This window comes from Arvicanthis niloticus, chromosome 2 (assembly GCF_011762505.2).
Source record: "Arvicanthis niloticus isolate mArvNil1 chromosome 2, mArvNil1.pat.X, whole genome shotgun sequence".
Taxonomy (NCBI): Eukaryota; Metazoa; Chordata; class Mammalia; order Rodentia; family Muridae; genus Arvicanthis; species Arvicanthis niloticus.
In genome coordinates, this window is record NC_047659.1 from 49,999,708 (window position 1) to 50,143,886 (window position 144,179).

At 37.7% G+C, this 144,179-nt stretch overlaps 1 protein-coding gene, 2 non-coding genes and 1 pseudogene across 7 annotated transcripts; 3 read left to right on the forward strand and 1 right to left on the reverse strand.

Moving 5' to 3' along the window:
- The first annotated feature begins 12,476 nt into the window (after positions 1-12,476).
- Positions 12,477-12,605, forward strand: LOC117704766 (small nucleolar RNA SNORA48; annotated as a pseudogene).
- A 15,846-nt stretch (positions 12,606-28,451) lies between these two features.
- On the reverse strand, positions 28,452-92,614 carry Lnpk (lunapark, ER junction formation factor). Of its 5 annotated transcripts, none has more exons than XM_034495051.2 (14): positions 92,476-92,614; positions 87,301-87,388; positions 84,616-84,657; positions 82,832-83,019; positions 68,073-68,131; positions 64,080-64,120; positions 61,021-61,104; positions 60,886-60,937; positions 45,595-45,792; positions 39,259-39,364; positions 37,810-37,880; positions 36,941-37,111; positions 35,403-35,485; positions 28,452-29,423 (listed from the first exon to the last, which is right to left on the reverse strand). In XM_034495051.2, the coding sequence occupies exons 2-14, from the start codon at positions 87,325-87,327 to the stop codon at positions 29,415-29,417; spliced, it is 1,131 nt and encodes a 376-aa protein (XP_034350942.1). In that variant the 5' UTR covers positions 87,328-87,388; positions 92,476-92,614; the 3' UTR covers positions 28,452-29,414. The 5 variants fall into 5 exon arrangements, with proteins under 5 accessions (XP_034350942.1, XP_034350941.1, XP_076785033.1 ...); XM_076928918.1 differs by lacking the exon at positions 28,452-29,423 and adding an exon at positions 31,779-35,265; XM_076928919.1 differs by lacking the exons at positions 28,452-29,423; positions 92,476-92,614 and adding exons at positions 31,779-35,265; positions 91,855-91,875.
- Positions 71,069-71,175, forward strand: LOC117704871 (U6 spliceosomal RNA). Its single transcript, XR_004606379.1, has one exon. It is a non-coding gene; the product is annotated as a U6 spliceosomal RNA (small nuclear RNA).
- A 47,640-nt stretch (positions 92,615-140,254) lies between the features above and the next one.
- Positions 140,255-140,358, forward strand: LOC117704880 (U6 spliceosomal RNA). The gene has a single exon (XR_004606388.1). It is a non-coding gene; the product is annotated as a U6 spliceosomal RNA (small nuclear RNA).
- Positions 140,359-144,179: the final 3,821 nt, after the last annotated feature.

Consider the following 144,179-nt stretch of genomic DNA (forward strand, 5'->3'; position numbering starts at 1 on the left):
AAGATGTCTTTTCATCTACTAAATTCTGAAAATACAGAAACGCATAAGGCCCAGTCCTCAGTCTCATAGTTATAACACTGTGTGTAGAAAGGCATCAGCAACCCCAAAAATAGTAAGTCGTTGTTGTCTGCCTTTAAAATACTATGAGCAACAGAAAGAGCAAAGCTAGACTTACAGTAACCACATGAACTTTGGGCACGAACAGAGTATGACAAGGGGCACCCAAGCAGAAGGATCGGCTTACACATTGACACTTGACATTTTTCCCTGTAGACCTTATTCTTATAATTATGTAATTATCAAAAGAATAATAAGAAAAGTGAAAGTTAAGTCCTTAGGGTTTGTTTTTGTTTGGTGGGGGGGGTTGTTTTGTTTTATTTTGTTTTTGTTTTTCGAGACAGGGTTTCTTTCTGTAGTCCTGGCTGTCCTGGAACTCACTCTGTAGACGAGGCTGGCCTCGAACTCAGAAATCCACCTGCCTCTGCCTCCCAAGTGCTGGGATTAAAGGCGTGCACCACCACTGCCCGACAAATCCTTAGTTTTTTATGAGGTGATAATGTTGGCTTCTCATCAAATCTTCAGATTTCCCCAAAGTAGGAATTATTTCTATGTAATAAGGGAAGAAACTGAGGCACAAAGAGCCAGGCACTTGCCCAAGGTGACAGAATACAGATTTCAACTCCGGAAGACTGGATCTGTTCACATGTTGTTAACTGAAACGTCACCATAGTTATTTCAGCAGATGAGAAGAAGGAAACATGGGGGATTAACTCCACCACTATTACAGTTTGGGAACTATTTGGATTCCATTTGGAGGACCCCTCAAAATCATCAGGAAGGTAGTCATTCTCAAATACATGTTGTGCGTCTACAGTGCTGCCTGTGAGACACTACGGGCTATACCAGGGAAGTTGAGTTTCTGTTTGGAAATTGTAGTAAATGGCTGTCATGTTTTCTGCTCAAAGTTTCCATTCTCTTGAGTATACTACCCCTAAGTTCCTTCTCAGCCATGTGTTCAATATAGGGACAGCCAGGTTTAAACAAGACCTCCTTAGTATCTGGGATTCACGCTACTAGAACTAAAGTGGTAATTGATGGACTTCATTGCGTTGCAGGTTGTCTTGGTTGGCATCATTGGCTGTTTCCTCCACCATGTAGACAACACTGCCTATAATTGTTGGTATGACTGTTGCGGGTAAAGCCAGCAGGCCAAGAGAAATACAGCTGGAAATTGGAAAGAGCAGTTTTGAGGAAATTTGAATGCCTAGATACTATGGACCCTGAGTTCAAGTCACGTGCCTTTTCTGCTTGAATTAAGGAATATGAGGCAACTCTCTGGTCTTCTAAAATAGTCTCATTTGTCTTAAACTAATTTGACTTCTGCAACTTAGAGTAAAAACAAATGGTCTAACACAGACATAAAAGAGTCATATATATACAAAAATACTCAAAAATAATCCTTATAAACAAAAGTTGCTGTGTCATTGGATGGATGGATGGATGGATGGATGGATGGATGGATGAATAGATATGTAGGAGATAGGTGGACAGACAGACAAGTGGATGAACAGATGTCAGATAGATAGATAGATTCATAGATAGATTAATAGATGCAGAGATAGATAGATAGATAGATAGATAGATAGATAGATAGATAGATTATATATATACTGAGATATATGGATATGCAGATAACTAACTGATTAAGAAACTCTTTCATGAATGTGATTAGCAACTGAAAATTCAGTTATTGCTGCCAAACTTCATCTGAAGCTCTTAGGGCTTCTCTGCTGCCAGAACATTATGAGTTGGGTAATTCTATACACCAAAAACCATAGCACTTCCCCCAATAGCTTGAGTTCTTAAAGAATCTGGGATAGATGCATTTTGAGTCCAAATGGTATATAAGCTCCAATTCCACAATAAAGAAACTTACTTTTAACTAAACATGGCAGAGTGTGAACCCCACATGTATACTTTTTCCCTTCAAAGTCATTAATCTACAGCACTGCCCCTAGTCTTCAGAGGCTGTGATTTCTCAGAGCAATACCAGAACTCTATTTAGAGGTAGTCTTCCTAGATTACCACCTATTTCCCTGAATATCCATAATGGCACCAAGTTTTTAACCGCCGGAGACGAGTCTAGACTTTTGGAGTGAGCCAAACACTGAGAGCCAACGTTGTTGATTAAGCCGAGTAATTGAGCTTGAAAACCATTTGGCATTAAAATAGTATTGGATATAAAAATGAAGATAGTTTTATTTTCTTTCATTATTTATAAACTGCCTTTGACAGGTACTTTTACTAAGTTATATACTATTTAAATTTTATATATAGTTTATCTACAAAGTAAAACTTCAAAATATGGGGCCTGGAGAGATGGCTCAGTGGCTAAGAGCACTGGCTGCTCTTCCAGAGGACCTGGGTTCAATTTCCAGGACCCACATGGCAGCTCACAACTGTCTGTAACTCTTGTTCCAGGGGATCCAACACCCTTACATAGACATACATGTAGTCAAAACACCAATGTACATAAAACAAAAATAAATCATTTTTAAAAACTTCAATTATACAAATATTATTTGTATAATTCAGCTAATTTGTCTAACAGATTCATAAATGTAAATATAAAAGATCATTTGTTTCCTAAGTCTAAGGTCTGATAATAACACCAATAGATACACTGTCATATGCTTTTATACATATTATGTGACCTTATTTTTTAAATCAAAATTTTATTTTAGCCTAAAAAAAACCATTGTTTTAGCCAGATAGCATTTTATTAGGAACAAGAAGGAACAATATGCAGAGATTCTTTATACTAAATGTAATTCTTCCTTCTTTGAAAAATAGACCTAGTGTGGCAATGTTGGGGGGCTGTCATTTAAAACATTCCCTCCCTTTTCAAGACGCTCACTGGAGTTCTCGTGGGCAGGAGTTCAGGCGTTCCTCATGCCTTCAGAAAGGCTGTCATGATGGAGCTTTTCCAAACCTCCTTTCCTTGTGTGCTCTGTGAAGCCATCCACGAAAAGGCTTCAAAGCAATCTCACAAGTTCCCCAGAAAATACATATATCTGATTTGAAAATTCTATCAACAAGACAGTACCAGGATTGTCTTTACTAGTGATTTCATAAATAAATAAATAAATAAACAAACAAACCCCAAATCTTTTTAAAGCATCACTCCAGGCCCCCCAGACAGAGAGAGATGTAACACACGTATCCTGGATGGCAGCTGGGTTTGTACTGTTTCCCTGTCTCGCATTCTGAACAAACACAAAGGCTATTTTCCCTGAAGGGTTCAGAGGGCATACGATTTCATTTCTTCAGAAAATTGTTTCTCAGGATTTCAATCTTCTTAGCTGGAGATGACAAAACATAATATCAGAAACACTTATTCCTTTTATCTACCTTATTTTCAAAGCATAAATAAAAGCTCTGTACACATTTAAGACAGGTGGATTCCAACTTCGGGATAAAAACAGATACGCTGCACAAAGAAGTTTGATAATGTGAGAAGATGTAATTGCAAAAGGTCTAAGGGAAGATCGATGCCAGAGCCAAACCCTTTAGAAATATTTTTGGATTGTCAGTCTCATTTTATTCGAACGGCATTCGATTTCTCTAAATCTGGGGTTAATGAGACAAGTGACGAAAAATTAAATTGGATTTTTAGCAAAGGGGATTCAGATGAACACCATTTGGCTAAAGCCGCTTCTTTTTCTATTTCTGAGCACAGTGGTGAGCACTCCTTTGGTTTTCAACCTCATTACACTCTTATTCATAAGGCATGGTGTAAAAACTTTAAAACCTCAAATGTTTTTAGAATAAAACAAACCATGCATCTATGAAAAGATGAGCATAATGGCTTTCTGTAACGTGCCTGGTGCACTGCGCAGCTGGCCTTGCACGGCGCTGTCTGAGCCATTCCCATTAACATTAATATGTTCGTAAGCTTCTACTCTTCTATTATTTAGGCAATAATTCGAGGATCAATTTAATTTCATGGGAATTTCACTATTCCAGGCTGACTTTGTGACTTTGTCGTATAAAAGAAATTTAGTTCAGATCACCTAAGATTGCACGGTGACTCTTTTCCAGAGGAAGGGGACATGGCCACACTCGCACATCTATTGCATAACATAACTGTCACTCCACTGTGTCATCATGGATGAAAGTAGATGTAAAATAGGATTGCTTCTGAGGTATCGATACCATCTGTCTTGTCTCTAAGCCTCCAGCTGATTTGCAAAAATCGTGCAAACTCAGTCATCTAGAAGAATATTATGGCTGGTCCCTGAAGGGGCTCCAGGAAACTTAAGAGCTACTGCTGCCCTGTTCCGTTATGGCTGCCATCTTGGGTTAAGGCCTTAGTAGGTCTTTTATAATGCATTGATTTTTAATTTGGGAATGGTAACATAGTGTGCCACATGTGGGGTTTCCTTTAGATACCAGGTGTTTCAGAAAGCCACATCTGTGTTGAGGTAAAAATCACACTCAGTGGGTCACATGAGTACAATTGCTCCATGATCTTAATCATGAGAGCATCCACAGACAAAGCAAGAGTCTTGAGTGCTAGGACAGCAGACAGTGGGGAGGGAACAAAAATAAGATTCTATTTCAGAATTATATTCCATAGGTTTGGGCAACTAACTATATTCTTAGCACCGAGAAGTGCTTGTAATGGTTGCAGGAAAGTTCAGAAAAGGGACCTTTCTCCTCCTAGACAGTAGTACTTTACACCTTGTCCTGCACTGGAAAGGAGAGGGCTGAGGAGTAGGAGTGGTACACTAAGACTCAAGCTTTGTGAAACTTCTCAACTTTGATGAAATGCATGGAAAGGGTATAACAATGTTAAATACACGTGCACCAAATAGACACTAATGCACATAAAAGGTCAGTAGGTTCTGATATAATAACAGTGGGTGGTGTTCTCAAGTCTAGGTAAGTCCTCTAAAATAAAAAATCAAAGAAATCTCTGAATTAAACCACACCACAGAGGAAATCACTTAATGCAAGGAAAAGGATATCCCATGGAAATGCTGCAGAATGGAAAAGGATATCCCACGGAAATGCTGCAGAATACACACTCTTCTCAATAGCCCATGCATTGTCTGTAAAATAGACCACATTTTAAATTGCAGATCATCAGAAAAATTGCTTGAATTTTATCCAATTATACTGCGATATGACTAGAATTTAATAACATAAAAAGTACACAAATACAAGCAGGCTGAGCAATACACTCTTGAATAGTCAGGGGATTGTTGAAGAAACCGCGGAGGAGCTTAAAGAGGATGAAATGTAACTACCAGAACCTATGAGACACAGCCAAGAACAGCTAAAGCAGTGCTGAGAGTGTGTAACTGTGGGTGCCCTGCATTAAGAAGGCAGAAGGGTCACAGATAAAGACTCATGTTGTGCCCAGGAGTCCGAGAAAAACACTAACAATTCAAGCCTCAAAGCAGTAGTGTCAAAAAATATGTATCAGAGCAGAAACTACTGTAAAAAAGACACACACACAGAGAGAGAGAGAGAGAGAGAGAGAGAGAGAGACAGACAGACAGACAGACAGACAGACAGACAGAATCCATCAAAGAGTTGATTCTGCAACAATAAATTCAGAGAGTGAAATGGACGGTTATCATAGATTCTAGTGAAATCCAAACGACCTTTAGAGAGCATTTTGAAAACTTGCGTTTGCATTTTGCAATAGCAAGGAAACAGCACTATTCTAAAGACCCACCAACAGAGGGGTGGATAAAAAAAAATGTTATACTTATATAAAGTCCTAATTTACATAGCTATAAAGAAAATTGAAACCATGACATCTGTAAGACTATAGATAGACTGTACCAAGTGAAGTAAGCCATGGACAAGAACCAGTCTCTGGCACTATCAATGATTCTCTGTTATGCTTGCAGACAGGAGCCTAGCATAACTGTCCTTTGGGAAGCTTCACCCAACAGCTGATCGAAACAGATGCCAAAACCCACAGTCATTAGACAGAGCTCAGGGAGTCTTGTGGAAGAGTTGGGGAAGGATTGAGGGACCTGAATAGGATAGAGACTCCACAGAGAGTCAACTAACCTGTATCCTTGCAGGCTCTCAGAGACTGAACTACCAACCAATGAACATTCCTAGGCCCACCCACACAAGTATAGCAGATGTACAGCTTGGTCTTCGTGCAGGTCGCCCAACAACTAGAGTAGGGGCTGTCCCTGAGTCTGTTACCTGCCTCTGGATTCCATTCCCCTAACTGGGCTGCCTTGTCTAACCTCAGTGGGAGATGACGTACCCAGTCTTAGAGTGATTTGATGTTCTAGAGTGGGTTGGTACCCAGGGGGGTTTCCCCCTTCTCAGAGGAGAAGTGGAGGGGGAAGGTGGAGAGGCTGAGTGAGAGGGGGACTGGGACGAGATGGGGAGCCGTGATCCAGATGTAAAGTGGATAGATAAATTAAATAATTGGAACAGAAGGAAAAACAGACCTCCTAAAGCTCAAGCATTTGTGGTAAGAAATCAACAAAAAGTAAACTTAATAATCTAGTCTCACAGAAGCCAACATCCTGATTTAAAAGATGCTATAAAAAGTAATAATTTTTACTTGGCGAAAAAAAAAATGAATACACTACCACAGTAGACGATGGGTAGGAACAGGCAGTGTGAATGAAGGGATAAAATGAATTGTTACTGATTTGTAGAAACAAGAGGAAATGCCTAAAGGCTACAGAGAAGTGTCTCTGAGACTAAGCGCATGGCTGCTATGCTCTTAATAGTTAGCTATAGGACCTAAATCCCGTGTTCTTGTGAAACTTGCTACAGGAGATATCTAAGTGTCTTATGTGCATTACTTTTTTGACAATCTAAAAATGAGAGAACCCTAAACAAAATAACCTCCAATATCAAACTAGCCTTTCTATTATAGAAATGCTTCATTTAGAGACTCCAGTGAAGCTGAATATTTTTTACACTTCTTTGTGTGTGCACACACATTTGTGTACACACCACTGAGCACATGTGGAGGTCAGAGGACAACTTTCTTTCTTTCTTTCTTTCTTTCTTTCTTTCTTTCTTTCTTTCTTTTTTTTGTTGTTTTTTTTTTTGGGTTTTTTTGTTGTTGTTGTTGTTGTTGTTGTTGTTGTTGTTGTTGTTGTTTTTCGAGACAGGGTTTCTCTGTGTAGTCCTGGCTGTCCTGGAACTCACTCTGTAGACCAGGCTGGCCTCGAACTCAGAAATCCGCCTGCCTCTGCCTCCCAAGTGCTGGGATTAAAGGCGTGTGCCACCACCGCCCAGCAGAGGACAACTTTCAAGAACAGGTCCTCTTCTTCTAGCATATGAGTTCCAAGGATCAAACTCAGGTTTTCAGGTTTGGTAGCAAATACCTTTACCCACTGAGCCAATGTGCCAGGTCTAATTTAACTTTTGAATGATGAGTTAGTAGAAATAACTATAGATATTATAGAAGACAATAATTTAAATATCTACAGGTGAGAGAATATTGCTTGTTACCTCAATTAAAAAAATTTTTTGTTTTAAAATTCCATTATAAACCATAAAAACACTCAAACAACTTGGGCTATTGCCAAGGCTACTGGTTGCTTCCCACAAACTTACGGTAAAGCTCTATGCTGAAGGCCACACCTATCCGTCTCAATGAACACAGTGAGATCGAGCTGGCACCTGTCTAGAGCCATCACCCCTACTGATTAGTGTCACTGTACTGAAAGGTACATTGTACACTAGCAGAGAAGAAAGATAAACAGCAACCCTGCTACAAAGTGTCCAGTCCACAATGCCACAGAGACCCTGGCAGCATACACTGGGCCTGCACAGGTCTAAACCAGATCAGGTCCCAGCCCTGAGATGTGGAAGTAGATGTTAGCTAACTTACTCCTAATGCAATGCCTGCATGATACACTGGTAGAATTGTGTCTCAAAAGCTGTGTGACCAACCACTATCTAATTGGATTTAAGGTTTACCCAGTGAGACAGAACCCTTGCCTGACACTACTCAAATGGCCAAGAACCTGAGACTAGATAGGCCATGGACCTAGTGGAAAAACAAATAGTGTTCTTCTGAAGAAACATAGCAATGACTTTCTAACAACATTCTGCTATACTCATAGCTAAGTCCCTTATGTAGCTGTCATCAGAGAGGCTCTCTCCTGCAGTACATTGTAATCAACACAGAGATGCTCAACGAGATACTACACAAAGTGAGAAACCTTGGTCCCAAGGTTTTTCCAAGTCAGTCCCAAATGGGATGTCTTCAACAAATCCATTCTCTTAACACTCAGGGAACATTGAAGAAGAGGAGGCAGAAAGACTTTAAGAGCCATGGGGAATGGATAATACTGAGGAAACAGTGCCTTCCAGACACAACAGGACTGATGCATATATGACCCCTCAGAGACCATGACAACATGTATGGGGTCTGTACAGGTCCAAACCAGATCGGGTCCCAGCACTGAGATGTGAAAGTAGACACAAGCTCCTACTCCTAATTCTAAATCTATCTGCAATTAACAATCACTCACAAAGGGAAAATTAGTTTCTCCAAGGGAGTCTCACTGGGTACATAAACCACGTAGAAGACCAGGCCCAGGCCCAGAAATGGCCAACGCAAAATGAACTAAAGGTGACTTTGAAGGTTATTGTGTTGTCTCATTTTGCTGAGTTTAGATTTTTTAAAAAATCTTACTATTTTGCTTGTATATTGTGGTTTCCAATTCTGAATTTTTATGTTCAATGTATGTGTGTGTGTTTATGTGTGTGTGCATGTGTATATTTCTTATATTTTCTTTCTTTAGTTTGTTCTTTGCATTTTTACTGGTTTGCTTGTCTTTTTATTTGCCTGTTTGCTTTCTTAAGAGAAAGAGAAAGAAAGCACGAAGTCGGAAGGATAAAGAGGTGGGGAGGAGATGAGGGAGAAAAAATCATGATCAGAATATAGTGTATAAGGCTAGAGAGACGGCTTAGTGGTTAAGAGCACTAACTGCTCCAGAGATTCTGAGTTCAATTCCCAGCAGCCACATGGTGGCTCACAACCATCTGTAATGGGATCCAGTGCCCTCATCTGGTGTGTCTGAAGACAGCAACAGTGTACTTACATATATATGAATAAATAAAATCTTTTTTTTAAAAAAAAAAAAAGAATATAGTGTATAAAAATAACTCTACTTTCAATTAAAAATGAAATTAAAAAATAAACTCTAGCATAAGACAAGGCATGGGAAACATTAAACTGGTAATCAAGTCATCTATTAGGGATGACCACAATTTGGAGAAACATATGCCCAAGAGGATGTCTTCTTCATTTACCGCCCTTTAAAGATACATTTGTGAGAGTCAACCTTTCTATCTTTTTGAGATTGTTCAGTTAATGCATGAACAGTCCATGTTCTGATCCATTGCTTTGAAAAAAAAAAAAAAAAAAAAAAGACTCTCCTCAGGCCTCTTCTTGATTTTAAGTAGCAGCCCTGACAATCTATTTTATTCCACACAGAATAAAAGCAGTGGTTGACTCCCCTAACTGCCTTTGTTCTACCTTGTTGGCCCCCTTTTGCCCTATTTGAATAGCACTGTATCTCCTTCAGATTCCATTCCTAATGAGGTTATTTACCTTGCATACCCAATGAGATTGCACCTTATGTAATAAATTCTCTGCTCTCAGGTATGTCTGAGGGGGCAGCCTATTCAGCTATTAAAAGGTATAACCTTTTAGCTGAGACTGGTCTTAAGGCTGGACACAACTTCTATACTGAACTTCCCATTACTTAAAGATGTCACCATAGCATACAGAGGTGTTTATATTTACATACACTAGTGGATCAGCCTTGCAAACACCCACTAACTACAAAATGACTTTTAAAAGCTCATTTGCTACCACATGTACAAATGTTCTTGCTTATGTATGTTAATGAAATACACGTGTGCTAATGATGCAAGCTGGGCATTAAAGAATAATCATTTTAATGCAATAGCATTGCTATCAATTATGTGTGCTAATGAAATGCATGCAGCTACAATCCATTTGAACTGTAAATTTCCTTCCGGTCAGTAATTGTTCTTCCCCTCCACCCAGCTGTCTACCAAAAGTTGTAACATTGACTACCTTAATTTCAATTTCTATTATTACCACAGTGGGAAATAACAAGCTGAGAAAGATCTGAAAGTCTAGAAGCAAACAAGGGATAACCCACTATTTTGACAATAAATTTAGCCTACCATCATTGATGAGGTGGTGGTTGAGACTGTTAATAGTCGAAGAGAAATGGGGGAGGGGCTCAGGTACTTCTTTGAGTCTATGTCCCATTTGAATCATATACCATGAGCCATACCATTTGAAGATATTATTTAAATGTATTTTAAATAAATATGTTAAAAATAACTATTTTAATTTAAAAAATTGTAATAAAACTTTTCCTCAAAATTCTGACTTTCTAACCTTTTGTTCTATTTTATTCTCTTTTCATTGAAACAAATTCTCACCCTATAGCGCAGGCTGGTTTATAACTCACAATGAAGCCAACATTGGCCTCAAACAAACTGAGAACAACCTTAATTCAGCCTTAGATAATGAAACCATAGGTGTGATCCACCATATCCATAGACTTTCTTACATCTACCCTCCAACCCACCAGGGGAGTGTGTGAACGCAACCACCCTACTACTATAAATTATGCAGTTGAATTTCCCACATTTGGGAAAATGGAGGAGTCAGCTTCTCGTTACTGTAATCAGTGTGTTTGATGGTGTTGCACTAACCTAAAAAGGCTTTAGTTGTCTCCAAGTACAGTGCTGGTCAAATTGAATAGCTACTGAAGAAGAGCAGAACTTGGTCCTTATCTCTCACATTTCACAAAACTGACCTCCAAATGGACCTCGGACCTCAACATAAGACCCAATATCCAAATCTAGCAAAGTAAAAAATATGTTTGAATTTCCTGGCACAGAAAAAGATTTTCTGTCAGGACTCCAATGGCACAGGAAGTAAGACCAACAGTTTGAGGCCTGGAAAGATAGCTCAGTGATTAAGAGCACTGACTGCCCTTCTGGAGAACTTGGGTTTCATTCACAGCACCCACATGGTAACAACCTGTAGCTTCAGTTCTAGGGCATTCAACACCTTCTTCTAGCCTCTGCCAGCACTAGGCACCAGGCATGCACATGGTACACAGACTGGCATGCAGTCAAAACACCCATATACATAAATACAAAATTTTAAAGACCAACAATCAATAAAAAGGATCTCATAAAACTAAAATGCTTTCTTTGTACAGCAAAGGACGCCATCATTCAAGTGAAGAGGCAGCTTACAAAATGGGGAAAACCCTTATCTCTGACAGAATATCTAGAATATACAAACTCAAAAAATTAAAATCAAGAAACAACTCAGTTTTTAAAAGACTGGCATGGAACTAAGCAGAGTTATCAAAAGATGAAATACAAATGGCTGTGAAACTTTTTTAAATTTTATTTAATCTTTCTTTTTTACACTCCAAATTGTATTCCCCTCCCAGTCTGCCCTCTGACTGTTCCACATCCCATAACCCCTGTCCCCTGTCTCCAAGAGGATGTCCCACCCCCAACCCTACCCCACCAGACCTCTAAATTTCCTGTGGCCTCCAGTTCTTTGAGGGTTAGGTGCATCTTCTCTGACTAAACCCAAACCAGGTAGTCCTCTGCTGTTTATGTGTTGAGGACCTCATATCAACTTGTATATGCTGCCTGGTTGCTGGCTTAGTGTCTGAGAGATCTCAGGGGTTGAAGTTAATTGAGACTGCTGGTCCTCCTACAGGGTCACCCTTCCAGCTTTTTCCTAATTCAGCCACAGAGGTCAGCAGCTTCTGTCCATTGGTTGGGTGCAAATATCTGCATCTGACTCTTTCAGCTGCTTGTTGGGTCTTTCGAAGGGCAGTCATGATAGGCCCCTTTCTGTGAGCCTTCCATAGCCTCAGTAATAGTGTCAGGCCTTGGGGCCTCCCCTTGAGCTGGATCCCACTTTGGGCCTGTTGCTGGACCTCCTTTTCACTTTGCTTTATAATGTTCAGCAATGAAAGCCATCAGCAAAATGCAAATTAAAACTACTTTGAGATTATTCTAGTTTGTACAGATAAAATTTTTAAAAAGATTTAAAAAGCTGGTATGGATGTGAGGCAGAGGAATATATTTATTTGTGGTTGACGGAAGTGCAAACTGGTGCAGTCACTATAGAAATCAGTATAGAGATTACCAAAGAAACTAAACTAGATCTACCACACGATCCACCTAGACCAATCTTGGGCATATACCCCAAAAGACTCTATAGTCTAACATAGTGATACTTGTTTATTCATGTATATTGTTGCCCTAGTCACAATAGCCAGGTCCGCAAATAACCTAGGTGTCCATCAGATAATGAATGAATAATAAAATGTGGTATATTTACACAGTGGAATACTATTCATCAGTTTAAAAAAAAAAAAATCTACCCCCCTGCCATCAGGCAAAAAGACACCTTGTTTGTGGTGTTATTCTTACATCTGGCATATGGCAATCCTTTGTTTATCCTAGCTTGATGCCTGGCTTGGTAGCCAAAGCTATCTTATGCCTAGGACTCATAAAAATCAAATCAAATCAAATCTAGGCTGCACAGCACAGGAGGAAGAAGACAGACAAAGACCTGTCCTCCAATGCCCAGCATAGGCAGGCCATAGATGCCCAGTCGCCACCATGTCACATGCACAGATGGAGGATGGCACCCAGGGGCCCACCAGTGTGTGGACAGCCTGCAGTGGGATCCACCACAATATGCAAGTAAGTGGTGGTCAGATGGGAGAGACAGAAATGAATCATCTTGAGCATTCTGAAGAAAGATGGAACTGGAGACTCAAGGGTGGAGGAAAGTAGCTTGTTGTAAGTGGCCATCCCTGCCACATGGGGCCATGGTGAGGTCCCAACCCAAGCTGCCACTGAAGGCCGTGTCTGAGTCCAAGGCAACGCAGCAGCAGGAGTCAGTGTCCATGTCCTTGGTCCATATTACCACTAGAGAACATGGGGAATGTTCCTTGTTAGGGCAGCCACCAAGGACCATGTGGATGTTCAGGGGTTGTGCATAACTGGTCTTGCCTCTCCATGGATGCAGTGCTATGGAGAGCTGGCTCCATCTCTCACCCGGGCAGCACACTGGACCTGGTCCCAAAGTGGGTGTGGGAGAGCTGACCCTGCTTGCCACTCATCTGCTGTGCGCTGCACAGGAGCAGAGATGAAGCCCCCACCACCACTACCTCCAGCAGTCTGGAAAGCTGCCCATGGGGTCATGAGTTTGGAAGAGCTAGCCCTGCCCCTCACCAGCCGCACTTGAGAGAGCTGGCCTTGCACCTCGACTGGGCAGCACAGTAGGGAACGAACAGGAGCCAGCCTGGAAAACAGAGCAAGGGAGAGCTGGCCCTGACACTTGCAGGCTGCAGCATGGCGCGGCCTCAGGAGGCACCGGTGTAAGTGAACTAGCCCTGAGGGCACAAGAGCAGGAGAGGTGACCCTGCCTCTTCCTGATGGCTGCATTGGGTGGCCTAGCCAGAGCAATGCCAAAGAGCTCACCTTGGTGGTTCAGATAAGGGAGAGCAAGCAGACTGACCAGCTCAGATCCAGGGCTCTGAATTGGCCCACTCCAAAATCTGTATCATCTGTGAACAGGTTGGGACCAATCAAAGGGCCAAGTCTTGCTGATTCAAAGCTATAGGAACTCCATCACACTAGAGCAACAGGGTAACCAGGAGAAGTCCTGATGAGGATCCAATATTGATGGTGTCACAGACTCATTGCAATGAACATTTGCAAGCAAAGATGTGTGGAAAGCTAAAATAATGTCTGCCCTGGCAAAACAAGCACATGTGTAAAAGTGGTGACATGAGAGTGAGCAATCACTTTCTAATTGGATTTAAGTTCTATTCACCAAAACAGTGGACACCATTGTCAAGTCAATAGTCTGCCGTTAGACAGGTCATAGACTCTGGGGAAGAACATACTGCTATTATCCTACTAAGTGGACATAGCATCAAGCCAACTCCTAAAGGCTCACCATTATACCCATAGACTAATGTATGTCTCAACATCGCAGAAATTGATTTGCCTCTATTTTCATAAAAAGCACACAAAGTTGGTAGGTTGGAAAGAGGGGACAGAACAGAAAGAAGCTGGAGGATGGTTTATTATTATTATTATTATTATTATTATTATTATTATTATTATTATTTCTGCAAGAACATCAAGCCATCTCTCTAGCTCTACAGAATTTTAAATAAGATGAATAAACTCCTTTAAAACAAAGACGCAATGATTGTTTTGAATCAACATTCAAGAACTGAGATCTGAAAGGAATTATAATCTTATAAAAGTCAAAAGTTAAAGTACAAATGTTGCTTTTGTCCACTCACTTGTGATAGTAGGGATGGAACCCAGGGCCCTACACGAGCTGGCAAGAGCGCTTTACACTGAGCTGTATCTCATGCTGTATTTTCTTAATAGTATAAGTCATTGAGAAAAATACAAGAAAGTTATCAATACAGGTTTACTGGGAGGGGTTTTTAAGCATTTGTAATTTTAGCTTTCAATCAGGAGTCTCTTTAGCTTTATTTTACATTATAATTCTCATGTAATAGCTACACTTAAACTATGAAAGATACAATCCTCTCAGGAAAAAGAAAATGAGTCAAATGTTTAAAAAATAATGTAAATAAAATCTGGTGATTCTATGAAGCACAGTACAAAGTTAAAATAAATTAAAATTAAAAAAAAAAAAAGACTTTTCTGACTTGGAAAAGATGCCATTCCCTGTGAAGACTGATTGTCAGGTCCTAGGACTTCTCTTGGGAGTTCCAGCAGATGTGGTTGGAAAAGGGCTATCCACCCCTCCTCACTCTGCTGAAGTTCTTAGCAGAGCTAGAGTCTCATGCTTACCCATCTATCAAACATCTGGCAATAATCTGGCAAATACGTATTTGTACAGAGTCTGTTCTTTGCAACTACCACAGTACAAGAATTACATTTAAATCAGAATTATGAAAAACACATGTAAGTGCATAAAGAACTAAAGGAAAAGTTGATCCTTGCCCCCAAGTCAACAGAACACAAGTACTGCAGATGAAAGTGCTGGGTGAGCAGTCTAGTCACAGCCAGATGACACACAAGAAAGTAAGGTACCAGGGCCAGGCACTTGGACTTTATAGATCCACAGATGACACTAAGAACGGCTATCACCTGTTCCTCTAGGTAAAGCTCTGGGGCTGGGAGCTATGGTGGCAGCCATCCATACCCTTCCCTCCCTAGCTTCTGCTGTATTAAAGTAAAGAACCAGAGGCACAAGAAAAATCTAAAACTAAGATTTTTACCATCCTAGCAAAAAACTTAAAATCTCAATGTAGGTGAATATTGATTTGGGGGTACAGTGTCTTAATGAAAACACAAAATTTACTTCAACTGTGGAGAACCACATTTGCTACACACTGGGCTAAACAGACAGTTGAAGCTATCTAAGGAACACTGGTTCCCAGTGAACATCCAGACAGTAAAGAAGTCTGCATTTTTTGTAAAAACAAAAAAGCAAACAAACAAACAAAAAACAACAAAAAAATCAATAGTGTAGACTGAGAACATACATTTTGATGAGATAATAAATGCATAATTCTTTTCATGCTTTCAGGGAATATCTTATTGAAAAGATGTTCTGTTGTGGTGACTGGTCAGTAGGTCAGTAGGTCAGTTGGTTGGTTGGTCGGTCGGTCGGGTAGCTGGTTGATCGGTTGGTCAGTTGGTCGGATGGTCGGTTAGTTGGTTGGTTGGTTGATTGGTTGGTTGGTTAGTTAGTTGGTTTTTCAGACAGTTTTCTACTATGCAGTCCATTCTAGCCTTGGAACTGTCCTGTCTGTAATCCAGACTAGCCTGGAACTTGCAATCTTCCTACCCCAGCCTCCCAAGTCCTGAGATTACAGACATACAACATCATGCTTAGCTGAAAGACAATTTATTAAATGGCACAAAATCAAAGAATGTAAAGGTTTTTAAAATTCATTCAACATCAAGAATAGAAATGTAATTTATGCATTTATGCACAGAGCAACTTCAGCCATCTTTCGTATTGTTACATACTAATTCTATTCTGTGCTATTTTAGGAAACTTATAGGGAATGCTGCAAGCAGAAAGAATGCAGTGCTTTTTACTACTACGTAGAGAAGTCACTAGGCAGTAGAACACTCTTAAGTTCCTTAATAATATCTGCAGCAGAGCTTCAGAAACCCTGACCAACAGATTCTTTGGTATAGTTTTTACTTCTTCAAATACTGGATAACACATTGTTATACATCATTATTACAGTATACTTAACCATTTTAAAGTACATTAGATAAAGGAAAATGTTAGTAAAAATCTAACCTTATCAAATGGTTAAGAGCAGAGGAGACATGAAATACTTACACAACTGATACCTAAGTTCAGATCTTGCCTCTGCCACTTACTGTGGGACCTCACATGAGTTACTTAACTTTGAATTTCATTTTTTTTTATCTACAAGATGGAGATAAAAATTATCTATTCCAAAGAATTCTTCTAAGATGAATATAAAAGGTCTTAAAACAGGTTGGATAAATATTAAGTACTCAGTAACAGTTCTGAACCATAGGAAACTAACACATCAAAGTGCCTCCAATTACACTGTTACACATAGTCAGACATTTAAAACAAGTAACTCTTAAGCAATAGCCCTACAAAATCTCACATATACGATATATAATCTATCTGCATGCTAATCTCCTAAATAGTAAAATTAATTTTCTATCACAAACTGTCACAAATTCTCAACTTATGAGGTTTTTATTATATTTTGCAGTAACTGTTATTCATTGCCTGAAAATTCTAGACCAAACTAGACTAGAATGCATTACTACATACTATAGCAGAATCACTTCTAATTTTATATCCAAAGCTGGCTTTATTTGAACACAGTCAAGAAACAGTCTCCATAAAGCTCATTTGTGAGATAAAAAAATATTTTGAGAAATGAAAGAATATGGCATCATATTGAATATAAAAATAAGCACTTATTAGAAGACAAAAGCTTTGATTCATTTCTCTTAATTAGAAGAATTAAAGAGCTGTACATGTCTATATATGTGCACATAAAGGAAGGCAGAGAAAATATGCAAATGTGGGGAGAGGACCTTCATAGTGCCAGACAAACGGAGAGAGCTTTAAGCTACTAGAAGTGATCTGGGCTTCCTAATTCTTAACCCTGTACTGCTCATAAAGCATTCACTCCTCCTCTCCGTTTCCTAGGTAACAAAGGTCTCTAGATTTTACTGCTCACATAAACTCTTCTTCCCAGACTGATTCTCTCCCACTTTTAGAGCTGAATTTAAGTCAACTGTTTCCCAAATTATATTTTACTCCTATAAAAATGCTCTAAATTTGAAACTCAGTATTAACTGAGATCTTGTGATCTTTCTTTAACAGTGATTCACTATAGGTCATTGTTCTAGATTTTGAATTTATTTTAAAATAGTAAATGTATATAAAACTAATTTAAAATGAGCAGTGAATTTTGATAGTAAACTTAGAAAATGAGGGGAAAAATGCATATCCCACAGCTGAAATAGAATCAGTCAAAATGTTATATTTCTTTCAAGTTCTTTACATGTGCAACATTACACACACACACACACACACCACCTCTTATATATAAGATCAGACCATATGCCCTGTGTAACATTGTATCTACTTTTCTCTCAGTACTGGACCAGCATTCCTCACATCATTTTAAATTTTTTAAATTTTAAAAACTATTTTTAAAGGAGTTAAAGATTCTCTCCTTCCATTCTGAACATTCTGGTGTATTTTTTCACTATAAATACTTCAAAGTAAAAAAAAAAAAAAAAAAAAAAAAAACCAATGCAGAAGTTAAGAAGGAGTAACTGGGGTAAGAACTGATACTATGCATCCTTGCACCCATGTCCTGAGCTGCCTATATGGGATGAGAAAAGTCCTTACTATCGGCAGCTGTTCCATATCTGTAAGAAGTAAGTTGAAGGGCTGCCGTCTCTTGCTGGTGATAGGTTTCTACAAGACCCCAGACAACAGCCAGTGGACTGTGATGGATTCTAGAGTGTGATAACAGCGGTTTCCTGAGGAAATAGCTACAAGAAGCCAATTCTGCTCCTATCTAGGGAACAGCTTGCTCAGACCCAGTTTTAAGAATATAGCCATATATATAGTTATTATGTAATTTATAAAGCATACAAGCTGAGTGGATTAAAAACTGAGTGGAGAGAAAACAATGTGTCAGAAGGATAGAAAGTTATCAAATAGCCCTGCAAGAAGTGTCAGTGCTGGGGAAGAGGCCCAGGGGCAGCGCTTACACCAGGTCCTGGTTGGACCTCCAGTACTGAGAGGGCAAAAACAAAACAGGAAAAGACATGGATGAGAAAAAAAAATAAATTTTATGATATCATTACAAAGCAGAAGATTCCTAGGAAGGAAAGAACTGGAAACAACTAAAGCATAAAATGGAATGGAATAGATAGAAATATAATACGTACAACCAAACGTACTCTGCTTCCTCACAGTACTCTTATTTTCAAAACTTAAGTGACACATTTCAAGGTGTTCTTCCATACAAAAGTAATCACCAATAAAGCCGCCATGAGTCCAAAAGCACACTGAACACAATTTTGCATTAATTTTATCACTTAGTGCAGCATTACTTCTCTCGTGCCTGGCAGAGTGGCTTCATCCATGAGGAGAGCTTATAGAGTTCAGTTTTACATCAGTCTAAACACACTACGATGCTGAGTAACCGTTTAGTAGTTCACATTCTCCATGGCACGATGGCCTCCCTCTTTCGACTCCCGGTCCTCTCAGGAAATTAAATGAGATCTGTGTTCTCTTCCCAGAACAACGTGTGAATACACACAAAACTGTACAAAGGCATTTCCAGAGGCCTCTGGACTCCTTGAATCCCTGTACCAGAAGCGGGTGGGCGTTAAAGAGAACTGGTAAAGAGTCAAGAGTCATGGAGCAATTAAGGAAAGATAACTACAGCAAGAACTTTACCACTCTGGGCCACACTGGTCTAGCTTTTCCGTCTCATCTCTGAGTACTAAAGGAGACCCTCTCCCTATCCATAATGTCCCTTAATGAAAGAGGCCCCTGACAAGTCACTGACTTCTCACATCATACTGATGTACAGCGTGGAATCAAAAATGTAGACTTGGTCTCCTCACTGTCTGCTCAATGCACACTTAAATTGCACTTAACGACTTCAGTGAAGTTACTATGTTTTCACCTTAGAACTCATGGTTGAGCCGGGCTATTAGACAAAACACGGGCACTATGAGCTCCTGAGAACAGAGTCTCAGTCTCACTTCTGTCTCCCATGCCTGGCTCAGAGGTAGCATTCATTAAAGAGAAAATGAATGACTAAATGCATATACTAGGGCAGAAGCCCTACAGATGGCAGAACCTGTATGCAGCCTTGTATTACCACAAACAGGTCCTTATTAATACTAAACATTCTTTCAGTTGATCACTGGCATATGTATTTTTTTAAAAAAAAATTTGGTAAAACTTCTTTGAGCTGTGTCTTAAAACTTATTCCTAAAACACAAACTAGCTTTATATTAATCTGTTACCAGAGCAATAATTAACAATCTTTATTAGTGAACAAGTGGATCTTATGGAAACAAAGCTTGTGCTGGAAATAAATTATAAACAATGTGTTTATTGTATAAATTACAACTATTTCCAAAAGCACTAAACTTCACAAATTTCACAACTGGAACTTAAATGCATTAAAAACTTTTTTTGCAATAATTGCATGGAAGATGGAAACGAAAGCACTATTCCAATATACTAAAGGTAATTGCTGCATCTACTGCTCATGTCATGTTGATGTATGACTATGAAACAAAGGTCAACCTTCTGCACTCATACATTATCAAATTTGAAAGCACAATATTTGATTCTGACCAACCTTTAAACTGCCCACAATGTGTGTAAAAAAGAGATGGAGTTTTACCTTAGTTTTCCAAAAAAGAAAAATGAATCCATGTTTCGGAAGCAGAAAGGTCAAGAAGTCAGTGGCAAGGTTAGATGTCAACACCATGAATCTCACAGTGTCTTAGCTTATCAACGAGGTCTAGTACAATGATTACAAGCAAAAATTGCTATACTAATGAAGACAAAGATCTGAAAAATTAAATAGTCCAGGCCTCCTGACAAAGGGCAGTACTTGGTGGGCAATAAGGCAAAATTAAGGACATAAATCACTCTTTAGAGCTCATAAAACTTCTCAGTGCACAAACGGTCTGCATGCCCAGGGAACGGACTACCGAGGACAGAAGTGGCAGCTGCCATACCTCTCGCTACTCATTGGGAACACAGTGGCCTGAAACTGAGCTTCCTGATCAGAAGACAGGTCATCATTTCTCATGTTCCTCTTCTAACTTCGCACACACTACGACCCTGCTGACATACAATTCAGTAGTTGTGTGGCATATTGGATCCAAAACTAGTGTTTGTTGGGTAGACAAATTGGTCTTATCAGAGTCTACTAAAACCTGAACGCTTCTGCTCTCTCCATCAGTGGCCAGCAGGAGGGGAGAGCAGAGAACAGTAGAAAGAAAATCTCTGCTTTTAGCAGACTGTGGTTTATTATTATATTATTTGGGGTGGGAACACATGTGTGAAGTCCATGTGTGGAGGTCAGAGGACAATACTCCAAAGTCAGGTCTTTCCTTCTACCATGTGGGTCCTTGGAGCTGAACTCAAGTAGTCAGGCTTGGCAGCAAGAGGCTTTACCACTGAGCCATCCTGCCTGGCTGTTGCTTTGAAATAAGCTGAACTACAGGAGATTACCATATTTAAGAGAAGAAAGGTGTCATGAACAATCAAAAGGAATTCAGATCTTCAAAAACCAAAAGGAAAATGTGTGGAAAAGAAAAAGAATACACAATATTCAATCAAAATAGGTCTCAAGAATATTGATTTTATTCCAGTTTATATTCAATTTCAATTACAGGACTCAAAGTATTCTATTCTGAAAATCCATATACTGTAGCTATGTGAACACACAGTTGAGAATATGTTTATTCCAAGTATATTTGATTTCTCTGAAAGATTGTTTTTATAAAGCAAACCACTACAACTAAAAAGCGCTCACCTTCAGAAGGTAAGCAAAGCCTTTGGAATTCTTGCTAATAGACGGTAAAAACATGAATAGCCAGTTTCAGTTTTCGGAAACAGCTTATAGTTCATAAAACACACATTAGAACATCTTAAAAGCACAGGATCCATTTCCCTTTGCTCTGTTTTGCTCCGAGGCAAGAACCCAACTATAAAATCTATATACTAGCCTATATAGTGAAAAAGGAAATATTCTTAAATTATCTTGCATAAAAGTGTGTATGTGTATCTAGGCCCCACTAGATCCAAATGTCAAAAAGTAGAAATGTAAGTTCTAAGCAAACATCAAATGGGTTAGAAACAGGTAAGTGAAAAATCAATACAGAGCCAGCACTCTAGCAGCGGAGGCAGGCTGATCTCTGACAGTTTAAGGCCAATGTGGTCTGCACAACTCAAGGTCAGCAAGAAATACATAGTAAAACCTTAAGTTTTACTATGAGTTTTACTTTGAGTTTATGTTTTACTTTGTGTGTGTGTGTGTGTGTGTGTGTGTACTTTTATATATAGATATCTTTACATATCTTCCTAAGAAGCAGGAAAAGGATTGGACTCAAATGATCTTACTAGCAATTCTTAAAGTAACAGGCTCTTCTGAGCATTGGTGGACTCTCCCACCTCATCACATGTGTTTAGGTCATCTCCAGCTTAGTTATTAACCCATGTTATTGAGGCTCTCCTATGTCAGGCACCAAGAGAACAAAAACAATATATCCTAGCCCTCAATCAGTGCTTTGGGCAAGTTCTCCCGCTCTAGTCCAAAATCCATTATTCATAGGAATTTCAGACAGAAACAGCACACAAACCTCTTGTGTTAGCAAAGGCAAGTCCATCACTTAATAATAAATAGGAATCTAGGTTTCTGGCTATTCTGATGTAGCATGTCTGTGCCAATTACTGATTTACTTTGGTTTGAGATCAAGAGGGATATAATAACTAAGAAACACAGTCTATGTCCAGTATTCATGAGAACTGAGAAGCAGGCCTAACAAGCAACCAGGTGCCGCCCACACAAATGACATGTGAGATACCATACAAGCATGAGAAACTGAAGGGCTTTATCCTAACTCCCTCAGCTACCAAAGGAGTGTGCATAGGTAGTAAAGAAGCATTCTTAGTCACCATGTTTAAATCCTATTTGTAGCTCTATAAACCAGCTTTAGGAAATGAATTCTGTCTTCATGTGGCACTGTGTCCCTGGAAGAACTCTAAAAGAGTGCATGTGACTATACCTAGAGCATAAGCCTGACCAACAGGCGGCATTATGTGCACCAAATGCCCTGCCTGCAACACCCTTCAAAGCAGACTAAGAAATAGTTATTTCCATGAAAATAAGTTTTTCTCAGTTTTCCTAAAGCAAGAGCCAGGGATCTGGTAAAAGCCTTGAGTAGCTAAGAATTTGGCCTCTTTTCATTGAATTCTGGACTGAGGGAAGTTTTGAAGAACACTTTTTAATCTTCTCAGAGTGCTTCCAACATTTATCAGTTTTGATGCCAAAGAAAAAAAGCAGGGATGACCAATGTGTTACTGAACCCACCTGTCACCACTCCTTGGTGATGGGGTGACATCAGCAGGCGACCATGCCCAGCTTTTATGCAGGTGCTGCAGACACACTCAGGTCCTCGTGCTTACTCAATACTTTTCTTAGCTCCACTTCAGCAATTTTAAAAAGTATTTTACTTTTACATTGATTTCATTTGTGTGTGTGGACACACATGTGCCACTGCAGGCATACAGAGGTCAGAGGGCATGTGTCACAGCAGGCACCCAAAGGTCAGAGGGCATGTGTCACAGCAGGCATACAGAGGTCAGAGGGCATGTGTCACAGCAGGCACCCAAAGGTCAGAGGGCATGTGTCACAGCAGGCACCCAGAGGTCAGAGGGCATGTGCCACAGCAGGCATACAGGGGTCAGAGGGCATGTGTCACAGCAGGCATACAGAGGTCAGAGGACATGTGTCACAGCAGGCATACAGAGGTCAGAGGACATGTGTCACAACAGGCACCCAGAGGTCAGAGGACATGTGTCACAGCAGGCATACAGAGGTCAGAGGACATGTGTCACAGCAGGCATACAGAGGTCAGAGGACATGTGTCACAGCAGGCATACAGAGGTCAGAGGACATGTGTCACAGCAGGCATACAGAGGTTGAAGGGCAACCTGGGGAGTTGGTTCTCTTCTTCCTCCATGTGGACCTCAGAAATCAAACTTTGGTCATCAGACTTGGCAACAGGTACCTTTACCTGCTGGGCCATCTCTTGGGCCCTAAAAATTTTAAAGGTAGTAGTTAAAAAAAAATAAGTAGAAAATGACAATTTGTTTAAATAAGCTGAGACAAATTAATTGCCTATGGATTGATGCAATTCACTAAGGTTTTAATTTGGTACTTATTTTAATTTTTATTGTTTCAAAGACAACTTTTCCATATTTATAACAGTCTAAATTCAGAATATTTTTATTTTATCTGTTGGCCAGTAGTATTAAAATACTTAGAAATTTAATAAACTTGAAATAAGTCAAATTATAAAAGGTCTCAATTCATAACCATTTCTACACTGATTCATCATTACTTGGTACTTGAATTGTTTTTTGATAGTTCTTTCATTTGTGAACTGTACCTAATGTCTTCTACAATTTTTATACCACATAGAAACATTTTTTTTGCTAACTTCCTAGAGCAGTTCCATTGCCCACAACCACTCAAAACAGCTGTCTGCCTCAGTCTACCCTTCAAGTGATACACACAAAAAGCTAACATGTTATATGGTAATTAAGGTAGGTACTGTGAATTGGAAACAGAAATAAAGCTGTTAAAGAAATCATAAACTTATTAATATTGAAACAGTGAAAAAATGTGGTTCAATATAAATAGTCCTTCATTAAATCTGACTTGGCTCAGATGCCCACTATCCCTGACCTAAAACTGACAATCATCATTCTGGAACTCAGCATATATTACTTAATGACAATCATTACATAATTAAAAATCTCTCCTCCCTCTTTCTGTCCCTCCCTCCCCTCATCTTACACACAGACACACACACACACACAGAGCTACAGACTTATTCTACTGTGAAGGTGTGTGTGTGCACAATGAGTACATGATGAAAAACCCATAGTTTAATAAATAAAGTTTCCAACCTTGGGTTCCAAGTGGTGCTACTCCAATCCAACAGCTACATATGAGCTTCTTCAGTAGCTACATAAACAGGAGGTATTTCAGAGGAACAGTTTGAGAAATGTAGGTGACTAGAAGAAACTTTGCATATATGCAGCACTAAAAATAACCTATGTATACTGAAAGTATGTGTGCAGTGAAGGGGAGGAAGCAGTGACTAGTTGTAATGCAAAAAAAAAAAAAAAATGTGAGAGCCAACTAGGAAGACAGCTGCACCGGACTTTATCAGTCAATCCAGTGACTCAGACCCCCTCTCAAACATAAAAACACTGAAGACAGCCACAAAGGTCTGAGGACACACTGCACAGAATGGCTAGGAAGGCAGCATGATTGGAGATAGAGGAACCAATTTAAAAGGTGGCTTTCACGCCCTGAGCTGACAGAGGCAGGAATTAGAAAGCAAACAATGATGATTAACAAACAGTAAGGCTTTGGGAGCTGAAAAACAGTTCCGCAGAAGAGCAGAGCTTAGCATGTATGAGGCTGTGGGTTTAATGCCAAAGACTAAAAGGAAAGTCATCATGTCATCTGCTTACAATCAGATCTCAGACCTTCTACGTGCCAATATAGGCCTCTGAGAAAGCTGCTTATTCTCCCTACATCTTGTTTCATTTCCATACTTAAGATACAAAATCTCCACAGGACTGTTTCCCCCCCCAAAAAAAACAAAACACACATATCTACAGCAGGCAGCATGTTGTTTGCTGAAACAATGCTGATTTATTATTAATAGAATTCAAATGAAATGGAAAAATAATAAAAATGTAAAATGTTCAGAGGAGAGCAAGGCACCGCAGTTCATGGGAATGATTCCAAGCACCCAGGAATCTGGGTCACAGAGTCAAGACCAAGCTGGGCTATACTGCAATATTCTACTGGGGACATGGGGAAGAAGTTGGGAATGAACACTTTGAAGACAGAAAGAAAGAACATATTTTAAATTCTGGCTTGAATACTGATGCTCTTTGGTGAAATGACACACTAGTTTGAACAAGTGTTCTTTTTAAAATATTTTTTAAATACTGACTTCACAATGCCATGGTAGTAGGTGGTTAAATACATAGCTATGAAGCCAAAGAAACAGACCAAGCTATGTCCCGTCCAGCAGGGCAGTAAACAGGGTCCAGGGAGATCACCTGAAAGAGAATGAATGGGGGAAACAGGCAAACACAACCATGGCTTTTCTATAGCTTTTTCTGATCAAACCATAATTTTAACTTTTTCACACAGGGGTTATATACACATAGAGGCAGGATGTGGGGAAGGGGATGATGCAGGAACATAGGTGTTCAGGGGGAGTACAGATATCTTCCAGAACAGGGTATCGGCTGGGTGAAGGTTCAGGAAACAGGCCACTATGACTCTATGATTCACTTGTTTCTTAAACTGGTACTTTTCACCAAGGCTACCTGTCCACAAGGTCTATGACAACTAGTTCTTATCCAGGCTAGTAAATTTCCACCAAGGCTGCCTGTTTACAAGATCTTATAGCTTATCTGCTTTAGAGTCAGTGTTTTTTCAGAGACCTAGACTTTGTGTTAGCAAGCATGTATGGCTGACTTAGGCCTATTGATGATTTAGGCCTTCACTGTACAAGCAAGGCTGCTTCTGACAAAGCTAGAGATCTAATATTCATAGACAGACAGTAATTATTACATCTCTGGGCTTGATGAAAGCTCTCAGAGAATGAGTGCACAGAATATGAGCTGACAATAAGTGGAAGCCAGAGAGCTTCAACATTTAAAGATGGCAGAGAAGTCGTCAAAGGATGCTGAAAACAAGAAGCCAGAGAAGGTAATGGTAGTGCATATCCAGAACCTACAGGATAAAGGTGTCTCAAAGAAAAGGAACATTCAGCCGAGTCAATCTGCCAAACAAGAGCATGAGCTAAATACTGAGTAGTCCCTGGATTTGGCACATTATTCACATGATAAATGAGTGGCACTGCTAGGCTCTCTGCATATAGATAGAAGGGAAGCAAATTGTGAAGACAGTTGATAAGAAAACAAAATATCCTGCAGTGAGAATTAAAAGCGAAGACAAAGCGAACCGATACAGGACTAAAAGGCAGAGGGCTGACTTCAGACAGGGAGAAGGGGAGTCTATCTCTTAAAAAAACTAAGCTGACCCCTGAGGTAGAAAGGGCAAAGCACAGCCACAGCACTGAGACAGAAGGGTGTGGGCAGACAGAGAAGCGAAGCCCTGTCTGCAGGCCACACTGAGGACTCAGTGAGAGGGACCTAAAGCAACAACATGCTGAGCATTTGTGAACAGGGAAGTTCTCCCTCATTTACACTTATCTTAATAATCAGAAATGTGGAGTCTCATTCACTTCAGCCATCGTCTACTATAACATCAGAATAAGATTTTCTGTTTTAAAATACACCAACAATTACCTATCTGTTGTGTTATTTTATTAAGCTCCTTTTAAGATTTAGATTTTTAATTATGTGTAACTGTGGGGAAGAGAGTGCACATTAGGCTTGTGTCCTAGGAGGCCAGGTTTAGAGCATCACATCTGGTGGACCTGAAGCTACAGGAGGAAGCGAGCCACCCAAGCTGGGAGCTGAAAAGCAAACTCTGGCATTCTGTAAGAGCAGTTCTCATTCTTAGCACTGAGACACCTCTCTAGCTCCCCCTTTATATCCCTCTTGGGGGGATGTTTTTATATTTTGTTGGTTTCATCATTAAATCCCATTTCTCTGAGGTACTCATTTTTGAAAAGTGCACATCAGATGTTTTTAACAAGACTCAACAAGGTGCTACTAACACACACACACACACACACACACACACACACAACTTGTAAAATTTACAAACAAAAAAGGTTCTATGAAGCTGGAGAAATGGCTTAGTGGCTAAGGGGTTCTTCCTGCTCTTGCAGCTAAGTTTGATCCCTAGCCCCTATGCGGCTGCTCACTGCCATCTGTAACTATCTTCTCAAATAACCCAGGTATCTGACCTCTACAGAACCTGTCAAGACACGTGGGACACAGACATTTGTGCAAGTCAAACATTTATACTCATAAAATAAAAATAAACACATCTTTTTATAAAAGATTATATTCTAGTTTCAGTTCTCCATTTCTTTACTCTATCACTGACATGTGCATATGACATTAATGCAGAAAACTTCTGTTCAGAGCAACTGAATTGAATGTTCATAGTTTTCTTTAATTTCATTGTCTACCAAAAAAGGATCTATGGCCCTTCTATATGTCACAAAGGTTTCAATAATAATAGTAATAAATTCTACCATGTAATCTAATATCTATTAATTATCTAGCAAGAAAGCTAGGTATAACATATAAATTATTTTTAACTTCCTAGTACCTATGGAAAACATATTATTCTTTTCATTTTACAGATTAAATAAATGCAGAGAGGTTAAGTAAAATGTCCAAGATTGCAAAGCTGACATTCAAGTCCAGTTCCACATGCTTGAATTTACAGGCACTAAACTAAAATGACTCAGAATATGAACAAACTGGTTCTTTTATATATATATGTCAGATGAGGTATTAAATCATAAATATAAACCTTTAAATGATAATATGCATATTTAGTTTAAATAAACATTCAATAGCCAAAAGATTAGCCAGACACACTATCGTAACATGTCTCCCTCATGATGTAAATTCACTTCAGTTGTTTCAATATAAGATACATAAAAGAAAACTAGAACAAATTATCATATTGTGTTTAAAAATAACTAGTCTACATCAAAAAAATCTTCCCACCTGATGCTTGGTAAATATATTCAATCTAGTGAGTTTCATTAAATTTAACTGCCTTGTCTTTAAAAATGCATTTATTTGTTTCTCAAAGTTAAAAACTACCTATAGCTTAATATGTTTCAAAATCAGAACAATTTCACTTCTGGTTAGAAACACTAAACCTCTTATGTCACTGATTTTGAAAGTCTAAATGAAAAGAAAAACATCATAATTTGCTATATATTTATTATACAGTGAGTTCTCCCTACCAAGATTTTTTTTTCAGATAGCCAAGTCATCCATCAAGACACTATGTGAAGAAGTCTAGATATTTAACAAAGAAAAAAACGCTTCTAGGTCATCTTTATTTTCCTTAACAAAACACACACACACAAAAGAAAACCATTTCTATATCATCATTATATTACAAATATAAATACCAAGAATTCAAGTACAGTCAAGTGCAGATGTATTTCCTATTAATATGTAAACATAAACTAACTATATACATCATGTGCCTTTGGCCCAGTTGTAAAATAAAAGACATCAAAAGAAATACTGCACTTGACTGTTTAGTTGCATTCTTACTGAGAATTCGTACCAATGCATATGTAATTAAGGTTACAGCTTTCAGCATCACTTAATGTAAACACCTAAATAGATATTTCCTTCCCACTGGCAAATATCTCCAAAGTTAAAATTTAATGATGAAGTATTCAAAATCTTAATTATGTTTCAATTGTTAAACACTATGGAAGAAATTATTCCTAGCCAAATTTATTCCTATGTCAAAATGGGTATTATTTACAAGTTATACATGTAGAAAACAATTTTTTTTAAACTTTAGAATGCACAAAGTATCTAACAGCTATGTCTCTGCATATTAACTGATACCACGTGCTTTTACTTTCAGTACCTAGTGGTAGGGCTTGGATACACTGAACTTGCTGGGCAATCTGAATATAAATAACATTAAGCGTACATCTAGAAGGCAAATTTTTCTTGAGTACCACAAAAAAAGCAGTAACTGACATCAACAAGACTACAAATATCCAGTTGAAGGCACATGGAAGGATTTACTACTTTGTCACCAAAGATTCTTCACTTGGTTCAAGATTAGATACAGAATCAGCTCTGAGAACAGGTGACTTGGCTTCACTTGTTGATGTTTCCTCGTTCTCTGTCTCTTCTTGGTTCTCTTCTGGCTCCTCTGGACCAGATGTTTTTTCAATCACTTGGCTTGTCTGCTCTGTAACTGGTATTTTGTCATCTCTCTGCTCAGTACTATTATCAAAAACATCTTGTTCTTCTAAAGAGTCTGAAAAGAGAAAAAGACATAAGACTTCAGGGATATCCAAATGTCGAAACTGCCAAATAAGACAAGCCAAAGATAAACATACAAACATGCTAAGAAATGGCAGAATGGTCTAATGCCTTTTACATTTTCTGTGATAAGTACTTCACTCTATAGCATATCACTTAGGAATTAGTATAACTGAATAACTGAAGGAAATAAGCTAATACTTTAATAATTTCATATACAATAGGCTTCTAAAGATAAATCTACAAGCACAGTGTCCAAAACTCAAGACCTCAACAGAATGAAATACTCTTAAGTGTATTGATTTGTGAGAACTTGACACAAACTTGAGTCACCTGGGAGAGAGAATCCAACTGAAGAACTACCTCCATGAGATTGGCCTGTGTGCCTGTGGCACTTCTTGATTACTGACTGATGTGTGAGGTCCCAGGTCACTGTGGACAGTGCCACCTTTGGTCAAGTGAACTCGGTTGTATTAAAAAAAAAAAAAAAGTAAGTTGAGCAAATCCTGGGGAACAAGCCAGTAAGCAGCACTCCTCTGTGGCCTCTGCTTCAGTTCCTGACCCAAACCTCTTGCCTTGAGTTCCTGACCCAACTTCCCTCAATGATGAACTGTGACCAGAGAGCTCAGAGTTATAAGATGAAAGAAAACCTTTCTTCCATGGTTTGGGTGTTCTATCACATCAATAGAGAAACCTAACTAGAGCAACAAGTACAAGTCTAGAAAACAAAACAAGCATACAATCACCCAGGTTACTGAACAGAAAATAATTTTTCTTATACCTAAACAAAACTGTAAGCAATGTATACATGTATACCTTTGTGTATATACATATATGCACTAATATATATGTAGTATGTATGTATGTGTACGTAGGCAGTACTTTCCAAATCTTATATACATCTCTATTATTCAGAGATTAAAAACCGTCAAGAGCCACGTTTCCTATCTGTGTATCTCATCTCCCCTTGTCCCTGTCTAAGCTCTCACTATTTAACTTAGGGACTGGAATATGCTGCATACTTTAGTGTGCTAAGACAAAGAAAAGGGTTTTCTTCCTTCCCTCTATAAACAGAAAGTTGTGTTCTTAGTCCCTACCTGAAAATCTACTCCCTTTAAATTCTATTTTTGAGTTTTAACTTAAATCACTTAATAATTTAATAACAAATTTACTAACAAAACTTTCTTTAATTCTTTAAATTTTAAAAAATGAGAGAGAAGAAAGGAATAATAAAAGCAGAGATGCTTTGACTCTCCTAATTTTCAAGTCAGAAATAAAAACTTAGCTTTAAAATATTTGTTTCATTGTAAATTAATATTCTTGCTGGCAGAAAAAATAATTAAAGCACATGACCTTAGCAAGGGCAAAATTTCCTCATAAATGTTCTTTATAGATAAACTATAAATGTTACTGATACAAACAAAACAAATCTTGGGAGAAGGCCAGCCTGCTTAACAAAAGATTCTAGTTAAATGCCTTGTAACATAGTCAAAATTTTACAAAGTAAATAGTTTTGCAAAGAAATTATGTACAGTATGCACATAATAATATAGAAATATTAGAAATCCATGATTTTAGCATACTAATTTAATAAACACAAATACTGCTTTTGTCAGAACTTGTAAAATATTTTAGAAGTATTCTCTCCTTAAACAAATATCCTGGACTCCAGTCTACAGGATCAGCTACAACTACTTTCTTCTTTTACAGAATAAAAGCCGGAGATTTCAGTTAGGGACAGCCACATAATGATGTCTTACTGTATGACAATCCAAATAGCTGATCACAAAACATAGTCTGGAGTGGTCATAAATCATACGGTGACACACGAGTATAGGAATCCTACCTTGTTATAATACAGAACTTAAATGGCATTGCTGCACTACTTGAAACCGTAACCGAAACCCAAAGAAAAAAAAGTTTTAAGTCACTCAAGTTTCAGTAAATGAGCAGGGCAGAGAGGAAAAGCAGAAAGAACAAAATGGAACTGTGAATATATACAAACCATTTCTGCTATAAAAGCCAACAAGGTCTTCTGCAGGAAACTTAGGAACTGCCAACCACTTGTAATACAAGCCTCACAGAACTTAGTCACAGAATTTTAAGAGTCATGGTTTTCCACAACTCTTCTAGCCATAAAGCAGTACGTACTTGGCGAGAACTTTGCAATTTGCTTAGTAAGCCTTCTGAAACCAACCTATTAAGTCATATAAAATGAAAAAAAAAAAAAAAAAAAAAAAAAAACAACCAAACACCAAAACCTAGTAATATAGGACACAATTCACAAACACAAAGTTTAAGTGAACAGAGGCACAAATTGTAAGAGAATGATACAATAAAGGGGTCAATGTTCAAAGTTTATTATATTAAACTTTATTAACTTCAAAACTTTACCAAGTCAAAGACAATTTTAAAATTCTAGGTTTGTATAAAAAAAAACTAATACAAAAAAATAGAACCATACTACTAGAAATTTCAAGTATCTATAATACATGAATTTGAAGAAATACTGTATATCTCAATTATTAGAAAACATGACAGTTTCCAGTCAAACTTATATTTCAGGAAAGATATAGAAAAGTAAAAACTTGGTAAAACCATGACTAGGGCTTGAAAATAACTGACGTGTCTATTTATTTATAAGGATTTGTCTTCCCTTGGGTTGATCTGTAGAAAAACAATCTTGATGGGAACAACACACATACATACACACATACCCTGGCACATGACATGCCTATGACACAATGATAGGATTTGATGTTACAGGAAACTATACAAACAAATTCTAAATGATCAGGTACATAGTAGTAACAGATCTGTAACAATTTCACATCTAAACATGAGAGCATTATAACAAGATCATGTATTAACCAGGAACCAAGTAACCAAAATACTTATTTCTATGGGAACATCATTTGCCTAGTCTAACAAAAAAAAAAAAAAAATGGGGGGTGGGTTGTTGTTTGTTTGTTTTAAATGACGCTGAAAATTAAAATAGTTTGGAAATATAAAATACACTTTAAAAGATGTTAGTACTTGAACAGAAGACACCAAAAGACTAAAACTCAAAATAGTAACCTGAATGATCTAATTATATATGAAAGAAAAAATAATTCAAATTAAGTTTAGCCTCTATAATACAAAACAAACAAACAGCATATCATAACGTGATAAAACAAAAACAATACACACTCTGTTTCATTCCCCACTCCTATCCACTAACCTCCATTCCAATATTACTAAGAGAGCAGTGTTCTTCCGCCAAATAACAATTGGTAACTTAATGTTCAGACTAAGCCTCAGTTCAGCTAGACAATTTAAACTCAATACTGAATGTAACTATTTTCACAAGATTTGTCAATATATTTAAGGAACAAAGACATGAATTCCACCTCAATTCATAACAATGACTCAGTTAATAATTCCACTAAATGATGACCAGTTTCTAAATATACATTAGTGTGTGTGTATACACTAAAATTCAAAAGACAGAGTACTATTTAGCTATTAATCAATGATTAATAATTCAATTAAACAAAGTTTCATTAAATGTCAATGAAATGATTCCTTATGATATTCTGTTATATTCAAAGAATCAGTGTCTAGTCCAATCATCATCAGAGAGGCTTCCTCCAGCATCTGATGGGAACAGATACAGAGACCCACAGCCAAACATTAGGCAGGGCTTGAGGGAACCCTACAGAAGGTAGGGAGGAAGGACTGTAAGAGCCAGAAGGGTCGAGGATACCAGGAGAACATGGCCCACAGAACCAATTAAGCAGGGCTCACAGGAGTTCACACAGACTGAAGCAGTAACCACAGAGCTTGCAAGTGTCTGTGTGCAAAGCCCTCTGTTTACATGCTGTAGTTGTTTAGCTTGAGGGTTTTGTTGGACTTCTAACAATGAGACTGAGGGTGTCTCTGACTCTTTTGCCTGTTCATGAGACCTTTTTCCTCCTACTGGTTTGCTTCATCCTGTCTTGATATGAGAGTATATGCCTAGTCTTACTACAACTTGCTATGTTGTGTTCAATCACTATCAGTGTAAAGCCTGATCTTTTCTAAAGGGAATCAGGGGGGGAGGAGCAGTGGGTGTGGGGAGAAGTGAGGTGCTGAGGGACTGGGAAGCTATGGTTGTGATGTATTATATGAGAGAAGAATAAATTAAAAAAAAAAAAGTTTCATTGCAAAGCAATGAATGACCTAAAACTAAACCATTATCCAAAAATGATTAAAAATGAGTCCAAAGATAAAATTATAACTATCTAAAACAAACTACAACAATATACTATTCAGAAAGTTCAACATAAATAAAGGTTAAAGCTGGTGAGAAGACTGATATTATCAAATAGTAAAATTTCCTAAAGCATAAGAGAAATACTGAAAACAGAATTCTTATTCATCCAATATAACCTAACAGTAACAGTACTTTGCATATAAGAAAAAAATAGGTATCAAATTACCAGACAAACTTTATATTGTATAAAGCTTACCTAATTTTTGCCAATATTGAAGTCATGAATTTTCATATTACCATGTGAATACAAGCTAATTTTAGTTAAGCAATTACATGAGCTCTAAACAAACACAACTAACTGAAAAATGGAAACAATATTTTTTCAAACATAATAGCAAAAAAAGAATCACTAAACTTATGCAAAAATGTAGCTCTTGTTGCTCTGATTATATCTGTAAACAGAATGCTACTCATTTAAATAGCATAGTATTTTGGAAAGCATTTTATTTATCATCATCATTATTAATAGTATTGGGGTGGTGAACATGCCACAGCATGCCTGTAAAAGCCAGAGGCCAACACTGTGGAGCCTCTCTTTCTGCCGTCCTGTGGACTCAAGGAATTCAAACTCAGATTATCAAACTTTCAAGGCAAGTACTTTTACTCACTGAGTTATCTTGACCCCCATTTTGAGGGAGAGGAAAAAAACCAATTAACCAACTTTAATGTCAGCAGAGTTAATTTTTATGTATTATGTATTATATATTATCATTTAATCATAAAAGGAAATAAAGAATTTAAAAGCAAATCCTTTTGGTATGCCATACCTAGTACAGTTTTAGAAATAAAGCAATTAATTTCCCTAATTTTTTGTGGTTTTGTTATTTGTTATCTAAGTATCTGGATGTAGAATTCTAGAATTAAAAAAAAATTAAGGAATAACAGTAATCTCTTCTAAGTCTCTGCTGAAAACTTGCCAAGATTCCATATGCTGTTTTAAAATATGATTCAGAAATTTTAAAAAACCTTATCCTAAATGCAAATTCTTCTACTACAGAATCCAAACAAAACTTAACTGCAAAGACACGTGCCATAGACTAGGAGGAGAAAGCAAGTCTTAGTTCCTGATCCTTTATATAAATGCTTGCTGGATATCTGTTGAAAGCAAACTTCAGAAGGAAGTTATCTTTTCAGAGTATTTGTAAATCCAATAACATAATCTGTACAGTTTCTGCTATCAAGAAGCTATTTCAATATGTTTAAAGACACAAAATGAAAACAAAATTGTCTGTCCAGTTCTCAATTTTCTACAACAGTGATGAATTTAGAAATCAGAGTTTTAATCTCCCAGCTACATTGGCTATTAGCACAAAATAGATGACTGAAAACACACTGTCTTATTTAATAGCTCAATTTAACTACATGGTGCATCACCGTGTTTAAAATAAATGTAGCTCCCTTTGTTCATCAGAAATACTTGGCATCGTTTACTATAGGATCCAGCTTTAGACTGATACTGTATCGTAGTGTAACAATAGAAGTCTTGGAGAAAAGTTTCTGTCTTCTGAAGAACCAAAAAGAAAAAAGATGGCCAGCCACTCTGATGGATCCAAAGAGAAGTAAGAAAAATTACTACTTTAAAAATGTTCTTAATGAAACAAAATTGCTGCTTCAGCTTTTAGTACTATGGAGTCATCAGACCCTGCTTCAGGTTTGGTCTTCACCTATTAACATTACCTTACTGGGGTTCACTTTGAGCCAGTTAGACTTCATTCCGGAGATTTCAGATAGAAAATGAGCCATCTGAGGTATTGTTCCTCCTAGATTAGATGAGAAGGAAAGGTATAGCTGTATGTTGTTTGCTAACTATCCATCTTGACCTTAGTAGAAGAAATAAAAAATAGGACCCATTATCAAGATTTATATTTTGTTGGCTTTTTTTTCCTCTTTGAAAAAAAAAATCAAACCAAAAATACTATTGGTTTTCAAGCATTAACTTTAGCTTTCATAAGCAAGGTTACTCATGGAAAGGACTTCAGTGTTTCCTCTAGGCATCTTCAGTATAAAATCCTTTATCCTCAGTTCCAAGAGGCTACAATGCCAAGGCAGATGATTTGCATGTGTCAGCATGCAGCTCAGAGCATGACTTAAGCAAAAGAAAAAGGTTGACACTGTGTTTGGAGTTGATGCTGCAGACTTCCAGATGAAGATGCATTCACGCAGCGTTGGAAGTACACAGGCTCAGTCATAGCTGTCTGTATTCACGTTCACATTGATACTTGTTAGTAAGCCAAAAGCCAAGCCCAATTCCACACTTATTTCAGGTTCATTCTTCAAAGTTAAAAAAAAAAAACCCTTGAATCTCATACTAACCTTGTGATATCTAAAATATTCATTGTTTCACATAATCCAGCTAAAGCAATTTAGATGCTTTTATGAAAGTAAATCAAACATATGTAAATGATAATTGCTACTAAATTTGTCAATTTCCAGTATTTTTTTACACACTAGGCATAGCATCACGATATTATGGTCTATTTCATAAGTTTAACCATCCTCATAATTTAGAACTGAGTAACAAAAAAGATTAAGTGAATACTAGTAATAAGAAATAGTTGGCAGTTTTCTACTTCACCTTTTCCATTTTTTTCAAGAAACTTCCTTAAGAATTCCTAAGCTAGAGTTGCAAAATGAATTCTAAAATATAAGTTCTGATAAATCTTACTTCTACATAATAAAGCGGCTCCTTTATCGCAGGCAATGTTAAGCTCATGGGCCTCGAATAATAAACTGTCCAAATGAAACACAGTGTTATTAACTAAGTTGTCTAAACATGCAAAGATGACTTCCCAGCTCCTAAGTTTCTTGCTTTCTGGTCATTTCTCCCAATTTGAGTGGAAGACACACAAGTATTCTACCCACACATATTCTAAATATTTTGTCCTTGAAACAGTTGTTTCAAAATGCTTGAGTTAGATACATCAAAATGATTCCAGAGAAGCATCACTAGTCAAGTCTCTCAAACTTTACAAGAGTTCATTCCAATGCCAATGCTTAACCAACGGGTGCTAAACACTGCTGATCATAACATGATCTGCATTTGAAAACTGAAACACATCATAGCAATCCCAGAAGAAGCCATCATAGCAATAGCTGACATGTGCATGCTTAAGAATCTGATAAATTAATACACTGTCATCTTTAATAAATATTGTGCTTATATTATCAGGCTACACACATTACCAAAACAAACACTTTAGTTAACATAATTATACCTTCGGTAAGCTGGCTTTCTGGTGAGGGTACACTTTCTAGTAACATGGGACCAGGTGAACTTGAGCCTTCCACTGCCTGCCTCTTCTCAAAATTAAACTCTGGAAGCCGTGGAGCTTGAGGTCTCGTTTTTCTTGCAGGATTCAAGAAAAAACAGTAGGCACACCGAAAAGCTGCATAGAATTTAAAAAAATCAATCAACCAAATTTCAAAAGTTTATCAGACAACTCCCAAGATTACTTTTATAAGTAGCCAGACTCAAATTATAAATTTTTGACATGAATTTATTTGACATGCCTTATTATATAATAGGTATTCAAATCAACATTAATTTTAAAGCATTTTGCATAATTACTATGAAAATATAATTATTAATTTTATAGAAAAGGTATAAAAGGTTAAATAGCAGTAGAATAGCAAAATTATATAAATAATAATTATTTAAGTAATTGACTAAACTTGCATCACTAGTCAATAAAATAATTATATATTTTGAAATCAAGAATCTTATTCAAGAAAATATATTATGTTAAATTTCTGTAGCATAATTTATCATGTGAGCACTTAATAACAGCTGCATGTGAAAATAATTGATGACCTTAACTGTAAACACTAATGCTTAGATCTCACCCCCAATAATTAATTCAGACTCCCTGTAGATAGTAGAACATCTGAGAATAGCTGGCCTAGAGGCTGTGCATTATAAGAAAAAACTTGAGTTATCTTTTCTGCTTTGTTTTTAGTATTAAATAAGGAGACAGTGTACCTGGTAAATATGTACAGGCAGTACCTAAAGAAACATTACATGGGAGTGGACGAGAATGATGTTTCAGAGTAAAACATTTAAACCTAACTATCCATAAGTCCTTACCAATGTATTCAAATTCTTCCTTCAAAGCCATGCCATTGTGAGAAAAACACTGCTGACATATGAGGGCATACCTACACCACAAGGGAAAATAAGACACCAGTTACAAATACAGATAAAGCTCACCAGTGAGGCCACTCAGCTGTACCATAATAAATGAATGTTACTAAGTCATTAACAACCAGTATGAAAGGTAGTTTAAGAGTTGGTATAGAAAAGTGACAGGGTGTTTGCTAAGCATATGCAAGAACCTGAGTTCTTTCCCCAGCAACTAATAAATAAATAAAAATAAAATAAACACAGGGCATAAAGCATTTAAGTACATACATACATACATACACATACACACACACACATACAAATAGATGTGTATATATGTATGCATGTATACATATAGACATCTGTATACCATTTATACATGATACTAAAAATAAACTAAGGAACAGCTGAATATACCCTAATTCTAATCCACAGAAACAAGTTTAGTAGCTGAGGGCTTGAGAAATGGCTCAGCAGTTAAGATCATAGCATATGCTGCTCTTCCAAGGACTTGCGATTTATTACCAGCACCCACACCAAGCATCTCAGACCACCTGCAACTACAGGTCCAGTGGACTCACGCCTCTGGCTCCAGTGTGCACCTGGATTCACATATGCATAATAAAAAAATATTTTTTAAAAAAACCTTTTTAAGTTCAGCAACAGTTTTCTCAATGATTTATTCCTGGGGATAATGGCTTCCAAATTTGTGATTAGATAAGACTGGAAATGATAGGGACCTTCTTAGAGATTTATAACAAATGTTATAAAAAATTAAAAATTAAAAAAAGCCTTAAAGAATCTTGTAGAAAATACATTTAATTCTATATAATTGAGGCAAACAGTAAATTTTTATACAATATGGTTCCTGTGCAATTCTTACTTATCAGTAACACTTAAATATTGTTCTCATTTTCTATTCTCTAATCAGAACTCAAGAGATTCTTGGCTTAATAGAATCATTTATTCCGTTTTGAATAATATACAACTTATATAAACATTTAGTTAGTACAGCTATCCAACATGTCCTCATGAATTGTTTTGAAAGTCTACATACTGATAAATGTTCTCCACACTCATAACTACTGTCCTAGAATTATATTAAGGACCAAGTAATATAATAATCTGAGAAACATTTGAAAATTATTAAGAGCTAAATAATGCAAATTGTTTTCATAATAAATGGAAGAATTTCCATCACTACCAATAAGAATGATTCTTATAAAAATCCATATAAAAATGGATATAAAAATCCACTAATAATTCAATTTCTCTAATATGATAGCAGAACTAAAAAGTACAAATATAAGCCAAACATCACACACACACACACACACACACACACACACACACACACACATGCACTGGCCCATGTTTTTTCATGTTCCTTAACTACTAGCATCAAAACATTACCTGTTCTGTGGACCATCACCAACTAAATATTCAACAATTCTATCCAGAGCACCTCGTTCTCTGGGGAGAATGGGTCTTGCTAAAGGTGGACCTGGAGGATGAAGGCCTAGCAAATAAATAAAAACACATAAAATTTGTATGTATAAGATACACAAGATTTAATTCAACTTCCAAAGTGGTCTAAGTATGCTAGAACATTTAAAAGATTTTAACAAAGCAACAAAATACTCTTATAAATCTCTGTATAACATTAAATAGTCATTAAAGCTACCATACTATAGAAATATACTACATATGTACTACAGCAAGACCACCAACATGATTCATTAGAATATGAAACTATGTAGGGTTCTTTACTAACTAAATTTTAAAATAGCCTACTCCTAAAAGCCTATGATACTAATTTGAAGACTTCCACTTAGGACTCAGAGTAACAGATCAGCTTATCTTCCCAAAAGACTGTGAGAAATATTTTAAGTGTGTGAAGAATTAACAACACGTGTGTCAAGCAATATAAGTTAAATTTCACTTACAAACAAAAAACCAAGACAAGCCCTTGCAACTGTCCAGTCTTTTTTGTTTGGTTTTTGCTGTTTTTTCCTCTACTAACTTCCCATTATTCATTTTACATCCCAATTGCTGCCCCCAGCCTTTTTATACAGACAATCTGTAAGCAGAGGTAAGAGGCTATAAACTCAGAGGAACTGTAGCTGTCTCCCAGAGTTGAGAAGCCAGCACTAGAACTCTGGGGAAACCTATGCAGCTCAAATTCACATAACAGTGCAAAAGAAAAGGGTTGACATGAAGGGAAAAAAAGAAACACCTTCAGAGAGACTATCAAAACACTCAGCAGATTATAGATTGGCCCATGCATCCTAAAGAAACTATCTGAGAATAGAAAATTTTCTTTCAAAAAAAATTAAAGGAAACAGTATTCACAGAATGACTGCCTATTTCCAAGAGTTAAAGAAGAAAAGCATGAAAAAGAGGGAGGAAGAGGAAGAGGAGAAGGAGGAAGAAGAGGAGGAAGAGGACGAAGAGGAGGAAGAGGAAGAAGAGGAAAAGGAGAAAAAGGAGGAGGAAGAAGAAGAAGAGGAGGAGGAAGAGGAGGAAACATTTCTGTAAAATTTACAATGTCTGGCATTCAAAAATACTAGCCATGTAAACAAACAAACAAAAATACAATATATAATAAGAAAAATAAAAATTGTTTCAGACATGATTGAATCGGCAGGCAAAGGTACTAAAACATTTATTATATCTATCTTTACATGTTTCAGAATCTAGTGGAAAGACTAGGTATGTTAAGTAAAGACATGGAGAAAAAAACTAAAATACCAAAACTAAATTTTAAACATGAAGTCTACAATATGTAGGTTAAAAAAAAATAGATGGAATAAATAAGCATTTTGACATTATTCTTTTTAAAAAGATATTAGGCTGTCTCCTCCAGCCAAGCAGATGTCCAAAGGAAAGAAGTCCATGGGAAAAAAGGTGGCCCTGGCCCCTGCTGTCATCCAGAAACAGGAGGCCACAAAGGTTTCTTTGTTCCAGAAGAGGCCCAAGAACCTCCTCGGCATTGGGCAGGACATCCAGCCAAAGAGATCTAACACACTTTGTCAACTGGCCTGCTATATCAGGTTACAGCAGCAAAGAGCCATCCTCTAGAAGCGGCTCAAAGTACCTCCTGCCATTAACCAGTTCACCCAGGCCCTGGACAGGCAAACAGCTACTCAGCCGCTTAAGCTTGCCAACAAGTACAGGCCAGAGACAAAGCAAGAGGAGAAGCAAAGGCTACTGGCCAGTGCTGAGAAGAAAGCCGCTGACAAAGGGGACATCCCAACTATGAGACCACCTGTCCTCCGAGCAGGAGTCAATGCAGTCACCACCTTGGTGGAGAACAAGAAGGCTCAGCTGGTGGTGATTACCCATGATGTAAACCCCATTGAGCTGGTGGTTTTCCTGGCTGCCCTGTGTCGAAAGATAGGGGTGCCCTACCACATCATCAAGGGAAAGGCCAGCCTGGGGCACCTGGTCCACAAGAAGACATGCACCACTGTTGCCTTCACACAGGTTAACTCGGAAGACAAGGGTGCTCTAGCTAAGCTGGTGGAAGCGATTAGGACCAATTATAACGACAGATATGACGAGATCCGCCGCCACTGGGGAGGCAACGTCCTGGGTCCTAAGTCTGTGGCCTGCATTGCCAAGCTGGAGAAGGCAAAGGCTAAAGAACTCGCCACTAAACTGGGTTAAATGTACACTAAGTTTCTGTACATAAATATAATTACGAAATTAAAAAAGAACGAAAGATAGTATACTTGAAGACATAGCAATAGAAACCATACAAAATAAAATAGAAAAAGATCAAAAATTAAGGGGGCAGAGGAAATCAGTAAGTTATGAACAATATCAAATACTCAAATAAATAGTTCCCTAAAGAAAAATATATACATAATTAAGAAATACATATTTTCCCAAATTTGAAAGTTTTAAAAGTACATATCAAAGAATCTTAACAAATCCCAAATATATAATTTTGCATCCCACCCACCCAAAATTAGCAAACTGCTTAAAAGAAGGCCAGAGTACATTATAGAGGAAAGAAAATGAGAATGCCAGCAGAGTTCATCAGGTGCAAACTAAAATGAGACTTATCATTAACATTCTGAAAATGAAAGCAGTCAGACTAGAATATATATCCAGCATAAATATCTTTTTTAAATAAAGGCAATGCAAAATGAGGTCTTTTCCCAGATGTTCAAAAAATTTATCATTGGTCAAACTACATTATGAGAATGATTTTTAAAAGTCCTTAAGGCCAAAGAAAGTGACAGAGATTGAATATAAAGGATCTGGGCTGCAGAGGAGCTTGATGTCTATTAACTCCCCTGTTAGCTTTAGTGGTTCCTGCAGAGGCACTAGACTTGTTTCTAAGGTCCCACACGAAGACTCACAACCAACTGTAACTCCAGGGTCACAGGATCTAATGCCTTCCTTCTGTCCTCCATGGGAGGTAGGTTCACAAACATATAAGGCAGAGCTTGGTGGTGAACACCTTTGATCCCAGCACTTGGGAGACAGAAGCATGTTTAACTCTGGCTTACATAACAAGTTACAAGCCAGTCAAATTTACATAGTGAGGGTGAATAACTGATTAAAGAAAAAATAATAGGGAGATTTATATGTATAGAAATAAAATGTAAAAATAAAAGAAATGAAAAGAGGCACATTAACTGTAAAAAGTAAAAAATATAAAAGTAATATCCCCAATAATATCTGAAAGTCCAATAAACTTTAAAAAAAAAAACATTAAATAAATAACACAAAGGCCAAGAGAGGAAAAATGTAATATTATTGTCAGATCTTTAAAACTGTATGTGAGATGGCATCATATCACTTGAACAACTGTGACTACAGATACTTACTAAAGCTCAATACAACCACTAAAATCATATGCCAAAAAAAGTGTTAGCAAAAATATGGCAGTTAAAAAAAAAAAAAGGTTAAATGTAGTTACAAAAAAATTCAGTTCAAAGGGATAGAGAAAAAATGAGGAACAGGGTATCACATGCATAGAACAAATGAGTTTACTTTATATGGAACATTAAAGTCAAACCCACACATCATCATTACATCAAATTCCAGACAATCCTATGATGAAACAGTCTGTCTGAATAAAAAAGCAACTGTTCATTATATGGCCTGTATAACTTTTTTAATAAAAACAGGAAAAATAAATAAATTTAAGTAAAAATTATAGAAAATATATAAATATGCTAACACTAAGTATAAGAAACCTTGAAATGACTATAAAGTTCACAATGACAAAGGCATCAACTTATCAAGAACAAGAGACCAGCAATATGGCTCAGTGGATAGAGGTGTTTATCATCAAGCCTGATGGCCCAAATTCAATCTCTGGAACCCACATGGTAGAGAGAACCTAAAACCCTAAGATGTCCTCTAACCTTCATACACATGCACACACCCATGCATATCCACACATAAATGAATAAATGTGATAGCTTTTCATTAAAGAACATGCCAAACACTTAAGTGCACCATAACAAAGCTTCCAACACATACAACAAAACTAAAAAAAATTTAAGAAGATTTAATACATTTAAGAAAAAAAACAAATATAAAATTATAGTTGACAGTTTTAACATTTTTTATCAGTAATTTGATCTGCATAAAATTAGGAAAAAACAGAAGACTTGAACACCAACTACTACTGGCTTTACCTAATGGACCTGCTCTGCCCAAGAAGAATAAATACACATTTATTCAAGCAGACAGAAAGCAGTTACAAAGACATGATATAATGGGTCATAAAACAGGTCTCAATACATTTAATCAGTTCCAAACAGCACACAGGACATTTTTTGACTATAGAAGAATTAGAATCAGCAACAGAAAACAGCTTAAAACTCAGCCAAACATTTAGGATTAAGTTATATCTAAATAACTCAGTATGCAAAGCAAATCAAAACAAAAATTAGAAAATACTTAGCTAAATAAAAAGTAAATAAATTAAAAATATAAAAAATATGTGCAGCTAACAGAACACTTAAGCAAACATTCTACCACTGAGCTACATTCCCAGGTAGATTTTAAAAGCATTTTAAAATCAACTTAACTTGCTGGAGTATTTACATTTTTACATATTTAAAGTGATCATGTCCACAAAGCAATCTGGGCACATAAAAGACTTTATTAAAGTATCTTAAGCTTTCTGCAACTTGGTAATAACTTGGTTAACTAACCTGGTAACTTTAAAAATAGTGCATCTTAATATTCATGCTACATGGGCAACAGTAAATAAACATTAAAAGCAATTAGTGTAGGAATACTGGGCATTTTTACACTGTTTGGCAAATTACCAAGTACCTGCTGGTTATTAATTTTCTAGCATATGGAAGTACTGTGATAATATAAATTAAACTGATTCTCTTACAAATACATTAAAATAGAAAAATGAACTCTTAATCTTTTCTATTATAAATTATTTAACTCCTTCACATTTTTTGGCAATGTACAATATAAATAATATTTCCACAGAAGCTAATTAAAAACTTGAACAAAACATGCTTTATTCATATACACATAAAATTTAAGCTATAGGTACTTGTACAGCCCTATGCTATAATGTAGTCCTTATAACTACATAAGTGGTTAAGTTGCATTATGAGTTAAAGACTCTTACCCAAAGTTCTTATATTAAACAACCAAAACTTGAATTTACAAGTTATGGGTATCTCAAATTAATTATTTTTAATCCATTTAACTTTCTCAATTTCACAAAATATATGACTACTTTTATTATTACACATAAAATGTTAAGGTATTATTAAAATCATCTCAAATGCTGTAAAATTTTTATGCATTTCATTTGTAGTCACTTCTTTTAATTTGTAAATCAATAGTTTCCTAGTCTTCTATAGTCTCAGTTGAGTTTTTAAAGAATCTCAAGCAAGAATCTACCATAAGTAACACTAGTTTTTTTTTAATTTACATAAATCCTTTAATTATCTACCTGATTAAAGTATCTACTCTCAAATTATAAACTCTAATTATATAATAGTAATTAGTCATGAAATACTAAAGTACCTGAATTAGAATTAAATGCCATAAGTATAGCTTACTCTTATTTAATAATCTGACATAGAAATATACATGAAATAATGTCACCCGCTAGAGCAGTGAGTGGATTTTAGGGCCCCTAATCACACATTAAAAAAAAAAAAAATACAGAGTATGTTATACCCCTAAATAAAATCTACAGATCTATCACACGCCTAATAGCACTTAAAGGAGCCTATCAGAGAAGACTACAGTTCCATGACTTACAAGGAAAAGAATCTACTAGTTCCTATTTACAAAAAATAATATCAGACACCACAATGCTTGAATATTCTTCCTGAAATACGGTAATTGTCATATTTTACTATCGATATGAGGAATTTGCAAAAAATGTAAGTACTTCTAAAGTGTTCCCTTCTATCCCTACCATATATAAATCTGGAGCCATTCTAAGAATTGAATATAAAAAGATAATGCTACACTGTAGACTACAGAATGCTACAAAGTTTTATTGCCATTTAAACAAAGAAGCCATAACAGTTAAATGAGCTCAAGAAATAGGTTTTGGTATCACAAGGTGCCAGCTGTAAAGAGTTATAGCTAATTGAATATGGAACTCCCGCTTAATCAGATAACTGCTCTGCTATTTCCAAATGAAATGCCATTTCCATACTGTCTGACAATGGCCCATTTTATTGGTAACCAGAGAAAACAATATAAACTGTAAATAACATTAAGTGCTCTGTTTACCCATTCCAGGAACTGAAGTAGCAGGGGATCCGAGGCGCCTGGGGAAGACTGGAGCAACAGTCCTTTCTGGCGGTCCCCCAGGAGCTGAAGCGTCCTTTGCTGGCCCAGGAGATACTGGAACTTGTGGAGGAGGACCCTGATTAGAGCTTGCTGGTGCTGGAGAAAGGTTTCTTTGAGCTGCAGTTCGCTGACGAATCTCTGAGAATAATAAGCATATTTTAGACTTAATGTCCAATATATCATATTAGCCACAACCATAAATGATGTTGGCTAAAATTTTGTGGCACCAAAAGACACTACATTTAACCACTTATAATGTGAACTCTACATAATATCAAAAGTAGAGGACTCTTTTATGAATGCATAATTCAACTGTATGTTTATACAACAAAATTTGATTTGTCTACCTACTGGCATTTTAAAAAATAAATTCAATATAATAAAATCGCCAGCCTTCCTACAATACAAAAAAGGAAACATCAGAACTAGTTTAACTTCAAACAGCAGATTTGCTTTCAAAACTAAAAATAGTAATTTTAATAAGGGAATATACCATATATATTCTGGTATAATAAAATAATCCAAGTAGTCATAAAATTCTATTAAAAACTTGACTTCATTATTTTGCTACCTATTTCTTCATACTATGGTTATTTTTTTTACCACACTTATATATACTAACACATTCAGAGAAGGAAAATTTCCATTTTGAATATGTAATGTTTTGTCATACTTGAACCTTAGCTTTCAGTTTTAAAAATTACAAAATTCTCTGTAGTAGATTAGTCAAATGTGCTAAATTTAAGTTGCTTCCTGGTTTTGTGAGGTTTTTTTGGATAAAAGTCTGCCACTCTCCCCATCCCTCCCTTCCCCACGCTCCCGCCTTCTCCCCCCACCCACCTTCTCCATCTCTCTCTCTCACATATTGTCTATAGCTGCTTTCAAACAGTTGCAAAAAGGAGCATATGGCACTCAGAGCCTTTTACTAACTGGCTACACTGAATATTTTGTGATCCTTACTAGATGACATAAAGGAAATTCTAACATTCCCTTTTACACCTTAGTGTTAGATATCATATAAAGAAACCCTTTTTAACTTTTTAATTCTGCATATCATAGTAAGCTGTCATGAGCTTAAACGACTGGGCTGAAACTAAAAACATTATACACTGATTGGCCTAAACAGTAGAAGTGCATGAGACACTTTGGATGTGGGTTCTACCTGACAGGTTTTCCATTTCTGCTTGTTTAGACAGGGTGCTAAATCACAGGCTGGCCTCCAGCGCCCTATGTAACTGAGAATGGCCTGGAACTTCTGATCTTCCTGGCCTCCACCTCCTAGGTAGTGGAATTAGAGGCATGCCACATCGCTTCGGGGCTAGGACTCCACATACACTAGGCAAACTGTACCAACTGGGCTACATTCTTAGCCTTAGACTAAATTCTTGACAGAAGGATGACTTAGTATTTTCATTAATAATCAGTCAACAAAATTCAGCACCAAGTGTGAGCATATGCCTATCTATATTGGTTTTAAATTCATATTTTAAACCAATAAAATCAAGCTACTATATTAAACAAAAGAAAAAAACATTTAAAAGAAATTATAAAACACTTTATGACAAGACTATATTCAAACTTTTAGTTCTATTGTTTATTTCATATGCATGCTGCCTTTTCTAAATCAATGGCATCTCTTATTTCACTTACTCATTATGTAGCCTAGGCTATATGAGGAGATCCAGGGTTTTAAAAAAAAAAAAAAAAAAAAATCAAGGGCTGAGGCTATAGTTAAGTGGTGAAACATCTGCCAGGAACATGCAAAGCCCTAAATTCAATCCCTAACACTAGAAAAATGAAAAGTAAAAAAATAATGTAAGCAGTCTTAAGCAATCTAGTTTCCACAGTGACCCTTATGGTAGCTTACAACTGTCTGTAACCTTAACTCCATAGGCACCAGGAAGGCATGTAGCACACTTACACAAATGGAAAAACACCTCATATACATAGAATAAAAGTATTTTTAAATTACTTATTTTATATGTAAGTGTTTGCCTTCATGTATGTAGGTCCACTATGTGCATGCTTGGTATCCTCATCAGATACCCTGGAACTGGAGTTATAAATGGTTGTGAGCCATCATATAGGTGCTGGGAACAGAGCCCAGGTCCTCTGTAAGAACAAGTGCTTCTCACTACTAAGCCATCTCTTCAGATCTTAAACATTTCTTTAAAAGTACAGATATAAAGGAGACTGGAGAGATGTCTCTCCCACAACAGTTTAGAGCAGTGCTGGTTCTGCCACAGGACCTGGGATGAGTTCCAGCACCTATGTTCACAATAGTCTGTAACTCTAGTTCCAGGGGATCTAATGCTCTCTTCTGACCTCTTCCAGCACCGGGCATGCATGTGGTACAAGATAAATATGCAGGCAATCACTCAAATTAAATAAAATAATACAATACAAATATTAATTTACATACTAAATATTTCACAAGTTATTTCTGAGTTTCCTTAGTGAAAATCTAACTGCAGAAAACAAAATCTGCATCTGTAGCATTCTATTAATAATTCTTGAGATGAATATTCTATAATGAAAATAACTAACTTATTTTTATTTTCCAAAACTGACCTAGGCATTTTCAATAGTGACTTGAATATCAACTCCCGGCTCATGGAAGCTATAGACCATTTACAGAATTATCTCCTAGCAACTGGAGATGAAACTGTGAAGGCACATAGTTGCTTGCAGATTCTCACATGGAAAGGGTGGCATGTCCAAAGCATTATACTACCAGGCATTATTTTTATAATGCCTCTCAAGAGTCTTGTTAGTAATTTGGGTAATTTACTGATGACTCCTCCTGTCCTCTACTTTCCGAATCCAATCACCATCAAACTTGAGTTCTCCCTCTCTCTCAATCTCTCTCTCTCAATATCTCTCTCTCTCTCTCTCTCTCTCTCTCTCTCTCTCTCTCTCTCTCTCTAACCCAGTGGTTCTCACTTTCCTAATGCTGTGACCCTTTAACACACTTTAACACAGTTTAACACAGTTCCTCATGTTGTGGTAAACCCAAACCATAAAAATATTTTCATTTTGTATTTCATAACTGTAATTTTGCTATTGTAATGAACTATAATGTAAATATCTGATATGTAAGATATCTAATATGTGACTCCTATAAAAGGGTCATTCACCCCCAAAAGGGGTTGAAACCCATAGGTTGGAAACTACTGCTCTTATTTGGTGCATGCCCTCCTCTCATATTTATACTAGATGATATCATAATTGATTTATATGTCTCAGTTTTGTTCTCTGTTCTTAAAAAAGTTTTCTTGATTTAGATTTCATCTTACACCCATCACAATGGCTAAGAGCAATAAGGACGTGAAGTAGGAGAAACACTTGTCCATTCCTGCTGAAACTACAAATTTGTACAGCCACTATAAAAACCAGTGTGGCAAAGTTCCTCTGGAAGATGGGAATCGATCTACCATGAGACAGCTATGCCACTCTTGGCATATGCCCAAAATACTCATCCTTCCAGAGACATTTGTTCAATCATGTTCATTGCTCCTTTGTTCATAATAGCCAGGAATTGGAAACAACCTAGATGCCCCTCAACAGATGAAGAGATAAAGAAAATGTGGTACATTTACAATATGGAATATTGCTTGGCTGTTCTAAAAAATGAAATGATGAAAATTCCCAAGTAAATGGATAGAACTAGAAAAAAAATATTCTGAATGAGGTAAACTCAAGAAAGATAAAGCTGTTGAGTCAATGATAACCAGGCTATAATCTTCAGAACCAGAGGTTAGATACAGAGTAAAGGACAAGGGACAGACAGAGTCCTCCTAGAGAAGGAACCACAGAGGTTAGATACAGAGTAAAGGACAAGGGACAGACAGAGTTCTCCTAGCAGAAGGAACCACAGAGGTTAGATACAGAGTAAAGGACAAGGGGACAGACAGAGTCCTCCTAGGAGAAGGAACCACAGAGGTTAGATACAGAGTAAAGGACAAGGGACAGACAGAGTCCTCCTAGGAGAAGGAACCACAGAGGTTAGATACAGAGTAAAGGACAAGGGACAGACAGAGTCCTCCTAGAGAAGGAACCACAGAGGTTAGATACAGAGTAAAGGACAAGGGACAGATAGAGTCCTCCTAGGAGAAGGAAACACAGAGGTTAGATAAAGAGTAAAGGACAAGGGGACAGACAGAGTCCTCCTAGGAGAAGGAACCACAGAGGTTAGATACAGAGTAAAGGACAAGGGACAGACAGAGTCCTCCTAGAGAAGGAACCACAGAGGTTAGATACAGAGTAAAGGACAAGGGGACAGACAGAGTCCTCCTAGGAGAAGGAACCACAGAGGTTAGATAAAGAGTAAAGGACAAGGGGACAGACAGAGTCCTCCTAGGAGAAGGAACCACAGAGGTTAGATAAAGAGTAAAGGACAAGGGGACAGACAGAGTCCTCCTAGAGAAGGAACCACAGAGGTTAGATACAGAGTAAAGGACAAGGGGACAGACAGAGTCCTCCTAGGAGAAGGAACCACAGAGATTAGATACAGAGTAAAGGACAAGGGGACAGACAGAGTCCTCCTAGGAGAAGGAACCACAGAGGTTAAATACAGAGTAAAGGACAAGGGGACAGACAGAGTCCTCCTAGGAGAAGGAAAGAGAATAGGTGGATTGGAGACATGGAACAGGATGATCAAGTGGGTGGGGAAGGAAAAAGAGGGTGGACAAGGGAGGGAATATGAGGAGAGACAGCTAAAATGAAGGGCCATTTGAGGTATAGTATGGAAACCTAATACAGTAGAAGCTTCCTAAAATATACAAATATATGAAGGCAATCTAAATGAATCGCCAAACAATGGAGGAAACAAAGCCCCAACTGGACATCTCTTGTCACTAAATGAAGCTTCCAATACAGGAAGCTTCTTTGCTAAATGGATCTTATGGGAACTCCCAAACAACGCAAGCTGTTGCCAACACTGTAAGTTGTTCTCTACAAACTAACGGCAAGGCCCTATCGCTGAAGACTTTTCACTAAGCGTGGAAAAGTCCCAGCTGGTGCCTACATACAGCCTTCACCCCTACATGCTATCACCTTTGGTACAGGAAGGTACTATACATGCTACCAAAGGAGAAATGTAAACACCAACCCAGCTTACAAACCCTTGGCTTACAATGGTGTCCTGCCTGCAAGATGGTAGTACAATGGTAGGGCAAGGCCTAAGGGAATAGCCAACCAATATCTGATTTGACTTAAGGCCCTCTCCACAAGATGAAACCCACATCCAACACTGCTTGAGTGACCAAGAACCTAAGACTAGATAGCCTAAGGACCTAGAGAGAAACCAAATACTAAAAGAACATAGCAATAAAATGACTTCGAATGACATTCTGCTATACCCAGTACCTTGATCAGCCATCATCAGAGAAGCTTTCTCCTTTAGCAAATGAAAATACAAATACAGAAACCTACAGCCAGACATTATGCAGAGATCAAGAGATTTGAAACATTCAGCCCTAACCAGGATCTGTCCATCAATCCCTCCCCTAGGGATCAGGGAACTTCCAAGGAAAGGAGTATACACAGACAGAGGGTATAAAGGACACTAAGCAAACAAGGCCTTCCAAATCAACAAGATTGATGTACATATGAACTTACAAGAGAAGAAGCATATTTGTAGTCCTTCAAGGCAACAAGTTTCTTATATTCTATCACTGCCCATGGAATGATCCCTTGACCTGGATGGAGAGTACTTTCTCAAACCTGTTCTCATAGAAAACTACTGTGATTTGTTTCTACCTTCTACTGTGGTCCTAAGTATACCAACTATTTCTATGTGTGTCATATACCCCTTTCAATGAAGAGCACTTAAGTAGGAACTACAACCTTATTCCCTCAAGATAGGATAAGGTAACTGGCAAAGAGTATATGCTTAATAAAGATCTATGAAAATGATCTATTTTCTTCCTACATTTCCATTTAAAATTTCCAACTCCCCATTACTCAACTCACATGGCATGATAAATAGAATAATATCCCCCCAACACCTATAACAACATTCCCAAACCTTACAAAGTTGGAACTAAAATTACAAATCAGCTCAATTTTTGTTTGCTCACTCCACTAAAAATCTTTAGGAGACTGTCTTACCTCATTTGCCATTTTTCTGACACTTAAAGATTAAGCATGCATTTTTGTATATTTCTTTATCTTAACATTTACCTTTTTTCTCATTTTGATATCTTATTTCTAGTGTGATTTGTTTTTTAAGTCAAGTCTGAACAACTTCCACCTTGTAATTGATCAGAGTCCCATTTGATAATTATTTTGGAAAATTTAAACAAAATTTGGAAATTCTAAAAGAAAAATAAGTTCCCACTTACTTTTGTCAATCAACATACTAAAAGTAATCTCTAAGACTAAGATCCTGTGATTAGCACTATGAAAGAGATTCTGGATTGTACAGATGGAAAGCAAAAACAAGATAAACTATTATACATAATGTCATAAACATAGAACTAACAAAGTAATACTACAGAGTCTAAGACAACCGGGGTTAAACTCAATGATGCAACATAGACAAGATTCCTGGTACTGGGGGTGCTTGAGATGAAAAATACATAGAGACAGAAATGTTTCTTCTATCTATATTAGGATATATGTGGAGCTTTAAAATAAAGATTTATAAATAAAAAAATAAGTAAGCATACAAAGCCCTAAATCTGCCTCCCCAAAAATGGGGTGGAGGCTATCTACGTGCTTTTCTCTTGAATCTATATTCTGTGACTATTTGCCCAAGAGAATACAAGTGAATACAAGTGTGCAAATTTCAAAAACTACTTGTCCCTGGGACTCTTGGTTTGAGATCCTAGCCATTGCCTGAGGAGATTTACTTCTATGTGGAGAAAAATGAACAGATAATACCAATTTGCCAGCCATGAAAGTAGACCATCCAGCCCCAACAAAATAGCCACAACTAAGGATGGAGACCAACCTGAGTCACCTTCATGAAACCAAAGTAAATTGAAAGTCTAAGTAAACTACATAAATGTTAAAAACCAAGTTTTAGGACCAGTTGTTTCATCATTGATAGTTATAATGGTATAAAATTAACAATTAAAAACAACTAAAATATCAATTTTTTTATTCATCAAGTTTTTTCCAGACTTTTTCTTAAACACACAGCCCTTCACACAGCAAAATAAGAACTGTCTTTCCACTTGCTATAGAGTGAAAGTGATTTATGACTACTTGAACTCTAATGCCATGGAACACAAATGAGCTCTAAAATCTACTTACCCAATAAGTTGTAATCTATCCACTAAAATCATTTTTCTTCTGGAATACTAAAGTAACTTTAGATCTAGAATTGTAGGATACAATGGAAACTTTTTGTTAACTGTGATATAAAGGGCATCTCCTGATAATTTGATCTCTCTCCATAATGTTAACTGTGATGTACAGGGCATCCCCTGATAATCTAACCATTCTTCCTACATTTAGTCCTACAGTTACAATCTAGTTTAAGCCATGTGGCTAACAAATCTAAAGGTAAGCAAGCCACATTTACCTTTCCACCTACTCCTTCAACCACAAGGCAATCTACAATTCATTAATTACTCAAGGCCAGCAAGCTTCATTTGAAAGGGCCCAATGGTACCAAGCATTTTAGGCTTTGTAGACTATGCAAGATCTCTGTAGCATATTCTTTTTTGCAGTGTTTAAGGTTGTCTTAAAGTGTAAAACCCAAAACTACAAAACACAAAAGCAACAAAAAATCTAAGCTGTGGTCCACCATGGTTGTAAGCAGGAGCTTCCAGACACACCTTCTTACACTATCCGTCACGCTTACGTCTTTAGGCTGAGACTAAGCTAAAAACCAAAACGCTATACCCTCAAGAAAGAAAGAAAGAAAGAAAGAAAGAAAGAAAGAAAGAAAGAAAGAAAGAAAGAAAGAAGGAAGGAAGGAAGGAAGGAAGGAAGGAAGGAAGGAAGGAAGGAAGGAAGGAAGGAAGAAAGAAAGAAAGAAAGAAAGAAAGAAAGAAAGAAAGAAAGAAAGAAAGAAAGAAAGAAAAGAGAAAAAGAAAAGTTGGGGCTGGAGCAATGGCTCAGCTGTTAAGACCACTGGCTGCTCTTCCAGGGAACCAAGTTTAATTTCCAGAACCATGTGGCAGGCCACAACCATCTGTTAATTCCAGTACCAGGGACCCAATACTTTTTTCTGGACTCCACAAATACCAAGAACTCACATGGTTCACAGACATACAAGACTAAAAAATAAAAATAAATAAATAAACATTCCCTTACAAATTCACCTTCTTAGTCTTTTACTAGCTTACCTAATTCATTAGTCAAAACCTCAACCCTGATTAAAACCAACTGTGTATATCCATGTCTTTATCCATACATTGAACAGTCTGAACTTTATGATTATTTTAATTTCACATATCCTTGACGGTAACCTGGTATTCCTACATTTCTCTAACCTATATTCTCTCTCACCTAAAGAATTATTTCATATCTGTTCCTCAAGTGCAAGCTACATCTCCCCTAGGTATATAAAATAATATAAAGAAGCCAGGCATGGCAGCGTAAGCCTGTAATTCCAAAGGATGAGTCAGAGGATTACCCTGAGTTCAAAACCAGCTTAGGTTACAGTGTGAGACCTTACCCCAAAATAAGTAAATATCAGATACAATCAAAAGATAATTCCCACTCCCCATCTATATTGCCTTTGTTTCTAGAGAGGAACTGTCATCAGCTTTTATCTGAAGCCAATCTTTTTACTTATAAACTGAACTACATCCCCTCTCACCTGTTCAATTGCTTTTTCTTTATAGTCATCACTAATTGCAATGTCTCCTCAGGATTTCTGTTAGCACACAAACATGCTACCGTTTACCTGATACAGTGTGTTTGGTCACTTACTAATTTCTCTAGCTATACATTTCTACAGTATTTTACTCAAAGGAATTATCTCTTTCCATTGTCGGTAACTTTTCTGCTCCCACCCGTTACCAAGAACCTCAACAATGACCTCCATAATAAGTGGTCAGTTTTCAACACTAAACTTACTTGACAACAGTATTTATCACAAACGATCACTGCCTTGAAACATTCTCCTAACTTAGGGTTGCGGAGGGGCTGGGCTCCAAACTCTCCTGGTTTTGAGTTTCAACACTTCCCTATATCTTGAGTACCTCAACTCATAGCCCTTTGTCCTCTTATCTTTTTCTTTACACTTCTGTGGCAATCTCATGGGGTCTCGGAGTTTTTTTCTTGGTGTTAGCAGATTTTTCTGTGTTGGTAAAGATCACACTTAGGACCTAAAACATGATATATCATATTACACATCACAGTTAATACCATCTAAATCTTATATCTAAATCTTGTGTCTCTAGCATCCAAAATTCCTATTTGTCAGATTCAGATCAAATTGTTTTCTCCATAACACATCACCCACCCAGTCTTTGGATAGCTCAAACAGGGCCTCATGTAACCCAAAATGGCTTTGAACTTGCTACATAACCAAGAATGACCTGAAAACCTGGATCCCCCTGCCTCTACCTCCCAAATGCTAGTGCTCTGCACAACCATGCCTCAGTTACCTGTTTTGTTAAAAGTTCTAGTCAGATGTCTAACTGGCATCTCAAAATAACATATCCAAAATCAAACCTTGTTCTTCACCTCCCATCTGGACCCTTCTTGCCAGTTCCACAATCTCATTAAAACACAGATCCATCTTTCCAGTTATTCAGCTCAATATTTTTAATGTTACCCTTTCCTTTCCACTGTATCTAATCAACCACAAAAGCTTTCAAAACACAGAAAGTACAACAGGGTTATATTAAATTTTTAATTTTTTTTAAAAACATCTCTAATGCTACTACTCAAGATCCACCACCTTCAATACCAACCTGGGTTACTATAAAAGCTTTCTGACTCATTTTCATCTTCCCACCTTTGCTCCTTTCCAACTTCTCAGATATTAAACTGTCTTATTGGCACAAGTCAGATCACATTAATCCTTTGCCTTAAAACAACCAAAATTTAAAATAAAAAACAAATTGAGAACAGAAGTCTTATAATAATCCACATTCCAGAAGGCTCTATCTGACATGGTCCCTTGTCATTTCTCTTGCTGTCTCCTACTATTTCCCTCCTCAGCCAGTCTAACTCAGGCCTACTGGGCTTTCTAGAGTATTCTAGGCATGCTCTCTTCTCTGTTTTTATACTTACTGGTTCCTGTCTATGACATTCTTCCCCAGGTATCTACATAACTCATACCCTCACTTCTTTCCTGTCTTTAATAAACTCTCAATGAGATCTTCCCTAGCAATTCGATCTAATAAAACTACAATCTGCCCTCCCTATAGGCATTTGCTACTTATCAACCTTTATTTAACTTTGCCAATACTAATTTGTCTACCTCTTTACAACATGGGGAACAAAAAGGCTGTCCTTTGTTTATTTTTGTATCCCCATCAGCAGACAGACATTCACTAAACATCTGTTGAAAGAGAAATAAATATTAGTACATATGCTGGACAGCTTTATGTCTACTTGATTCAAACTGAAGTCACTTTAAAGGGAACCTCAACTGAGAAAAATGCCTCCATAAGATCAAGCTGTGGGCAAACCTATAGGGCATTTTTTTTTTCTCTTAATTGGTTACTGATGGAGGAGGGCCCAGCCCATTATGGGTGATGCTACCCCTGGGCTGGTGGTCCTGAGTTCTGTAAGAAAGCAGTCTGAGCAAGCCATAATGGGCAAACCAATAAACAGCACCCCTCCATGGCCTCTGCATCAGTTTCAGCCTCGAGGCTCTGGCCCTGTTTGAGTTCCTGTTCTGACTTTGATGAACAGTGATATGGAAGTGTAAGCCAAATAAAAATAAACACTTTCCTTCTTAACTTGCTTTTGGTTATGGTGTTGTATCATGGTAATAGTAACCCCAACTAAAACAGTACATTAGAATTAAATATGGTCCTGCATTTCAAGATCTTGAAAATGAAGAAGTTTAGTCCTTAAAAAAAAAAAATTTAGTCCTGTACAATCAAAATCTTGAAACAAATTTCATTTTTCATCATTCTCAAGCACATATTTCTCCATGATATAGAGAGTTTGCAGAAATCTGAATGGTGGAAAATTTCATTTTTCATTTCCATACAAGCTTTATTGCTTTTTAATATGAGACAAAAACCTTTCCATCTTCTAGTCCATCAAAATACAAGTATCTAAAAAGCAGGCAGTTCTATTTAATGTGTATACACACAGATCTCTAGTTTTTTACTTTATATGCATATTCCTTCATATCAAATGATAACCATTTTGTTTTTAAAGATCAAACACTCAATAAAAATTCCTTACTAAAAAATATTAGGGAAAGATCTTTCAAGGTATCAAAAAATAAAGAACTATTCAGAAACCATTCCAGTTAAAAGAAGTCTAAATAGAAAAGACAACTAAACATAGCATAAAATTCAAATGTATCATAGAACAGAAAGTGGTAAAGTAAAGCCTTTACTTCTCAAAAACGTATTATATGGCTATAAGCATACCTTCTTGTTATGGTAACAGGAGAAACTTGGTACAAGAACAAACAGGAACTCTACACTGTCTTTGCCATTTATCTATAAATCAAAATTGTTCTTAAAAAAATTTAAAAAAAAAACATTGAGATTGAAAGAGAATCTCAGAGAAGATGGGTTAATAATCCAGTATGCTATTTTTTTAACATAAGATAAATCAAACAATACAATTCTCAAAAATTGTAATCAGTCCAAGCACAGTAAACATCATTAACTCAGTTATACAAAATTAAGATATCTATTATACACGCATCAGGCTCAGCAACTGCAAGAAAGCTAGAGAAATGAAGACACTTAAATATAGGATCCTTTTGGAGAGATCTTTTCAAGGGCCGAAGATGAATGCTATGTATATATTCAGTACTTGTTCTCACTTTCTATTAACCATAAATCAGACTAAAAGAAAGAGAGGGAGAGATAAAAGGAAGGCTAGCATACAGTGCAGCAAAACTAAAAACTTCAAACTAACAGAAACTCAGAAACAGCATAAACATAAAATCAACGACTATAGGACTATGTCACTATAAAAACCACAGGAAGCTAGGAAAGGTGGCACACACCTGCAAGTCTGAGGCAGGAGAACTGACAAGTTCCAGACTGGTCTGGGCTATAGAGCAAAACCCTGTCTCAAATAAACAAAAAGATAAAAAACTAAAAATATTAAATAAGATTAAACAACATAACAAGTATTAATTCTCAAAAAGTAGAATAAAATTGTAACATAATTTAGAACTTTTTAAATGTAAAAAAAAAATCCAAAACAGTAATTATATGCTAAGAATAAGATATCCTAGAATAGCCGGGCAGTGGTGGCACATGGCTTTAATCCCAGCACTTGGGAGGCAGAGGCAGGCGGATTTCTGAGTTCAAGGCCAGCCTGGTCTACAGAGTGAGTTCCAGGACAGTCAGGATGATACAGAGAAACCCTTTCTCGAAAAACAAACAAACAAACAAACAAACAGATATCCTAGAATATACCCAAAGGAAATCCTATGTTTTATTTAAAGCTCTAAATTTTTGAAGGGGGTAGGACTGGGAAAATATAGTTCAGTAGTAAAATGTGTACTGCTTAGGTAGTAGTTCCTGAGTTCAGTCCCCAGAACCCACAAAATAGAAACATGGGTATGGAGCTTCAGTGCTGGGAAGACAGAGACAGGATCTCTGGAGCTTGTTTAGCTATCAACCTAGCCCACTGGGAGAAGCTGAGAGACTGCCTCAGAACCCAAGGTAAATAATACCTGCATGAGTGTCTTCTGGCCTCCACATGCATGTGCATATACATGCACGCACAGCTGCACACATAACAGCATCCCCATTCATACACAGTTATTAATTTTTTAAGGTTAAAATATGATACACTGACCTCTTTATTACTAAGGTATCTGCCTATTAAGTATTCAGCACATTTTTAATGTCTTTACTAATTTGAGGTGTAAGAATTTGTACATGTATGTCATGGTGCATGTGTGGCAGTCAGAGGACAACTTGCAGGAGTCAGCTCTCTCTGCAACATGTGGATCCTAGGGATGGAGCTTAGGTCATCATGCTTGGCAGCAAGTGCTTTTGCCCACTGACTCACCTTGCTTGCTCCGTCAATGTATGTTCTTAAATGACTGACAATATAGCTAAATATGAATTCTCCCTAAGACTACCCAAAAGCAGTATAAGTATCCAAAGCAAATGAAAATAACAGCAGCTTCTCTATAATTACGATTCGGTGTCAGAAGAAAAATTTTTTATTTGGTTCTTGAAAGTTTCTAAGTAACACTTAAATTCTCAAAATTACTTTAACTAAATGATAAAACACCTAAGAAAGCTTTTTAAAGTAACAACCACAGATTCCTGTGAAGGACCACATTAAAAACCATATTTGCCAGCAGTATTATTTATTCAAAAGATTTCTTACACACTATTAATAATTCCTACAATCAAGCTAATTAATTAGCCATATCCATCATACTAGTTCTTCTGAATGTGGAGAGAACACATAAAATCCAGCCATTCTAAACTTCAAGTAAACACTACAGCACTGCTAGCTATAATCACTATAATATATATTATACATTAACTGTCTAGGCATCATACTCACCTATATAACTAAAACTCTGTATCCTTTGACCAGTCTCTCCCTACTGCTCTCGTCACCTCAATTATCTTGGGAAACAATTTTGCACTCTGCTTGTATGAATTCAGTATTGTTTAAAAAGTAGTACTATATACACAAAATTGCTTGGGACTGAAGAAATGGCTCAGGGGTTAAGAGCACTGTCTGCTCTTACAGACATCCTGAGTTCAATTCCCAGTAATCATATGATGGCTCACAACCATCTGTAGTGAGATCTGATGCCCTCTTCTGGCATGCAGGTGTACATGTAGGTAGAACAGTCATATACATAAAATAAATAAATAAATCTTTTTAAAAATGCTTCACATATAACAAAACTTTTTCTATGATTGCTTAACAGATGTATAAACTATACAGATTATGGAATGGGAATTTCACTAGAAACACATATATATAGTTTATTTTAATGGTATATGAACTTTTACCAAAACAGCAGTCAAAAAAAAAAAAAAGAAAAAGAAAAAAAATGAACAAGCTAATACTTCTCTAACCCAAAATCCTAGTTGTAAAGCCCGAGAAAGTAAATTCTTCTCACTCAGCAATATCAATTAGAAAACCTAAAAACGTGACTCATTTAATTTTCATGGTCTTTGTGGATATTTATAAAAGATTACCTTCTCAAAGTTATAAATGCTACTGTAACTTTAAACCAGCCTTCAGCTCTGCTAGGATGAGAATTGCAATTTTCTATGTATTTGATATTCTTCAAAGTCACAAAATCTTAAAAACTTACCATATTCTAGTGAAAACAAAATTCAAAAATTAAAAGCTAATGCAAACTCAAAATATCTTTCACATTCTACCTGAGGAGATATTTTATGTTAGCATTTAATATGACTTCTGGAGGCTGATGGCGTAGCTCAATAGGTAAAGGCACTTACTTCATAAGTCTGAGAACCTGAGTTCAATCCCTGTAACCCACATAAAAGTAGAAGGACTGAGTCAACTCCACAGAGTTGCCATCTGACCTCTACATGTAAGCCTTGGCACATGATACACACAATAATAACATATTAGATTAAAATGACTTATAAATTTACATAATACTTAATGTAATGGTGATGACTGTAAGGTAAGTAATACAACAAAAATTTGTTATATGAAATTCAATTTTCTTTTTTTCTCATTTTTAAATTATTTTACTTTTTTATTAAGTAAATGTGTTCTTTCAGAACAAACTTCAGTCTTGGCAAAAATTTTCATTCTCCAGAAGGAAATCATAAAAATGAAAAGATGTTAATAAGATATTTCAAAGATTATTATTTACAAGGTGAAATCTTGTAAACTACTGGTGAAAATAGTTAAATTTTCAGATTGAAAGCAATTATATACTTTAATCTCAATATTCAATATTCTAACTTACCAACATATTCCCACAAAACAAAAACAAAATAAAATTAGTGCTATCTATCCTAAATAATATGTCAGATTACTAAGTATAAATTCACATAAAAGCATTTAACTTTTTACACACCACCAACACACACTTGTAAACTCACTTGGGTAAATATGGCTCTTTCCCACAGCAGCAGCAGTCTCTACAAAGTTATTTACCTTGTCCTGGCTTTGCAGTTACAGCTGCTCCGGCAGATGGAGGCTCAAACTCCTGTCAATTACAATAATGGTTAAATTATACAGTATCCTATCACAATGTATAAGTTGTAATGGAAAATAGTGTTGTCAGTTTACCTTTGCTTTCTTTGAGTCTGGATCAAACCTTTCAAGAATTAACTTAGCTGTCTTATAGGTTTCTTTTTCCATGACTTCTTCAAGCTACAAACAAAAATTTCCATTAATTGTTATATTTTAAAACATATACTGTTTATTTTTTATAAATCTTATTCAAAAGGTAAAAGTATCAATCTTAGAATTAAGGAAGATAAAGTCACTCCCTCCACTTTGTACTTCTATCTAGCAAATGTATCTAAATCAAAAGATTCTCCTGCAATCAAATAATAAAAATCCAAGCTTTTAAAATAGTGTTTAACCTCTAATATGTTACTTGTATTTTAACAGCTTTACTGTAAGGAAATACCAAGTATCACTAATTGTTTACATATAATGAGGAGAATAATTACATGCACCAACTTCAATAATGGAATGTGCAAAAATCTATCAGCCATCATTATTGGAAGTTATTAGACATGACAAGCAAATGACAGGCAATTTCTCAGATTTATTTCCTCACAGCACTTAATGCTATTAATTTAAGAAGGTCGTTAGCCAAGAGCTTTACAAAATAAAATCTCTGTGCCAATTAACTGCTGTCAGCATCGATTTTAGATTATTTATTAGCAGAAGCAATTAGCTTGCTGCAAACGTGGTGAAAACTCAGTAACTGGGAGAATAGCCATGGAATTTGTTGCTCAAGTGACTCAAAAAACAAACCTTCTCCCCATCCTCTTTTCTTACTTAGATTCAAACATCTTTAGAAGAAAAAAAAATTAATCACAGAATTTAAGTAAAGTTTTTACTAAGTTCTATGCTCACACTAGGGACTGTAATTAAAAGCTTCATTATTATAGCACTTTATTTACAATGCTCTCAAGTCACTTTATAAGCCTAATACAGGGGTTCAATTTTAAAAGTAAGTAATCACTAGTAAATACCATTTCTACAGTTATGGTCCAATATCAGAAAGTTAAATTTTAGTACAAGACAGTCAGTTATGACAAATAATTAGTGTGTTATATAAAATGCTTTTGGAAAAACTGGAACATGACCCTTTCCTTCTTGATGACCAATAACCACTTATTTGTTACATGTCTTGTTCATTCCAAGGACACTTATCTTAAAAAGCAGCCCACACCACATTTACTTAGTTTAAGCATAGTTTTAAAAGAAATGCCTTGCTGCAATTATAGTTAATAGATTGCCCATTAAACATTAAAATTTAAGAATCTAAGTCCTTAGAGGAATTATTTATAACTGTCAATTTAGTAAAACTAAAATATTTCACTAGTTATTTCAATGTTATAATAAATTCTCAAGATAAGCAATTTAAATTTTCTTATGTAAAATTCATTTTGGACTAGTTCTTATGTAAAATTCATTTTGAAAAATTAGGAATGGAGGTAAAGAAAGAGTATCATGAAATACATCCCCAAATCAACATCATCATGAAATATTAAAGAATCAACTCTCTCATTAGACTTATAGACCTGTATTATCCAATAGAACTCTCAGTAATGCTTCTACATCAGCGCAATAAAGTTACTGAGATGAGTATGGTAAATGAACACTTAAAAATGTTGCTTTGTGACCTAGAAATTAAGCTTACAGTTTTATTTCACAATAAATAATAAAAATATACATAGTCAAATGTGGCAAGTAGCTACTGATTCAGTCAGCATAGCTACAGATAAAATCTATTGCTAGGTTTATGATTAGCATAATAAGAACATTAAGTCAGTCTCTGAAAAATAGCATAGATTTTCTCCTGTATGTGATTCCTAAATTTGACACATATACAAAACCATGTATGTGTATGTGTGTATATATGTGTGTGTGTATGTATACATGTATACATATACACATATACATATATATATATTGAAGAGAAAGTGGAACTGTCTGTGGGAATGAAGGGAAGTAATAGAAGCAGGACCACGGGGTATACCAGATGGAACGTGCTCAACATACAATACAGACTTGGACGAAGTGATCCTACATAACATAATAAATATAATGAATATATGTATGGAAAGATTTTAAAAGATAAAAAAGGTTTAAAAATTTTAAAAGATTAGATAAAACTATAATCTTTAACAGAGAACTCAAAGTCAAATGCTATTCCAACTACTCTATTCTAACAGATCAGTAAGCAATCACTTATGTGTCTGTGTTTCATTTATTTATCTTAAAAAAGATTAAATTTTAAATGCTAATAAATCCAGTCCCATCCTCCTTTATGTATTTCAATTTTATCTAAAATTATTTTCATACAGTATGCACCCCCATCATGAGATACTGTGCTACCACAGGCAAGTGACCAAGGGCTGAATTGTTGCAAGCCAGAAACCAAACTAAATTGTCGTCAGTTTAAGTTGATTAACTCTGCTACTTGTCACATCAACAAAACTAATACAATTTATTATACTCTAGACAAAAATACATGAAACTGACCATATATATATATACTTGATTAAATTTCAGTTTATGAGTTTCTTCTTAATGTCATACTTTCAGCAGCTACTACCATTTCCATATTTTAATACTAAGAAAATATGTAAAATCACTAAGACAAATACCGAGATCAATTCGCTTATTACAGACTTTATAGGCCAACCTTACACCTCTCTCTGTCCCCACCATTCTCATTCATTCTCTCCCTCTCTCTCTCTCTCTCTCTCTCTCTCTCTCTCTTCCTCTCTCTCTCTAATCTCTCTCTCTCCCTCTCTCCTTTTCTCTCTCTAAGAATTAACATGAGTCATGTTTCTTCCATTTGGGGCTCTAACACAACCCAGATACTAATCTTTATACTCTCTGTGCCTCACTTAGTTCTTCAATGTGAACGGTTTACTTACTTTTTGGCTTCCAACTAACATAAATTCTCAAAATCTCAAAAAACCACATACCTAAAGTACTTCTTTCTATATATTAACTTAAAAAATTCATAATTTAATTTCAACATTAAAATACTGTCAAAAAGTATTCTTTGGAGAATCACTAAGTTATAATATATAAGCATTAATTACCTAATTCTTAACTGATTTATATAAATTAACTTTAAATAAAATTTAACTTACTATCTTTTTCTTCTGGGATTTTAAATCATCCAATGCTTCATCTAGAAAACAAGATTTAAATCAAATATTAAAATGCTTAGATATGAGAATCATCATAGATACATGTGAAGCAAACACAAAAAGTTCAGGATTTCTCTAATCTCATATGTAGAGATTAAAATTATCTTAATGTTTACCCATATATTTCATATTCTTCCTGTATTATACATTTCAAGATTCAGAAAAAATTTAAATGGACTTTATATAGACAAAATTCTTAATTTTTTTTCAGAAAGGATACTTTTACTTCTCTCTGAACATTTCATTTTCATTAATTTATAAATACCAAATCTCCTTTTATATACTACTAATAAAAGTATTCTTTTTTATAGAAGCATATTGCTTATTTTAATAGACTTTTGAAAATCCTTATCATACCTGAGAGACTTACAAAGCAATATCAGTAGCTTTTCAAAATTAAAGATTTCTAAAATTTACATGTTTATTTAAGTTAGCATAATGGAACATGCTATCATTTCAAAATATATTCCTTAAACCAAGTATGGTGCTGCACATTTAATCACGGGGAGAGCCATAAGCAGAAAGATTTCTGTAATTTCAAGTCCAACCTGGTTCATATAACAATTACTAGATATCAGGGTTACAAAATGAAACTCTGTCCCCAAAAATAATTTTTTAAATAAAAATAAATAACTTTGGAGAAAAAAGGGTTAGAGTGATGGCTCAGAGACTCAGGGCACTTGTTGCTCTTGCACAGGTCTCAGCTTCAATTCCCACACCCACATGATGGTTCACCAGCATCCTGTATCCCAGTTCCAGGGGATCTGATACCCTCTTCTGATTTCCACAGGCCCCAGATACTCATGGTGCACATACATGAAGGCAAAACATACATTAAATAATTCCTTAACAAATAAAGATTCCTTTACAAATGTATTGTTTCTATTTTTTTCTGTAGAAATACCTAATTACGAAAAATAAGAAGTAACTTGCAAGTTGTTATCTGCCCCCACATGTGCAGGCCAGAGTTTGATTCCCAGCACCCACATTGGGCACATCACAACCAGCACCTGTAACTCAAGTTTCAGTGATCCAATGCCCTTTTCTAGCCTCCATAGACACCTGTACATACATGTAGTATATAGACACATGGAGGCTCATACATACATGTATAATAAATAAAGCTGTTTTTAAGTTAAAAAAAAGTGTATTCAAGTAGTGTTTGTTAGAAATTAAACATGCAATTATATTTAAACAGGATAGGCTCTACCAAATAAGTAGAGAAAGGAAAAGTGAAAGAATCAAAGGTGTCTAAAAATAAGTGGTTATTTGAGCTACAGCACATATCCTAAACTGAAGAGAAGTGAGATTATATGCAAGGAGCATACATTAAAGGCCATCTATTCATACAACCTTACTGAAGGAAAATATCCTTAAACCAAGTAGTACTTACAAAATTACTAGAAATTTGATATTTTATATTAATATTTTATTCATATATCTAAGTATGATAATGTATCATATTTATATTTTTATTTCTCTAAAATATACTTCAAAATAAGCAGTGAAGAAGGTGAAGGCAAAACAAAATTAAGAGAGACCAGGAGCTGATAACTATTTAAGTCAATCATAGGTATACAAGAGTTCAGAAGACTATACTTTTGTACAGCGGAAGGAAAAAAACCATACTATACAGACAGTTCATTTAAGATAAACTATATATATATATAAATCATATATGAAATAAATATATGTCATTGAACACAGATAAGTTGAGCTGGTGCATAGCTAGATAGAGCCTTCACCCCTAGTGAAGACTAGTACACGTGGTACTGGAAGGTACTCTGCACACTACAGAGAAAGGCAAACACCAACCCAGCTACAAACCCTATGGATGACAATAGTGACTTCTAAGCATGACATTCTAGTGCAATAATGGCACAAAAGTTGTGGGAGTAACCAGTCACTCTGATTGGATTTAAGGCTCATTCCACAAGATGGAACTCGTGCCTGACACTGCTCAGGTGGCCAAAAACCTGAGAAGAGACAGGCCATGGACCTAGGGAAAAGCTAAATACTAATATCTGCTAAAGCAAGAGTACTCAAGCTGTAAGTCGTGACCCCTTTGAGAGTATCAAACGACCCTTTCACAGGCACTGCTCAAGACCATCTATATATTGAATATTTGCATTATAATTCATAACAGCAGCAAAATGACAGATATGAAGTAGCAACAAAACTATTTTTTTATGACTAGGGGTCAGCACAACATGAGAAACTGTATTAAGGAGTCACATAGAATAAGAAAGGTTGAGAACCACTGAGCTAAAGAAACAGAGTAATAAAATGACTCCTAATGACATTCTGTTATATCCATAGATCAATATCTCACTGAACCATTAGAGAAACTTTCTCTTGTAGTAGATGTGAACTAACAGATGCACAATGGACAATGTGCAAAGAGTGAGAGGCTTTAGAACATTCAGTCCTAAATGGGATGTCTTCCTCAAACCTTCTCTCAGGGCTCAGGAACAAATGCAGCAGAGGCAGGGAAGGACTGTTAGAACTAGAGTGAATGGGCGACACCAAGAAAACAACGTCTTCCAAACAGAGTAGGACAGGTTCACACATCAACTCAGAGGCTTGTGGCAGCACGGACCAGGCTCCCACAGATTCAAACCAGACATGGTCCGCATGCTGAAAGGCAGATGGGAACACAATCTCCTTGCCCCTAACCAAAAAACTATCTCCAAATGACATCTTCTTGCAAAGGAAAATTAGTTTCCCCCAGTGGAGTCTCACTGGGCATATTTACTGCACTTAAGACTAGGAGCCATGCCCTGTAGGAGACAGCCAACACAAAATGAACTTAGGTATTTCTGCAGACTTTTTGTCTCACATTTGCTTTGGTTGAACTTTTTCTTTTTTGTCTTACTGGTCTTTTGTTTGTATATTATGATTTGTGATTGGGGGGGGGGGTATGTATATAGGTGTGTGTGAGTTTCTTGTGATTTTTCTTTGTTTTTGGTTTTTTATTGTTTTATTTTAATTGGCTAATTTTTTTCTAAAGAGAAAGAAAGTATGGAACTGGGTAGGGAAGATCTGGGAGGAATTGAGGGAGGGCAGTAGTCAGAATATATTGTCTGAAACAATTTTTAATAAATAAGGATCTTTAAGTTTTTTGGTTTTGGTTTTGGTTTGTTTCTTAAGACAGGGTTTCTCTGCATAGCCCTGGCTGTCCTGGAACTCACCCTGTAGACCAGGCTGGCCTCAAACTCATAGAGATCTACCTGCCTCTACCTCCCAAGTGCTAGGATTAAAGGTACCATCACCCAGTTAGATACTTTTTAAGACCTGAAAAATCTTTAAAACTTGCACATATATAAAACATATATAGAAGCAGATTTTCATATTTGCATATTTCAATTAAAACAAAGCTAAAGGGATGTGACATTAAAGATAGTAACACAGTTAAAAGAAAAACTAGGAAGATGGCTCAGTGGTAAAAAGCACTCGCTGCTCTTCTAGAGGACCCAGGTTTAATTCCCAGCACCCACGCAGCCACTCTAGTTCCATCTGTGACTCTAGTTCCCAGGAAACCACTGACCTCACCTAGACTCCGCAGGTACCAAGAACACACATGCAAGTATAACCCACGTGTACATAAAATAAAATGAATAAAAAGAACAAGTATGTATGTGCTATATTTTAATCTGTACCAATGTTGCCCAAAGATTAATTTAACAAATACAATTTGCTTTTACTTAAAAAATGTTTTGTGTGGGAAAAAAAAAACTAAATAAGAATTGACATATATTTAAAGATAGAACCTTCTTATACTCATGACCTTTGTTATGTTGGACAGCAAACAATCTGACACACTTACCACACTATCATCTCAAACCACTTCATAACTAGCTTACACAATAGCACATAGTAAGATGAGTTTGTTTGTTTATTTAACATAAATTTATAAAAAGTATTTAAACTTACTATTTCTCTCCGTTCTCTTGGAAAAGAAGAAAATAAGCACAGTTCTTAATGTCCAGATGCTAAAGAGGAAGCAAATTCAAAACAAAATCCATCATTACAAGAGGTGAATTAGAATCTACAGGCAAAATAAACAGCTCCAATTAGGGTTAGGCGTTTCACTCTAAACACTGAAAATCCCAAATCACTATGTTTTGTTAAAAAATACCATAGGCTCACTTGACATTTCAATAGATGAGTTTTCAACCTAAATTTCATGGCCTTCTTAGAGTTCCTCCTGAAATTATAAAACTGCCTTTCTATGAATACATCTCCCTAGAGAAACCATTGCTTCTGTCAATTTCTAAAGGGTTTATAAATCCCCCAACGCATTAAGGACAGTACTATAGAATGCTTTCTTTTATTAATTCTATTCTACTTTTATTTATGTGTTTGTGTGTGTATGTACATATACGTGAGGATACCCAAAGAGGCCAGAAGGTGTGTGATCACCTGCAGCCGAAGTTATAGTTGTAAGCCTACTAACATAGACACTGGGAACTGAACTCAAGTTTTCTGAAAGAACAGCACAAGCTCCTAACCACTGAGCCATCTCTCTAACCTCAAGAATGCTTTCTAAGTAAATATTGGTTCCAAAAACATTTCCTAGCTGTTCCCTGGTGTTAACAGGCAAGCATGTTTTGCTTTTCCAAACAAGAGTATTATTACATGATCCCTACCATTTAACATTGAAAAGATCTTCTTTATTCAATAGAATAAGCTATCTGGAGAAAGAAATCCAGAGGGAGAAAAAGGCTTACTTCAAATAAATACTTTATAATAAAATTTAGCTAAGTAACTCCTTTTAAAATTTTATGGTAGTAACTCTTTAGGCTTTGCACTACTAATATATCCAACAATATTAAAAGAAATAAAAGAAACTCAAAAAATAGTCCTATCACCAGGTTGTCAAAGTCATCTCTAGTATAGATACAGGAAACCCTAGGCCTGTGCTGTGAAAACCTGACAGTGTGAGATCAACCACCAGAACCCACAGACAATCAACCCCACAATACTGTCCTCTGTCCTCCGTGCGTATGTCATGGCATGTCTGCAACCATACACACTCACACACACAACACACACAACACACATACACACAACACACACACACGCATGCACGCACACACACAAATGAAAAGATTAAAAACTGAATGGATCATAACAAGCAATGAAATTGAGTCAATAATAATAATAATAAAATCACCCAAATCAAAGAGACCCAGATGGATTTACTACTAAATTCTACTCGACTTTTAAAGAACACCAATGCTCCTTAAACTATTCCATAAAATAGAATGGGAAATAACACTATCAAACGTTTTATGAAGGTAGTATTATCCTGATACAAAAGCAGAAAACAAAAAATTATAGGCCAGTCTCCCTAATGACCACAGAAATATAAAAATTCAACAAAATATTTAAAATACAACTCAAGAAAGCATCAAGAACATCATCTGCCATGCCAAGCTGATTCTGTTCCATAAATATAGAGATGGTGCAAGAACACAGATACAATCAATAAGTATAACGCACAACATTAGTGGACTCCAAGACAGAAATCATGTGATTGTCTCAATAAACACAGGAAGAGCTCTTAACAAAATCTAATACCCTTTTATGCAAACATTTTTAAAAGCTCTGAGGAAACTAGTAATAAAAGAAAAAATAAAGATATATATATAGATATATAGAGATATAGAGATATATAGAGATATATCTCTATCTATCTATCTATCTATCTATCTATCTATCTATATATATATAACTATAGCCAACACTATACTAAGTGGGAAAACACTCAAAGCATTACCTAAAATCAAGAGCAAGAAAAGCTGTCTACTATCTCTACTCTGATACAATCGAGTGCTGTTTAAAGCCAGCTATAGCACTAAGACAAGACAAGGAAAAAAGGGGTACAAATAGGAAAGGAAAAGGCCAAAGTATCCTTATTTGTATTTGATAGAACTCTACACATAAACTGGTAACATTTTCAAAGAAGTAGGATACAAAATTAACATTTAAATATCAGCCTTCCTAGGTACAAATAGGAACCCAGCTGACAAAGAATTGGGAAAACAATCCCATTTACAATTGCTTCAAGAAAAAAATTAAATACTTGGAATAAACTTAGCCGCAGAAATGTAAGACCTCTACAACAAAAACTTTGCAAAACTAAAGAAACTTAAGACACTAAAAAACACGATGATATGCCCCAGATCCATGTTCATGGACTAGAAGAGTTAAGATTGTGAAAATGACTATAATACCAAACGCAATCTACAGACTCATTCAATGCAACCCTACCAAAATTCCAACATCATTCCTCACAAAACGTGTGTGTGTGTGTACACACACATATGTGCACATGCGTGTATGCACAGGCACTAGAGGTATCTTCATAATACCTAGTTATTCCAAGTTATACTATAGAGCTATAGTAATAAAAATACCATTGAATAGGCACAAAAGAAGTCACTTAAATCAGTGTAATAGAGAAGACCCAGATATAAACACACACAGTAACAACTACCTGACTTTTGACAAAGATGGCAAAAACATACATTGGAGAAAAGACAGCCTTTTCAGCAAATGATATTGGAAAAACTGAACATCCTCAAGTAGAATGGAAACTAGATAATTATTTCTCATATTGAAAAAGAGAGAGAGAAAGAGAGAGAGAGAGAGAGAGAGAGAGAGAGAGAGAGAGAGAGAGAGAGAGAAGGAAAGAAAGAGAGAAAAAAAAAAAAAGAAATCAACACCACAGGCTGGAGAGGTGGCTTAGTAGCTAACAGCACTGGCTGCTCTAATCAGGAGGAAAAGAGCTCCAATCCCAGAACCTAGAACTCCAGGGACTAGGAATCCAAAATTTCTCTAGAGTCTATAGGCACGTGCACACTCAAATATACAGGTGTGCATGAACACACACACAAATAAATTCTTTTTAAAAATCAATTCTAGTGCTCGCTTCGGCAGCACATATACTAAAATTGGAATGATACAGAGAAGATTAGCATGGCCCCTGCGCAAGGATGACATGCAAATTCATGAAGCATTCCATATTTAAAAAAAAAAAAAAAAATCAATTCCAAGTGGAACAAAGACCTTTATTGACGTAAAGCTCTAAAACTATTAAGAAAAAGAAAACACTTCAACATATGCACATACGGCAAAGAATTTCTGAATAGGATTTCTATATAAGAAATAATGCTAACAATTGACTAATGGGATCTCAGGAAACTAATGTTTCTATACAACAAAGAAAAACAACTAAATGGAAAGACAACCTACAAAATAGGAGGAAAATCCTTGCTATCTGTATATCTGACTGAAGATTAGCATTTACAATATACAAAGAACTCAAAACTCAAAACAATAAGAAATCAAACCACCAAATCAATAAATGGGCTAGAATAAAATGAATAGACAATTTTCTAAAGATGAAGTATAAAACAGTCAATAAACATATAAAAAAAGTTCAGCCTCATTAGCTATCTGGAAATGCAAACTAACTACATGCTTCCATTTGTATCCTAGTCAAGCTGACAGTCATTAGAAAGCAACAAAATCTCTGACAAGAATATGGATAAAAGAAAACCCTTATACATACTGCTGGTGAAAATATGAGCTAATCCAGCCATGTAAATCAGCACAGAAGTTCCTGAAAAAACTGAAAATAGATCTATCCTAAGACCCAGGTCTATCAATCCAAGGTTTAACAGAGACACCTGCCTATCAATACTTACTGTAACGCTGTTCATAACAACTAAGTTGTAGAATCAATACCTAAGTGTCCATCATCAGAGAAATTAATAAAAAAAAAACTGTGGCATACGTACATATTGGAAGTTTTCAGCCATAAAGAAGAACAAAGTACATGTAGCTTTTGGGACAATGAATGTAGCTGGAGATAATCCTATCAAGGGAATTAAGTCAGGCTCAGACAGGCAAACACCCTATTTCATTTAGTTTATAAACATACATAAACTACCAGCACTCTATACAACAAATACACTCACAAAAATTAAAACACAAAAAACACACTGCATCTGGATATAAATTTAGAATGTAAGAAAGAATCTTAGTTCTTTACTGCAAGATACAGCATTGCTACCTAGAAACTTTATCTGCAAGGCAGCTATTAGCAGTCTTACCTCCTCTGACCTTCAACCTATTCCTCTCACAACCATGACTGACTGGAGGTGACAGAGGTGATAGTAAAGATAAAATTAGACAGAGCTCAGCTTTGGGTTCCTCTCTGTCTTTTCTCTCTTGGATTACTGGTTCTGAAAGTCAATGAGCCTGTGGGAAACACCTAATGAAGGACTGAAACTTGCTAAACAATTGTGTAAGAGTCAAAGCAAATTGGAAAAAAATTACAAAAAAAAAGTCTAAAACTATACCAGATGTCCTCGCTGTATTTAGGTTCAGAATCTACTTTGAAAGTGGCAAAACAACTAGCTATGGTATGATTTATGACTGCAGCAAGGTCCACACATAAGCATAGATTTATAAGATATGGCCCAATAAAAAGACAAAGATCTCCAGGAAACAAGCAAACAAATATAAAAACAGACTGAAGTCAGGCAAAGGCAAAAATAAATGAAGTAAGCCAGAAACTGGATACCAGCAGGCGTAGACTCTGCAATGGCTTTATCTGTTATATTCAGTGAGGCCTTTAGATGACTGCAGCCCAAGCCTACGGCTTAACTGTAATTTATACAAGAACAAAGGACTCCGAAACAGAGTCACTCAACTAAGCTGTTGCCAACATTTCTTGTCCTTCAGGAACTGAAGGGACTGATTAAGCTACTAAATTCAGGAAAGTTTGCTACATAGCTATGGATAATTCATATGCACTTTTAAATTATGATCGTGTCGTTTTATGATAGGGAAACACAAAATAACTAACACTAGATTCCTACATGGTTCATACAGCAGCTACCTAAGCAGCTATTGAGCATTGTCTTTATCAAGGGAAAGGAGATAAGGAGAAAACTTAAACACAAGGAATATATATATGGCCCCCAAAATTCCAACCCCCCTCCCCAGTGGATACCTGAAATACAGATGGACTGAATCCTTTACATCATTAACTTGCTTATGTTATGACACTTTAATACAGTTCCTCATGTTGCAATGACCCCCAATCACAAAATTACTTCGTTGCTTCTTTATAAATGTAATTTTGCTACTGTTATGAATCCTAATATAAATATCTGATATTCAGGATATCTGATATGCAACACACAAAGGGATTGTGACCCACAGATTGAGAACTACTGCTGTATATAGGGATTGTCTTGTATGCCACACAGCATTGCTATACTAACCAGAGTTAACTTGGCCTTCCATGTTTTAAGCCCTGATGTTTTCTTTGCTTTACTACACTTGTATTTTGGGCTCATTATTAGAGTAAAAATTAGAGTTAACTAAAAGACTATATCTTAGACAATCGATCTGATAACCAAGAAGAGTACTAAGTGACTGACAAGTCTCATATTATAGCTTAGATACACTGAACAAAGGAATGTCTGATATTCTGGACAGGGCAATGTGGTATAAATGCCATTACATTACTAAGATCAGCAAAGTTAAGTTGTGACTTTTACTTCTAGAATATTCCATTTACTAATTTTCAGATTGTGGTTGGCCACAGACAACTGAAACCATAGAAAGCAAAATCATAGATAAGAGTAACAACTGTAGACTGAGAAAGATTTAGAAGAAAAAAAGTGCAGAGAGGAAATGAAACAGGAAAAGGATTGCAGAGACGGTTAAGTATGGGAAACTAAATAATTTTCTTAAATGAGTATATACTTTTTAAATAATATATATAATTCTTAAAATGTAACTATAAGAATTGAGAGATGTTCTCCTCAAACCAAAACTTCCCCCATTTCTGGACAGTAAATCCTCTCAGGTTTTTATCAGAACCATTCCTGAGAAAAATCAGCTACAAAACAATACTTCTTGTGTCAACTTTCCAAGATTTAAAAAAGCCTTGCTCTTAAAATTGTTTTGTTGCCATTCTTTATTCATACACAAGTTCTTAATCTTTAGGGCTAAATTAAATGGAATTATTTTGTATTTTATAATAGAATTTAGAAACATAATTACAGTAATTCAGGGATCTATGCTCTGCTTATCCCAGCTAAGGCTTTTTTCCTCTCCTAAATAATTAAATGAAATTTATGAAAAAACAGAGACATCACACACACAAAAGTCTTCTGGGTAGAGAATAATAGCACACTCTCCATTCTCATCCAATTCCAGCCTTAGAAATCATTCAAACAAGATAAAAATAAAAATGTATCCCTTTTCTGGTAAAAACTGAGTTGTAGCTGTAAAATCTAAACTTCAGAGCAGTCAAACAGGCCAGCAGGATACACTTTCTAAGTGTAAAGTCTACAACTCACATCAGCAAAAATGATAAGAATCATGAAAAGGAAGAGATAAAAATAAATTATTCAGAAACGATCTAGTTATAGAGAGCAGTACTTCTGACAGGGAAGGAAGGAGAAAAGAGACTCTGCCCCAGGAGAAAATGTAGCTACGTAACTTCACTGGCTGGGAAAAGACAATGTTTCACACAAAAATCTAGATAATAAGGAAAATTCCAGTCAGTCTAGAACACAGATGAAGACATTCCATTAATCCCAAATAAATCTCCCACAAATAACTGGCACAAAATAAACATATGATAAGTCTTTTTCATTATAAAACTTTTTTAAAAAGTACATTATATTTCAAAACTAAAACTAACTTTTATCAGGAAAGAGCACTGGCAGTCTCTCAAAAGGAGACTGCCATACTGGATCATATGATAAAATCTAATCCTTAATATAAGCTAACTTTAAAACTATTTTTTCAGACTGAAAATAATGAAAAGAGACATACCAGAGACAAATAAAAGGTATACATGTTAACACCACAAAAAAAGACTTAATTAGAGAAAGATCACTTATATTTTTCATTTTATTACCACAGATTAGTTGTATAAAATAATGGGTTTCATTATAACGTTTCCTTACATATGGATACACTGTACTTTAAGAAGATTTATTAAAATTATTTTGAAAGGTACAGCTCCATTCTAATAAATCAGCCACTAGGCAGCATCTGGGGTTAAAGAGACTTCAACCAACACTTCATCCCTATACAAAAATCAATTAAAAATAAATTACAAACTTAAGTGTAATGTTTCTTTTAAAGGCTTACAAAGGACATAGAAGGAAACTTTGGGCACATAACTAAGCAAGAGGTTCTTAAACTTGCTGAGTAAAACAAGATCCATAAAGAGAAAAATGACAAATAGCATATCATAAAAAAAAAATTAAAACTCCTGTTTATGGGACCCTTGAAATGGGTCAGTGGGGAAAGGCACTTGCCATCAAACCTAAGGACTTGAATATAGTCCTCAGGACACCACATGGTAGAAGGAGAGAACTGACTCCTTCAAGTTGTCCTCTGACCTTTACACCTGGGTGTTTATGTACAGAGAGAAGGGAGGGAGGGTGGGAAGGAAAGAGAGAGGGAAGGGAGGAGGGAGGGAGGGAGGGAGAGAGGGAGGGAGGGAATAGTAGGCTGCCTGATTGAACTCATTTCAAAAGGCCATGTTTGCCAGTCTTCTAACTAAACTCAGGAAATAAGCAGTAGCTAGGAAGCATGAAATTTGTATGTAGTTGTCTGAATAAGAATGGTCTCCTTAAGTTCATATATTTGAATACTTGGTCCTCAGTTGGTGGAACTGTTTGGAAGGGATTTGGAGGTATGGTCTTGTTGGAAATGTGTCAGTGGAAGGAGCTCTGAAATTTCAAAAAGCCCAGTCATTTCTACTGTGCCCTATCTCCTCCGCTCCATGGCTATTCTCTCTTCGCCATGTTCAAGCACCATGCCTGCCTGCCCACTACCATGTTCCCCCTGCCATGATCATCATGAACTCTAACCTTGGGAACCATGAGCACCAAATTAAGTTCCTTCTAAGTTACCTTGGACATAGTGTTTTGTCACCACAATAGAAAAGTATCTAAGATCAAAGTATTCTTAACAGCTTCCAATTAAAGTAAGGCTATAAGAAAAGAAACAGGAATATAACCACCTTTCTCAATTCTCTTGCTTAAATTTCTTCCCCAGAGTCCCACTGCAAGAGAAAACACTAAAAAAAAAAATCTTAATTTGAAAAAAAAAAAAAAAACCCCACCATAGAGGAAGTCCATGGTTAATTCCTCTGGGAAGATCAACTTTTATAGTAATGAATTTCTGAAATTATAGAGAATAAAATGTCTAGAAAGTTCCACTAAGGAAAAAAAGCAAGTGAAGGATGAAGGGAGGAAGGGAGGGAGAGAAGCAGGGAAGGAGGGGGGAGAGAAGGGCGGAGGGAGGAAGGAAGAAAGAAAGGAGGTAAGAAAGAAAAGAGACAAAGAATATGTAAGACTGCTTATAAACGGTACAACAGACTGGAGGTGTGACGAAGTGGAAGAGTGCCTCTCTAGCATGCATGGTGCACTGGGCTAAACCACCACAAACACACATGCAAACTCTTAGAAGTTCACTTTAGCATGAACCAACTGGAGCTAAATGCAGTTCAATTATAAACTATTTACCTAGCAAACATGATGTGTATGTGTGATACAGGTCTTTAATCCAGCTACTCAGGAGACTGAAGTAGAAAAATCGAAAGTTCCAGGCTTTGTCCAAGCTACAGGATAACTTCAAGGCCAGTCTGATTTCACTGAGCAAGACCCTGTCTCAAAATAAAAACTTAAAAAAAAAAAAAAAAAAAAGGCTGGGCTGGGGATGTAGCTCTGAGATAGAATGGTTACCTAACACATATAGCACAACTGGAAAAAAAGTGTATGTGTGCATGTGCATGTGTGTCTGTGTGTGTCTGTGTGTGTGTGTGTGTGTGTGTGTCTATGTGGCCAACTCAGACAGGCATGTGGTACACTCCTATATTCCCATTACTTAGGAGGATTACTAGTTGGAGGCAACCCTGGACTATGTGCTGAGACACTATTTCAAAGAAAAAATCAATTCCTAAAGCAATGCATATCTGCCAACATAACATGATTACAAAAGTCTAAGTATACCCAAACCTTCCCTCCCTGTGACGAAGCCTAATGATGTCTATGTTGCATTTTGATAATTTAGTGGAGCTAGAGAATCCTCTGTCTTGATTCTTAATCTCTTTAGTATAGGAATCTCCAAAAATGTGAATAAAGACAGTTGTCACATTTTGGACATTTTGAACATATCAGACAAATTTCTAAGTGATCTAATAAATATGAAAATGTGAAGAATAAAGTAATAACGTTTTATTGTTTCTTCACTTCCAATACTTGGAAGTAAATCCTAGTCTAGCCCTCAGAAACATTCCTGAGAAGTCCAACTAAGCTTAAGCAACAGCTCACACTCCAAATAAAATGCCATGCCTGGTGGTATCTTACTGGCCACAGTATTCACTTTCACACCCGTGTTTTGTTTCATGCTGACTGTCAGAGTGAAAAGACCATCTAATCTTTGTTACATAACTTGGCCTGTGCTTCCTAAAATGAAGAGCTCACTGAAATAGGAGCTGCAACAGTAGAGACGGGTAACAGATGAGAATGAGACAAAGGGAGAGATGATTCTGCAACGTATCAAATCACAAAGCACTAACTACAGTGACACACAGCAGACCAGGACACATTGTAAGAGAAAACAACAACAAAAAAGTTTTATTTAATTAAAACAAAAACCACCATGGAGGAACATGGTTGACTCCTCAAAGATCAACTTTTTATAGTAATTAATTTCTGAAAATATAGAGAATAAAATATCTATAAAGTTTTATTAAGAAAGGAAACACTTGCCGGGTGGTGGTACACACCTTTGATCCCAAGGCTTGGAAGGCAAGACAGGCAGATCTCTGTGAGTCAGAGGCCAGAACATCCAGGGTTACATAGAGATACCTTGTCTCAAAAATCCAAAAAAGAAGGAGGAGGAGGAGGAAGAAGAGGAGGAGGAGGAAGAAGAAGAAGGAAAAGGAGAAAGAGAAGGAGAAGATGAAGGAAGAAGAGGGGGAGGAGGGGGAGAAGAAGATGAAGAAGAACCAAGAAGAAGGAAGAGGGAGAAGAGGAGGAAGAAGAGGAGAGGGGGGAGGAGGAGAAAGGAAGGAAGGAGAGAAGAAGGAAGGAGAGAGAAGGAAAGGGAAAAATAAGTGAAGGATGGAGGCAGGCAAGAAGGGGGTAGGAAAGAAAGAGACAAAGAATATATGAGACAATGATACAATAGGATGGAGGTGTGACGAAGTGGACGAGTGCTTGTCTAGCATGCACAGGCACGGGGTTAAATCACCACAGACACATTCCTAAATGCTTCATGGGCAGGGACGATGACTCACTGGGCCAAGGCTCTTACCATAGATCATGATAGCATAAATTTAATCTCCAGGACCCACACAGTAGAAAAGAACGACCAACCATAAGAAGTCACTCGATCTAATAAAACATCCGCGCGCACACGCACGCGCGCACACACGCACACACACACACACACACACACACACACACACACACACACGTGACTGTTCTAGTTTCCTTTATACAGCTGACAAACATTCTAACCAAAACAACTAAAGACAGGACTCTTTATTTAGTTTATACTCAACATATCACAATCTATCATTGAGGGAAGACAGGGCAGGAACTCAAACAAGGTGGAAATCCCGGAGGAACTGTTTGCTGGCTTGCTTGTAGCCTAACACTTAGCAGCCTTCTTTACAGTCCAAAAGCACCTGTCTAAGGAAGACACCCCAACAGTAGGCTGGGCCTTTTAATCAATTAGCAATCAAGATAATCCCCCAGAGATATGTCCACAGGCCAATCAATCTAGCAAATCCTTCAAGTGAGACTTCTCAGATGATTCTAGGCTATGTCAAGTTGATACTGAATATGTAATAAAGTCTTTCTAACTTTAAATAATGATTCAGGCTAAGAGTACAGCTCAGTAGCAAAGGTTTAAGACATGACACTGATTTTATCCCCAGTATCACAATAAGTGATTTATTTGTCTCAAAAGTAATTCTTATGACTTAGAAACAAATCCAGCAAAGCACAACTTGGGGCAACAATTAGAATTAGCAGAGTTCTAATGAGACATTTATAAATTGCCTTTTAAAATCAGAAAATCAACCTGCTATATTGAACTGAATGTCAAGTTAGAGTATTTTTCCTACTTTTATTAAAATATTTAAATCAACTAAGTATCTCATACTTTTAATCCTATTTTCTCCCTGCTTTTTATGAAAAACTAGAAAGGAAGCAATGTAAAAGAGCTCAGCATTATAACATCATTTCTACTTTGGAATTTAAAAAAAAAAAAAAAACAAAAGATTTCTAAAAAGAACGGAAAGAGGTTAAGAGCGAGGCTGGCAGCACAGCTCAAAGGCAGAGCTCTTGCCCAGCATATGAGGAGGCTCAAGGCCAACAACCAGAAAACTAACTGCAATGTTAGACATGAGCTCAACTTCAGGTCTCAGAACTGAGCATACACATAAATGTGTTCACTCTGCACATGCAAAGTTGATTATGAGTTTGGGAGTTCAAATCTGGAAATATATCCTGCACTAAAGATTAAACCAAACCCTGACCTAGCACTCTTGATACCCTCTTTTTCTACTTTCCATTTCTTCCTGTCATATCCTATCTGTTTTAACTTTCAAAATATTCCTAAGTTATCTATTAACAGCTGGTGTTACTGGGCAGTCCAATTTACCTTTATCTCTAGATTAAATTTATTAAGCAAGCATGGTGGTGCAAGCCTTTAATCCCAGCAATCAGGAAGCAGAAACAAGGCGATCTCTGTAGGTTTGAGGTCAGCTTGGTGCACACAGTGAGTCTCAGGCCAACTACTGACACACAGTGAAACCCAGTCTCCAAAATGAAATAAAACAATAGACCTTATATAGCAGCTCCTAGGTATTTTACTTTTGTCTCCATAAAACAGCATATATGTGACCCTCTTAATGTAATTTCTTTCTTGCTATTCTTCCACTACAGAAGCTTCCCATTTCACCTACTGTAAAATTCATACTCCGAAGCTTTGTTTTTCCATAATATGGACCTTGCCTGATTCTCTAAGCTCACTTCACAGCATTTATCTCTCCATCACACATTACAAATATGCCTGTCATCTTTGCCCTTCAAATAAGTTATATACTCAAATTCTCAGTTTACACATTTTCTATTTTCTAGTTTTAGAAGCAGTCTTTCAACTCCTATACCTTGTTTTTAACAATGTAAAGTATACACTGATGTAAAAAATTCCAACACTACCAGAAAACATATAGAATAAAAGAACTACTTAAAATCATACCATTAGAAAGAATCACCACTAATAATTTTTAAATAATCCTTTATATGAAACTTTGTAGGTGTATGTGCCACTATATGCTCCAGATAGTCTTCATAAACTTCAACTTTTTCCATACTTGTTCTTCACACTTAATGCTCAATTCAAATACCACATCCTAAAAAGAGGTCTTCCATGAGCCTTCTAAAGAAACTTATTTTCAATAACATCATTCAACTTCCTTCATTGCACATATTTCTCTCCAAATTAACTGTATGTCTTTGTTAACTTATCTCTATTTTTTATCTGCCTAATCACAGAGGAATTCAAGTTACAAGGAGCAGAATCTTACCACTACTGTTCCCATCACTATGGTCTGAACACTACTTAACACACTGCAGATACCTAATACTTAATAAATAAAGAGATGACGGCTTTGGTAACCTTGTGTGTGTGTGTGTGTGGTGCTAGGAGCCAAAACCATAGCCTAACATATAATAGCAAATGTTCTACTAATAAACTATAGCCCCTATACCTTTTGTATTTTCTATTTTTGAGACAGTGACTCAGTAGGTTGCATAGCCTGAATCAACTCCCCTATAGTCCAGTCCAGGCCTTAATCTTGTGATCCTTCCTTCTCAGTTTTCCAAGTAGCTGGGATTACAGGCCTGACTTCAGTTAACATTTATAAGCTACAAACTCCTAAATTTTTATCTTCTACTGAATTTTACCTAACCTCATACTCTTACTTAGCCATCCATTGACAGCTCCAATAGGAAACTGCAGTGGCTCACCAAACCTCCTCCTGCTCATGGTGCTCACTTTTTTGATGAATGATGATGCCCTCAACCAAATATCTCAAACTATAAACCTGAATTTTACCCTTGAAGTGATTCCTCCTCTTCATCCCATATCCAATTACCAAGTCTCTCAATTCTACTTCCTAAATCTCCAATCCATCAACTTCATCCAATCCATCTGCTCTTCTCCCACCCACCAAATACAAACCATTCATCATTTCCCTTATCAACTACAATATCCTTCTAGCTTCCTACTCCAGATCCACTCTTACTTCCTTCTAATTTATTAGAAGCTACACTCTCAGTGGCTATAATAACGTGATGGTTAATCTTGTCAATTTGACTAGATTTAGAATCACTTAGGAGACAGACATCTGGACATGTATAAGAGGCTTAACTAGATGTGAACAGACCCAAACTCTGGGCTGGGTCCCAGACTTAATAAAAAGGTAAACACAAGCATAGCAATAGCGCTTGCCCTACTCTGTATCCCAGCTGCAAACACAACGTGACCACACGCCTACAACCATAGCTACCACTGTTCTTGCTGCCATGTCATACCACTTTACACATAATTCATTCTGCAAGTCTCAAATTCAGACATCAATTCTTCAGAAGTCTGTAGTAAACAATTCCACTGATAGCCTTCTTCTCAGTGCAGCCTTTGGTTACAATCAATCACACAGTAATGATTTCAAGGTGAGAGGTTATCATGGATTACCCAGGTAAATTGGACACTCAGAAGTTGACCAACAACTTAGGCCTATAGTTTCTCACTCCAGAGATTCTAAATAGACCACTGTCTCATCCCTGGAGACTCTAGCCTATGAGATCTAAGCAAAGACCAAGTTAGGCTGCCTGAATTTCAAACTTCAGAGCTCTGATATAATAAATGAGTGTTGCTTTAAGCTCCTTAACTTGAGACCACTTGAAAACTTACAACCAAGACTCTTTCTAGACCCCTACACTAAGCCTGAGTTTGGGCCCCTGTTCCCATAGCATTTGCATTTCTGTCATAACATTAATCATATTTATTACTTTATATATCGCCTAAGATCTATAGCCAATGATTTTTCAATTTTGTTCATCATACACAATTATAACTCAATGTCTACACAACTATTATCCACATAAACGTTTGCTAATTAAATGAAAAAACTGTTCCCCAAAATTTTTAGTTGGAATACACCTCCTATAAAATACCAGATTATAAAGTACTTAAGGAAGAAATTATTGATTATAATAATAATTAAAGAGAGGAGTTAGGGTGAAAGATATTTCGAGTCATGTGAACACTTACTATTTCAGCTTGACAAGCCTTTGCCACTCATTACCTCCCTCACTCCATGCCCAATCCCACAGAAATCATGGCTACCTACCAAAAAACTATACACTACTAGTAACAATGGTAACAGCCCTCAGATATACCTTTGGATTATAAAGTAGAAATTATCCTACAATTTAAAAACTAGTAATTATCAAACTGCAAAAATAATCCAAATTTATTCAACCTGAGATATTAATATTTTACAATAAAAAATTAAAATTATCTGGTCATAAAAGAAAAAGATCAACAAAAAGAATACTTACATCAAAGGAAAAGCAAAAAATGGGAGTGTCATGACAAGTCTTGCTGTAAATTCATCAGGCAGATACCACAAGTATACAATTAAACATGTAAACAGATAAAGAATTGAAGAATAGATAATTAATCTTCCAACCCATAATTTTTGCAATCTCTGATTTTTTTCTCTAAATTCTTCCAATGCTTGAATTTCCTGTTAAGAAAAAAGTACCCCATATTATGAAATCTCATAAATTATTTAAAAATTAAAATTGAAAGAATTAACCATGACAGATTGTATAAAATTCCTAAAATTCAATGAAATACAATGCTCTAACAATTTTAAAGCAAACATATGGAATAGTAAACAAAAATAAAGTTAAAAACTAAATAAGCCTGTCCCAAAAATTACTTTTTAAAGTTGAAATATTAAATACTATTTTTAATCTATCAAATTGGCAAAGAGTGGAGAAATGAAATTGGCATCAACAAATATTTATGGAGTCAAGAAAATAGTAATTCTCCACATATGGCCTTTAAAAATCTGACCAAAAAAGGAATAAAAATAGTAGGGCCAAGTATGGTGGCATACACCTTTAATTTTGGCACACAGAGGCAGAAACAGGCAGATTTCTCCAAGTCTGAGGCCAGTCTGGTATAAATAGATAGTTCTAGGCCAGAAGACAGAATATAGTAAGACTATCTCAAAAAAAAAAAAAAAAAAAAAAAATCAAAACAGTGATGGAAATTACATCATTTCACAGTCTACTCACTACTTCCAATATCCTGAGGAAAAAAAAACATTAAATAAGAGAAAAAATTTAAAGCTATAGAATTGTTCCACAGTAGCCTGCAATCTTTATTAAGCTGTTACACTGATTTACACCATGCTAATTTATTAATTAATTAGCATTCTAATTGCATTCTAACAGATTCTATTACTACTTGATACAGGCTTCTTAAGTCACTAAGAGACTTCAGGTTTTTTTTTTTTGAGATCATAGTTCTCAGGACTCCTCTTTATCAGTAGTTCTCAACCTGTGGGTCACATATCAAACATTCTATATATCAGATATTATATACACAATAATTCATAATAGTAGCAAAATTGCATTATGAAGTAGCAACAAAATAATTTGATATTGCTGGGCTCTTGGGGTCCCACTTGGGTTCTAATTATAAAGACAGGGAGACATCTGCAAGTATAAGGCTGTTTGCTGGGAAAGTCCCTCAGCTAGTCTATCAGACTTCATCTGACTTCTCTCTACATTCAACCTCCCTGCTCTCCCCCTGTTCAGCTTCAGTCTCTCCTGCCTGGTCTTCTACCCTAGCTCCAGCTGCCAGTTCTTTATTATGGGAAAAGCCTCACTCTTTACTCAAGGAGTCTGAACCAATCAGCAGCAGGACAACATCTAGTCCATCTCTCTGTTTCACCCCTTTGGCACTGAGGACAAAGTGACCTGCTATGGCAGTTTGCCATTTCTTTTGGGGCAGGTAAGGGAGCAACAAACATTTACTTATTCTGCTAGCCTGGCACTGGAGGCACAGCCATTAACAATTGAGAATGCAGACACAACTTCATAGCCAGTTGATACAGTACATGTGGGTTATTCCAACAATTTTATGGTTGGTGTCATCACACATGAGGAACTATACTAAAGGGTCACAGCATTAGCAAGGTTGAGAAGCATTGTTCTATATCATCTTTAAGTTCCCATATCTCTTCTCCAATATAAAATTACTAAAGTAATATTTAACATCTAAAATAAATTAAAATACTTTAGAGCCAAAAAAAAAAAAAAAACCATACCTTATCTATATTTTCTAGAACTTCTACTGTTGAAGGTCTTGCCTGTTTTAGAAACACAAATAAGACCTGGCATTAAAAGTTGTTACTACAAACAGTTTGTTAAAAATACATTTATGCCGGGCAGTGGTGGCGCACACCTTTAATCCCAGCACTTGGGAAGCAGAGGCAGGCGGATTTCTGAGTTCGAGGCCAGCCTGGTCTACAAAGTGAGTTCCAGGACAGCCAGGGCTACACAGAGAAACACTGTCTCGAAAAACAAAAAACAAAAAAAAAAAAACATTTATGTAGTCACTAAAGAACACTTTAATTCTCAACTAGGTTTCTCAATGTTACCAAGCTATATGTTTACCTGTTCATAAAAATTATACTTACCAAACTATGTAAGATTCTTACAATAACTTTTTCTGAAACTTTCGACTTTGATAGCTCTACTTTTACTATTCTTAACCTCAGCAGAACAGATTTTATAGAGAGACATATTTCCACCAAAGGGATTCATATACCAACAGATTCATGAACTAAAGATAGTCTAATTCAGTAGTGCTCAGGCTCTGTGCTAGCAGCACACCAACTAATTTCAGCATCAAAGCTCCCTCAGGGCTCTGGAGGTTAAAAAAACAATAGGCTACCTTCATTGTGATTCCTAACATCTCCAAAGGGATTGTTTGTTTGTTTGTTTGTTTTAAATGATTATAGATGTGTGCCTGTATGTATCTGTATACCATGTGCGTCCACCAAAGAGGCCAGAAGAGGGTACTAGATCTCCTGAAATTGGAGTTATGGACAGATGTGAGCCACCAACTAGGTGCTGGAAATTGAGCAAGGGTCCTCCATAAGAACAATCGGTGCTCTATCCTCTGAGCCATCTCTCCAGCCCTAGGTACACAGCTTTTGAAAAATAAAAATTTTAAAGAGTATATAAGAATACTTTATAATAGCAGAGATTATTTGCCAAACGTATTTCTAAATAAGCCAGAATGGTTCAAATGGCAACTAAGAAAATATTTATATCAGTATTATATCCCTAGAAGAGTTGATAACACAAGATTGAATCACACAAAATTGCCATTTTTGTATGTCAAAGCAGAATATCAACAACTTCATATAATTCAACCACATAAGAAAACAGAACAAAAGAAATGATAATTTGATTCTCACGTCTGTCATTTTTTGTTGTTGTTTTTGGTTTAGTTTTATTTTGTTCTTTGAGACAGGGTTCCTCTGTTTAACAGCCTTAGCTGTCCTGGAACTCACTTTGTAGACCAGGCTGAGCTCACACTCACAGAGATTTACCTGCCTCTCTCTCTCAAGTGCTGGGACTAAAGAGATGAGCCCCAATGCCTGGCTCCCCCAAAGATTTTTAAAGAGGAGTCACTTCATTGGTCTGTGGAATGAAAACAGGAGATCCCATAGAAGTAGAAAGTAAAAAATCTAAGGAAACTGGAGGTAGGAGTTGAGTTGAAAGCTTTGAGGTCAAAGGATACAAAACATTGAGTAAGTTCTACAGACGGTACAGCATTATGACTACAGCTTATAATAATAACTATACTCTCTTTATGAGTTTGTTTCATTTTAAAATATGTATATACATGTGTTTCTGTGTGCAGTTACATGAGTTCATGTATCATGGAAAGCTAGAGTTCCAGAAAGTTGAAAATAACCTGATATGAGCACTGGGGACTCAACTCAAGTCCTTTGCAAGAACAACAGGTACAGGTACTCGTAACCACTTAACCATCTCTCTAGCCCCGATATACTATATTCTTGAAAAATGCTAACAGAGGGTATGTTTCTCACCACAAAAACTATAATTATGTGAGTTAATGTATATGTTAATTAGCTATAGCTAAACAATGTAATGTATACACTTTAAAACATCATGTTGCATACAATAAATATGTTATGTTACCTGTGGATTTTTTTAAGAAGAGAAAAAGTCAATATTACACAAATCTAAAACATGAATTTAATCTAATGAGTCAAAAGCTAAATCATATACCAAGTATTACTAGACTCTATTATTATGATAAGGAATAAGGAAATTAATTTATCTTAGACTACATTATCTCTTCTTACATTAGAAGAGTATTTATCAATATAATTTATATTTTATCTCTAAATTTGAGATACTTTCTCTAAAGGCTTATCTAATAAAATCTGCATTTTAATTGTGTTCAAGCTATAACTCTTAAAGGCATATTTAGTGTGGCATCAGTAAATTTATGTGACATGTTAACAAAAAAAGCAAAACAAAATAAAAATTCCCATAATACCAGAAGAGGCGGCACAAATTTCTGTGAGTTCAAGGCTGCACAGTGAAACCCTGTCTCCAAAATAGATAGACAGACAGATTAGATAGATGGTATAGTATGCAAAAACTATAAGTATGGTATAAATTTTTAATTTCAACTACTTTTAGAATAAACTTGGAACTTGGGCAGTATGAGAAGAAAACTAAAACTACTTGCAAAAAATACATAAAAACAAATTACTAGACATATTAGATACCCATAAAATAAATAAAACTACCAAAATAATATCCAAAGAAGTAATTCTAATGGAGTTAAATGAAATTAAAGATATAATATCAAACTTATTAAAAAAGTATACTGATAACTTTATGAAAATCTTTATAATACTTTTGTTAGATTTTAAAAACTAGCAATACAGAAAGTTTTTTCTTACCCTCCATCGAGAAAATAATCCACCCATCTTTTATTTGCAGAAACTTGGCACAGTAATATATATCATGTGTTGTCCAAAAGAGTCACAGCTAGAAACAAAGTAAAATATTTTAAAATTTTAAGTTAAACACATAGCACATTCTCTCTAATTTTTTATGCTACAATACTACATTAAAATACAGTAAATTGTTTGTTGGCCTCCACTTACATAAAACTTGAATCCTGATAGTCACTGGTATATTCAAAGTGAGGACATATTTAAAAGTAAAAACAGAGTCGGAAATGTTTTTTAATACAAATCACTTTAGGAAGTATACACATACCTACCAATTTCCTGGCCTTTTTAATAGTTTCTCTGTTGTTCTTGTTATTAAAAAAAAATAAATCATTCAATAATCTGAGCCTCAATATTTTGTAAATTAAAGTGAGTAATGTCAATAGTTTATCACAGGGCAGCCTTTTAGTGTAAACAACTTGGAGATTAAAAAAAAAAATAGGGAACAAGAAAGCTAGTGATTTGCCCCACAGCACATAAGAAACAAGTTCTAAAGTCCCTCTATCTTCAGACTTCTGTTTCTGAATACGGCTGTTCAACACCCAATCAAGCATGTGTTACTAAACTTCTAAGACCCTCAAGTTAGGTGAGTTTAAGTTCAGCTAGCTGTGTATTATCTTTGTTTATCTATGATTCTGGAATGTTATATAAAGACTCAGAAATAGTAACATCATAAGTCAATTTAACAGATAATCATTTTATAATTTCTTACTTTTTTAAGTTAAAATGGTAATATTATACACTCAAATTGATATGCTACCAGGCTACAAGTATATGATTACCAGTGTGTGAAACTATACTTATACACACATGCACACACACTTATTTTCATAGGTATATCTCCCATGTCTTAACCATAAATATAATCACAAAGTAATTATCAGCACCCAGTAAGAACTGCAATACTATTTCTACGTCAGAGTTATCTCAAGGCATACCTATTTTAAGAGTTTCTTTTTTTAGAAAAGTAATGAATGCCTAATTATAGAGTACTTTCATTTACAAAGTGATTCTTATGGACAAAAATATTGTCTGTTCTAAAACAATCTGAAGCATACTAGCTTAATTTTATAAGCTACAATTAAGTTGCAAACTAAATATTAATCCAATATATATGCACACATTATATATAATTTTGCTCAGTATTTGAAACTCTAAAATGTGATTATGAGATATTCTGGAACTCTAATGAACAAAAGTATAAATTCTGAGTCAAGATTAAACAAATCTTAAAAATCTTAAGATTCTAAAAAATAATCACCAAGAAAGATAGAAGTAAAAAATTCAGATGATCATTTAACTTGTATTTCTCTGTTATCACCCCATTGTTTTGAAACGGCTTGTTATATCTGACAGTGTTTCATGCACAACTACATTACATATTTCCATTTCTAAAAGAAGTATATCCTTCCAAGCTTGTAACCATCACATACCTTGAGACCAAATTCTCTGTTTTGATTGGATTTTTTTTTTTTTTTTGAAACAGGGTTTTCCTATATAGTCTAGCCACCCTCCACTACCTTTCTCCCTCAGCCTCTAAGTACTAACTAACTGGCATTACAAACTTGTACCATCAGGCCCCACCTGGCTTAGACTGACTTTTTTTTTACTGTTTGAAATTAATAACATCAGTTATACACTTGGCACGAGATCTCTAAGAAGCTCTTAAACAAATGATTCCCAAGAATTTTATCATTTAGATGCTGTCCCCCTCCACTTCACAACCTGAGGCTATAGAAGTAACATGCTAAGCCCCAAAGATACTAGGTAGCAAAGCCAAACACATTATTTTAGTTTTGATTCTTTTCTAATGCAACCAATCATTCCAAACAGCAAGAAATCAGAAATGGATACTTATACAGCATAGGCTAGAATATAGCTATATAGGCTAGAATGTCTATGTAGAAGATAGAGCTATCTGGGGATACTGGTCACTTGCCTAGTACACGTGGCTCCCTGAGCTCAATCCTCAGCACCAAAAAACAGAAAAATAAAAACAAAGTTAAATAAAATATATGAAAGTACCTTGAACCTTCTCAAATAGTTGGTAAGCAAAACTACTAAAATGGAAAATGAGTTATAAACAAGAGACAGTGTTTATGTCAATATATCATGTAGCCCAATACCTTTATCTGATTAAATCTGGGTGCTTAAATTTGCATTACAGAGAAGTTAAATGGCTCTCTAAATTCCTAGGATTCCTGTTAGAACTTTCAGATCAACTGGCCTAAAACAGTCTTTACTGCATATTACTTTTTAAATGAGTATATGAAATATACTCATAATTCATAATAAATACCTATTTTATGTCAGTTATTTGCTTGGAGAATGTTTTGCTGTTAAAAACAAACAAACAATGATTTAGCCTCCAGGCTCCCTGAAGCAAGAAGTTGTGCTTTTAAGTTTACCCTCTGAAATATTAGTAATAGTCATTAAATACATGCTTTAATATTCATAAGCATAGTAACAATCCATTCTTATTGCTTCAGAAATTTTTCTATCAAATTCTAGTATTATTAAAGTTGATTTACTATAGTGTACATATGATAGTATTTTTAACTGATGTAAACACCGAAAGATTAGATGTTTTCTACAGTATTAAGTTCATTTCTCTATCACACCCACTGCTTCTGTCCTTTCCATCTTAACTCCAATTCTGACTATCACTTACTGTAAAACAAGGAGCAAAAAAATTAAACATCCCTGTTTCTCAATTTCCTCATTTGCAAAAGATGGATAGTTAGAATCCTCTCAGATGTTGAAAGACTTAGCTATGTCCTAAACGACTTACCCTAGTGCCTGATAACATAGTCATTACTCATAATAAGTTGTTTTTCTTACTGTAGTTATTGCCATTTTCTAATCTATCTCTACCTCCTTGCCCAGTAACTCTAGCATTTTCTGAAGCATAAATCGCTCACTTCCCTTTAAATGGACCTCAAGCCAGCTAGTCCCCAACATGTGCAGTCTCTTTCCAACTCTAAGATCACAATGGGACTATTGCATGTATGACCTTGATGGCTGAGTGCACCTAAATATGTTTTCTTTTTTTAAGATGTATTTATTTTTATGTGTATGAGTATTCTGCTTGCATGTATATGTGCACCATGTGTGTGCCTTGTGCCCAAGGAAGTCAGAAGTGAATGTTAGATACCAGAGAACTAAAGTTACAGATGGTTGTGACCCACCATACGGGTCATGAGTGCTTCCAACCTCTCCAGCCCTCTACCATATTATATGATGTTTTCTATTATTATTATTCACACTCAGATTTAAGTGTTTTTCTTAGATTCTCAACTCATTTCAAATCACATTAAAACAATGGGAGAAGGATTCAAATGGGATATGGCTCAGCCATTTACTAGCTATATGATCTTAAACTTAGAGTAAACTCTCTAAGCCTTGGCTAATTAAGCAGTTAAAATATTTACATTCCTTGGAATTGTTTAGATTAAGTGAAATTATTTAACACTTGGCAGTGTTTAGCACATAGTATTAATTTTAGCCATTACTATTGCTATTACCAAAAAACACATGTAATATCTAAATGAAGCATGTGCCTAACTTTTCATTGAATGAGCAGTTTAATTATTTCATAATTTAAAATGTTTAAGAATAAAATAAGTTTGTGTTTTTCCTGAAAATATTTTTCTCATTTACCATAGCATGGAAATAAAGCAGAATATTTTTCAAGCACTTCTCATTGTAATAACCTTGTAAGCCTTCATAGAAAACAACAAAAGAAATGGAGTTTTGTGTCTTTACCTTAGATTCCAAACTTAAATATAAACTAGTCACCTTTAACAGCACCTCCACATTATACTACACAATTTGGGTTTAAGTGTGATTTGTTTAAAATCCCTTTCAAGTGTCCAAATAGACTATTCAGAAATATCTTACACCAGGTTTATTACCCAAAAAAATAAATGATCAGTACACTTCTAAAAGCACTTTTAATATGAGATGACCACCACTAAATAAATACATATAATAAAAAATAAAAAAGACAGGGAGATTTCTCTATGAAGTCATACCTTTGTTAGACTCACATTCTTCCAATATATAAACACCACAAACATTTATTAACATCATTCCTATGGTGACCCCAATAGATGTCAAGGAACTTTTTAAAACTCTACTTTTAAATGAACCATTCTTGTTTAAGAAATTGCATTCAAAATCAACTTTGTTCCCCCTAAGAAGGCACTATGGAGACCTTTGAGGACTAGGTATTAGTCCTGACTGTCAGCTTGAACATATGCTTATATCTAAATTTACTCACATCCATCACAACTCTAGACAATGTTGTCAATGCTAAGACCGAGGCCACAGAGACAGAAAACAATAGGCTCTAGGCACCACAAACCAGAAGCCAAAAAGGAAAAACAGAACACGCAAACCTCCGTGAGTCACAGGTGTTGCTTAAAACTGCACACAAAAAATAAATTCACCAATCCGAACTCTCCGTCGGCAAACACATCATCTAAGAATTAAACCTACTGATGTCCCTTGGAGTTGTTTGTCCCGGGTCGCTCCTGACACCATGCATCTTCGTCCTACCCGTCCACCCCTCAGACGGGTAGCTGTCCGTCCTATAAGTAAGGACAATGGTTGTGGAGCTGCTCCTCCAAGTCGCTCACAATCCACGCCCACACGCGGACGGAGTAGCATGACACTGACAGTTTTCAGACCTGCCGGTCGTGCCAGCCCAGGTGGACGCGGAGGTGATCGGAGCACTCAGGGTGGATATTTCGGCTAGGGATGTGCTTTCTGGGACCTTCTTGACACTTCTCAACACAGGTGGGCCCAAGGGCTCGGGCTCTAAACAGCTACTGCGCGGAATCCCTGAGAACAAACCCGGGAGAACACCGGCCTTGAGGGAAACAAGAGCCGGGTCTCGTGCACTCCGGAGCCGCTCGGGCCGCTGTGCAGGGCGATCCACGAGAGAAAGGCGGCAACAGCGTACGGACGGCAGCCCCGCGGCATGTCCCCAGCCACCGCCAAGCTCTAGGCCACTTGGCATGGGCGGAGGCACCCGGGCCGGCGCACGGAGGAACCCGGCGACTGGTTCCCGCAGTCCGGAGCGCCTCCGTCTACGCGGCCCTCCCTTCACCGTCCTACCTGAGGAAAGCGGGCGCCGCTCGGCCCCGGCGTCCACTCGGGGAAGCCTGGGTAGCCACCGCGTAGAGCCTCTGGAGCAGGCAGCAGCACCTACTGATAGAGCACTGGGCCCGGGCAATGCCTTCCCATCAAACCCCGCGCTCCCGCCACCAGCCAATGGGCGCTGCAGCCGGCGCGCGCCGCTCCCCCATCACGTGACCCGGCCGGCCCAGCCGTTGGTGCCTCCGAGCAGCGGGTGTGGCCCAGGATTAAGGCTGTGTATCCTCCACCGCTAGTATAGCTTGTTCGTCCTCGGGACACAACAGGGTAGGGTTGTTCCGACTGACTCTTACTAGTAGTTGATTGTTAGTCTTCCTCTGCCTCCTTTCCTTGTGAACAACGTCCCACGCCCCAGTCTCGCCAGGAAAAGAAATTTCCCTGATCTTGATTGTCTCACACTTTCTGAGCGAGAGAAGAGTGTGGAGGAGAAAGGGGAGGGGTGTTGAAGGTCGAGACTCTGGTGTGTCTGGAAAAGAGCGGGTACCTGAGATCCCAGATCAGCTGTCATCCAGCAAGCAGCAAAAAGGTTTACTTACATTGCATAGCTCAGAAGAGGCCAATCCCAGCCAAGCCAGTGGAGACAGACAGACATACATCATACGTGCATCTGGCCTTACCCCAGGGTTGTAGGCTTGCTTCTGTTACTCTTGGACGTCAAAAAGGGTGCTTTCATGACTAGTTGCTTACCTCACCAGCATGAGAACTTTAAACGATAAGGATGGTCTTTTCAAGCTATGGGTAGCAAAAAAGGCTGAGCTCTCCTTCTTTACACTCTTAACCTCAAGAGCAATCTCCAAAAGCTCTAAATAACTAGGCCTGCTTAAACCATAGTGCTGTATTTCCCTAAGATTTGAAAACACCTAAAGAATGTTGTTTTCTAGTCAACTGCAAGAATCAATAACATAACACCTGAATGAGGAGGAGAGGAAACGAGAGCTCCATAGGCACAACAAGGAGGGAAACTTCAACAAAGGCTTTTATGTTCTATCCTGTGTTCAATCATTTTTATGGGTTTTTCTTTAATTACTGGAGAAAATGTTTCTGACTTTGAAAGCGCAATTGGTATAATATGCTATGTTTACACTGACGACACCGGCAAAGAAGAAGACATAGTATCTAGTTTGTAAGATAATCCCCTAAATTCTAAAATCTTTAGTTACAGCTTTGTAAACTAAAAGAATAGGAGAGAGCTAGACTTTAGTGTGCCGTGCATAGCCTCACCAATGTGGAAGAAAATAAACGGACATTTCACCAGTTTTTATTTGGAAAATTAACCATTTTATTTCCCAGCTTTGATAGTTTCTAAGAACATAAAACTTGTACTGCTGTGCAGCTGCCTCTTATCTCAGATCTTTCCTAAAGAGAACAGGAAAAAATCATTTTTGATGCTTGCTGATACTTTGTCCTAGGGTTTTTCATTGCGCTGTCAAGGTTTGTCATAAAGGGAGTTTAAAAATAAGACAGGACAGTGAGACAAAAGAGCTAGCTGGAGGCAAAGGTTCTAAAAAAAAAAAAAAATCAAATCCTGAGAGAAATTTTTCTAGGGAAGTTACATTAGAAAAAAATTTAATCTAGCCAGATTTGAAAGAGGAACAAAATCTAAATCATTTCTCAAATCTTTTAAAGTGTCATTTTTTCAATTGAGGAAACGAAAAGTAGAAAGATATGTATATATACTATTAAAGATAGGACTATATCATTTTATAAGTGGATAGGTAAGACCTGCACTGAGGATATGGCTCAGTGGGAGTATGTTTATCTAGTGTATACAAGGCCCAGTGTTCAGTCCTCAATACCATAACAAGGGACAATGCAGGAAAGACAAACAGAACTAAACATGGGATATATTGCTAAACTACAGACTACAGGATGACTTTGAGCATTTATGGACAAGGCCCTTTGTTGAGTACTAAGGAAACATACAATAGCTATAATAAAGCATCCAACAGGGGTGGGAGAAAAATTACAAGGTAAATAAGTGTTATATGTTCACAGTGTTAGAAAGCATCCCAGCAGCCGGGGATTCTGGGAAAGCCAGTGAAGCCACTGCTCTAACAAGTCCAGATCTCAAGAATGGCTCCCACTAACCCTAAACTGTAACAGGACTACATCTAAAGAAGTGAAATCCAGAGAATACTTTGAAAGAGGAAACAAACTGTTCAAGCTGATAGAATTTTAAGTGGTCTAATCTAGGAAGGGGGAGATTCAATTTTCTTAGGTGTTAGAAAATTTAGAGGAGGGAAATTTATCAATCTAGCCAGAGGTATTAGAGTAAGCTTTCTTAAGGAAGTCATACTCAAATTAGATCCAAAAGATAAGAAACACAACCGTGGAGAAACACAAGGAATGTCCTATGTAAAGGCCTTTTGTTAGAAGCAGGCATTGCAAGCCTAAGAGACTAAAAGGAGGCCATTGTGACTGGACAGAGAGACAGCGATACAACGTGAAACTGGGCACCACGCTAAAAGATTGGTTTTGGCCTTGTTTTTTAAAAAACAAAACTTAATTCTTTTCTTGAGAAAATGGGAGTTTGATAAGATCAGAGCAAAATCATTCCAGCTTCGGGGTAGGAGCACAGGCGTGGCCAACATTGGACCAACTAGGATGTACAAGTGATGGGTGAAGTTAAGCATGGTTTAATTGACATGAGAGCAAGGAAATAAGTAGGGCAAACGGAACAAATTAGAAAGTAAAGTGAGAGGCCTTGGTGACAGACTCAGATCAAGGTTTAAGGAAAGAGAAATTAAAAACTGGAGACTTCTAGCAGACCCACTGCTAATGCCATCATTGAGATATAAGGAACACTGGGAAAGAGCCAGGGTTAGAAGAAACGGTGATTTTTTGACTTGAAGAGTTTAGGATGTTTTTATGACTTCAAAAGGAAGTATAAACACCTGGATTTATGGGTCTGAAGCACCAAAAAGTCTGAGCTAGACAAAAATATGTTTATTATACTCTGCCCTTTTCTGCAGGGTTGGCACTTTGTTTCAAATGAAGCTTAGAATAATGACTTATTCTAAGTCAGATATTTTGTTTTTACATTTAGAACAGAAAATCAAAAGTGGAAGTCACCATAACAGTGTCCATGTTTCCCTGAGAATCGCCAGGGGCCCTTGTTTAAAATCCAAATTCTCAGTCTTCCCTTAGAAATGCTTGTCTGATATGGAGCCTGAAACTTGGATTTTTTTTAATAATAAGGAGTGTAAGAAATCCGAGCGCAGTTCAGAATAGACCACTCGGGACCACGCGGTTCCAAGGGGGAGGAGGTTTATTCAGGGGATAGGGCAAAGGTGGGGAGAGGAAGGTGGAGGAGATAAGAGAGAACAGAAGTAGAGGCCGGCCATGACCACGTGGAGAGAGAGGAAGGTGGGGGAGGGGACAGAGAGGCAAGAGAGTAAGAGAGAGAGTAAGAGAATAAGAGAGCAAGAGAGGAGGGGGCAAGCAGCCCCTTTTATAGTGGATCGGCCTACCTGGCGGTTGCCAGGTAACTGTGGGGAGGAGCATACCTGGCTGTTGCCAGGTAACTGGAGGTGGAGTTTAGACGGAATACTAACAAGGAGCACTGTTGATTCTTTTTATTACTAAATTGGTTCAAGCAGTGGTCCTCTGGTGCCAAAGACTAACTACATGGAAAGTTAGGTATTTCACCAAGGTGATTACTTACTAAAATACAGACTCTTCTCACTGGGAACAAACTACTGCAGCAGGCTGCACTCCCCGCAGATGGCCAACAGATAAGACGCTTTATGGTGCCTTTTCAAGATTCCTTCCCCCATACTGTCCTGTCAGGGCTCTTCCTTTCCTTTCCTTTCCTTTCCTTTCCTTTCCTTTCCTTTCCTTTCCTTTCCTTTCCTTTCTCCTTTCCTTTTCTCTTTTCTATGATTTTTTTTTTCTCCTTTCACCCTACAAGTCCTATCTAGTATGGCTTCGTGGTCTGTGTTTTTATGGGAATCCTGATTGTGGCAGCGAGTGGGTCTCTGCGTCTACATCTGCTTCTTGTGCCGTTTCCTGGGTCTTTCCTGCTTTCTTGGTCTTTTGGGGTTTGTTTTTTGTTTTTGTCCTACTCCGTTGCATTTGTTTTATTTTATATATTATTTTATTACCCCTTAGATGCTTGTTTTTACTGATTTGGTTTTATTTGATGTGTGTTTTGTCTTCATGTATATGTGTGAGGGTGTCAGATCTCCCGCAACAGAGTTGCAGTTGTAACTGTCTGGAGTTACAGACAGTTGTGAGCTGCCATGTGGATGCTGGGAATTGACTCTGAGTCCCCTGGAAGAGCAGCCAGTGCTTTTAACCACTGAGTCATCTCTTCAGACCCCACCAGTTTGTATTCTAGTGAGAGACAAAAGGAGGGAGGTAGATCCAGATGGGATGAGAAGTAGGGAGATTACTGGGAGGGAAGGGAAATCGTAATCAATATATACCATATAGAAAATCTATTTTCCAATAAAAAAAAAAAAAAAAAACAGTTATTGAGATACTGGGAATGTAGCTCATTGGGCAATCACTTGCCTAGTATGTACTAGGACCTAGATTGTGTTCATTATATGTTAAAATAAGTAAATAAATAGACAAAATATAATTAAGAACTTACAGCCATTTCTCCTGTTTTTGGATTCTTTTGCTTTTGTTTGTTTCTTGATTTGTTTTTGTATTGTTGAAGATACTAAGCCTCAAACATGATAATATGCAGTCTATCTCTGAGTTATATTACCAATTCCTGTACATTTTCTCCATAAAATTGAAGAAACCTTTTTTGTTCTTGTTCTTGTTTTTTTTTTTTTTTAATGGCTATTTTGTTTTGTCAGTACTGTCTTATGTGTTTTTACCTGATTACATGATTTTCCTCATTACTGTTAATGTGATGGATTACTTAGGGTTTTTTTTGTTTTTTGTTTTTTGTTTTTTTGGTTTTTTGGTTTTTTTGAGGAATGAAACAGACTTGCACTGTAAGAATTAATCTCACTGGCTTAGTTATATGCTTTTTTGTACATAGTTGATATGACTTGTTAATAATTTGTTTGGAATTTACTAATTTAAATTCATAAAGAATGTTGATCTTTATCTTTTCCTTTGTAGTAACAATGCCTTCTTCTGGCCTGAGCACTACACTGCTAAGTGTTCTTGACATCATAGAAATACCAAACATTATCTCTGCTTATATATTTTGTAACATACTGTAAACAACTAGTATAATGTTTACCTCATGGGTGGTGTTTGTGCCATGAAAGCTATACTTATTTAAGAATAACTTAAAATTATAAAATATTAATTAATTAAAAAATACAGATTCTTGGATCCTACAAACAAGAACCACTAGGAATTAGAAAAGCAAGGGGGGAAAAATGAGACAGGAAGATGGTGTTTTGTCTACATGGATGTCTGTGAAGGAATCAGATCCCCTAGAACTGGAATTACTCACAGTTGTGTGTAGGCTTAGATGTTTTTCAAAACCTACTTTAGGGTTCTTAAATGCTTCAACCTCCCTTCTAACCCACTGTCCAGAGGTAGGAAGAAAAGAAGGTTAATAGGAAAAGTAGTTTCTTGGGGCAATTCCACTCTTTGTTGTTTGCATACCAGCAGTCCAATTCGACAGCAAACACCAAACATGAATTGGTAGAAGATGGCAGGATTCTGCAGAAACAGCAAGACTTTGCCAAATCAGCACAAGTCAACATTAAGTGGCCAGAATCAGCTGGAATACCACAAGAAACAAATTTCTCTCTACAAGTGAATAACAAAGAAGGCCAGCAAAGACCAGCAAAGCCCTCTCACCCTCTCAAGTGTCTGTTTTCAGAACATCACATGCCCTCTCACCAGGCAGCTTCTCGAGCTGTTAAAGAAACCAAAAATTTCCACTTCAGTTGTAAGCCACATTGTGTGGTGCTTGGAATTAAACCCAAGTCCTCTGGAAGAGCAGCCAGTGTTCTAAACCAATGAGCCATCTCTTCAGCACACTTAGACATATTTTTCTTCGTAGTTTCATGGCCTAATAACTCAGCCTTAAATGATATAACTTAATCTCTGGTTTTTACTTTTATGTAGATGTAAGCAAAACAAGTTTGTTTCACACATCTTGGAAGTCTTGCTGAGACTGCGGGTACGGCTGCAGTTTATGGCTTCCATTGCTGATTACCATACTCCATGATTGTACTGTAACATCTTATACTGTTAATGAACATATACACTATTTCCTGATTTACACTGTTAACAGCAATTCTGTCGTAAAGGATTATTTGTGTTCCTACACTTAAGCATACCCTAGAATAGGGCTTCTTAAACTTTTTCTGCTTGTGATCTCTCTGTACTTTAATGCAACTTTGAGTGTATAGGTACATAGAATAGGTATACAAATCACTGAGAGTAAGCCATAAAGAAATTTCATTTTAAAATACATACTAAGCAATTATTAAAAGACAAAATTTACAGACTAAATGAGATAATATGTTGTGTTTATTTTTAAATCTTGGCTAAGCATTTTATACTATGGGATACAAGATACCAACATCTTTCAGAGTTGATTAGAATTTTTATAATTATAATCAGCACTATGATAAATACTTATTACAAAGTAACAGAAGTATATTTAGGCACTTCCCAATATTGTTTAAAATTTTGTCCTAAGTACAAGACAAAACTTATTTAATAGTTTTTATGAGGCTTAAGCCAGCAGTTCAAGCAATAATTGTGAAAATCAAGCATTATAACATAATGCAATCTAAAAGCAACACTAATTTGATACAGGCTGAGCCATGATGGTATGGAAGTATTATAAAAGCCATTGCTTTGCATAGTTAAAATATAGCTTACTCTCTGGTTTTTGGTTTTGTGTAAATGAAATCAAAATAAGTATGTTTCCAAAAAACTAGAAAATGTTATGTGTAGTGTAAACATACAACTCATAACACAGTGGCCTGCCCTCAGCAATGCTTGATTGTTTCAGATATTTCAATATTCACTAATGGCATATTACACCAACCAAAAAAATGTTATGTCTTGCATTTCTTTGTAATGAAAAGCCAATCAACCGCATAGGAAGGTTTCCTCACCCTTCTGTGTTTTCCCATTTGTATAGTGCGTTGTTGATATTTTTCTTAATGATTTGTGTTAGTGCATTACACACCGAGGAAATAAGTCTTATGTTGCTTATATGTTATCAGTGGTTTTTCCATTTGATGGCTCATCTCTTCACTCTCCTAATATTTTGATGGAAAAAATTGTGTGTGTGTGTGTGTGTGTGTGTGTGTGTGTGTGTGTATACTGTTTTTCCAGACATGGTTTCACTGTGTAGCCCTGGCTATTCTGGAACTTGCTCTGTAAACCAGGCTGGCCTCAATCTGCCTGCCTCTGCCTCCCAAGTGCTAGGATTAAAGGTGTGTGTCACCACTGCCCAACTGGAAAAAAGTTCTTAATGAAGTCATTGTATCAGTCTTTTCTTTTATGATTAGTAATACCTGCTTCCTATTTCAGAAATCTCTTCTTGCCCTTCTATGATAAGAGTTATTATCATTATTATTATTATATTTGTTCTGGAAATTTTTTAAGATTAGAGAAAAGGTGACAACTGTAGTTCTACATTCTTCTTCATGGGGGAATGAACACTTGTAAGAGGTGATGTGCTCCACTCGGCAGTAATATCTTGGTGTATAATTCTGAGCCTATGGACAAGAAGGTATATCATAGTAGGACTGTTTGGTAGAATAATCTGCTTCACAGTTCCTAGCATCTTCATGTGCACAGTTCAGAGATCCATTTTCCTTCCACCAGCACTCTAGAGAGGCTCCACTACCTCCCAACAGCAACTTAGTCTGGCAAGCAAGCCTTTCAGGGATGCTAATGTACATAGATAACATTTGCTTATAAATCAAAAAAGTCATATTGTGAAACACTTCAGAATTTGGTTTTCTGTTGATCTATTACCCTTTTTTATATATTGCAAAATATGGTATGCTATTTGGCTTCAAATGTAGAGAACTCTCACAATGGTATAGACTTGTAATTATTCTTCTGTTACGGTCTTTCTCTGGTTTTTAGTATCAAGGTTAACCTAGCTAGCCTCATAAAATGAGTTGCAGAATACACTTGCTTTCCAAGGTAAATTATTATTTTTGCCTTTTGTCTTATCTTTGAAATTAGGGTTCCAAGAACCCTACCACAAAAAAGAAAAATCAAAACAAAAAAACCAAAATATCCAATTGGGCTTCGTTCAACTTTCTTTGTGTATTTGCGTTTCCTTTCATGTAAACCTTTATTTCTGGAATGCTCTATGTGTCTACATAGTTCCCATATAAGCCTCTTGTTATCCAAACTTGTTCTCATTTTTTACTATATTCCAATACCTTATAATAGGATTCTAAAAGCATTCTTGTAAGATTCTTGCCTCTGGTTACCTAATAAAATAATCAAGTACTGCTATCAAGGAAATCTGCAAAAGAAACTGAAGCTATAGACCTTTCAATGGGGAAAATTCTCCTAGACAATCTGATGGAGCCAATTGAACTACTTCCCTAGGGGAAAAAAAACAAGGAGTCTAGCTGGAGTCAGGAAAATATGGCAGAAGAAAAAATGAGCAAAGATAAGACAGAGTGTCAGAGATAGTCACATCCTAGGGAGGATTCCGTGCATCATTGATGACTTTGGAACCAGAAGGAAAAGGAAGGAACCAAGGAGTGCAGTTAGCCTTTAGAAGCTCACCTGGCAAACAGCTGGCAAATGAGGACACAGCCCTGCCAATGTGTAGAATTAAACTCAACAAACTCCCTGAGTAAACCTGGAAACACATTCTTCTCAGTCAACAGAAAGGAGCACACCCTGCTGATGTTTAAATATTCCTAACCTAAAACAGAGCCTGCTGAGCCACATTCTGTCTGGATTTCTGACCTACAGAACAATGTAATAATAGTAGATGTTACTTTAAGGTAGTAAACTTATGATTGGGGCTAGCTAGAAGGCTCAGTGAGTAAAGTCACCTGATACCAAGCCTGACTACCTGAGTGTGATATAGTAACCCATATGGTGAAGGGAGAAAACAAACTACACATGTGCCATGACATAAAAATGCACACACATGCACACACACACACGGGCACACACAGTATTTTTATAACTTTAAAACATGGTAAAGTGTTAATTGCAGATAAAAGAAAAATCTTTCGTAAAGCAAAAATATCTTCAGTAGTTCATCAGATAGGCTCTTATATAGAATGATATCTGCAAGGTGACACTGTGTACACATTGTGTGCTCATTGCCAATTTAGATGCATCAATCACACTCCACTGAAGTAAATACAGTGGTTCTACGTGAGTCTAGATGAGTGTTCCATGCACCTTTGGAAAGAATGCCTGTACAGTAATGCTGAGTGTAATCTACAAATGTCTACATGGACTGAGATGTGACCTGGGCAGGATACACTACAGGCAGAGAGATGGAGACTGCAGCAGAAGTATGTCAGGAACCTGAAGCTGAGGTTCTCCAAGAGCAGCTTAGAGAAGTCTCCATCTCATTGCTGCCAGGAGAAGCAATAAGACAGAAACATGTCCTTGTTAGAATAGTGGTGAATACCCCCACCTGTCACTCAAAAGACAGGAACATAAGTATGCTGGACCTGTGTAGGAGGAAGCCAAAGTCCAGCAACAAGTGAACACCCAGTAACCAAGGTAAGTATAGACAAGTCTGCCACATTCTCATGGCCTCAGCCACAGAAAGACCAGGGTTGACAGTGTGATTCCCAGCACGCTGTCATACCAGAGACAAGAGTTGTAAATGGCAGGCAAGAGTCTGGGGAATTCCTGCAAAAAGCAGAGCTCCTGGTAGTAAGCAGAGAAAGCATTCTGACTTGAACTGAGGGTAACAGCCCTCTTCCTTCTGGCAAACGTCTACAAACAAGATGAGAGAAACCACATACACCCCAGCTACAAGAGACATATTAAATCTCCATTTCATTTTTTAAAATTTACCTTTATTCTAGCAACAGGTTTCTTTACAACATGGCATTTTCTTACATGTTTTTGATTCTCCTCCCCCACATGCACACACCCCACTTCCATACACACCTTTCTACCCGTTCCACCACTATCTCTGCTACAACTTCTTCCACTTTAATACCACATGTTTCTGTTATCCCAAACCTACTTCCTTAAAACTCTAGTTTTCTGCCCACTACCCCCACTGATCCCATACCTAAATATACATACTAACATATTTTGACTTTGTTTTTTTTTTTTAGCTTGTAACTCATCTGAAAAGATTTTCATGCCCCCTTTCCCTATTTATACACTATTTCCCCCTTGCAGCTGTCTTGCTTCCAACCATGTACTGTTTTATAGCCCTTTCCCTATGCCTAAACTATTTTCATGCATATTTCTCTTGCCTCTAACCATCCACTTTCTGTGTCATTCATTCCTTGCTCCCTTGTTTCCCATCCTCCTACCCCCTCCTCTTTTGACTTCTTAACTATCAATTCTGTAGTTTTCAAAGCACTTAACTACATTTCACTCTATCAGTTCCCTGGGGGGTGGGAGTGGGGGGCTGCTGTCTCTGAAACTTCTCTAGGATCCAAGTAAAGTAAATGCCTACTTTTGCAGGTCAGCATCAGTACTTCTACCAAATCATTATATGTGTGACTGTGCCAAGCTTCCTTCCTAAAACAGCAAGGGTCATAAATTCAGTTAACAACTCACCAGGAAGAATCACATAATACAAGACCAATGGAGAGTGAACAGAAGGGAAAGTGAAACCTGGAGGAGGCATTCATTCCAACACAGTGGCAAAAAAGACAGTAAGGACACACCATCAGAGAACAAGCTGCCATCACACCTACACCACCACAACACAGCTCTTCAGCACCAGAGACTAAAGCTAATGAGCTGAAATTTCAGAAAAAAAAAATTTCAAATTCTACTTTTTAAAAGGATCAGTGACCTCATAGAGAACAAGCAAATGAGTAAGTAAATCAACTGGGAGCCTAGCTAAGAAAGTTAAGCAGCATGAATGAATGAATTTGGAGGTGAAATTCAAAAATCACAGGAAATTTTCAGACTCTGTAAAAGAACAACAGACATGATGCAAATACAAGAGCCAAAAAAAGTAACACAACTGATAGTGTCACAATAGACAAGATGATGAAAAAAATGTGTAGACCTAGATTTTTCCAAACCTACATTTAATAGGGGTTCTTAAATGCTTTAACTTCCCTCCGAGTCCACTACCAACCAGAGGCAGTGGAAAAGAAAGGTTAATAGAGCAAAGGAGGATGTGGACCTGTTTAGAAATAGTTCTTTGGAGTAAATCCAACCTGCCTTGTCGGGATATCAGCAGTTCAATTCACACGAATCAGCAGCGGTAGCTCAATCCACTTCATGAAACAGCAACAGCAGGTCCAGGTAGATCTAGAAGGTGCTCTGCCAGCTGGCCCAAGTCTGTGGAAGCAAGAAGCCACCAGAACACCATAAGTTTTTTGGTGCATTCCTCTCTATGAAGTCACAACAAATGATGACCAACAAATAATGGTAAGGCATACCAATACTACCCACCATCATCGTCAGTGAAGACCAGTGTCAGCAAAGCCCAACGATGACCAGCAAAGAGTGGCAAAGTGAACCAATGCCATCCAGCACCGTTCAGTGTCTGTTGGGCTATATTTATATACTTTCCAAACATCACAGGTTCTCTTAAGCATCTGCTCTAGCAAAACATGGCATGCTCTTTTCCCAGGCTGCCTCCAGAAAAACACCACATGTCTGTTCTTAGCAAAACATCCTCATACATGTCTGCTTCAGCAAAAACATCCTCTCATAAGACAGTTTCCAGAAAAAAACATCACATGACACAATTGAATCTCCAAAGAAACCAGAAATTTGCTCTTCAAGAATGGATATTGGAGCTTTCCGCCCCTGACTTGGTCCTTTTGGCTGGGGCAGACACCTAGCTGGTCTGCTCCTGTGAAGACATCATGTCCTGAGCCATTCTAGATGAGCCACTACAATCAGAGCAGTAGAATTTCAGGATCCCAGAGGCAGCCTGAGTCCCAGGGGTTCTTCCACCCAGGAGCTCAGGATCACAGAGACATCTGGACTCTGAGGAGTTCTGACACAAACAAGATAACTGGAAAGACAGGCTCCAGTCAGAGACAGTGAGTGGAGGTAGCACTAGAGTTAACCAGATGGCGAAAGGCAAGTGCAAGAACATAAGCAACAGAAATCAAACTTACTTGGCATCATCAGAACTCAGTTCTCCCACCATAACAAGCCCTGGACACCCCATCACACCAGAAAAGCAGGACTCAGAATTAAAATCACTTCTCATGATGATAGAGGACTTTAAGAAGGACATAACTCCTTTAAAGAAGTACAGGAGAACACAGGTAAACAGGTAGAAGCCCTTAAAGAGAAAATGCAAAAATCCCTTAAAGAATTGCGAGAAAACACAACCAAACAGTTGAAGGAATTAAACAAAACCATCCAGGATCTAAAAATGGGAGTAGAAACAATTTTTTAAAAATCTCAAAGGGAGATAACCCTGGAGATAGAAAACCTAGGAAAGAGGTCAGGAGTCGTAAATGCAAGCATCACCAACAAAATACAAGAAATAGAAGAGAGAATCTCATGTGCAGAAGATACTATGGAAAACATTGACATGACTGTCAAAGAAAATGAAAAATGCAAAAAGCTCCTAACCCAAAACATCCAAGAAATCCAGGACACAAAGAAAACCAAACCTAATGATAATAGTTATAGATTATTAATATTATTATTATTATTTTATATTGTTATTATTATTCCACTTCTAATAACAAAAATAACAGGAAGCAACAATCATTTTTCCTTAATATCTCTTAACATTAATGGACTCAATTCTCCAATAAAAAAAAACATAGACTACCAAACTGGATACATCAACAGGACTCAGAAATTTTGCTGCATACAGTAAACACACTTCAGTGGCAAAAACAGACACTACCTCAGAGTAAAAGGATAGAAAACAATTTTCCAAACAAATGGTCCCAAGAAACAAGCTGGAGTAGCCATTCAAATATCAAATAAACTCAACTTTCAACCAAAAGTAATAAAAAAAAAATAATAAGGAAAGACACTTCATACTTATCAAAGGAAAAATCTACCAAGACGAGCTCTCAATTCTGAACACCTATGCTCCAAATGCAAGGGCACCCACATACATAAAAGAAACTTTACTAAAGCTTAAAGCACACATTGCACCTCACACAATAATAGTGGGAGATTTCAACACCCCACTCTCAGCAATGGATAGATCATGGAAACAGAAACTAAACAGAGACACATTGAAATTAACAGAAGTTATGAACCAAATGGATTTAACATATATCTATAAAACACTTCATCCTAAGACAAAAGAATATACCTTTTTCTCAGCACCTCAGGGTACCTTATCCAAAATAGACCATATAATTGGTCACAAAACAGTCCTCAACAGATACAAAAAGATTGAAATAATCCCTTGCATCCTACCAGATCACCAGGGACTAAGGCTGGTCTATAATAATGACAAAAAAAAAGCCTGTGCCGCACCGACCACCCTGACCAGCAGGGAAGAAAGACTAGCACACCAGTTCCTTCCAGCGACAGTTTTACTCAGGAATGACTTTCAGTTACAGCATCAAGGGTGTGCCCCCGTGCCTCCCTCGAGTGCAGCTTAAGTAGCCTCCAGTGGACTGCCCATCAGCCCATACTATGTTCTGCTCCACCATAGGCTGACACCCATGACGAGAGATCAGGCTACTGGCAAGCCCAGCCTCCTCACCAAATAAGGACTTGTTTACCCCAAGAGGGTTAAGGCAGTAGGCTCCACCTTTAGGGCACAGCAGAAGCTTTCCACATCTCCCCCCTTTTTATACAGAAGCAAGCATTGCTTGATCAAGCGGGCTCCATTCCGTAGGAGCTTACAATCGAAAGCAAGCAGCTAAGACTAGAACACTCACTCTGCTGGGTGCAATGGGTCAAACCCACCAGGTGCAAGAGCTGAGGTCTACACAAACAGGTAGGACACCCATCCCATGTGCAGTGAGATCACAAGTCTCCAGGGGTACAAGGGCTGTCCAATCCTGAATATAAGGGGTTATAGAGAGTTACTGCTTCAAAGCTGTCAGCCAAGCTTGAGGTGAGACACCAGCCTCAATGGCTTGAAAGGCATGCACCACCAGGGCTCTCTCTCATCTTTGAGATCTAGCCATACGACAGAGACAAAACAAGCAGAGCAGACAGACACCCACTAGGGCAACTGCTAACACTCCTATTCCCGCCCACTCCTTCAGATGATGAACTGCTTGCAGGATCCACGACGTCAAGCCATCTACCAATGATAATGTGGCAGCTGTTTGATTACACATTAATATACAATCACTCTTATCACTTATACCACTAACTGCTAAAAAACAAAGGCTACCTAACAAATCTACACTTCTATTCTCGCTTACTCCTAACTCACTATAAGGTAACTCCAAACTAGCATTACTGGCAAAAAAGCGGGGAAAAACTTGGGCATCATGTTGTATTGGAATTGGTCTTGGAAACACTGACAGGATCCTCCATCTTGTCTCCATCATCGTGGGTCTCGCCATCAGGAGAAGGAGAAGGAAAACCAGCCACGGAGCATCTTCGTGCCATCCTCTCTGGCACACAGATAGGGTCATGTTGGTCCTGTGGGAACAAACAAACAGAACCCCTCGCCCACACCAACACTGAGTCTTGACCATGACATTTTCCTGTTAGAATATCAAACCCTTTTCTACTGGCTCAGGGTGAGTATGTCGATCAGCTGCAGATCATCCTAAGAATGCTTCTGTGCTAGTATAGATGAGGAATGCCAAGACCACGCCTAGTAAGACGCCCACACCCAAGGAACCCAGGCTGTCATACAATGGATTGCCTGTTATGGAGGTAAGGCCCATGCAGGTAGCCGCGATTATCACTCCTAAAACAGCTGTAGCGTCCCCCAACAGAATGACATTTGTACTCGGATGATGTCTTTCCATGACATACTTATAAAATGACGTGCCCTTGGCCTGAGCGCTCCTGCGAAGTTCACTTATGGCAACAAGAAGTGTTGCTCCTTCAGACACCAAAGATCCTGCTAAAATACAATATGCCCATAGGAGGGATTCCATTGGTTGAGGATGAAGCAATCCCATGACTCCATGATACCAAGAGAGTCCTGCACCCATCATGAAAATACCAACACCACTAATCAATGAAGAAATATAGCGCATATTTGAAAAGCTGTACGGGTAAGAAGAATCTGGTGTTTAAATAGACTGGCTGATGTCCAGTGCTAGCAATCCCTGGTTACAAGTATCAGATAATGAATGTATAGCTTCTGAGAACATACTTGCTGAACCCGTATAAATCCAGGCAAGACATTTAAAGAAGCAGTTTTAGCCACTAATGCAAATAGCAACCATAAAACATCGTGCTCTTAACTGCCTCCAGGCCTCAGGACAAAAACTCCTTCCCGAACCTCCAGTAGGATCGTTCCGAGGCGGCCAGGGCGGCCCTGGTGCAGTTGATTCTATTTCCAGTTTCGTTTCTATTTCTAGTTTCTCTAATTCGCCCTCAGAGATTTCCTCCTCTTTTAGCTGTTCTAGTGCTTCAGTTGTCTTCTCTAGCGCTTGGCAGACTCCTCCCTTTTCTCTCTTGACTGTTTTGAGCTAGTAGATCGAGTCTCCGGCTGCATCTCTTTCACTTGCTCTAATGCTTCCGTTGTCGCTTGAATGGCAGGAACACACTCCTCATTAGTCAAGCAGGTGCGAATAACCTTCCAGATCCCTTGCACCCCCGTCTTTCCCTTTTTGTCCTGCAGAGTACCCTCCTCCCATGCTCGGTCCAGATCCCTTCCTAATTTATCCCAGCAGGCTAACGACAGGTTTCCTGACACTGCAAACCATGGAGCCACCGCTTCTACCTCACTAAGAAATTGAGCCAAAGCTCAATCTTTAAATTTCAAGCCTTTACTATCAAGAAGCTCATAAAGAGCTACCTTCACTGGGCAGGACGGTGAGGTCCCCATTTTAGTGGCGACGCTCGAGGCGTATCAAAACCACAGCTAAGAAAAAGATCCCTCTTGGCAGGAGCTCAATCCTTCAGCCATTATACTTTCACTTTTATTTGCCTCCTTCCGAGGGCCTTAACATATGCTGCCTCCTTCCGAGGACCTTGTCTGTTGATGGGCCCCACTTACCGGCCACTTTCCGATCGATCGCCCTGTCTGCCCCTGGTGCTGATAACGCCAAGGTGGCGGGTTCGATCCCCGTACGGGCCACCAATTGTGCCGCGCCGACCACCCTGACCAGCAGGGAAGAAAGACTAGCACACCAGTTCCTTCCAGCGACAGTTTTACTCAGGAATGACTTTCAGTTACAGCATCAAGGGTGTGCCCCCGTGCCTCCCTCGAGTGCAGCTTAAGTAGCCTCCAGTGGACTGCCCATCAGCCCATACTATGTTCTGCTCCACCATAGGCTGACACCCATGACGAGAGATCAGGCTACTGGCAAACCCAGCCTCCTCACCAAATAAGGACTTGTTTACCCCAAGAGGGTTAAGGCAGTAGGCTCCACCTTTAGGGCACAGCAGAAGCTTTCCACAAAAGCCCACATACACGTGGAAACTGAACAACACTCTACTCAGTGATGACTTGGTCAAGGAAGAAATAAAGAAAGACTGTTTATTATTTAATGAAAATGAGGACACATCATACCAAAATTTATGAGAATCTATGAAAGCAGTGCTAAGAGGAGAACTCATAGCTCTAAGTGTCTACAAAAAGAAACTGGAGAGAGCATACACTAACAACTTGACAGCACACCTGAAAGATCTAGAGCAAAAAGAAGCAAATACACCCAAGAGGAGTAAACAGCAGAAAATAATCAAACTTGGGGCTGAAATCAACCGATTAGAAACAGAAAGAACTATTCAAAATAACAAAACTGAGAGCTGGTTCTTTGAGAAAATCAACAAGATAAATAAACCCTTAGCCAGACTAACCAGAGGGCACAAAGACAGTATCCAAATTAATAAAATAAGAACTGAAAGGGGAGACATAACAACAGAAACTGAGGAAATTCAAAACATTATCAGATCCTACTACAAAGGCCTATACTCCACAAAACTGGAAAATCTGGATGAAATGGACAATTTTCTAGACAGATACCAAGTACCAAAGTTAAATCAGGAGCAAATAAACCATCTACACGGTCTCATAACCCCTAAAGAAATAGCAGCAGTCATTAAAATTCTCCCCACCAAAAAAAGCCCAGGATCAGATGGTTTTAGTGCAAAATTCTATCAGACTTTCCAAGAAGACCTAATACCAATTCTCTTCAAACTATCTCACAAAATAGAAACAGAAGGAACACTACCCAATTCATTCTATGAAGCCACAATTATGCTCATACCTAAACCTCACAAAGACCCAACAAAGAAAGAGAACTTCAGACCAATCTCCCTTATGAATATCAAAGCAAAAATACTCAATAAAATTCTCACAAACCAAATCCAAGAACACATCAAAACAATCATCCATCATGGTCAAGTAGGCTTTAATCCAGAAATGCAGGGATGGTTCAATATTTGGAAATCCATCAATGTAATCCACTATATAAACAAACTCAAAGGAAAAAAACCACATGATCATCTCACTAGATGCTGAGAAAGCATTTGACAAAATTCAACATCCCTTCATGGTAAAAGTCTTGGAAAGATCAGGAATTCAAGGCCCATACCTAAACATAGTAAAAGCAATATACAGCAAGCCAGTAGCCAACATCAAACTAAATAGAGAGAAGCTTGAAGCAATCCCACTAAAATCAGGGACTAGACAAGGCTGCCCACTCTTACCCTACCTATTCAATATAGTACTGGAAGTCCTAGCCAGAGCAATTAGACAACAAAAGGAAGTCAAAGGGATACAAATAGGAAAGGAAGAATTCAAAATTTCACTATTTGCAGATGATATGATAGTGTACTTAAGTGACCCTAAAACTTCCACCAGAAAACCCCTAAACCTGATAAACAACTTCAGCAAAGTGTCTGGATATAAAATCAACTCAAACAAATCAGTAGCCTTCCTCTACTCAAAGGATAAACAGGCTGAGAAAGAAATTAGGGAAATGATACCCTTCACAATAGTCACAAATAATATAAAATATCTTGGAGTGAATCTAACCAAGCAAGTGAAAGATCTGTATGACAAGAACTTCAAGTCTCTGAAGAAAGAAATCAAAGAAGATCTCAGAAGATAGAAAGATCTACCATGCTCATGGATTGGCAGGATTAATTTAGTAAAAATGGCCATCTTGCCAAAAGCAATCTATAGATTCAATGCAATCCCCATCAAAATTCCAAATCAATTCTTCATAGAGATAGAGCAATTTGCAAATTCATTTGAAATAACAAAAAAACCAGGATAGGGAGAACTATTCTCAACAATAAAAGAACTTCTGGGAGAATCACCATCCCTGACCTCAAACTGTACTACAGAGCAATAGTGATAAAAACTGCATGGTATTGGTACAGAGACAGACTAGAAGATAAATGGAATAGAATTGAAGATCCAGAAATGAACCCACACACCTATGGTCACTTGATTTTTGACAAAGAAGCTAAAACCGTCCAGTGGGGAAAAAACCACATTTTCAACAAATGGTGCTGGTTCAATTGGAGGTCAGCATGTAGACGAATGCAAATCGATCCATTCTTATCCCATTGTACAAAGCTCAAGTCCAAGTGAATAAAGGACCTTCGCATAAAACCAGATACACTGAAACTAATAGAAGAGAAGGTAGGGAAGACCCTCGAATACCTAGGCACAGGGGAAAAGTTCCTGAACAGAACACCAATGGCTTATATTCTAAGAGCAAGAATTGACAAATGGGACCTCATAAAATTGCAAAGCTTCTGTAAGGCAGAAGACACTATCAATAGGACAAAATGGCAACCAACAGATTGGGAAAAGATCTTTGCCAATCCTACATCCAATAGAGGGCTAATATCCAATATATACAAAGAACTCAAGAAATTAGACTCCAGACAACCAAATAACCCTATTAAAAATGGGATACAGAGCTAAACAAAGAATTCTCAACTGAGGAAACTCGAATGGCCAAGAAGCACCTAAAGAAATGTTCAACATCCCTAGTCATCAGGGAAATGCAAATAAAACAACCCTGAGATTCCACCTCACACCAGTCAGAATGGCTAAGATCAAAAAAAAAAAAAAAAAAAAAAAAAAAAGGTGATAGTAGATGCTGGCAAGGATGTGGAGAAAGAGGAACACTCCTCCATTGTTGGTGGGATTGCAAGATGGTACAACCACTCTAGAAATCAGTCTGGCGGTTCCTCAGAAAATTTGACATAGCATTACCTGAGGACCCAGCTATACCACTCTTGGGCATATACTCAGATAACAAGGACATATGCTCCACTATATTCATAGCAGCATTATTTATAATAGCCAGAAGCTGGAAAGAACCCAGATGTCCTTCAACAGAGGAATGGATACCAAAAAAAAAAATGTGATACATTTACACAATGGAGTATTACTCAACTATTAAAAACAATGAATTAGAGAAATTCTTAGGTAAATAGATGAAACTAGAAAATATCATCTTGAGTGAGGTAACCCAATCACAAGAAGAACACACGTGGTATTCACTCACTGATAATTGGATATTAGCCCAGCAACTTGAAATACCCAAGATACAACTCACAATCCACATGAAGCTCATGAAGAAAGAAGACCAAGTGTGGGTGCTTCGGTCCTACTTAGAAGGAGTAACAAAATACTCATGGGAGCAAATATGAAGACAAAGTGTGGGACAGAAACTGAAGGAGGGGCCATCTGGAGACCATTGCACCTGGGTATCCATTCCATGTGCAGTCACCAAAGGTAGATGCTGATGTGGATGTCAGGAAATGCATGCTGACAGGAGCCTGATATAGCTGTCTCTTTAGAGGTCTGCAGAGCCTGACATATTCAGAGGCAGATGCTCACAGCTAACCATTGAACTGATCAAGAGGTTCCCAATGGATGAGTTAGAGAGAAGACTGAAGGAAAGAGTTTGCTGCCCCATGAGGAGAGCAATAATACCAACTAACCAAAGCTCCCCAGGGTCTAATCCACCAGCCTGGGAGCACATAGGGATGGACCCATGTCTCCAGCTGTATATGTAGGGGAGGAAGGCCTTGTTGGGCATAGGTGGAAGAGGAAATCCTTGATCCCATGAAGGCTAGATTCCGAAGGTTGGGGAATTTGAGGGTGGGGAGGTGGGAGTGGTGGGGGACATGGGGGCACATCCTCATAGAAGCAGGAGGAGGGGGGATGGGATAAGGAGTTCCTGTGGGAAGGGGAGAAATGGGTAAGAGGGTAACATCTGAAATGTAAATAAAATATCCAATAAAAAATAAAAGTTTAAAAAAAGAATGGACATTGCAGATGAAGGACAAGATTGAGGTAATAATACATATATAAAAACCAGAATAATTAAGCATAATCAAACCTTCCAAGAACTTGGATACATTCAGGAGACCAAACTTAAGGAATCTACAAGATTGGAAAAAGGAGCTGAGGTAGACATTAAGAGCATGAATAATTATAAAATTATAGCAGAAAATTTCCCAAGTCTAGAGAAATAAATGATCATACAAACACAAGAAGCATTCAGAATCACATGTACAAGAGGCTGGAGAGATGGCTCGGTGGTTAAGAGCACTGGCTGTTCTTCCAGGGGATCAGGTTCAATACTGAGCACCCACATGGCAGCAAACAACCATCTGTAACTCCAGTTCCGAAGCATCAGATACCCTTCTCTGTCCTCCCTGGATAGCAGGCAAAAGAAGGTAATCAAATACATGTAACATGAAGCAAAGGAGGGGCTGCTTGTAGAAAGAAGCCACAAAGCTGGGAAGGCAGCAGGGAGAGAGGTAAATAGCAAATTAGCTGGGCAGTGATAGCAAATACCATTAATCTCAGCACTCAGAAGGCAGAGGCAGGTAGATGATCTCTGAGTTTGAGGCCAGCCAGGATAGCCAGGGCTACACAGAGACACCCTGTCTTGAAAATATATATTTGTGAAAATGTTACAATAATACACATTACTTTGTTTGCTAACAAAGTAATATATTATATACATATAACATATAATAATGTATATATACTGTCTCTGTCTCTCTCTCTCATGTGTGTGTGTGTGTGTGTGTGTGTGGCTGCCCTGGAACACACAGTGTAGACCAGGCTGGCCTTGAACTCAGAGATCTGCCCTCTGCCTCCTGAGTGCTAGGAATAAAGGCGTGAGTCCCACAGCATTGTGACAGCTACTTTTAGGCTTTCTATCTGGTCCTTCTTTTTGTATCTTGGTGTCTGGAAGTTTTGGGTTTTTACTTGTTGTTCATGTTTACCTACTGGAAAGAAAAAGAATAAGAAAGCAGAAAAACTGTAACATAGAGCCCAAGAATTGTAGGAGCCATCTGTTTTTAAGAGTTATGTTGTTCTAGAAAGATTAGCAGGTGATTGGTGATTTGTTTATATGTGTGCAATAATTTGGACTCGATCCAAAAGGATTCAGATTTTGTTCCCAGATTCTAGACGGTAAGCCCTAAAATATTGGTGTTTCTCTAGTGATAAGAGTGTCTTTGTTACTTATAGTGAGATACTCAGTTTAGATGTTTATGCTACCCTACCTAAGGAAGGGGGAGGTGTCAGGGTCCAGCCTCAACATAGGATCAGAGTTCTCAACTGGAAGCAGGAATATCTGGAAGGCACATAATAAATATACACAGACTACTTTTTGGGTACAAGCTGACAGGTAATTTTTCAACGCTTAACGTTTCTCTCTCTTCTCTCCCACTCTCTCTTTCTCGCTGGCTCACTCACTCGCAGCTTGAGGCTGCACACCCTCTGCACTCTCCTGCGCACTCTGCTTTTCTCCTGTGTGCTTTTCTTCTCTCAAACTCTCACACTCTTACACACCTGTGTGTTCCCCTTTCACTCACACACACACTCTTCATACACATCTCACACACACCACATGCACTCTCCTTTCACTCACACACACTCTCCATACACACCTCGCATTCTCTCTTCACTCACTCTTCACATTCTCTCTCACTCGCTCTCTCGCCTTTCTCTTGACCCAGTCTTTTACTGATACTCCAAAAGCAGGTAGAAAAAAAAAAAAAAAAGACATTGTATAATCATTGCCAAATCAAATTCAAAAGAATAACCATGTCCCACAAAGAATCAAGAATTACAATTGTTCCCCAAAGTTTCAAGCTTCCCTATTCCCAGGCCTGTAACCAAAAACTTTAACTTTTGACTTACTATACTTCAGAGCCCAGAGCTCTGAGGTCAGCTACTCGCATTTTCCTGTGAAGCTCTAATGATAAATGACATGGGCAAAGCTGCCAGGCAATGGCCAGAAAGAATCAAGTTAACCCTTCACTCAGTAGTTCTGCTTCTGCACATTGCACACAATGACTCTTCTTCGAGTCCCAGTGTTTTGACTTAGTTTTATTAGTATAATATTGTGCATATTCTATACTTGCTTATCCAGGAACCACTCTTAAATGTTGTGCAAAACTTCTCCTAACTTCAATAGTTTTTTCCTTTCTTGGGGTCCCAGTGTTGGCTCTATCTCATTTCTAATAATTTCTTCAAACTTTCTTTGCAATTCAAGCATTAATCTGGAACTACTATTATACAGTTATTGCATCCTTTCCAAGATGAGAGCTCACAGCATGTGCCTGGGCCATTAGGACTGTGCTGTGCTGTGTCCCGGGCCTCGATTTTTAATTGTTTAAGAATTATTACATCAAGGAACATCTAGTTTCACAGAATTCAACAGCAGAAGGAGAGAGAAGTAAGAAAGTCAGATATAATAGAATAATTATGCACACCAAGGCCAACTGAAAAGCAGCCACACACAAATGAAATCTATACAGCTGTTGTCCAGGGCCAAGGTTAGGAGAAATGGGAACAACTGTTTTTTACAAAGAGCTGCTGCAGGCTACTGAGATGTCTCCATCCTGGCCTACTGCAGGTAGTCCCTTATTTCAGATGGTGGATCCCCTGGAGGGATGTGTCTCCTGTTACTCAGGATCCCAGACGACATCCTTTTTTTTTTTTTTTTTTTTTTTAATAAGGAGCTGCCACGAGCTTCTGCGATGTCTGCATCCCAGCCTACTGAAGGCAGTCTCTGTCATTGTATGCTGTCCCCAGCAGGGAGGGATATGTTTTACTGAGTAAAAGTGTTTAAAGCACATACTGGTTGATACTTTTTGTCAACTTGAACCAAGTTAGAATTATCTGAGGAGAGGGAACCCAGTGGAGAAAAGACTGGGCTGTAAGCAAGCCTGTGGGACATTTTCTTAATTAGTGATTGACAGAGGTGGTGCCAAGCCTAGGCAGGTGATCCCAGGAGGTATAAAAGAGCAGGGTGAGCAAATTAGGAGGAGCAAGCCAGGAAGCAGCATTTCTCCATGGCCTCTTTATCAATTCCTGCCCTAACTTTCCTGAGTGTAAGCTGAAATATACCATTTTGTCTCCCCCAATTACTGTTGGTCATGGTGTTTTATCACAGAGATAGGAACTCCAGCTAAGATACTTCATAAACCTGACATCCTGGGTTTGATTCTTGGATATCGCAATGGAAAGAGAGAACTGACTCCAAAAATTGTCCTCTGAACTCTATACACATGTTATACTTGCATGCATATGTTAAACCTCAAACTCTCACACACACATGCGCACACTCACGCTTACACACACACACACACACACACTATTTAAAAAGCCCTCAAAAGAATGATAGTTCAACGTTTAGACACTAAAGCTTCAGGGATCTTCCCAGATTTCCACACTTAACGGAAATTGTCCCACACCGACAGGCAAAGGATAAGAACCTAAAAAATCCTAATAAAAGCTTCACTTAGAACTCTCCCAGACTCTGCTCTGTGCACGTCTTTGTTCAATTGGTTATAATATGTATTCCGTCCCCATAATCAACCATAACCACTTCTTTCAGCATGATTTCTGTTAATCCTTCCAGTGAACTATAAAGCAGAGCATGGTTTGGGGGCAAACCCTGACGTTAATTTAGATTCAGAGGTTTGGATGGGGTTGACAATCTAGAGGACTATGGCCTTAAAGCTCACGGGTTGGCTAATTCCTCATGGTTTGGTCCGTTAGCGGGTATCAGAACATTGATCTCATCTCTCCTGTAGGTAGCGTTCAGTGTTGGGGGAGGGTGTCCGCTCTGTTCTGTTTTGTCTGACTGCGCTGTTGTGTTTGTCTGGGTCACCACCTAACGTTTAGTCTGACTTTAGAGATTTATAGTCAGCCGTCAAAGCCGTTGCTACGAAGCTTCGGGTCTGCTCCGCACATGTGCAGCTCTAAAGTGGGAGCAAGTATTATACTGGTTTACCGACAGAACCGGAGGATCATCTTCAAGCCTTTATCTTCCAAGATTTTTCCCTGACACCTTGCAGTCCCCAGGGGTCCTTTGCCTAATCTTCTGGATAGAAAGGTAGGATCCTTCTTCCACTCCTAACTGCCACTGGCTCCCACAGTTGGGGCCACCAACAAAGGAACAGCAAGAGATAAAAGAATGGTTTTCAGAACTATGAACTCTCTAAGAACTAATACACCGCTGTTTCTCAACTCCTCTGAACAGGGAAGAGAGAACACAGACACACCTCGGCTGTCTGCCTTTGATTAGCCAAGGGGAAAAAAAAAAATTACCCCACTCAGTCTGGCCTGTAAACATTCCTTTTCCCGGCCTTCTGAACAGAAATCAGAATCTCAGAATTGTAACTGATTGCAGCACCGAAGTGTGGAGCTTTCAGGAGCGTTTGGCTGAAGACCATGAGTAAAAAGGGGGGAAATGAGAAACTCACCCCTGAATGGCTCTCCGGTGTCCCCCACCTACCTGCTTTACTCTTTATAGGGTCTCCAGATAGCTGTTTCTCCGGCTTTGTTTAGAGTTTTTAGTTGCTAATTATCAAGCAGATATCAAATATCAGCCATCAGGAGTTCCGCCTGCCTCTTTTCTGTGGTGGGGGCTGGGGAAGGCAGAAGATCAGACTGAAGGCCTCATGTGTGACAAGCATGTGCTCCATGACTGAGCTCCGCTGCAGCCCCCAGCTCGAAATCTTTATCAACTGACGTTTATAAACTTACACACACACAGTACTAGGTTTCACTGTGGCATTTTCAAACAAAATTTGTTTTTGCTCATTCCCCATCCCTCAGCCTGTACACTTTCTGATAACTTCTTGATTTGACAATGATTTTTAATATCTCCTATAAAGAAAAGAAGCATTCTTTTCTTTCATGTTTCAACCTTGCATGAATAATGGATACATGTTTAGGGTAGGTGTCAAATGTGGGGAGAGTACTTTTGGGGTCTTGTATCTGTACTCAGAATTTCTGGTCTTGGCCTAAGTTTGATTCCTGGAACACATGTAAAGGTGAAAGGAAAAAAGCAGCTTCACAGATTTCTCCTCTGATCTCCAAATGTGTACACACACACACACACATACACACACACACATACACACACACACGTACATGCATACTTAAACACACACACTTATACATGCAAGCACTTATACACACACTAGGGCTTTTTTTTAATTCAGGGCTTTAGCATTTTGTACAATTATTCATCAGAAATATGTATTTAAATCGGTGAAAGTTACTATCCATCCTTAATGGTCTTGTTGCAATAACACGAGATTCTATTATTTTTGCTCTGCTGGATTATATAAATGACACAGAATGTTCAATCCTTTTCCAATGTGCATGTGTGACCCCCTGTTCTCATTACCTGGATTATCACCCAGCCAGAGAGCCTCCTCCTCCGGTCTCTGTGAGATGCTTTCTTTCTAGTCCAGCTCTGCTTTTATTCTGATTTGAAATCTTTGGTTTTTCCAATTTACTCTCAATGTTGGAGTGATTTCTGCCAATGTCATTATTTATATCTTTTGTTCCATGTTACACTTTCTATAAGTTTTTTTTTTTAGTTTTTTATAAATATTTTTAAAGACAAAAGAAGGCTCCCTTCATGTAATAATGCAAATAGCAATTTCAATTTCCTAAGTGACTCGCTGCAGTGTTCCAAAGCATCTTTCTCAGTTGCAGTCCAAGTGTATTTCAGGTCTTTATCAACTTTTAGAATAAGTTGGGTTTTTTTATTGTTGCAGTTTTGTTTTGTTGTTTGTTTTGGTTTTGTACTCGGGTTTTTCTTCCAAACCTTTGAGAAATAAAATTTTTAATCTTAAAATGTACAAATAGACTTGACCTTTGTGCTTCAAGACCTGAATGGCTTTATAACGGGTAGCTCCTTACATTATACTTTATTTTAAAAAGACAAAACAGAAAAAAAAAAAAAAAAAAAAAAAAAAAGAAACCAAATTGACATGTGCACTTAACATACCCCATATGAGGGAAGAAGTTGTTAAAGACCATCGTGGTTAATAGCTGTGAAGGTGGTTGTCCGTCCCTCAGCAGACTGAAGGACTGAGCCGCATGTGGTGCGCGTCTTGCATGCTTATTAGCACCTTTAAGGGTTGCTGGGAGCTTTCCCCCAGCCCCACATTTCATAGCTGCTATTGTCAGATAGCTCTCCACAAATGTTTTCAACCACAGGTTAATACTGTCCAAACTTTGTTCCACGTTCTTTTGTTGTTGGGTTTGTTTGTTTGTTTGTCCATTTGTTTGTTTTGAGACAGTGTTTATGTAGCCCCGGATGTCCTGGAACTCGCTATGTAGACCAGACTGGCCTCCGGTTCACAATGATCACCCACCTCTGCCTCTCCAGGGCTGGGATTAAAGATATGTGCTACCAGACCCCCCAGCCACGCTCCACATTTTTAAATAAAGCTGGAGGCCAGTTTTTCACTGGTGACAAAACTGAAAATGACTCATAAGCTTTTTAATCACAGCAGTAAAGCACAATAATGGCCAAATAATGGTATTGTTCATGTCTGACGAATCTGCACTATCAGAGAAATATTTGGTATTTGCTTATTTGCTGAGTCTTTCCTTTTGTGTGTGTGTGAGGATGTATCTGTGTGTGTATATACATGTGTGTGTGTGTTTCTCATTAATTTCAATTAATTCTTCATAAATCACTATTGTTTCCATTTGGAAAATCTTTACTTCACATTTCATGCAAATATTAACTGAATTCAATAACTAGCTCTAGGATTTGCATTGAATTTTAATTATTTGAACCATGTCTTATTGTCATAACTTCTGACAGTTCTCTATAAGACATAACTTCATCTGTTCTTTACAGCACTTCAAAATAAAAGGGAAAGTTATCTGTTCTTTGATTTATATATAAAAAAGAATAGTTTTTTGGTGCTATCTGTCAAAAAGATTTTGAGTGTCTTTAGTGTACCCTTTATATCTGAAAATCCACCCAATATAAATAATGTCATTCATGAAAATAATTTATAAATAAGACAGTATTAGTCTAGGAGTCATGGCTCATTCCTATAACGTCAAAAGTTGAGAGTTTGAGGCAGGAGAATTGCCTTGAGTGCAGAGACAGTTTGTGTGTAGAATTAGACCTTTTCATGAAGAAAACAAACGAACAAACAAAAAGATTTTCTAAAGCTATGAATATGTAACAGGAAAGCTGGGGCTGGGGAAATGATCCAATGCATAAAGCACCTGCCTTGCACACATGAGAACCAGTTTGGATCCCCAGTACACCCATAAATGCTGGGTGGGCCTGGAAGCCCATCTATAACCCCAATGAGGGAGGGAGGTTCAGGAAATTCTAGGGCCGAGTTGACTGGCTAGACTAGCTAAAGAAGCAATGCCTGGGCTCAAGGGAGAGACCTTGTCTCAATACATATATAGAGAGAAGAGACTAATCAAAGAGGTCATCATTGTCAGCCACTGGCCTCCACACCCATGCAACAGATGCATGGACACATGTGCACTCACACATCACACACAGACACACAAAAGTAAAGAGAAAAGTGAAATAAGAGTAAGAATCTTGAGAAACTCTATTTTGCCTAATTCCTATAAAAACAACAAAACCATGTTAGATGTAGATTATCATGTATGCTGTATGAGCAGGTACTCTTCTTGATAGTAACAAATTTTTAATTTCCTTACATAATAGTGAAAAAGTAATCTACAATTTACAACTTTACTTGTCTGATGACTGAAAGAATTTTCTGCAGACTAGTTTCTGGCTCCATACACTGCAAAAGTTGTCTCTAGTCCACCCACTATCAACCTAGCCTTGCTATCCAGGCACTAATCATAACATAACAGAGGCAGGTATAGTGACCCATGCCTTTAATCCCTGCAGTCAGGAGGCAGAGGCAGGTGAATCTCTGGGTTCGACACTAGCCTCATCTACAATTTGTTCCTCAAAAAAAAAAAAAAAAAAAAATGAAGAAAAATAAAACCAAATTAATAAAGAAATAAACACGACAACAGCAAGCAAACTGACACAATATACTGATAGAACATCATTAGAAGTTATTCTTACCCTGGAGAGGCAATAACTACCAATGTGAATACAAACCATGGAAATATAATCCCACTGGAGGCATCGTAACCTATTTCCAGCCACCTCTTACCTGGATCCCCACAGCACCACAGCAAGGCCGACTGTGCTAAAGCAAAAGCCAGAAAGCAAAGATACAACAATCTTCAACTGACCATACTGAAAATTCCTTACCACAGGCAAATTTATGGCTTAAAAGTTAAGAATACTTGCCACTCTTCCAGAGGACCAGGATTCAGGTTTCCAGCACCCACTTGGCAACAGCTCACAACTGACATTACAGGGGATCCAATGCCCTCTTCTGACCTCAGTGGAACTGAAGTTATGTGCAAGTTCCAGGGTCACATGATGCGCATATCTATGCAGGAAAAAAAATTATAATTTTTAAGTATAGAACTGTTGTTTCTCCCACAGATGTTTATGTTGTTTTTTTAAGGGGTCCTAAAATTTTAATTTTTACTTTAGGGTAAAACTATCTACAAATTTCATTTCCAGGTGTTAATCAGTTTTTCACATTGCTCAGAATATCCTGTTCCTTTTTCTCTTTTTGGTGAATCCATACACTTCTTTCAGAGAGTGGGTCAAATATCTAATTCCTGAGGAAGGGTCTAGTATATTTGGAGACTTTAATAAAAGACTAATCTAAGTATCAATGTGTGATATGCTATTTGTGTATCAGAAGCAAGTTTTTGGCCACTTTGTCTCAATTTTATCTATAAAATATAGATAAGAATATATGCTTTCCTGAGTGATCAGATACTTTTAGACAATATTTGATCAGGTCATCATTTTAATTTATCTTCTTTGTATCCTTCGAGTATTGTCCAAAGAGTGCTTGAGAGAGCCTTTATTCAGGCTGGAGAAATGGATACATGATTAGGAATACCTATTGCTTTCACAATGGACCTAGGTTCAGTTCACAGCACCCACATCTGGTGGTAACTTCAGTTTCAGGGCAACAAATGCCCTCTGATACCACGATCTGCATGACTTTGTCATTGACAGGACTGAGCTGATGGGAGAATGAAGAAACAGGAGATACATATACAGAAAAGGTGGTATTAAGTGTGCCACGTGCTCTCGTGGTGAGGCACCAGTGGCAGCCCAGAGTTTTCATTTATAGACAGCATGAAGGAGGAGGCAGAGGGTTAGCTAATTTCTGCAGAAGGTCTCTGTAAGGAAACCTACTCAGGCAGCGGCTGTCATGCTGGAGAAGGAAGCTGTGGTTGATACATCCAACCACATTGATACATTGTCAACATTCAGGAGGAGGAAGCAGCAATTGATACTTTTTACACACTGTGTCAACTTCCATATTCCACCAGCTCCAGCGAAAGGCCTTGCCATTCGCAGGGTCTGAAGTACTAATGTCCTTGCAAAGCTATGCTCCTGTCAATAATAAACTCATCCTCATCCCAATATTGTGGCTTCAGTAGGTATCTGCACAAACACATGTAATGTGCACAAACTCGCTCAGGCACACATACATACACAAAATTTTTCCTTTCATCCTAGGCTTGGATATGTATCTTACCTTCATACTAATGATCATAAATTGATTTTTTAAAATTTGGAATAATTTTTCCCTTTGTAATTACTTCCCGAAATGTTTAAATTTTAAAAGATATTTCAAGATATTTTTACAGATGCTAACCTCTAACACCACCAACAATAAGTTTTCTAGCTAAAAGTTGAGCCTACAGGACAGACAGACCGGTGCAATCAAATTCTCTTTGAAATGTTTGTGATATTGAAAAGCAGCTTCCCAAGAAAGCACATGCATGTGGAGATCAAAGATTATCATCAAAAAAAAAAAAAAAAAAGAAAGAAAGAAAGAAAGAAAGAAAGAAAAAAAGCAGCTTCCTGATTTAAAAAGCTTTTAATATAAGTCAGAGAGATGACTCAGCTGGTAAAGCCACCTGCCACCAAGCCTGACTACTTGAGTGTCCCTGGACCCATATAATAGGAGAGCTGACTCATACAGTTGTCCTCTGACTTACACACACACACACACACACAGAGAGACACACAAATAAATAAACAAGTACCATGTGCCATGTGTAATTAAAGGAAAAACCAAGGATGGCTTTACCAAAATAAAAATCATCTTTTAACATTTTATTGGGGATAATTTCATTCTAGACAAATGTGCCCTTATATTGAAGTAACTTAAATATCACTCTCAACCTTTGCATACAGCATGGCTCACTGATCACACTCAGTAGTGAGAGACTTCGTATTACTTTAGGCATTCCACTGCATACCAACCAGTCATACTTGCTTTCCATGAAAGTTATTTAGCCAATTTTTATTTACGACTGTGGTGCTTCGAATAAGAATGGCCCCCATAGGCTCATACATTTGGTACCTAGAAAGTGGCATTATTGGAAAACATTCCAAGGTGTGGCCTTGTTGGGGGTGGAAGTCACTAGGGGTAGCATTTGAGGTTTCAAAAGCTCATGTTAGGCCTACTCACACACACACTTTCCCTCTCCCTCTCCCTCTCCCTCTCCCTCTCCCTCTCCCTCTCCCTCTCCCTATCCCTCTCCCTCTCCCTCTCCTTCTCCTTCTTGTCTTCCCCTTCCCCCTCCCTCTCCCTCTCTCTCCCCCTTCTCTTCCCCCTCCCCTCCCTCTCTTCTCCCTCTCCCCTCTTTTCCCTCCCTCTTTCTCAGCCAGCAGATCAAGCTGTAACTCTAAGCTACTTCTCCAGCACCTCATGTGCCTGATTACCACAATGCTTGCCACTGTGATGATAATGAAGTAACTTCCTGAAACTGTAAGCCAGTCCTCAGTAAAATGTTTTCTTTTATAAGAGTTGCCTTGGTCACAATGTCTCTTCACAGCAATGACTTTCTAAAATGATAAGATAAAACATGTAATATAACTTTAATTTTTCTCTAAGACTCACAATTGATCCTGCCTACAAGATGTGCAGGGGTAAAAGATGGGGCAGAATTTGAATGACTGGCCCAGCTTGAGACCCATGCCATGAGAGGGAGCCTGCCCCTGACACTATTAAAGATATTCCACTATACTTGCAGACACGAGCATAACATAACTGTTATTCGAGAGTCTTCACCCAGCCACTAGTGAAAACAGATGCAGAGAGCTACAGTTAGACATTTAGTGGAGAATCCTCCCAAAGAGAGGTGCAAAGGATTGAAGAAGTCAGAGGCACCAAGGACACCACAAGAAAACCTACAAAATCAACAAACCTGGGCCCATAGAGGCTCATAGAACTGAACTACCAACCAGAGAGCATCATGGGATGGACGACCTAGGCCCTCTGTACATATGTAATAATTGTGCAGCTGGGTCTTCATGTGGAACTCCTAAAGCAGGAACAGGGGCTGGCTCTGATTACACAGCCTGCCTGTGGATCCCGCTGCCCTGACTGGGCTGCCTTGTCTAGCCTCAACAGAAGAAGATGCGCCTACTCTTACTGCAACTTGATGTGCCAAGGTCGGTTACTATCCATGTAAGGCCTCCCCTTTTCTGAGAAGAAGGAGAGGAGGGGTGGATGGGGTGAAGGTGAGAGGGAGGGACTGGGTGGAGAGGAGGGAGGAAAAGCTGCAATCGGGTTGTAAATAAGTAATTAATAATTTTTAAAAAATCCTCTTGGGCTATAGATTTGGCTCAGCACTTAAGAGCACTTGCTACTCCTGAGGAGGGTAACATTCAGTTCCCAGCACACATTTCAGCCACCACCTTTAACTTCACCTCCAGAGGATCCTATATCATCTCTGGCCTCTGAGACACTACACTCATGTGCACACACATACAAACATGAAGGCTTAGACTTTTTGAAACCTACTTTAATAAGAGTTCTTAAACACTTTAACCTCCCACCACCCACCAGAGGTAGTGGAAAGAAAAGATTAATGAGGCAAATGAGGATGTGAACTTGTTTAGAAATAGTTCTTTGGAGTGATCCAGTCTTCAATGTCAGGATATCAACAGTTCAGTTCACACAAATCAGCAGTAGTAGCTCAATCCACTTGCAAATACCATTCATGAATCAACAACAATGGCAGTTCTATCCAGAAGAAACTGTGAGGCTCTGCCAGTCAGCCTGAGTCCACAGAAGGAGCAAGAAGCTGCCATATCACAAAAAGTTCTTTGGTGAGTTCTCTCTACAAAGTCACAACAAAATTATCAGCAAAGATGGCAAGGTGAACCAGTGCTACAGTGTCATCAGCAAGGACCAGCATCAGCAAAGACCAACAAAAACCAGCAAAGAGTGGCAAGGTGAACCAATGCCACAGCATCAACCACTGTGTGTTGGGTTATACTTACATCCTTTCCAAACATCACATGTTCTCTGAAGCATCCACCCTAGCAAAACAGTACATGCCCTCTCACCAGACAGCTTCCAGGAAACACCGTGTGACTGTTCTCAGCAAAACATCTTCTCATAAGACAGTTTCCAGAAAAACATCACATGACACAACTGAGTCTCCAAAGAAACCAGAAATTTCCACTTCACATATGCATAATAAGTAACTTTAAAAAAATATATATGTGTTTAGGAGCTTAGCTCCATAGTTAAGCCTTTATCACTCTTGCAGATGATCCAGATCAGTTCCTGGCTCACAACCATCAGTCTAACTTCAGTTCTAGGTGATCCAGTGTTCTCTTCTGAGTTGTGTGGGTATCAGTTATACAGACAATGCGCACACATACACACAAACCTGCATGCATATAAAAAATTAAGTCTATTTTTTAAATTAAGTCTCAATTCTATGCTTTGAAATTGCAGATAAACTCTTATTTTGAGTAAATACATCCTCAAAGAACAAGTGAGTTGTTAGACTATTCACCATATTTTGTATAATTCTTTATTTTGCATACAGGTAATATAATATATGCATTTGATATAAAATTTGAAAATTGTAAAAAGAGTGTAATGTAGTAAAATTAAGTTTCTTCTAGCCTCTCTGCCCACACACATTTAACAGTCCCCTCTGGAGGCAATGAGTATTTTCAGTTCTTGGGTAGATTTTTAGATGTAACCTTTCCTCCCCCTCCTTTTTGCTCTTCTCCCTCCCTGCTTCTTCCTCTTCCTGCTTCCCTCTGTCATGTTTTAGATGCTCAAAGGCCCCTCTCATTCCAGGCAAGTACTCTACCGCTGAGCCACATCCATGGCTCTCATTTTTTAACACAGGGTTCATCTAATGCATTGCTCTGCAGATATCTTAAGAATTATTCTCAAAGAAAAAAAATTCACATTCATTTTAGTGTCCTCATTGTAGTCAACTGAAAAGATGTAGCGTTTTTAGCTAGTCTTCACTCGATAGGCATCTACCTTATTCTGAGCCTTTACCATTGCAATGAACTCTTTGGTATGTAACCTGGTACATGTGCCATTTCTTTATTTGTTAACATCTATTATTAACAAAAAAAAAAATCTAGAAGTAGACTTGCTGAGCTAAAAGATATACGCAATTATAATTTTGACACATATTCACAAATCACAAATGCAACCCATGTGGACGTTGTGCTAAATGTTCCCTTTTCTCTGCCCTAGACCAGTTTGTATTCTTAAAATTAGGGATGAGGTTAAACACAATTTTGTGTATTTAAAGGAGCAGTGTTCGCTCTTAAATTTCATTGCTTAAAGAGTAGTCAATGATTTTCTATATCCCTAGCTGGGTTCCTTTTGCCCTCAATGAAATAAAGACCTACCAAATTGTAACTTTCTAGCATCTTGTATTTAAATAAAGAAAAGATAACTATATTATACAGATTTAGAATATAAACACACACTTCCAACTATTCCTGGAAGAATTAAAAATTCCATCTTTGCAACTAAAAAAGATATATGTAAAACTATAATAAAGTTGGAAATTTGTTAAATAAATTCTAGCATTTGTTTCCCACAACACTGTGCCAAAGTATAAAATATACTTTTATATAAAAGTATAAAATTACTTCTGCAAAATAAAATTTAAAGTAGAATTTTGAAGTGACAGAAATTTAAATGTTTAACTTTCAAAGCAATTGGTATAGAACAATTCAGTAATAAGAAATCAAACTTTATTTAAGTTATCACTCAAACTTTAAAAAGCAAAGCTCTCACAGAGATGACACCCTCTTCTAACAAAAGTTTGTTTGAGGAGGAGCTTGTGTCGTGATAATTATGGTTTGAGTATGAGGTATGAGCGAAAGACTTGGAGGATTGTTTCTCAGAGCAGTGGTATTCAGAGCTGGCACTTTAGAAAAGGACCTAAATCATGAAGTTTCTGACTTCATCAACAGTTGAATCCTGTGGTGACTCTGAAAAGGATGGCTCTATTGGGAGATGTCAAAAAGTCGGATAACACAAACGAGAGTTATCCGAGAGGAGATCTCAATTGAGAAAATGTCTCTATAAGATCAGGCTGTAGGGCATTTTCCTAAATAGTTACTGACTGGGGAGAGCCATTGTGGGTGCAGCCATCCCAGAGCTGATGGTCCTGAATTCTATTGAGAGAAGCCACTTGAAGCAAGTCAGTAAGCAGCACCCCTCCATGTCCTCTGCATCAGCTCCTGTCTACAGGTTCCTGCCACAGTTGAGTTCCTGTCCTGACTTCCTTTGATGATGAACAGAAATATGGAAGTATAAGCCAAATAAACCCTTTCCTCCACAACTTGATTTTTGGTCATGGTGTTTCATCACAGCAGTAGAAACCCTAGGACAAGTTGACACCAGGATTGTGGAATCCTGTAGTGACAGACCTGTCTATGCTTTGGGGTTGACTGTGGAAGGACTTTGAACCTTCAGCTGGTCAAGCCCTTGAGTGTCATGAGTAGTACAGAAGATGGAGGTCTGGTTTATGAAGTTTAGGAGGGAAATTTAAAGATGCCGTTAGGGCTATTTGCTATTTTTAATTGAGAGCAACCGAGGATTGGCACTGTGAGAGGCTGGGGAGGCCACTGGTGAAGGTGCAAACTCAGTAACCATTGAAGGCCCAGGACTGAAAGGGTCATGCAAAGAAGCTGAGGTTTGACACCATGAAGAGAGCCTGTGAGAGGCTATTGGTATAAGTACGCCCAGCTGCCAGAAGGTCCCAGCATTTTGGAGATGCCGGATATACAAATCCTAAAACAAGGAGCTACTTAGAGGGACTAGATCAGTAGAGGACATGCCCTAAAAAGAGATGCCTTGTCCCAGTCCATCCATCTGTATTTGCTACCTGGCCTCCATGAGGTGAGCCACTTTGTCTCAGCATATGCACTTGCCATCATGGTTTTCTAACTCACCACAGACCCACAGAAATGGAGCAAACTGACCATGAACGAAACGCTTTGACACTGTGAGCTAAACCAGATCTTCCCTCCTTCAAGTTTCTTGCAAGTGTTTGTTGCAGTGATGGAAAGTGTACTATAATAATTATTACTGAGAAACATTAACACAATGTAATTATTTTGAGGCAACATCTCAATATGTACCTTGGTTGGTCTGAAAGTTGCTACATAGATCAATCTGGCTTTTGAATTCACAGAGATCTGCCTGCCTCTGCCTCCCAAGTGCTGGGATTGAAGGTATGCACCATCATGCCCAGCATAATACTAAAATACTATAAACTTAATAAATAACATTATTAGTTCATTTTAAAGATCCACCATCAATGTAATAAATCTTATAAATAAACATAAACAGTTTTATTTTCTCCTGTGGCATTTTCCTGTTAACAGTAAAGCATTATACTTATATCATTGTTGCTAAATTTAATCTTACTAAATAAAGTATAGCACTTGAAATGTATCAAAAGATTTAGGACTTCTGTGGTTTGTTTTTATTGTATGGAAATCACTTAGTATCTTAGAAGGGTCTGGATGAAAAAAAAATATTTTAATATTATTTGGTCAGCTAATCTTTATATTTCCCTAACCTCCAGCTTAAACCTAAGATATAACTCTCTCCAATTATAAACACGAAATACCAGTTAAGCAGACTGGTCAATGCAAGGAACTATGTGCTTACCAGCCCCCCTTCTTGCCCTACATAATGGCATAGGCGTCTAAAATTGAAAAGAAGCTAGCTCAAGGCATCACTTAATCCAGATCTCTCTCTTCTTACAAGGTTCTGCCTAAAATGTCTAAGACAGATGGTCTGTCCTTAAAATTCACTGGAGACAGAGATTCTACCACATTCCCCTGGAGCCTTTTCTAATGTTTAATCACTATTACTGTCGGGTCAGTTTAAGCTCCTTCCTGTTGATTTTTCCTCTGAAGACATGGGAAACAATTGGTCAGCAACCCCTTTATAATCACCTTTCCAATACAGCAAGGCAGTTACCAAGGTGCCCTGCCGCCTTGCTTTTTTTTCTATAGTATGTAATTTATCTTCTTCCCATTTTAAATATATTACTACTTCATCTTATTATCTAAGTTTTTTTAAATTGAACTTTTTTCATTTGTTCCATATCACTTGTAGGTGGCTTTGCAGTAAGTTCTTCCACTGTGATTTATGTGTGCTATTGCAGAGAACCATACATTCTATGGTTTTGGTTTTCTGTGGTGTTGGTGGGAGAACCTATGACTTTGAGTATCTGCCTCACCACTGAGGGACAACTTGAACCCTACAGTTTCAGTTATTCACTAAATAAATACTTATCTGGAACCAGTGAAAACAGCAATCTCCTGTTCTCACATAACATGTTCTAGTAGAAGAGAATAGCAAGAGACTCTAAAGAGGATTCTATGATGGGTACAACTTTCTGGTAAAGATAAAACATCTTGTGTTCACTGGGAAAGTGCAGGTTGCTATGATAAAGATGCAGAAACAATGCAGTGGCTTGAAAATGGCCTGTTTCCCTGGCCTCCTATTCCAAGACACTCTGCTCCGTGGCATCATCTAGGGACCCTACTGTCCCTGTCACTTTGTGTCACTTAAGGTCCTTGTTATTATCTCTTGAGTCACCCTAAGCTCCAGCCATCAAGGTGGAGAAACACAGTTCCTATAGGCTCAGAAGTGGTGCTTATTAATTTGCCTTTGTAATGGCTTTTCCCTCCTTTCCTGCTTCTGCTTCCAACAACAAACATCAACCTGTTTTTCATAAGGTGTCCTTGGCACATTGAATCCCATTTTGTCAGTCCTAGAAAGTGACTGGAATTTACTTTCTCCCATTTCACATTGCCTCAAGGCAGATGAAGAACCAGGCTCTTCTCTAATCTGGACAGTTCTGGGCCTAATTTGCATTCCAGAAACAGGCCCCACAGGGGGATGCTGAAGACACTGATGAAGGAAGCAGCCTGGATTAATCCTACTTTTCTGTCTCCTCTTCCTGTCTTATTTTCCTCCAGGAGAATGTTTTTGTTCTTTGCAATACTGAGAATCGAATCTGAAATCGTGGACATATAAAGCAACTACTTTGCCACTGAGGTTCCCATGATTCCAGAAGGACTTTTTTTCTTTTGTTTTTTATGTTATGAGTGTTTTTCCTGAATGTATGTATTTGCACCATGTGTGTGCCTACTATCTGATAACTGCATTGGCCAGAAATAGGTACCAGATCCTCTAGAAATGGATTTACATGTAGTAGTGATGGATGTAGATGTTGCAGGCTGTTGTGAGGTGTCATATAAGTGCTAGGAACCAAACTCAGATCTTCTGCAAGAGCAGCAGGTACTCTTAACTGCTGAGCCATCTCTCAAGCCCCTCTTATTAAATTTTTTATTTTACTTTTAATTGTGTGTGTGTGTGTGTGTGTTTGTGTGTGTCTGTGTGTACATGGACTTGAGTGCCCACAGAGGCCAGAGGAGAGTGTCAGATATCCTGGAATCCCAGGTAAATTCAGTTCCCAGTATTTACATAGTATGGTGGTTCAATGATCATTCTTATAGTATCAAGGAGCCCAGTTACTTCTTCTGACCAGCAAAGGTAACCAGGCACAAACACGATGTGCATACGTGCATGCAGGCAAAACATTCATGCACATAAAATAGTCTAAAAAATAATTTATAAAGAACTTTATCAGCTTAAGAATACCTTTAAAACACTTTAATGATGCTAATAGGTTACTGTATTTATATAGACAAAAGTATATTGAGAGTGAGCCATAAGAAGAAGACAAAGCTATGTCTGAGTATGATGAACAGTCATGTGAGGAGGCTAAGATACAAACCTAAGCACAGGATCTGAATGTCTTCATACTACTTCTATACAGCAATCAGGCTGCAGGAGATGAGGAAAAGGATTGCTCATGGATGTTTTGCTTTTTATTGCCATTATCAGTTCAGGCAACCACAAAATACAAGCACTACCAGGCACCAGTGCCTGCCTCAGCATTCTGAAACTCCCATACAGGGGAATCATTCATGTGAATATTTCAGAATGTTCCTGTTAAATCTAGACTTTCATTTTCTGGAGTGAGTTTGCTTGTTGGTTTGTCTGTCTGTCTGTCTGTCTTTTTTTTTTTAAATATATTTTTGTTCCTTTTTCCCTACCTTATAAGTTTTTTTTTTTAAGATATTCCAGCACTGAATTTCAACTTTATATTTGTCTCAACGAGTGCAAAAGTCTATAGTTCAGGGACGTACTAAATTTACTTAAGATATTTTCACACAAATGCCAAGAACTGTATCTGCTAATAGGCTTTACCCAGCTTGGAGACCATACCCAACCACATAGTATGAGAACACCAGATATACGACAATAAATATTTTTGGCACAGTTTCAAAGCTACATAATGCCAGACATAGACATGTAAAAGTAAATGGCAAAAACTACAAAGATTATAAAAGGAATAAAGTCACAGTTCGTAATTCATGCAATTATGTCCAATAGCAAGTTTAGACAGCCATCTACATAATAAGAGCCACATGTCAAAGTATCAGAGATCTTACCCTGAAAAGATAACTAATATTGAAATTGTTTTTGAAAGTAAAATTTCACTTAAAGCTTGTCAGTGTGTTTTTGCAGGCTGGAGGAAAGTAACTTCAACTGGGGTTTTTTTTGTTGTTGTTGTTTTTGTTTTTTCTATTGAGGTACCCAAATTCTTCTGTCACAGACAAATGTAACAAATAAAAATATCAGAGTAGAACATCTTTTAAACATCGTCAGTCTATACTCTCTGTTGAAAGTGGGTTTGGGGGAAATACTGTTTGTCTAAAATTAAATGGTTCATTGTATTTAGAGAAAGAATGAAGGCGATATACTTATCAGATGCTCAAACCTCTGTTTGACTACTGGTTATAGATTGTGGGGCTCAAAGCCAAGTGAACAAGGGCCACGGCAATCCCTCCATCGTCTTCATTATTCAGTCATTGTATAGGGCTGGGTTCTAAGTGACGAGGAGGCCAATGTTGCTCTGCACTCGTCAGAATATTTCATTTTAAATCCAGGAACATAAAATTAAATCACATCTGCAATGGATTTGATTTTGCAGAGATAAAAGACACACACTTTTCTGTGTTTAACATGGGCTTGGTTTATGGATGAGAAGCGGTCAGCCATCAGGGTGGGCTCGTGAGAGCAAGACTTCAGGGAGAAATCTAGGGAAAGGGGGATAAATGAAAGTGTAGGATCTGCGATAAACTGTCAGTCCCTTAGGCAAGAGAAGCCGGAACACCGCGGCGGCGGCAGCAGTGAGCCTGAGCTCAGCTCTTGTTCGAGGGTTGAACCGAAATCATTCATTTTCCGGAAGGAATTTTAGCAGGATCGAAAATGATAGTTCAGTGGGTGAGTTGGAAACAGTCACATTTTAAGATGCTCTATTCAATACTCTACAGGACTGAATATGTGGGATTTTTTATTTTCTTATGTAAAGTTTTACAAATGTCTCTCTTCCTCTTAAAGGCACTGTAAATGGATAAGGTGCCTAGCAGCTCTCTTATTTCCAACTTTTGCCAGGATCTTTAAGATCACTCTCCAGCAATGCACTGTGGTGAGCGCAAGAGCAACTCACTGGTGGTGATGGATACTTTTTCATCCACGCAGCTACCAGTGCTTGATAGCAAAGGACACTTTCCCATTGAGTCCAATTCCCATTTACACATGGATCCTTTTAATGGATGGTGAGAGTCTTGATGTAGAACCTTTAATGGGCCCGTTTACATTTTGCAAATCTCTACCTTTGAAATAAAATGCAGTGGCCCTCCCATCTGCAGACAATTAAGACCAGCAGCAAAGTATAAAAGAGTGGACAACTTTTAATGGGTGTTTATAGATTGGAAGCACCGACCCCCTTTTAAATGAAAGAGGCCTAAGAAGAAATAGTAAGTGTTAAGGATAACCATGAAATTCATTTAACCCCCCACCCCCCAGCCGAAGATCTATTATCAAAGAATTGACTGGGTTCAATACTTTCTGATCTGAAATCCTCAACCTCAGAAAAGAACTTAGAAATGAAACTCCTCATTTCGAAGTGTTTTGATTATAATTTCATAGCTACTTAAAGGTCAAAACACAAGCCAGCAGGAAGACCAACCGTGAGGTATGTGATATAAAAACAAATATTTCCATAAAATCTTTGCCCTAGCAGAAAGACAAACTCTTAGTAGGTTCAAGGTGGGGATTTGGGGAATAGTATGTTTTTTACAGGAAATACTGGTTAGGCTTTTTATATAGGGGGTTCTGCATTTGTGAAAGGATAATTTGCTCTAAAATATGTGGGCAAGCAGCCGAAATTCTCTAATTGAGTAGTTTGCTCATAACCCCAGGCCATTAGGTGAATGTAAACTGTTACAGGCTTAGTAAGAAAATAGTCCCATTAGGATTTTTGTATTTGTATGTGGTTGTGAGCTAGGAGTGACTGTTTCCAAAATCGTGCATTAATGAAAAGCGCCCCACCCCCCATTTTTTCTGAGTTTGAAAATACCAGTTATGAAAGCTCAAACTAAAATCAAGCCAATCTCTGTCTCTCTCTGTCTCTCTGTCTCTCTGTCTCTCTGTCTCTCTGTCTCTCTCTCTCTCTCTCTCTCTCTCTCTCTCTCTTTCTCTCTCTCTCTCTCTCTCTCTCTCTCTCATTTTCTCACCAGTAACTATTTCCAGGACCAAGTCTCTGTGGGAAATTTTGTGTCAACAATCCAAGAAAAGTAGAGGCATTTCATCGGCTAGTTGTTGGTAATAAAGGGATATGGCCATGTTTTCTTTGATACTACCATCCAAATACATGGCTCCTGTTTTAAAAACTCCCTGTATTGGCAACCACCAAGGACTTTAATGTATAGACAATGAGTACCGGGTTTAGGAAGATTCACGAGGAAACTCAAAAAACATATGCCCTTGTTTCATTTGCAAAGCTCTCAGATGGCACGCACACTGTTTATCCCTGCCTTCCTATAAAGCAGAGCAGACCTTTCAGGGCTGCTGTTAGCAGTCAGTCTTGGGCTACTCTCGCAATGGATCTGAGGTTCAACCATCTCCTTCCCTTCCAGTCTCAGATGCTTGCTAAGATTCCACAGTGCTTTGTATTAAGAATAGCACTCTTGTACATTCAAGAGCAGGGCAAAGAGGTCTCATGAAACAGACAACGTAATATCCCGGTGAACTGTAAATGTATAAGAAACGCAGTCTATGGAGGGAGATATCTGACCAAGGACTATAGTTACATTTAACAGACAGACTCACCATCGAAATAACCCACATCGTTTCCAATACTCTAGTTTCTCAATGAAGCTAAGTTTGGTAAGGTTGTGAGTATTAGTATTATATTATATTATATTATTATATTATTATATTATTATATAATATAATAATAGAATAGAATACTAATTATAATAATTGTTATTATATTATACTAATATAATAATAATTATATATTATTATATTAGTATTATATTATATTCTAAAAATTGAAGTACAAAGAATTTTTCTTAGCAAATTCTAAAAAGAAAAATCAGAGCTGGAGACATGGCTCACAATTAAGAGCACTGGCTGCTCTTCCAGAGGACCCAGGTTCAATTCCCAATGGCAGCTCTGTAATTCCAGTTCTGAGACCTGATACCTCTACACAGGCATCCTTGCAAACAAAACACCAATGCACAAAAAAAATTAAAATAAAAAAAATTTAAAAAGAAGGACAGATAGACAGGGTCAAAATTAGAGCCCAATGTCTGTCTCTTCCTCCTGGACGGTGCTGAGTGTAGCATCGGCTGTCTAACTTTTTACTCTGCCACACTTCCTGGTTTCATTTGTGTGCTTTGTTTTAAAAGGTCTTGTTTCAAAACATTATAGCAGATCTGAATTACAGTTACTGACATGTTTGCCTGGAAGTTTAGATGAAAAGCTCACAATGATGTCATGTGGGATTGATGTCTTAAAAATAAAAAATAATAAAAAAAACTTTAAAAATACAAAAGTAAAATTATTCTAAAATAACTTTCAAGAAACGGAGAGTCAAAATCACACACATGTAAGTATGCTAAGCAAGATGAGGCTTACAGACATCCTTGCCTGCAGGGTATGGTGGCACACACCTTTGATTCCGGCACTTGGGAGGCAGGGGCATATGGGTCTCTGTGAGTCTGAGGCCAGCCTGGTCTATATACAAGCCAAGGCTACACATTTAGATCCTGTTTCAAAACAAAAACATCTTTGCTCTACCACGAGGCTGTGTCTAAGTGCTTTACATCGTGGGTTCCAACTCCAGCACTGCAAAGCTGCAAAATAAACTAACAGAAGACCTTAAAAGAATTTACAAAAAAAAAATTTCCAGGACAGCTTTAGTATTTTTTTTTCTAAAAGACCTGCCAAAGATAATGTGGTTACCCTCTTTTTGGTTTGAAACTGAAGCTAGAATACTTATTGGAATTCTTGAGAAATTAAATGTGCTGGGATCTAATGCTGGAGGAGACACAGCCTGAGTTAGGTAACAACCAAATAGAAAAAAAATAATTCATAGCTAAAATTCTTGCCTTACACTCTCAGTTTCAGAAACAACAAAACAGCCCACTGCTCTCTATGCTGCAAAAATTAACTGCTGCTCTATGCTGGTTAGTTTTATGTCAACGTGACACAAGCTAGAGTCATTTGGGAAGCAGGAACATCAGTTAAGAAAATCTTCTAGGGTTGGAGAGCTGGTTCAGGGGTTAATAACACTGACTGCTCTTCCAGAGGTCTTGAGTTCAGCTCCCAGCAACCACATGGTGGCTCACAACCATCTGTAATGAGATCTGATGCCCTCTTCTGGTGTGTCTGAAGACAGCCACAGTGTGCTCAAATAAATAAAAATAAATCTTTTAAAAAATGTGAAATGTGTTAGTATAAAAAAGAAAAAGAAAATCTTCTAAAAGGCTGACCTGTGGGCAAGCTAATGGGGTATTTTCTTGATTCATAATATATGGAGGAGAACCAGCCCACTGTAGGTGGTGCCATCCCCAGGCAGGTGGTCCTGGATGTAACTGTGCTATGGCCAGCCTGATCTACGGAGCAAGTGTCAGGACAGTCAAGGCTGCACAGAGAAACCCTGTCTCCAAAAACAAAATCAAAGCCAGGCAAAGTTAAATAAAATTAAAACAAAAGGCAAAATTAAAGTGGTGGTGCATTCTTTTAATCCTAGCACTCAGGAAGCAAAGGCTTGTGGGTTCAAGCCCAGCCTGGCCTACAAAGCAAATTCCAGGATGGCCAGGGCTACACAGAGACACCCTGTATAGGAGGATTGGGGTAGAGAGGAAGAAAGCAGGCTAAGCAAGCTATGAGGAGCAAGCCAGTAAGCAGCACTTCTGCGTGGCCTCTGCTTCAGCTCCTGCCTTCAGTTCCTGCCTGGACTGTTCTTCCTGAAGTGTGATCAGAATGTGACTGAAATAAAGCCTTTCCTCTCCAAGTTGCCTTGGGCTGTGGTATTTTATCACAGCAATAGAAACCCTCACTAAGGCATCTTTCTTTTCTGATCTGAAGAGAATTTGCTCATCACACCACAGTCTCTTCCCTATTCCCTACTGGCCAACCCATGGCATTTTTCTTTCATCCATGACAGAAATTAGTGTATGATGAATCTTATTCAACGCTTTCTCGAGATAATGATAATAAAAATAAACACATACAGAGAGGAACGTCATCCTTAGATTCTGTCACACACCAGTTCGCCAATATTTTTATGTCAACCTAACTATAAACAATATCAAGAGCAAAATAAGAAAGATGGTTTTCATGGAGAACAGGCACCCTCAAAGTGACTAAAAACAACATTTTAATGAGGAAAAAAATTAAATCCATACACATACACAAAATTAAAAACTTGCAGGTAAAAGAGGTTTCAGAGGGTACTTTAAACTCTTAGAAGAAGTGGCATAAGTGTCCTGTCACAAACCTGCACACTTTCAACACTTTTTGTTTCCTGGTGGGAGGGCTCAAACCCAAGGCCTTGTACATACTGTGCAAATGCCCTACCAGCTGAGCCACGTCTCAAGCGCAGTATTTTCAAGTGAATAAAGACAAAAAGAAGAAAAGTCAATACATTTTTGATGCAATATCTAACAAAAACGATCACCTCAGAAATCTGAATATTTGTCTTAGAATATTTACTGAAATAGATCTTAAAATGAGTCTCCGATAGATGGCTGTAGAAATCAGGGGAGAGGATTTTGTCACACTATCCTGTCTTGGGTGACTTTGAATTTTCTATAAGAACACACTTAAAAGACATAAAATAAGAGTCCTATGGGTTTGGAAAGTGGATAGATTGACATTTGCAGAATTCATACTTAATTTAGAGAATTATCATAGAATCTCTTCAGTGGGGGTGATCCCTGGGCAAAGGGATAATGGCGTGGCATCTGCTCTGTCGGGTGAGAACAAAGTAAAAAGGTGAAATGACCAGGAAGGGGAGCAGGAGGGAGGGGCAGGGTGGCATTTTAAGCGAGGTGGCTATTTTAATGTTACAAGCCTTTGTTTTTCTGACGCTTGGCCACCTCATTAACCTATGTGTCATTCTGAAGTATTTTGCCATGCTCTGATGATTAGATACTCACTTGCTAACAACACAACATTTTAAATGCAAGCTCTTCCCTGGAGTCATGGTGAATTAATTTTCAATTAGTTTTCATTAATGAACTTCACTTTTATGGGCCTAATTGCCATCCTGGCTTCAGGAAATGGAACAAGTACTTTGGTCAGGTGTGGGGTAGATGACTATTAAAGATGCAAGAATACCCTGGGCTTTCTAGACTTTACTTTAGTCAGTGTTACAGCCATGTAACTCACACACACACACAGAGAGAGAGAAAGAGAGAGAGAGCTCATGAACCTTCTCTTTTTATCATTAGCTATATCTCAAAATTATCATAAGGGGAAGAATTAGATTTAAGCAGAGAAAGGAAATAACTGAAGGTCCCAGAGAAGTTGACAATGAGGGAAAAAAGAGAGAGAGACAAAAGTTGCCTATGATGCCTTACTATAAGGTGAATGCATGTCTACATTTCCAGTGAGCAAATAAGATTCCAGAAACTCGGTCATTTCAATGTCTTTCTTTAGGGAGAATAATTCTGTTGTCCTCAGAAGCCTCATGCTTCTTCAGAGAAACTCATCATCCCTCGTTTCTTGTAAGCACCACTGTTAAACTTGGGGTAGACAGGCTCTACACCTTTAGAAGTATCGAGTAATAATTACACATTGTCTAAAACAACTCCCTCCATTGTTAACACTTGTTATCTGTCTGCCACATGGCATTCTGTCCCGAATGGCTTTTATGTGAAAATAAAACCAAATTTCTTCCTACCTGGATAGTTTTAAATTGCTATTAACTAACACCACAGGACAGAACTTTATGTGGCTGCCTTACAGGCACCACACATGTAAATAATACCAAGAATAAGTGTGGTTTGAAGTGGTGACTCTATGTTTTTACAGCTTAGGAGAGTCACATTTGCTCCTTCTCCTCCTTCTCGAGGTTTCTCATGTGGAAAGGTTTAGTACAGATTTTTCTAGTTTTGAGTAATACTGGTCTAAAATCATTTTCAAATTGTCACAAATAAATATACACATAAAAGCAAAGAACACTTGGGCTGGAGAGATGGCTCAGTAGTTAAGAGTATCAACTGCTCTTCCAGAGGTTCTGAGTTCAATTCCCAGCAACCACATAGTGGCTCGAAACCATCTGTAATGGGATCCAATGCCCTCTTCTGGTGTGTCTGAAGAGAGTGACAGTGTACTCATATACATAGATAGATAGATAGATAGATAGATAGATAGATAGATAGATAGATAGATAGATCTTTTTTTTAAATCAAAGAACACAGCAAAAACATTGTTCTTGAATTGCTAATGAACTCACAGCCTGGGTGCACACACCCATAAACCCATACTGTAACAACTTCCCAGGAAGCCAGGGCAGTGCCCTGAGTGACAAGACATGACAGGAAGCTTCCTGTGTTCTTTCTATTTTCACTTTAAAAGTCTACATCTAAAAACTACCACATAGCCTAAGAACTTCAACTTTATTTTTTTATTTTTTTATTTTTTTTGATTTTTTGAGACAGGGTTTCTCTGAGTAGCCCTGGCTGTCCTGGAACTCACTCTGTAGACCAGGCTGGTCTTGAACTCTGAAATCCGCCTGCCTCTGCCTCCCAAGTGCTGGGATTAAAGGCATGCACTACCACTGCCTGGCAACTTTATTATTTTTTAATTTTATTTATTTTTTACTGATACACAGAAAAGTCATATAAACTATAAACCTCTGTGGAGAGTGATATGATGATGTAATACTTGTCTACGTTTTGTAATTTGTAAATCTAAGGGAACATAGCTGTCCCCTCAAACAATCATTTCTTATAGTGAAAGAACACTCAAAATCCTTTCCTCTGAATTTTTAGAAATTGTATTTATTATGAGTTTATTGTCAACCAGAGGTATACTAGAAAGAGATCTGGTTTAGAGCCAGCCAGACCTAATTTAATCCCACTACTAAGCTTACAAACAGCTCCTTAGGAAGGTTTCAGTTCTCTGTTTTCTTGTTAGTAACATAGAGATAACAATGCTTACATTATAAAAGTTTTATGTTGGATGGATGGACTGAAGATAACTCATGCTTACTGCAGTCTTTTAGGCAGGGTCTCACTATGTAGCCCTGACTAACCTGGAACTCGCTCTGTAGATTAGGCTGGCCTCAAAGTCAAAGATGTTTTCTGCCTCTGCCTCCCCAGTACTTGGAATTAAAGGTGTATTCCACCATGTTCTGATACAAGAACTTTTCATTTGTAGTTTTTTAATGTTGAAAAAAATAGCTAGCAAAAGAGCAATCAAACCAGACCACTAAGGGCTAACTTCGGCAACACATATACTAAAATTGGAAAGATACAGAGGTTAGCATGGCCCCTGTGCAAGGATGACATGCAAATTTGGGAAGTGTTCCACTTGCTTTTAATTAAAAAAAGAGAGAATCTTAATAATTTCACCAAAGCCACTGTAAATATATGAAATCCAAAGTAGAATTTGGACAAATAACATTAGCTTCTACCTAATAAGAACCAAATAATCAGAATTCTTTTTATGTTGAGATCCTAATATAATTACACCATTCCACCCTTCCATTTCCTCCCTCTAAGCCCCATCCATATACTCCTCCCTGCTGTCCTACAAATTTATTGTAATTCTTGAGTAATTATTATTTCATGTATATATGTATATACATATACATTTCTAAATCTAACTGGCTCAATCCATATAACTTATATGTATGTTTTCAGGGCTAACCATTTGGCACTGCACAAACCAATTGGTGTTCTCTTCCCAGGGGAAGGCCCACCTCTCTTGCTCCCCACTTTCCTTAGCTGCCTACACTTCTCTGTGTAGAGTTGAGACTTCATTGGTGTCTTACTTAGGGTTTTACTGCAGTGAACAGACACCACGACCAAGGCAACTCTTATAAAGGACAACATTTAATTGAGGCTGGCTTATAAGTTCAGAGGTAAAGTCCATTATCATTACGGTGGAAAACATGGCAGCATCCAGGCAGGTATGACACTAGAGGAGCTAAGAGCTCAATATCTTGACCTGAAGGCAGCCAGCAAGAGACAATTTCCACACTAGGCAGAGCCTAAACTTAGAGACCTCGAAGCCAGCCTACACAGTGATGCACTTCCTTCAACAAGGCCACACCGCTTCCAATTATGCCACACCTCCTAATAGTGCCACTCCCCCTGGGACAAGCAAATTCAAACCACTACAATGTGCTCCCCCCCCCCAGCAACTCCCACGAAGTTTGGCAATAACCAGAATTTTTTATAATCATAAACAATGATAATTCATATTTCTACAGAGGGTCCCTCAGATTACGGGCCTCTGGTGGCTCAGGCCTACAAGCCCAGCACTTGGGAGGCTGAAGCAAGAGGAGGGTTGCAGAGAGCTAGAGGTCAGCTCTGGGCTACAGGGTACAGAGTAAGACCCTGTCTTCATGGAAAAGAAAAAGAAGGGAGAAAAGAAGGAAAGAAGAAAGGAAAAAACAAAAAAGAAAACCACAAAAAAAGGAAAAGGGAAGGAGAGAGGGATAGAGGGAGAGAGGGAGGGAGGGAAGGAGAGCTTTTGAATCGTAAAGCAGGACAGTTGAGTTTGATCTACTTTTAATAGTAAAGTTATCTTGCTATGTCTTACTATCTTGATGTACATGACCCAAAACTAAAAGTTCCATATATGTAGAAATGTTTGCCCCTCCAAGTTAACAATATTATCATTGTCCTCAAGTTTTTAAATATTTTTCTTGTGTTGAACATGAAAACAAAGGTACCCGTGAAGAAAGCTGGTCTTTGTCTATCAGGATTTATCAGAACAGATGTTTGTTTTCTGTGTCCTCATTCTCACGTGATTTAATAATCACTGGCTTAAAGGAGGAGCAATTGTATCATTTTCTTTCAGGTTTTCATAATAAAAAAAAACCCTGTATATAATAAAAAATTTAGACATCTTTCAAAAGATTCTGATTCCATAAACCTAACACCTTAATTTTAGATGATTAAAGTGCAGTTACTTAGATGTTTTATAAAAGGAAAACTGCTCTGTAGTAAGTGTAGGCTGTTCTGCTGAGCTCTCAGATGTACACTGCAGTCCTCGGCTGCTGTAGACAAGTAAAGGATACACTAAGATGTTCTCAGTGCAACTTTACTAATTTCTTCAAAGCTAGTTCTCTCAATTTTTATTTCATCTCAATAAATGACACTTGTACACAGTTTGAATATCCACATTGAAACCTTTTTCTCTGCATCTAATTTGGAAGATAAATTATTGTCCAGAACTCTGGGTGTTCCTGTTAATAATTGTAAAAGCATGTATGCATGCTTTGTTCAAATTGTTTAAATTATTTCACTATGCATGTGACTCAATGGCAGGAAATGTGCCTAGTTACATGCAAGGCCCTGGTTCCTAGCATTGCAAAAATTAAAATTAAAACAAAAATATTTCCAGCATATGGAATTGTTCCATTGTTAACCATTTTTATATTTGTATGCACCAGCATAAAAAAGTTTTTGTTTTGATGGACAGAAACCAAAGGAAGCAAGGAAATGCACAATTAAACCAGCAAGGTACTGTGCCATCCGGTGCTCAGCCAACTCAGGCTGTGATAAGAGCCGTTAATGCACATTCTTTTGTGTTATGATGACATATGGAAGGCTTCCAAAGTTAACGCAGTATTTTGCTGCTTACTGGCTTGTATCACAGACTTAATACATTTTCTTTTTTGTTTCGTTCTTTGAAAGACAGGAGGAGAGAACATTTTTAACAGCTATGTGTTTTGGTAAGTCCTTTGAGTGTTTATAAAGCATTAAATATATTAAATAGTTAATTTTAGGTAAGAAAACCATGAGTGAGAAATCACCATCACTCCCCCCATTTCCTTTGTAGCTGTCTACTCTGTAGCTACTCATCGTTCTTTGATATGGCTTCCCTTTTCTCTTTCTCTCAGGCAATCCGCACTTTTTTTAAAGAGGACACTTAAGACCTAGTCTGGGGAGTTGAAGAGATGTCTCAGCAGTTAAAATCACTTGCTGCTTTCACAGAGGACCCAAGTCCCAGCACCTGCATGCGAGCTTACAACCATCTGTAATTGCAATTCCTTGGGTCCTGATGCCTCTTCTGACCTCTGTGGGTTCCTGCTTCCATGTAGTGCACATACGTAATCTCAAAGGGTCATGGATTTGCTTTCCGAAACTGCACACAAGCCCCCAATTAAATGATTTCTTTATAAACTGCTTCGATCATGGTATCTCTTCACAGCAATAGAAAAGTAACTAAGCTAGATTATAGAATTTCTCTACAGATAATGAACAAGTTTTGAAATAGATGTTTTAATAACTATCAATGTAATTAATGCCACTGAACTGAAACCTAAAAGTTGCAAAAAAATGGTAAATTTTATGTAAATATGTAATGTTTCATCACACGATAAAAGAAATGCAAGAAGAAATTGGCATACCACATATTTTTAAAAACAACAAAAAAGAAAAAGAAACATTAATACTCTGAGTCCAGCATACTGGACCACATACTGATCCAATGGACAGTCTTTATTATTTTTTTTAATGATTTTTGAGACAAGATTTCTGTGCGTAGCCCTGGCTGTCCTGGAACTCACTCTGTAGACCAGGCTGGCCTCGAACTCAGAAATCCACCTGCCTCTGCCTCTGCCTCCCAAGTGCTGGGATTAAAGGCGTGAGCCACCACCACCCAGCTTTTAATGATTTTTGAGACAAGATTTCTCTGTGTAGCCCTGGCTGTCCTGGAACTCATCCTGTAGACCAGGGTGGCCTTGAACTTAAGAGACCCACCTACCTCTGTTTCCCAAGTACTAGGAGCCTGGCTTTGGTAGACACTCTTAACAGGTCCCTGCCTTCCATTTCTTCCCCAACAGCCAGACACAGATGAAGCTGTATTAGATTCTCCAGAGCAGCCCATCCTCTGTCTGACTATCCTAAGAAGCTTCACATGATGTCACCTAGACTGTGGAATCAACAATTAAGCCCAGTGTACCTCTGAAAACTGTGAGATGTCATAAAGCACTTCCTGGTTTGGGGATAATCTATCACGCTGCAACAGACAGCCTTGTTTCTTCTCCTTTCCAGGAATCAGTTGACCTGGTAATCCCTGGACGCCTGGATAATGGCATGGGCTAAGAGTGCCCAACCCAAATCTCAGAGCTTCAGAGAAATGTCTGGATAATGTAAAGCACTGGTCTCCCTCACCTACACACC

Coding starts and splice junctions, on each gene's coding strand:
- Lnpk (XM_076928918.1), bottom strand. CDS start 87,327: ATGGGTGGATTATTTTCTCGATGGAGG. Junction 64,121..68,072: donor CAAGAGAACGGAGAGAAATA/GTAAGTTTAAAT, acceptor CTTGTTTTCTAG/ATGAAGCATTGGATGATTTA. Junction 39,365..45,594: donor TACTTCAGTTCCTGGAATGG/GTAAACAGAGCA, acceptor TTTATTTGCTAG/GCCTTCATCCTCCAGGTCCA.